Genomic DNA, 144,179 nt, shown 5'->3' with positions numbered 1-144,179 from the left:
GGGTACTATAGACAATGAAGCAATATCAGTATTAAACATATATGCACCAAGTGGTATAGTATCTAACTTCCTAAAGGAGAATTTAAGAAAGTTGCGAGAAGAAATTGACAGCAAAACTATAATAGTGGGAGATCACAATCTTGCACTCTCATTTAGATAAATCAAATCACAAAACAAATAAAAAAGAAATTAAAGAGGTAAACAGAATATTTGAAAAATTAGGTATGATAGATTTCTGGAGAAAACTGAATGGTGACAGAAAGGAGTATACTTTCTTCTCAGCAGTTCATGGAACCTACACAAAAATTGACCATATATTAGGACACAAAGACCTCAAAATTAAAAGCAGGAAGGAAGAAATAGTATATGCTTTCTTTTCAGATCACAATGCAATAAAAACTACATTCAACAAAAAGTTAGGTGTAAATAGACCAAAAAGTAATTGGAAACTAAATAATTTCATCTTAAAGAATGATTGGGTGAAATAGCAAATTATAGACACAATAATTTCACTCAAGATAATGACAATAGTGAGACATCATACCAAAATTTATGGGATGCAGCCAAAGCGATAATAAAGGGAAATTTTATATCCTTAAAGGCTTACTTGAATAAAATAGAGAAAGAGAAGATTGATGAATTGGGCCTGCAACTTAAAAAGGTAGAAAAAGACCAAATTAAAATCCCCCAATCAATTACTAAACTTGAAATTCTAAAATTAAAAGGAGAAATTAGTAATATAGAAAGTAAAAAATAAACTATTAAACTAATAAATAAAACTAAGAATTGGTTTTATGAAAAAAACAATAAAATTGATAAACCTTTGGTAAATCTGATTAGAAAAAGGAGAGAGGGAAATCAAATTAGTAAGTCTTAAAAATGAAAAGGGAGAACTTTCCACCAATGAAGAGGAAATTAAAGAAATAATAAAGGGTTATTTTGCCCAACTTTATGCCAATAAATTTGATAACCTAAGCGAAATGGATGACTACCTCCAAAAATATAGGCTTCCCAGATTATCAGAGGAGGAAGTAAATTGCTTAAATAGTCCCATTTCAGAAAAAGAAATAGAACAAGCTATTAATCAATTCCCTAAAAAAAAAATCCCCAGGACCAGATGGATTTACATGTGAATTCTACCAAACATTCAAAGAACAATATAGCCCCAATGCTTTATAAACTATTTGAAAAAATAGAGAATGAAGGAGTCCTACCAAATTCCTTTTGTGACACAGACATGGTACTGATACCTAAACCAGGTAGGTTGAAAACAGAGAAAGAAAATTATAGACCAATTTCCCTAATGAATATTGATGCTAAAATCTTAAATAAGATATTAGCAAAAAGACTACAGAAAATCATCCTCAGGATAATACACCATGATCAAGTAGAATTTATACTAGGAATGCAGGGCTGGTTCAATATTACGAAAACTATCAGTATAATTGGCCATATTAATAATCAAATTAACAAAAACCATATGATCATCTCAATAGATGCAGAAAAAGCATTTGATAAAATCCAACATCCATTCCTATTAAAAACTCTTGAGAGTATAGGAATAAATAAACTTTTCCTTAAAATAATCAGTAGTATCTATTTAAAACCAGCAGTAACCATCATATGTAATGGGGACAAACTGCAACCATTCCCAATAAGATCAGGAGTGAAACAAGGTTGCCCACTATCGCCATTACTATTTAATATTGCATTAGAAATGCTAGCTCTGGCAATAAGAGTTGAGAAAGAGATTAAAGGAATAAGAATAGGCAACCAGGAAACCAAATTATCATACTTTGCTGATGATATGATGGTATACTTAGAGAACCCCAGAGGCTCTACTAAAAAGTTATTAGAAACAATTCACACCTTTAGCAAAGTTGCAGGATACAAAATAAACCACATAAGTCAGCATTCTTATATATCATTAACAAAATCCCAATAGTTAGAGTTACAAAGAGAAATTCTATTTAATGTAACTACTGATTGTAGAAAATATTTAGGAATATATCTGCCAAGGGAAAATCAGAAACTTTATGAGCAAGACTACAAAACACTTTCCACACAAATTAAGTCTGATCTAACCAACTGGAAAAATATTAAATGCTCTTGGATTGGGCGAGCAAATATAATAAAGATGACAATACTACCTAAACTAATCTATTTATTTAGTGCTATACCAATCAGACTCCCAAAAAACTATTTTGATGACCTAGAAAAAATAACAACAAAGTTCATATGGAAAAACAAAAGGCCAAGAATTTCAAGGGAATTAATGAAAAAAAAAATCAATTGAAGGTGGCCTAGCTGTACCAGATCTAAAATTATATTATAAAACAGCAGTTACTAAAACCATCTGGTATTGGCTAAGAAATAGACTAGCTGATCAATGGAATAGGTTAGGTTCAAAGGACAAAACAGCCAATAACTTTAATAATTTAGTGTTTGACAAACCCAAAGACCCCAGTTTTGGGGATAAGAATGCATTATTTGACAAAAATTTCTGGGAAAATTGGAAATTAGTATGGCAGAAACAAGGCATTGACTCACACTTAACACCACACATAAGGTAAAACTGGGTTCATGACCTAGGCATAAAGAATGAGATTATAAAAAAATTGGAAGCGCATAGGATAGTTTACCTAGTTTACCTCTCAGACCTATGGAAGAGGAGGGAATTTATGACCAAAGAAGAACTAGAGATCACTATTGACCACAAAATAGAAAATTTTGGTTATATCAAATTGAAAAGTTTTTGTACAAACAAAAGAAATGCAGACAAGATTAGAAGGGAAACAATAAACTGGGAAAACATTTTTACAGTCAAAGGTTCTGATAAAGGCCTCATTTCCAAAATATATAGAGAATTGACTCTAATTTATAAGAAATCAAGCCATTCTCTAATTGATAAATGGTCAAAGGATATGAACAGACAATTCTCAGACAAAGAAATTAAAAATATTTATAGCCATAGGAAATATGCTCCAAATCATTATTAATCAGAGAAATGCAAATTAAGACAACTCTGGGATACCACTACACACCTATCAGATTAGCTAGAATGACAGGTAAAGATAATGCAGAATGTTGGAGGGGATGTGGGAAAACAGGGACACTGATACATTGTTAGTGGAATTGTGAACACATCCAGCCATTCTGGAGAGCAATTTGGAACTATGCTCAAAAAGTCATCAAAATGTGCATACCCTTTGATCCAGCAGTGTTTCTACTAGGCTTATACCCCAAAGAGATACTAAAGAAGGGAAAGGGACCTGTATGTGTCAAAATGTTTGTGGCAGCCCTGTTTGTAGTGGCTAGAAGGTGGAAAATGAATGGATGCCCATCAATTGGAGAATGGTTGAGTAAATTGTGGTATATGAACGTTATGGAATATTATTGTTCTGTAAGAAATGACCAGCAGGATGAATACAGAGAGGACTGGCAAGACTTACATGAACTGATGCTAAGTGAAATGAGTAGAACCAGGAGATCATTATATACCTCAACAATGATACTGTTTGAGGATGTATTCTGATGGAAGTGGATCTCTTCGATAAAGAGAGCTAATTCAATTTCAATTGATCAAGGATGGACAGAAGCAACTACACCCAAAGAAAGAACACTGGGAAATGAATATAAACTGCTTGAATTTTTGTTTTTCTTCCCGGGTTATTTATACCTTCTGAATCCAATTCTCCCTGTGCAACAAGAGAACTGTTCGGTTCTGCACACATATATTGTATCTAGAATATACTGTAACCTATTTAACATGTAAAAGACTGTTTGACATCTAAGGGAGGGGGTGGAGTGAGGGAGGGGAAAAATCGGAACAGAAGTGAGTGCAAGGGATAATGCTGTAAAAAATTACCCTGGCATGGGTTAAAAAATAAAAAATTGAAAACTTAAAAAATAAAGAAAGTCTGGGAAATCTGCAAGTTCGTTGAATATCCATTTCCCCCCATTCACTATTATAGATAATTTTGTGGCTATTTTATTCTTGGCCACAGACTTGGATCTTTTGATTGCCAGTGTATATAATCACAGAATCTGTTGGCTTTTATTGTAACTGCTAAGTCCTGCACAATTTTAATTGTAGTTCCAGCATTTTTGAATTTTTTTCTTGCAAAATTTTTTCTTTGATCTGGGTTTTTTGAAATTTGGCAATAATATCCCTATATGTCTAATCTACATAGACAAAAAGAAAGGATTTCTTTGAGATGGTGATTGGTGGATTTAAAAAAATGTACTTTTGCCTTAGGTTCATGAAAATTTTCTTGGATTATTTCTTGCATTATTGCATTAAGGATTTTTTTTTTTTTTTTTTTTTTTGGCCACAGCTTTCAGGTAGTCCAATTATTCTTATATTTTTTCTCTTCTTGATCTGTTCTCCAGATATATTGTTTTTCTTATATTTCACATTCTGTCCTATTTTTTTCATTCTTTATATTCTGTTTTGTTAATTCCTGATTTCTTATATTTTCATTAGCTTTTCTTTACCCAGGTCTAATTTTCAAAGAGTTATTTTCAACTTTAAGATTCTGTATCTCCTTTTCTAGTTGGATAACTTTTTTTTTCATAATCTTGTTTTTCTTGGATGGTTTTCATTTTTAATTTTTTTCCTCAGTGTCTTTCATTTGATTTCTAAATTTTTTAAGCTTTTCTACAAATTCTTTCTGGCCAGGGAACCATTTAACATCACTCTTTGGGGGTAGAAGAAGCTTTTTTCCCTTCACTGTTTTCCTTTGAAGAGGAACCTAGTTCTTTATTCTCAAAATAAGTTTCTATGGTTGGGTTCTTTGCTGGTTCATTTTTAAAATGAGAAGTATTAATGTAAAGCACCTCTAATTGTGTATGTGTATGTGTGTGTGTGTGTGTGTGTGTGTGTGTGTGTGTGTGTGTGTGGGAATGGTGTCTCTAGCTTCATTTCAACTCTCCCCTCTGATCTGGAATCCCAAACCAAAAACTACATCATCTTACATCCTGTCAGCAGCAGCATCCCTGACTCACTACATCTTCATTCACCTTGTACTGGTTCCTTTTTATCCATAGCAGAGACTTTGCAGCACAGCTGGGCCTAGCATTCCTGATCAGCCAAGGTTCATTTAGTTTTTCCAGACTCAGGCTTCCTACTCCACAGTACAGGAGGTGAAAATTTCTGTGATTCCTGCTAAGGCTCTAGCCCAATCCAGGTTGGTGTTTTCCATTTATTGAGATAATCATGTGTTTTTTATAATAAAAATTAATGTGATTAATAAGGTTGATTGTTTTAGTATTGCTGAACAATTCTTGCTTCCCTGTTGTACCTCCCACTTAGTCATAATGAATGATTTCTTGAATGAATCATCTCTTCTGTCCTTATTTTAGAGAAACTTGAATTTAAAATGTTTCCTCCATTTCCTGCTGTCCTAATTTTAGCTGCTTTACTTTGTTTATAGGAAATATTTTTATTTCACATAAATAAAATTATCCTTTTGACTCCTTTTAATTCTTTTTATCTCTTATTTGGTCATAATCTTTTCCACTATCCATAGATCTAATAGGCAATTACTTATAATTTTTTTGCTTTTATAAATTTTTATTATTCATATATTTTTATATTCACTTTTTATTGCTAGATCATATACCCATTTTGACCTTATCATGATAGATGGTGTGAGATGTTAGTCTAAATTTAGTTTCTATCAAATTGCTTTCCTGTTTTCCCAGCAATTTTTGTCAAATGGCACATTTTTTAACCAAAAGTTTGGATTCTTAAGTTTATCAAATTATGATTTTGGGGCAGTACTATATTATGTATGTAATACATTCCATTGTTCTACTATTTTATGTTGGAATCCTTACTAACTGCTAACTAATTAGAGTTGATCTAATCTTACAAGAAGATGTTTTGAGCAGAACCTGAAACAAGGTACTAAGCAGAACTAATTAATACAAGGCTTGTGTTCACACCTTTACTCATTGGAGTTCAATGAGTTCACACCTCCCTTGAAGCTCTTTGGGCCAGAGAGCACTAGCATAAATAGAGCTTCAATGGGCCAGTCAAAGAAGTTCTTCAGAGTGAAGAAGCTACAAGTCGAGATTTCACTGGAATGACATGAAGAGTGGTGCTGGCTCTGGAGGCTGAAGAAAGCAGAGGCAGAAGCAAAGGACAAAGCGGCAAGAGCTCTTGGAACCAAGCAGAGAGATAGGCCTCTAAGCTAACCGGGCTATATTGGAGATAATAAAAGATCTGAACTTTTATCACCTGGCGGTGTTTTGAGAAGAAGAAGCTGACCACATTTTTGAGCCCAACGTGGGGCAAACAGACCCCCTTCAGTGGATTTCAGTGGAAAAGCTCCGATCCTGATTCAAGTGGAAAAGCCTCTGATCCTGTTCCAGTGGAAAAGACTCTTCAACCCAGAAATTAGGGTGAGTGCAACAAAGAAATTTTGTTAGAAGAGTTAAAGTAGAATTTCAGCTAAGATGGGACAGATATTTAGAAAACAGCCTGTTTCTGGTCAAGGAAAATGTTTAGAGACCATTGTCAAAGTTATGGAAAGCCAAGGTTTAATTATAAGTTTACAGCAAATCACTGAACTTTTACAAACTGTAAAGGACATATGTCCTTGTTTCTCTCTTGATAAGGAATTAGATCTAAATGAATGGAAATTGGTTGGAGAGAATCTTTGTCAATTCTATGATAAAAATGGGCCTAACTCAATAATTAATACATATAATGTAATACAATTGGCTATAAGAAGTTATTTAAGTGATAGAATGATGAAAAGGAAAGTACAGGAGGAAGAAGTGCCAACTTTACTAGGTGAAAAGGAGGACGAATCAGATGAGAATGGAGTTAATTACAATTCTGAGTATGATACTTCACAGCAGGAGGAATTAGGTGATTCCACATCTCATGACCCTCCCCCGCAATTAACCCTTCATGGGTGGAACAAAGGGGAGGGAGAGAGACAGAAACACAGTCAGCTTCTCCTGTAAAGCAGAATTTGACAAGATTAGAAAAAGCATTAATTAAAGCAAAAAATGAAGGAGAAGATATATCTGATTTTATAAATACATATCCTGTGATTGAAGAGCTCAACTCCTCAGGTCAAAAAGAGAGAAAATACACTCCTTTTAATTTGGGAAAAATTAAAGATTTGAAAAAGAGTTGCACTCTTTATGGAGCTACATCATCTTATGTGAAGATGTTACTGGATAATTTGTCTTATGAAATCTTAACCCCGAATGACTGGAAATCCATCACTAAAACATGTCTTGAACCAGGACAAAATTTATTGTGGCTTTCGGAGTTTCATGAATTATGTAGGATTCAAGCCCAACGCAATAGGCAAACAGGAGCTGTTGTACAAATCACTTTTGACCAACTAGCTGGTGAAGGTCAGTATGCAGAGAGTTCAGAACAGATTTATTATCCCATAACAGTGTATGAGCAAATTTCTAAGGCTGCAATAAAAGCTTGGAATTCTCTCCCTGGACAGAAAGATGGAAATAATGCTTTCACAAAAATAGAGCAAGGTCCCAATGAACCTTTTGCAGATTTTGTGGGACGTTTACAAACAGCTGTAATAAGAACCATTGGAAATAATGCAGCAACAGAAATAATGACTAGACATTGGGCTAAGGAAAATGCCAATGAGGTTTGCAAAAGAATTATATGGGGGCTAAACAAAGATGCTCCTTTGGAGGAGATCATAAGACGCTGTGCCACAGTGGGCACAAATGCTTATTATGCCCAAACTATGATGAACATGGAAAGACAAGGTCCTTCTTGGCAAAGGAATTCTAGAGAAACCCGTCGATGTTTTCATTGTGGAAAAATTGGACATCTAAGAGCCCAATGTAGATACAGAGATACAATGAGAAGACAGGGTGAGAGAAAACCCAAAACCCCATGTCCAAAATGTAACCGAGGCTTTCACTGGGCCTCTAAATGTATATTGACCCAGAGGAATGAGAGGCAGAGCCCAGCTCCAAAGTATCAATCAAAGGACAGGTGGAGCATGATAGCAGCTGAGGTTACACCCAGAGAGACTTTAGAAATTCAGAACTCTGATGTCATCAACCAACAGAAAAGCAATCAGGATTACAGTTGGGAAGAATACAGGCCTTTTAAGACAACAAGGCAGTATCCAGTGCAAACAACTCCAATGTAATTACCAGATGATGAGGAGAAATGCCAAATTTGGTAAATAGAAGGGAATTAGGTTAACTGCTTGGGGAAGAGGATCTGCTTATATTTCCACAGATGAAGAAAGAATCAGATGGCTGACAATGAGACTGTCAAAAGGACTCTTAAAATCTTCAGAAATCATTGGATTTCCTAACACAAGATGAAACTATTTCAGTTCCTGAAAAAACAGCAAGAATCATTGGGTTCCTTGAGATGAAAAATTGTTGATGAGACTTTTTGCAGTACTTCAGAGCCTACAGGAATTATTAGATTCCTGGCACATGAACTAATGGACAATGGATTGCTTATGGACTATTTCTAGGACTTATGGACATGTGTAAATTTTCAGGTTGATTCATGTTGTTACATTACTACTAGCCTGTGTTATATTGCTATGTGCTTATGTAAATTATGTATAATGCCTCCCATATTGATGGATTTATGTATACCATGTATATCATATTGATGGATTTATGTGTACCCCTTCAGAAACCCACTAATCTGATTAGATTTCCTATTTCCTTTGATGTTTTCATCTAACAAAAGAAAGGGGGAGATGTTGGAATCCTTACTAACTGCTAACTAATTAGAGTTGATCTAATCGTACGAGAAGATGTTTTGGGCAGAACCTGAAACAAGGTACTAAGTAGAACTAATTAATACAAGGCTTGTGTTCACACCTTTACTCATTGGAGTTCAATGAGTTCACACCTCCCTTGAAGCTCTTTGGGCCAGAGAGCACTAGCATAAATAGAGCTTCAATGGGCCAGTCAAAGAAGTTCTTCAGAGTGAAGAAGCTACGAGTCGAGATTTCACTGGAATGACATGAAGAGTGGTGCTGGCTCTGGAGGCTGAAGAAAGCAGAGGCAGAAGCAAAGGACAAAGTGGCAAGAGCTCTTGGAACCAAGCAGAGAGATAGGCCTCTAAGCTAACCGGGCTATATTGGAGATAATAAAAGATCTGAACTTTTATCACCTGGCGGTGTTTTGAGAAGAAGAAGCTCACCACATTTTGGCGTCCGAACAGGGACCGATTCAGATCCATCTGAACTAGATCACAACAATTTTAATTCCTAGCCTGTACTGGATTATTATGAGATTGCCACTTTGTTACATGGTTTGAAATCTGGTATTGCTAAGTCACCTTTCTTCCATTTTTTTTATTGACTCTCTTGATATCCTGATAATTTGTTCTTCTATATGAATTCCTTTTTTTCCCAGCTCTATAAACAAATTCAGTGGTAATTTTATTTGTATGGCACTGAATAAATTCATTTTGGTGAAATTATTATTTTTGTTATATTTGCTTGGCCTATCCATGAGCAATTAATATTTCCCCAATTGTTTAGATCTTTCTTTATTCATGAAAAAAAAGGGTTTTGCCATTGTTTTCATATATTTCCTGGATTTTTCTTGGTGGATAGACTCTTAGTATTTCATATTTTCCTATTTTCTGCAGTTATTTTATATTAAATCTTTAGTGATGCACTCTTCATTTTTATTCTTCTTTCTTTTTTTAAATGAAATGAACAAATAGCTTATGTATATATTTTTTCATAATAACAGCTCCTAGTTTAATTTATGTGAATCAGCTAGGTGAAATAATGGATAGTGCTGGCCCTAGAATCACCTTCCTGAGTTCAAAATGGCCTCTGACACTTCTAACTATGTGACCCTCGGCATTTCACTTAAATCTGTTTGCCACAATTCCCTCAACTTTAAAATAAGTGGGGAGGAGAAAATGGCAAACCATTCCAGTATGTTCTCCAAAACAAACAAACAAACAAAAAAAAACAAATTGGATCACAAACAGTAGAACATGATTGAAATGAAGAGCGCAACAGTAAGAGTTTTATTTTCAATGAATTTTTTCAAATATAAAATTTTATTATCCTCTCCTTTGATTTTCAAAATTTCCATTTGGTGCTCCGTTGAGGATTTTAATTTTATTTGTTCTCTTTTTTTAAAGTTCCATATCCAATTCATTGATCTACTTTTTTTTTAATTGATGTACTCATTTACAGATATAAATTTTGTCCTAAATACTACATTGACTAGGACAAGTAGGTGGCAAAGTGGATAGAGTTTCATGAATGGGATTGGGAAGACTTATCTTCTTGAGTTCAAATCTGTATAAATCTGAGAGCATCTCACCCTGCTTGCCTCAGTTTCTTCATCAGTTTCAAATGAACCAGAGAAGGAAATGGCAAATCACCTCAGTATCTTTGACAGAAAAACCTCAAATACGGTCATAAAGATTGGACAAGACTGAACAATGAATGAACAAAGTGCCTTGGCAATAGCTCATAAATTTTGGCAAGTTATCTGTTGTCATTATCTTTAACGAAATTATTGTTTCAATGATTTTTTTCCTTTTATTTTTCCTTTTCCATTTTTTTTTTTGGGGATTAGATTATTTGATTTGCAAATAACTTTTAATCTATATATTCTTTATTGATCTTTATTGAATATTCCTTTTTATTTTATTATGGTATGAAAAGAGTACATTTAATTTTTCTGAATTTGTTTATATATTTATTTACCCCTAATATATAGTAAGTTTTTTTTTTGAGGGTGCCATGAATAGATAAGCAAAATATATATCCTTTTCCATTCCAATCCAATTTTTTTCCAGTGATATATTATACTTAACCTTTAAAAATTCTATCCATCTTAGTTTTTTTCTTACTTCTTTTATTGTTAGATTAATTTAATTAATTAATTTACAATGAGGATCCCTACTAGTATAGTCTATTTCCTCTTACAAGTTCTTGAAATTTTCATTTAAGATTGTAAATAGTGTGCCATTTGGTGCATATATATTTAGTATTGTTATTATTTCATTGTCTATATACTACCTTTTAGCAAGGTGTAATTGCCCTATGCATCTTTTTTAATTACCTCTATTTTTGCTTTTATATGTCTAAGATCACAATTGCTACCCCTACTTTTTTTTAAAAAAAGCAGAATTTGAAACATAATATAGCCTGCTTTAAGCCTTTATTTTAAACCTGTGCGTGTCTTTCTCTTTCAAGTATATTTCTTCTAAACATCTTATTTCTGGTATCTAGTTTTTAATCCATTCTAATATCTGTCTCCATTTACATTCACAGTTATGGTTGCTAACTGTGCATTTTTTTCTTTACTATTTATCTTTCTTCTCTTTCTTATTACTCTGTCTCTCCTCAAAATTCTGTTTTCCTTTGATCAATACCTTACTCAATCTGTCATTCCTTTTAACCTTCTTCTTTTCTCTTATCTCCTTCCCTTTCTCCTTTTCTTTTGTGTAAGAGACTCTGCACACTACTGAATTGTAATATATATATGTATATATATATATGTGTGTGTGTATGTATGTGTATATATATATATATAATTAGAATTTGGAACACAAAGGATTTTTTTGTAGTTTTAAATTTTTCTACCTATTTGGGTGTTTTTAAAAATTGTAATAAATTTATTTATTTTTTAATATATATTGCTTTATGAATCATGTTGAGAGAGAAAAATCCAAGCAAAAGGGAAAAACCATAGGAGAGGGGAAAAAAAGCAGAAAAAAGTAAACATAGCATGTGTTGATTTACATTCAGTGTCCTTAGTTCTTTTTCTGGATGCAGGTGGCATTTTCTGTTCAAAGACTATTGGGATTGTTTTGGATCACTGAACTACTGAGAAGAACTAAACCTTTTATATTTGATCATCACATATTCTTGCTGTTATTGTGTACAATGTATTCCTAGTTCTGCTTGTTTCTCTCAGCGTCAGTTCATGTAAATCTTTCCAGGCCTTTCTATAATCAACTTATTCATCATTTTTAAAGAACAATAATATTCAGTTACGTTCACATATCACAACTTGTCCTTCCTTTATGATTTCCTTGGATACAGAACCAATAGTGGCACTGCTGGATCAAAGCATATGTCCAGTTTTAAAGCCCTTTAAAGCCCGTCAAGCATAGTTCCAAATTGCTCTCCAGAATAGTTGGATCATTTCACAACTCTACAATGCATTAGTGTTTCAGTTTTCCTACATTTCCTCCAACACATTTATATTATCTTTTCCGATCATCTTAGCCAATCTGAGAGGCTTGAGGTGGTAATTCAGAGTTGTTTCAATTGGAACACAAAGTTTTACAATAATAAATGAATGTTGAAAATTATCTTTATATATTTGGAATTTATATTTATATTATTTATTTATTATTATATTTATACTATTTGGAAAAAAATAAGACCCTATTGAAAAACTAACGGCCAAAGTCTCCCATTGCATCTAGGGCCATCTCCAGTTGTCCTCATCTATATCGTACTACTGAACTCAAATGGCTTGGAAGGAGAAAGTGAAGCTGGTGATTTTGCACAATCCTTCCCCTTTTAAATTGAACTCACTTTCATCTTATGGCATCAACTACATGATGTCATAGTCCTCTTCAAGATTGAAGGACAAATAACATCATTATCAACAACTGCCCTAAGTGACTACTGTGGGTATATGTGAAAGAGAATGCTTCCCAGCTGAAATCTGAACTTGTTCTCCCATTCTTTCTCATTCATTCTTACACTGCCCTGCATAGTATCTCTTGCTTCTCCCTCTCTGATGATGTCTTAACTTGTTTCTTTTTGCTTAGTTCTCTGATTGGGTATTTCTGAACATTAGCAGCTGGGATTGAGTTCTGCCACATTCAGATCTGAAAATAAAACACACACACACACACACACGTATACACACACATCACACCCATATACATATATGCACACAAATATATGCCTATATAGGTATTTTTATCCTTATCTTCTTTTCCCCAGCACCTATCACAGAGTAAACACTTAATAAATACTCAATGAGTTGAATACAGAAGGGAAACCAAAGAAGAAAGGATGCCTCAAAGGCATGGTGGATAGACTTTAAAGACAAATTTCATTTGCATCCCAATTTCCTGTGGCTATAATATCATTTTAGGCAAGTGTCTACTGAGCAAGGCCTCAGTGCAATATCAATAGAAATTACATGAAGCAAGTCTAAACTATCAGGACCTTGGACAAGTACTTGTAGACTGGAATGAGAGTTTTATGTGTGTTTGTATTTTTAATCAGGGCCCAAGTTTTATTCTTCTTTGATGTCTACTATCTTGTGTTAGTAAGTGGGGTAACATAGGAAGACAGGAAGTAATCTTTTCAGTATGCTTGGCAATGGTAAAGTTTTTAATCAAACACTATGCTGATTTGAGAGAACTATATATTTAAAAGGATATATATATATATATTTAGTGTGGAAAAAGTACAAACCCAAAGATAATGTAATTTCAAGAATATCAATGGTTATTTTAAGCATGATATCCATCAACTGTTCTAACTGTTGTCTGAGAATAACAAAAAAAAAAAAAAAAAAAGCTCCAACAGCAGCACTAAGGATTTGAGTTAACTGTAAGAAAGGACTTCCAGGATCATAGATAATCCAACAGCAAGCTAAGTTACTAAAATATACCATAAGAATATCTTGTCTGAAGAGTTTTCAGAATCACATATCATGTGGCTTAATTTGAAACCTGTTTCTCCTCTAGGCAAAGGACAGATTCTAATATATAGAAGTTTCTTCCTCTTTATGATCCCATGAACTTTTTTTTTGATTCCCTTCTATTTAGTGATTTAATTTCTAATAATACCAGGAAGAAAATTTGGGCATAAATGAAGTCTAGAATATTCTACCTCAAATTCTATAAGCATTAAAGGTCCACTGGGTTCAAGGCATTATTATATGTGACAAGGACACAAGAACTAAAGCAAAATTCCCCTTACTTTCAGGGATCTTATATTCTGCTTGGGGAATTTGACATATACACAGATAACTAAATTTAATTCATATACAAATTAAACATTAATATAATGTAAATTCAGGGAGTATTAATATCCTGGGAAATCCTTGCCTAGGAGATTGTACTTTAAATGAACACTAAAGAGAGCTACAAATGTTTTTTTTTTAAATTTTTATTTAATAATTACTTTATATTGACAGAATCCATGCCAGGGTAATTTTTTTACAACATTATCCCTTGCACTCGTTTCTGTTCCGATTTTTTTCCCCTCCCTCCCTCCCTCCACCCCCTCCCCTAGATGGCAAACAGTCCTTTATATGTTGGATATGTTGCAGTATATCCTAGATACAATATATGTTTGCAGAACCGAACAGTTCTCTTGTTGCATAGGGAGAATTGGATTCAGAAGGTATAAATAACCCGGGAAGAAAAACAAAAATGCAGATAGTTCACATTCGTTTCCCAGTGTTCTTTCTTTGGGTGTAGCTGCTTTTGTCCGTCATTTATCAATTGAAACTCAGTTAGGTCTCTTTGTCAAAGAAATCCACTTCCATCAAAATATGTCCTCATACAATATCGTTGTCGAAGTGTATAATGATCTCCTGGTTCTGCTCATTTCACTTAGCATCAGTTCATGTAAGTCTCACCAGTCCTCTTTGTATTCATCCTGCTGGTCATTTCTTACAGAACAATAATATTCCATAACATTCATATACCACAATTTACCCAGCCATTCTCCAATTGATGGACATCCATTCATTTTCCAGTTTCTAGCCACTACAAATAGGGCTGCTACAAACATTTTGGCACATACAGGTCCCTTTCCCTTCTTTAGTATTTCTTTGGGATATAAGCCCAATAGAAACACTGCTGGATCAAAGAGTATGCACAATTTGATAATTTTGGGGGCATAATTCCAGATTGGAGAGCTACAAATGTTAAGAGACAGTTGAGTAGGGAGAATATTCCACATATGTAAGATAGGCTGTGAAAAGATACATAGATGGATGATATATTTTCATGTTTGGGGAACAAAAGTGGCCATTTTAGCTGGAACATAGAATGCATGATGAAATATAATAAGGAATAAATATGAAAAAGTAGTCTAGAGCTGATTCAAAGAGCTTTAAATGTCATATAAAAAGAATGCATTTTATCCTAGAGGCAATAGGGAGCCATTTGTTATCTTATGCACTTTAGCCTTTTTTTTTTTTTTTAAAGGGATCATTGAAATTAAACTTGCTGGAGACCTTTATATAAAAAAAGCAATTTGTTTGGGCTGTTGCAAAAATACTACTTTTTCTAGATGCTATGTATTATTGTGTTCTGATAAACTACAAGGAAATTGTCCCAAGTCTGTAATAAATGTTGCTTCAGAATTTGAAATTTTCTTCAGATATTTCTGCCCCTCCTTAGGATGAATAGAAAAAATAAAATATATAGTCGTGGATTAGAGGAGTTTATTCTCTCCTTCAACCAGTCTTGTTGATGTAATTCTAGAAATTAAGGGGTAGATAACAGAAGTAAAGATATTGATAGAAAAAAAAATTGAGATTTTATACTCCCTGAGGTGTAACTTTCCTTGACCATACATGCAGTCTACATGTGTGCCTAACTACCATTATATTCTGAGTTGTACCAACTCTCCCCTGCAGCACTCTATTGAATAATGTATTTTTTTTCCTATTTGGTTTTTATATTTCTTAAATCTTGTATTTGAAGATTGACTTTTTTTGTTCAGTTTTGGTCTTTTCATCAGGAAAGTTTGCAAGTACCCAAGTTCCTCTGAAAAAATTATGCTCAGTTTTCCTGGATAATTGATTCTTGGTTGTAATTCAAGCTCCTTTAACTTCTGGAATATTGTATTTCAAGCCTTCCAAATTTTTAATATAGTAGCTGCTAAATCCCGTGCAATCCTGACTGTGGCTCCTTGATATTTGATATTTGTTTCTTTTCTGGCTACTTGTAATATTTTCTCTTTGTCCTGATAATTTAGAAATTTAGCTATATTATTTCTTGGAGTTTTCAATTTAATATCTTTTTCAGGAGATGATCAGTGGATTCTTTCAGTGATTATTTTACTATCTGGTTATAGCATATGAGAATAGTTTTCCATGATAGTTTCTTGAAAGATGCTGTCCAGAGTCTTTTTTTTTAAATCATATTTTTCAGATATCTAATAATCTTTAAATTATCTCTCCTGGATCTATTTTCCATGTCAGTTGTTTTTTCCAATGAGGTATTTTATATTTTATTCTACTTTTGCATTCTTTTGATTTTGTTTAACTGATTCCTGTTGTATGATAGAATCAGTAGTTTCCATTTGCCCAATTCTAATTTTGAAGGAATTTCTTAAGTTAGCTTTTGCACCTCATTTTCTATTTGACCAATTATACTTTTAAAGAAATTGTTTTCTTGAGTGGAATTATCTCTCCTTCCTTGGCCTGTCTTCACCAATTCTATTTTTTAAGGAGTTGAGGTTTTTTTTCAGTGAATTTTTGTGCTTCATTTTCTAAGATGTTGACTCTTTTTCATATTTCTTCTGCATAATTCTCATTTGCCACCAATTTTTTCTTCAAAAGGTTCTGTGTAGAGTTATTAGGCTTCCGACCAATTCACATTCCCCTCTAAGGCTTCACATGGAGGCATTTTAATATTGTTATCCTGTTCTGAATTTGCATTTTGATCTTCCCCGTCACCATAGTATCTTTCTGTGGTTTTTGTCTTTTTTTTTTTTTTAAATTTTTTATTTAATAATTACATTATATTGACACTCATTTCTGTTCCGATTTTTTTTCCCCTCCCTCCCTCCACCCCCTCCCCTAGATGGCAAGCAGTCCTTTATATGTTGGATATGTTGCAGTATATCCTAGATACAATATATGTTTGCAGAACCGAACAGTTCTCTTGTTGCATAGGGAGAATTGGATTCAGAAGGTATAAATAATCCGGGAAGAAAAACAAAAATGCAGATAGTTCACATTCGTTTCCCAGTGTTCTTTCTTTGGGTGTAGCTGCTTTTGTCTGTCATTTATCAATTGAAACTCAGGTCTCTTTGTCAAAGAAATCCACTTCCATCAAAATATGTCCTCATACAATATCGTTGTCGAAGTGTATAATGATCTCCTGGTTCTGCTCATTTCACTTAGCATCAGTTCATGTAGGTCTCTCCAAGCCTCTCTGTATTCATCCTGCTGGTCATTTCTTACAGAACAATAATATTCCATAACATTCATATACCACAATTTACCCAGCCATTCTCCAATTGATGGGCATCCATTCATTTTCCAGTTTCTAGCCACTACAAACAGGGCTGCTACAAACATTTTGGCACATACAGGTCCCTTTCCCTTCTTTAGTATTTCTTTGGGATATAAGCCCAATAGAAACACTGCTGGATCAAAGGATATGCACATTTTGATAATTTTTTGGGCATAATTCCAGATTGCTCTCCAGAATGGTTGGATTCGTTCACAACTCCACCAACAATGCATTAGTGTCCCAGTTTTCCCGCATCCCCTCCAACATTCATCATTATTTTTTCCTGTCATCTTAGCCAATCTGACAGGTGTGTAGTGGTATCTCAGAGTTGTCTTAATTTGCATTTCTCTGATCAATAATGATTTGGAACACTCTTTCATATGAGTGGTAATAGTTTCAATCTCATCCTCTGAAAATTGTCTGTTCATATCCTTTGACCATTTATCAATTGGAGAATGGCTTGATTTCTTATAAATTTGAGTCAGTTCTCTATATATTTTGGAAATGAGGCCTTTATCAGAACCTTTAACTGTGAAAATGTTTTCCCAGTTTGTTGCTTCCCTTCTAATCTTGTTTGCATTAGTTTTATTTGTACAAAGGCTTTTTAATTTGATGTAATCGAAATTTTCTATTCTGTGATCAGTAATGGTCTCTAGTTCATCTTTGGTCACAAATTTCTTTCTCCTCCACAAGTCTGAGAGATAAACTATTCTATGTTCCTCTAATTTATTTATAATCTCGTTCTTTATGCCTAGGTCATAGACCCATTTTGATCTTATCTTGGTATATGGTGTTAAGTGTGGGTCCATGCCTAATTTCTGCCATACTAATTTCCAATTATCCCAGCAGTTTTTATCAAATAATGAATTCTTTTCCCAGAAGTTAGGGGCTTTGGGTTTGTCAAACACTAGATTGCTATAATTGACTATTCTGTCTTGTGAGCCTAGCCTTTTCCACTGATCCACTAATCTATTTCTTAGCCAATACCAAATGGTTTTGGTGACTGCTGCTTTATAATATAATTTTAGATCAGGTACAGCTAGGCCACCTTCATTTGATTTTTTTTTCATTAGTTCCCTTGAGATTCTCGACTTTTTATTGTTCCATATGAATTTTGTTGTTATTTTTTCTAGATCAATAAAATATTTTCTTGGAAGTCTGATTGGTATAGCACTAAATAAATAGATTAGTTTAGGGAGTATTGTCATCTTTATTATGTTCGCTCGGCCAATCCAAGAGCACTTAATATTTTTCCAATTATTTAAGTCTGACTTTATTTGTGTGGAGACTTTTTTATAATTTTGCTCATATAATTCCTGACTTTCCTTTGGTAGATAGATTCCCAAATATTTTATGGTATCAACAGTTATTCTGAATGGAATTTCTCTTTGTATCTCTTGCTGTTGGGTTTTGTTGGTGATGTATAAAAATGCTGAGGATTTATGGGGATTTATTTTGTAGCCAGCTACTTTGCTAAAATTATGAATTATTTCCAATAGCTTTTTGGTAGAATCTCTGGGGTTCTCTAGGTATACCATCATATCATCTGCAAAGAGTGATAGTTTGGTTTCCTCATTGCCTACTCTAATTCCTTTTATATCTTTCTCGACTCTTATTGCCGAGGCTAGTGTTTCTAATACGATATTAAATAATAATGGTGATAGTGGGCAACCTTGCTTCACTCCAGATCTTACTGGGAAAGGTTCCAGTTTTTCCCCATTGCATATGATGCTTACTGATGGTTTTAAATATATGCTCCTGACTATTTTAAGGAAAAGTCCATTTATTCCTATGCTCTCAAGTGTTTTTATTAGGAATGGATGTTGGATTTTATCAAATGCTTTTTCTGCATCTATTGAGATGATCATGTGGTTTTTGTTTGTTTGGTTATTGATATAGTCAATTATGCTAATAGTTTTCCTAATATTGAACCAGCCCTGCATTCCTGGTATAAATCCTACTTGGTCATAGTGTATTATCCTGGTGACAATTTTCTGTAATCTTTTTGCTAATATTTTATTTAAGATTTTAGCATCAATATTCATTAGGGAGATTGGTCTATAATTTTCTTTCTCTGTTTTCAGCCTACCTGGTTTAGGTATCAGTACCATATCTGTGTCATAAAAGGAGTTTGGTAGGACTCCTTCAATCCCTATTTTTTCAAATAGTTTATATAACATTGGAGTTAATTGTTCTTTAAATGTTTGGTAGAATTCACATGTAAATCCATCTGGTCCTGGGGATTTTTTCTTAGGGAGTTGATTGATAGTTTGTTCTATTTCTTTTTCTGAGATGGGACTGTTTAGGATATTTACTTCTTCCTCTGTTAGTTTGGGCAAGCTGTATTTTTGGAGGTATTTTTCTATTTCATTTAAGTTGTCGAATTTATTGGCATAAAGTTGGGCAAAGTAACTCCTAATTATTGCTCTAATTTCCTCTTCGTTAGTGGTGAGTTCTCCCTTTTCATTTTTAAGACTAACAATTTGATTTTCCTCTTTCCTTTTTTTAATCAGATTTACTAAGGGTTTGTCTATTTTGTTGGTTTTTTCATAGAACCAACTCTTAGTTTTATTAATCAATTCAATAGTTTTTTTACTTTCAATTTTATTGATCTCACCTTTTACTTTTAGAATTTCAAGTTTAGTGTTTGACTGGGGGTTTTTAATTTGTTCCTTTTCTAGCATTTTTAATTGCAAACCCAATTCATTGACCTTCTCTTTCTCTATTTTATACAAATAGGCCTCTAGAGATATGAAATTTCCCCTTATTACCGCTTTGGCTGCATCCCATACATTTTGGTATGATGTCTCATTATTATCGTTTTCTTGGGTGAAGTTATTAATTATGTCTATGATTTGCTGTTTTACCCAATCATTCTTTAGTATGAGATTATTTAGTTTCCAATTATTTTTTGGTCTACTTCCCCCTGCTTTTTTGTTGAATGTAATTTTCATTGCATCGTGGTCTGAAAAGGATGCATTTACTATTTCTGCCTTACTACATTTGAGTTTGAGGTTTTTATGTCCTAATATATGGTCAATTTTTGTATAGGTTCCATGAACTGCTGAAAAGAAAGTGTATTCCTTTCTGTCTCCATTACATTTTCTCCAGAGATCTATCATATCTAGCTTTTCTAGTATTCTGTTTACCTCTTTGACTTCTTTCTTATTTATTTTCTGGTTTGATTTATCTAATTCTGAGAGTGCAAGGTTAAGATCTCCCACTATTATAGTTTTACTGTCTATTTCTTCTTGCAGCTCTCTTAGTTTCTCTTTTAAGAATTTAGATGCTACCCCACTTGGTGCATATATGTTTAATATAGATAGTGCTTCATTATCCATGCTACCCTTTAGCAAGATATAGTGTCCTTCCTTATCTCTTTTAATTAGGTCAATTTTTGCTTTAGCTTGATCTGAGATCAGGATGGCTACCCCTGCTTTTTTGACTTCACCTGAAGCATAGTAGATTTTGCTCCAACCTTTTACCTTTAACCTGCATGTATCTCCCCGCTTCAGGTGTGTTTCCTGTAAACAACATATTGTAGGATTCTGGCTTTTAATCCATTCTGCTAACCGCTTCCTCTTTATGGGGGAGTTTACCCCGTTCACATTTATGGTTAGAATGACCAATTCTGTATTACTTGCCATCTTGTTAACCCCGGTTTATGCTTTCCTCCCTTCTTTCCCCTTTCCCCCCCTTCCAAGTATTAAGCTTGTGAGCACCCCTTGCTTCTCACAGCCCTCCCTTTTTAGTGTCCCTCCCCCCGCCTTAGAGTTCCTCCCCCTATCTTACCCCTTTCCCTCCCAGTTCCCGTATTCCCTTCCGCTTAGCTTATTCCTTCCCTTTCCACTTTTCCCTTCTCACTTTTCAATGAGATGGGAGAAGTTTCACCATAGATTGAATATGTCTTAAGATTTTTCACTTAAAGCCAATTCTGAAGGCAGTAAGATACCCACTATATTCATCCCCCTCCATTCTTTCTCTCAGATATAATAGGTTTCCTATGCCTCTTCATGAGATGTACTACCCCCACTTTACCCTTTTTCTGGTACAATGTCCTTTCCACATCAATTTCTAGAACAAGGTATACATGTATTCTTTATACATCTATATAGTCAAAATATAGTTCCCAAGATTAATCTTTACCTTTTTAGATTTCTCTTGAGTTCTATATTTGTAGATCAAACTTTTTGTTAAGTTCTGGTTTTTTCATCAGAAATAGATGAAATTCGCTTACTTCGTTGAATGTCCATCTTCTTCCCTGGAAAAAGATGCTCATTCTCGCTGGGTAAGTTATTTTTGGTTGCATACCAAGTTCCTTAGCCTTTCGGAATATCATATTCCAGGCCCTTCGATCTTTTAATGTGGATGCTGCCAGATCCTGGGTGATCCTTATTGTGGCTCCTTGATACTTGAATTGGGTTTTTCTAGCCGCTTGCAATATTTTTTCTTTCATCTGAGGGTTCTGGCATTTGGCCACTATATTCCTTGGTGTTTTGATTTTAGGATCCCTTTCAGTGGGTGATCGATGAATCCTTTCAATGTTTATTTTTTCCTCTGTTCCTATGACTTCTGGGCAGTTCTCTTTGATAATTTCCTGGAAGATAGTGTCCAGGCTCTTTTTTTCATCATGTTTTTCTGGGAGTCCAATGATTCTCAGATTGTCTCTCCTGGATCTGTTTTCCAGGTCTGTTGTCTTCCCCAGAAGGTATTTCACATTTTTCTCCATTGTTTGATTTTTTTGGATTTGCTTGACTGATTCTTCTTGTCTCCTCGAGTCATTCAATTCCACTTGTTCAATTCTGATTTTCAGTGAAGTATTCTCTTCACTCACTTTTTAAAATCTTTCTCTAATTGTCCAATTGAGTTCTTTTGTTCTGTGGAATTTTTTTCCATTTCGCCAATTTTGTTTTTTAGAGAGCTGTTTTCTGTTTCCAGTTCACTAATCCTATTTTTCAAGGATTTTACTTCTTTATCCACTCTCTCTTTAACTGACTTCTCCAGGCTCTTTTGCCAAGCCTCCCTCTCCTTTTCCCAAGCTTCCTTCTCCTTTTGCCAAGCCTCACTCTGCTTTCCCATTTTTCTTCTAGCTCCCTTGTGAGAGCCTTTTTAATCACTTCTATGAGGTTCATCTGTGCTGAGGAACAGACGATCTCCTCCTTTGGGGAATCACCTGGGGACTGCCTGTTTTTAGTCTCCTCAGGATTTAGAGTCTGCTCTCTATCTGTGTAGAAGCTGTCAAGGGTTAAAGTCCTCTTCAGCTTCTTGCTCATTCTGTGTATTAATCAGAGACAAACTACCAAAGAAAAACAGAAAAAACTGGAGTCTTTCTTTGGGGGGGGGCTGGGTGTGTTATCGAGCTTCCTCTACAGACTGCAGGGGGCAGCAGTGAGGCACTAGCAGGACTGTGCTGCGCCTGCGCTCTGAGATCCCAAAGCGTGCTGAGTCACTGAGGGGGGGGAAGGAAGGGGGCGGCCAGGTCCTGAGAGACTCCAGCTGTTTGCGGTTGTGTTCTTCAGCCCCGGTGTTTTTAGCTTCTCTGCTGGGCTGTTGACTTGCTGCAGGTTCCAAACCTGTAGCGAAGCTCTCCCCGCAGAGACGGCTACGATCACTCCCCACCCCCTCTCAGCTCTGCTCCCGTGCTCTCACTGCCGCTGCCCTCAGCCTGCGCCCGATCTAAAACCGCCCCAGCCCTCCAGTAAAGACAGACCTTTCTTGGCGGATCTCAAGGATGGCTTCTCTTGGTAACTATTTGTGGGTTTTTTTCAGTCAAGCATTGATTCAGAGGCTTGTAATGAAGTGGATAGTGAGAGAAAGCGCGGAGCTTATGCAACTGTGAGCCTCCTCTCCGCCATCTTAACCAGAAGTCCCTGTGGTTTTTGTCTTTTTGATTTTTTGCTCATTTTTAAAAGTTGAGCTCTATTCCTGGTGCACTACTCAGGCTTCTTATGTTGGAGCCAGGGGCCTGGTCTTTGGCTTTCTGCCCTAGGGTCTCAGGTGCTGATGGCTGTGATGACCTGACCTGGCTTGTACCTGTTGTGCTGCTGTTCTGGGGCAGCAATTTGCTGTCTATGCTGGGACTAAAGGCCTCATATCTGGCTTGCTGTGCCATTAGTCTGCTGATTTGTGACTAAGAGCCTCCCACTGCCTTGTTTGGATATCATCTTCCTTGAGCTGTACTCACCTTTTACTCAAGTGAAACAGATATTAAGTTACCTTAAGCTGGAAATTTATTTTATTCTAACTTTGTTTGTGCATTCTGTCAGTCCAGAATCCATTTAGAGTATTGGTTTAACATTGTTTCTGAAAAAAAAGACTAGGGAGAGGTCAGGGATCTTCCTGGCTTCTCTCTGCCCATCTTGGATTATTTTGTAGCACTTGACTTGTTTCAGAGTGTGTTCTAAATCTTTGAGGAAGGGATATTTTCTAGTTGCTATTCTAAGTATGCTAGGTTAGTAAATGCATTTGCCTTGAGATAATTCTGTTTACTGGCTGACTATTAAAATAGAATATACCAGTGGGGACTTGTGAACCTATTATACTTGTCATTCTGATTGACAGAATATCTTTTGAATCTCATGGTAGTCTCCCCTGGTGAATCAGACTTTTAAGTAAAAGTATAAGTTAAGGAGCCACAGCGCCAGAGAGAGTACTATATATAGATGTAGAATTAGAAGGTGATTTTGTCCAACTCTTTCACCTTATAAATGAGAAAAGTGAGATCTAAAGAAGTTGAGGGACTTGGCCAAGATTCTACAAGTAGTAAGTTTCCATTTCAGGTCTTCTGACTTCAGGCATAGAGTCAGAAGAGGAGGGATAAATTTATGTTAAAAGCCATAATGAGGATAGAGCCCTTTGGAGTAAGCAAATCCCACCCAACTTGTTACTGAGTTCTTTATCACTCCACAATGGTAGTAAATCTTGTGTCTATAACTTGGACTACCTCTTGACCACTGGAGGTTTGACTATAGGTAACATTCTGCCTTGATTTCTATGGATTTCTCCTATAGTATCTAGCACTGTGTTGACTCTACAGGGAAATATACTTTGAATATCTTCCACATCAGTCTCTGATTTTCTCTGATACCCTATTTTGATTGTTATAGGGTTTTATAAACTTTGTAACAAGCTGTAAAGAAAAAAAATAACCAAAATCTGTTTTAGGCTGAGAAATAAATCATGTATCTCTATTTCGTCATCTTCTCCCATTACGAAAACAATCAGCAACGGATTCTAACCTAGAAGTTTTTTTTTTTTTTAAAACAAGGTATGAGGTGATCCATTTAAAACTGGTTACATTTAATTTTGCCCAGATTTAAATTGTTGCCTTAAATTGTAATTTGAACTTCTTTTGTAATTAGGACAAAAAAAGAGTTGGAGTTAATATGGAGGTCCAGATGACTAAACTTGTCCTTTTCTATACACTAATTATTATATAGGTTCCAGAGATGTCTAAGCAAACCTTAATCCTCAAGCCTCAAAATATCTTTCTAAATAATTGAGAAACCTCTAACTATGATTCTTGCTTTTACCATGGCTTATTCATATCACCTAGGATAAGCTATTAAATCTCTCTGGGCCTCTGTTTCCTGATCTATTAAAAGAGTGGGTAGGACTAGATGTGCAGTAAATTGCTTTCTATTTCTAAATCTGTGATTTTATGCTTCCTGAATTACATATCTGCTGAAATATACCAAATGAGAATTCTGGAACTAGCCTTCTTTAGGAAAAAGACTTAGAAACCAACTATAGAAAGTGGTGATCCCCAGGTGCTTCCAAAGGTCTTTGGGAACTCTCAGTCTCCTTGGCTATAATATTCCTGGCAGTTTTCATTTTGGGATTTCTTTCAGGATCTCAGTCTCCTTGAGAGATGAATATGCTCACTGTTTTGCTCTCACACTCATGGGAAGTTTGTCAGGCAGAGCTCTGATACAGAACAAGGACTCAGTTATACTAAGGATGCCAGTATTATATCACAGGATTTCTGCCAGGTAATTAAGCTGGGGTCTTTATATAGTTTCCTGTCCCCAGATGGACTTTAGGAACAGGGGTCCCTGAAAGTTTGGGGTTGATTGGGGGTGGGGAGGTCTTAGTTATTTTTAGATAAATGAGATTATGTTATATTAATTAATTTGTTTAATTACTGTAGTATACCATAAGCTGTGTCTAGGAAAAAGCATCAAAGAGGGAATAGAGAAATTGCTGCTATGGAGAGCTTTGAATGACTCAACCACCCCCATCCCCCAACCCCTGCTTCAAAAAAAAAAAACCTGTCAGAATCAAAACATCAAATCTCTCTCCTCTCTCTTTCTCTCTTTCTCTCTCTCTCTCTCCTTTCTTCCCTTCCTCACTCTTTACTTCTCTTTCTCTTTCAACTCTCTCTCATGTCTCTCTCTTCCTCCCTCTTTTCCTCTCTCCTTCCCTCTCTATCAACTCTCTCTCCTTTCTCTGTCTTCCTCCCTCCTTCCTTTTCTCCTCCTCCCTCTTTCTCTCTTATTTATCTCTCTTTCATCTCTCTATCTCCTTAACTCTTCCATTTCTCTATCTCTTTTATATCTCTCTCATCTCTTTCTCTTTCTTTTATCTTTCTTTCTTTGTGTGTGTATGTATGTGTGTGTCTTTCTGTCATTTTTAAGTGACTTTCTATATTAATGTAAGCATTGTTCAGTGGAAAGTAGAATCACAGAACCCACTCTACCATTTACTACCTGTGATACTTTGGGTGCCATTTGAACTTCATTTGTGTTCATCTATAAAACAAGGCAGTTAATTTCTCCTTTCTCTAAAATCTATGATCTTATGGATTGACATGACAATCAAATAACTTTTAAATGCTAAAAGTTAGACATCAAATATGAAGTATTCCTCCACTAGATCTAGACATAGTTCCTTACCATTTCTTCACTAAAACCTCTATCTTTACTAGGTTAAACTTTTCAAAAAAAATGTACTTACCTTCTTTCAAATCTACAGCAAAAGTAATGATATGCAAAGCAGGAAGGTAAAAAATTCTTTTTAAAAACTGAAGTTGCTTGCATAGCCAGGAATTGAGATGTTTTCCTACAGAGCTAAGCAAGAGGCAAAAGGGCCATGTTAGTAAAGCATCAGTTAAAGTGACAGACTGTTGAGAATGGAAGATAAATCAATCAAAAGCATAGGAATCCATTTAGCAGACCTTTAAGAATAAGATGACAAGAATTGAGAAGCCATTATAAAGGGGCAAGTCATTTGAGAAAGAAAATAGTATTTCCACCAATATTTTAGCTTCATGTAGTAAAAATACCTTTATCTCTGTTGTTTTATTTCACTCATACAATAGCCCTGTCAGATAAATGAGAAATATTTTCATTTGTATTTTATAGATGAGGATACTTAGATATTTTGATGTAATAGACAGAGTAATAGACAAACCTATTAGTTGCACGCTTGCACGTGTGTTTGTGTGTGTGTGTGTGTGTGTAAAACATTGGATTTGGAGTCAGATGATCCAGGTTCAAATCCCACTTCTGCCATTTATAGCACTCATGTGACTTGAAGTAAATCATGAAATTTCCTTATAGGCTCTGGTTTTCCCATCTGTAAAATGAGGGTGTTGGAATTGATGGGACCACTAAAGTTTTTTTCTGCTCTGAATTTATATTCCTTCTGTATATCTTTCAAAGATCATCTAGTTTGACTACATAATTTTACAGATAAGAAATTAAATAATTTGTCCAAGCTGGAAGAGTAACTTAGTGGTAGGCCTGGTTTCTGAAGCTAAGTTTTGGACATCAGCTACAACTTTGGGTGAATTATTTATTGTTAAGGACCATTTCTGGGTGAAGAGGCAGGTCAATTCTCTGAGACCCTCTGCAGCTGTGGCTTGTGACACTTGAGGAAGTTGTGGGGAAGCGTTTACTGACACAGGTGTTGTTTGTAGACTGGTAATGAAATAAATTGGAGGCAGAGGGAAGAGGAGAGAGGTCAGACAACACAATTGCCTCTCACTCTCCTCATATCATCATCATCATCCTCTCATAGGAAGAGAGCCATTCCATAGGTCTGAGTTAGACCTCCAGCAGCCACTGGGAGGTGGCTTCCATAGCACAACAATTTATTTTTTCTGTGCTTCAGTTTCGAAAGTTGCAAAATGATGAGTATGAAACATAGGACAAGTAAGATCTATTCCAGATTTAGAATTCTCTTATTCTATTGGCTTAGAGAATCTAAAACAATGTCTTAAAGTCATGCAACTAGTGATAGGCTGAACTAAGACCAGAATTCAGATTAATCCTAATTCAGAGCTCTTCTCAATACCTGATAATATTGTTTGAATTTTCTAATTGTGTACAAATTCCAGGGCTATGACAAGGTCTAGGTCTGAGTCTTTGTAGGGATCTTTCTACTATTCTCCTTTTTTTTTTTTTAAGCTATCTACCTTTGATAACTAGGCTTTACTATCAGGAGAAAGTAGGAGAAAATGGACAATGTTTCTCTACTTTAAAGTCCCAATCACAAAATTGGTGCCATCCTTCATTTTGTTTATGATTTGTGACTAAATCACTTACTTGGTGCTACTTTGATGCATTCACAAATTATTAGTAATAACTTAACCAAATTCTATGCTGGTACCTTGTAGCATGATAATAACCCTCATGTTCTCAAAGGCTATGCTAGATTCTACCTGTTAGACAAGTTTTGAATAATAAACTAGTTATGAGCTCCATATCCATAGTCCAAAGAACAGGATGAGATTTGAAAGGTTTCTCACTAGCTTAGGAAAAAAATAGAGCCATTTTGTTCTCATGTCCTTCAAACTTTTTTTTCCCCCACTCACAGCTATCTTTTAAAAATATTTATTTTTTGACATCTATACAATCTTTAAGGTTTTTAAAAATTTTGAGTTCAACATTCTCTACTCCCACCAAGCAAGCAATTTGATAAGATTATGTATGTGTAGTTATATTTTCTTATTAGTCATATTGCCAAAAGAAAACAGCTTGCAAAAAGATTTTTTAAATGAGGTCATGAAAGATACTGAAACAACTTAAGGCTAAGTTTCTTACCCTTAAAATAGGAATAAAAGCAATAGCATCTGCCTCACAAGGTTTTTAATGGAAAAGCTTAATCTTAAAGGACAGTACAGATATCAGTCTATTATAAAATTAAAAGTAAGCAGATTCAAATCAATCTAAGAGAGAATATTCTATCTGTATTCAGACTGCAACTATTCTTTCTCTGGAGATGGATGGTATTTTTCATCATGAGTTCTTTGGGGTTGTCTTAGATCACTGTATTGCTGAGAATAGATAGCAAAATCATTCACAGTTGATTGTGACACATCATCTAAAAATCAGTTAATCTAAGTCTTTTAAAGTTTTTCTGAAACCATCCTGCTTATCTTTTCTTGTAACAAAATAGTATTTACTCCAAATTCTTGATCAGACATCATTTCAAATATGGGATTTGAAGCTAAATCTTCAAACTCCAAATCCAGTATTCTTTATTCTACCAGAGAGCTTCTTTCATCTAGTCTTCTGGAAAGTCATTTAACTCTTTGGTCCTCAGTTTTCTCCTGGGTAAAATGAAAGGGTTAGGACTATATGACCTCTAAGATCTCTTCCAGCTCTAAATATGTAAATCTATGACTGTGAAGTCTTCTAATGATGGAACTGAGGAGTTTTATTTTGGGGCAGTTCTAATTTTTAGATTATTCTCTTTTAGATTGATTTGAATTCTGACTTCCTTTAACTTTTATCAGGCTGAAATCTGTACAGTCCTTTGAGATTACTTAAACTCTTTCATTGAAAAACCTCATGAGGTAGATGTTATTGCTATTACTACTATTTTAAGGGTAAGGAACAAAGACTCAAGTTGTTTAAGTATATTTCATGGCCTCACTGCAGAATTTTTATCCAGTTCTTCCTGACTCTAAGATCAGTCCTCTATCTATTATGCTACATTGCCTTTTAACTTTAAATGAGATCTGTCGTCTCCATCCAAGTATATTAAGAGGAGTCCCAGGAACTTAGCAGTTCTATAATATGTTTTCATCTCTGCTTATCTGGCTTCTGAATAGACATTGTCTTAGCATTTGACATAAATTCTGAAATCTTCAGTATTCCTCTGTTTTCTATCACTTGCTGGTTAAGTTGTTGGTCAGTATCATGAATACTCACAGATGACACAACATTCACTTAACCATTTACAACTGTTTTACAAATGGTAAAACATTGTGGATGGACTTATACATTATTGTGCCCATCTTTTTATGATTCTAAACTATTTCTGGGTCCCCATTACTACAGAATTCTTGCATACAGCATTACTTTCAATTAAATTAGACATTTTCTTTTAATATATTCTATTTCACTTTTTGTTTTAAAGAAAAAAAGTGATAATAAAATAAAGGCCATTTTGGCAAAATAAAGAAATGGAAAAAATACCCTAGTAAGACAGAGAAAACTTTTATCGTATGTAATACTGAAGAGTTTTAGCCCTGGATGACATTTATCTTTACTTGTGAGAAGAGGTCTAATAATATAAATTATCAGGTCCCTTCTCACTCATGAAAAGAAATGTCATAAAAGACCTATGCCTTCATATATTCTTCTTGTATTGTGTATTAATCCTTATACTGTTAACTCAGTATGATAGGCTAAATTTGCAGTGTTCACATTTTAAAGCAAGTTAAATATGGATGCCACAAAAGAATTTCCTAAGTTTTTGAAGCTTGAGATTTGCAAGATTGGCTGATATGGTATTGCTCTTGATTATTAGCTCATATCTGCTAATATAAGCTGATAATCTGCAAAGCAGCATTATCAAAAGGGTCTATCTCAGCTGAATGTTCATATTGAATTCTATGAGAGCAACATTATATGATGGAAAGAGTACTAGTTAGGGAATCAGGAAATCTATGGTTCCAGAATGGGATCTTATATTTCAACTAGTTTCTTTGTCTACAATATAAAGAGGTCATACTAAACTAACAAACTAAAGAAGTTGCTTGTTGATTGAATAGTGAATAGAGTTCGGAAGTTTGTGTCAAGAACACCTGAGTTTGAATCCTTGCTCAGATATTTAACTGCATAACCCTGGAAAGTTACTCTTTGAGCCTCAGTTTACCCATATGTAAAATGATGAGGTTGGACCAAATGACCCCTTGGGTCCCTTTCAGCTTTATGATCCTATGTTCTATGATTGTGTAGAATAGTGAGATAATGACTTCATAGCATCATACATCTCCCACCTGGTTATTATCATGTCAGCCCAGAAATTAGTCTTATGAGTAGTAGAAGTCTTTTGAGATCATGTGCTAATCTTTACACTGTCCAGGATCTAATCTCTGAAGAGGACACAATACCACAAACATTTTTTTGTGGATATAGATGTTACCTTTTCTAAGAGGAATGAGAATTCAGGAATATGGATGACTTAGGGCAAGTTCATCACCACTTCTTGGAAATGACTCAGAGTTTATTGGCAAGGAAACAATGACCTATCATCATCTTTTTGCACAAGCACTACTCTCCTTATGAGGTAATTCCTGTCCCCTTCTGTGATTAGTGCTTTGCCTTGTCTTTCATTCTAAAACTACATTTCATTTATTGTTTTATGTACTGATTTAGGAATATATTCTGTTCCATGAGAATTAAAGCTTTTTGAGGACAGAGGCTGTTTTTATTTTAAATTCTTTGTGTTCAGCTTAGAATTTGGCATATAATAAGCAATTATATATATATATATATATGTATATATATATATATAAAACAAATGCTTGTTGATTGATAAGTTAATCTATGAGTGACAATATTTATTTAAAAACAAGATGGAATTGGATGACTTCCTTTAAAAAATCATGAAAATATGTGGGAGAACAGAAAACCATTTCAGAATTCAATTCAAACTATATTGATTATTTTTTAATGTCATTGGTGATGGTATTGATTTATTTCCTGTTTTGTGTTTTATTCTTGGAAATAACTTGTCCCAACTCCCAAGGTTCTAATGAAATATTTTGTCCCAAAGATGTTCAGCTTAGTTGAGCATCAGGATCACCTTTGCTTTTGGAGCATATTTCAGTGAGGGAATTTTTTACTTTACTCTCTCAACTCCAAAACAAAAACAAAAACGTACATTTTCAACTGTTTGTGGCATAAGTGAACCTATACAATGCAGAGAAGCCATGAAATGACTGCTAAAACTGACATAATTGATTAGTCTTATCAAAGGGAATCATGGTGATGTAGAGTTATCATTACTTCTTCATCCAAGTAGAAATTTGGCTACAGCAATGTTTCTCGGTGAGAGTGAACTTTAGAGGAAATGCTATCAGGACTAATAGACATGGTGCTACAGAATCAGAGACTATAACTGCTTTTCATTTTTGCCTTTGTCTTCCTAATTTATAGGACATTACTTTGCACATCATGATAGATAGGTTTTAAATGTTTCTTGAGTAAAATTCAATATGCATTTCTTTCCCAGTTTTAAAATAGCCTGCAAATTCCATTTGTGTCACATGTGCATAGACTTTGATTGCAATAATATCAGTCCCTTTCTTAATCAATTTTTTTTGTGTTTTAGCAGAAATTCTTGATGGGTCTAGAGATGACTCTAAATTCAAAGATGACTCTAAATGTTTTGTTGGCACTTTCTTATAGCCTTAATATACTCTGATAATTCCTCTGGCTCAAAGTTATATATTTAGCATATACAAATACACTTTCTATTCAATGATACAAACAGGATCATAGAAATAGAATGTTTGGCCTGGGTAAGACTTAAGAGATCATGTGGTCCTTTGTTTTTATAGAACAGGAAACAGATCAAGAGAAGTAAATGGACTTCTACATGACCACAAAGAATTAAGGCCTAACATTTAGGTCTTGACTTCAAATCCAGTTGGATCAGTATTGCTAAATAGAGTGGGTCTGTGATTCAATGAGCATAGTTAGATACCTGAATAATAAATGCATCTCCAAAAGTGGCCTCATATTAGGGAATGTTTAGTAAAAAAATAAACTCTTTGAGCACTTTTTTTGTATTTGTTTTCCTTCAACACTTAGCATAGTATTTCTACATTGTAGGTACCACATAAATGGATTGCTGATACACCAGCATAGAATTCTTGGTTTTGTCTATAAATCTAGGCCCCTAAGTCAGGATTTACATAGTCAGAGTTATAGTGTTTGGATTCTGGAATCAAGAAGTTCCCAGGTCAAATATGCCTCCTGACATTTACTTGCTGTGTGTCTCTGGGAGCATCATTTAATATGTTTGCTTCTATTTCCTCAAATATATATATAAAAAAAGATAATAGTAGCACCTACTTTGCAGGATTATTGAAACAATCAAATGAATTATTTGTAAAATACTTAGCATAGGGCCAGGCACATAGTATGTGTTTAATAAATGCTTATTTCCTTCCTTTTATTGTTATGACAAATGACAAAACTACTGGTTAAAAGAGCATCTGCTATGTGCAACAAAGTCACAATATGGTCACTCTGACCATAGCTGATATTTCTAAGGACTTATTTTCATCTAGCAGAAGTTGATATTGAGAAATTCTTCTAGAATAAATGTTTAGTGGTACCCACTCAATGAATCACAAGAGCATCAGCAAATTAATAAACATATATTTTATGCCTACTATGTTTCAGGCACTTTTTTAGGTCCTAAAGATACAAACAAAAAAATGAGGTAGACTCTGTTCTTAAAGAGCTTGTTCTCTATTGGGAAGACAAAAAAACATAGGAAAGTGGTGACATTAGGATAAAATTAATTCAAGGTGGTCACAGGGCTTGGAAGTGGAGCCAAATGATAATGTATTGCCATACCCTGTTGAATAATAATTTTTTTCAATAATAATGTTTTTGTTGAATTAACATGCAAGATATCATTTAGTCCTCATGATGGCACAATGAGTAACCAAATGAAATATATTCCTTCTCATTTTTGTTGAAGAAATAAAGAAGTATAAAATTACAAAATATTAATGCTGAGAGAACCTTAGAGATTATCTAGTCTGAGTGTTTAACAATTAACCTAAAAGTGTGTTACTCAGCTGTTTTATCTGCATTATTGACATTTTCTCCATTACTTTCTGAAGTCTCAATAATCAACCTGAGCACTGACTCCAGGTTGCCAAGATGTAAATCAATACATTGAAAATGTAATAATTGGGTTGCTGATTCAGTTAAAGCTAGCTCTAGCATGCCCCTGGCCTTATCCAATATCCTCACAATATAGATGAAGAAATTGAGATTCCCATGGATAAAGCGACTTGACTGATTCTAATTATAGAAAATCTGGGAACCAGATCCAGGTGTTAATTTCTGACTTCATATTTTTCTGCTATCTTTTTGTTGCCTTATCTTCTTGTGGTTGGTGGGTGAAACCATAGTAAGGATCTGGACAATGAGCATATTGGTGGAGCTCAAGATATTTTCCCTGGGTACACATTTCTGAACTATAATAAATGAGAATATATGACTCACACCAAAACCATTTGGTATTGGCTAAGAAATAGATTAGTGGATCAGTGGAAAAGGTTAGGTTCACAAGACAGAATAGTCAACTATAGCAATCTAGTGTTTGACAAACCCAAACCCCCTAACTCCTGGGAAAAGAATTCATTATTTGATAAAAACTGCTGGGATAATTGGAAATTAGTATGGCAGAAATTAGGCATGGACCCACACCTAACACCATATACCAAGATAAGATCAAAATGGGTCCATGACCTAGGCATAAAGAACGAGATTATAAATAAATTAGAGGAACATAGAATAGTTTATCTCTCAGACTTGTGGAGGAGAAAGAAATTTGTGACCAAAGATGAACTGATCACATTACTGTGATCACAAAATAGAAAATTTTGATTACATCAAATTAAAAAGCCTTTGTACAAACAAAACTAATGCAAACAAGATTAGAAGGGAAGCAACAAACTGGGAAAACATCTTCACAGTTAAAGGTTCTGATAAAGGCCTCATTTCTAAAATATATAGAGAACTGACTCAAATTTATAAGAAATCAAGCCATTCTCCAATTGATAAATGGTCAAAGGATATGAACAGACAATTTTCAGAGGATGAAATTGAAACTATTACCACTCATATGAAAGAGTGTTCCAAATCATTATTGATCAGAGAAATGCAAATTAAGACAACTCTGAGATACCACTACACACCTGTCAGATTGGCTACGATGACAGGAAAAAATAATGATGAACGTTGGAGGGGATGCGGGAAAACTGGGACACTAATGCATTGTTGGTGGAGTTGTGAACGAATCCAACCATTCTGGAGAGCAATCTGGAATTATGCCCAAAAAATTATCAAATTGTGCATACCCTTTGATCCAGCAGTGTTTCTATTGGGCTTATATCCCAAAGAAATACTAAAGAAGGGAAAGGGACCTGTATGTGCCAAAATGTTTGTGGCAGCCCTATTTGTAGTGGCTAGAAACTGGAAAATGAATGGATGCCCATCAATTGGAGAATGGCTGGGTAAATTGTGGTATATGAATGTTATGGAATATTATTGTTCTGTAAGAAATGACCAGCAGGATGAATACAGAGAGGACTGGTGAGACTTACATGAACTGATGCTAAGTGAAAAGAGCAGAACCAGGAGATCATTATACACTTCGACAACGATATTGTATGAGGACATATTTTGATGGAAGTGGATTTCTTTGACAAAGAGACCTAAGTTTCAATTGATAAATGACGGACATAAGCAGCTACACCCAAAGAATGAACACTGGGAAACAAATGTGAACTATCTGCATTTTAGTTTTTCTTCCCGGGTTATTTATACCTTCTGAATCCAATTCTCCCTATGCAACAAGAGAACTGTTCGATTCTGAAAACATATATTGTATCTAGGATATACTGCAACATATCCAACATATAAAGGACTGCTTGCCATCTAGGGGAGGGGGTGGAGGGAGGGAGGGGGAAAAAAATCGGAAAAGAAACGAGTGCAAGGAATAATGTTGTCATTATAAAGTAATCATTAAATAAAAAAAAGGAAAAAAAAAGAGAGAATATATGACTCATTTATAAATCTCTGTAATCTTCACAGTGAAAATGCTCAATAAGTGTTCATTGATTAAGTTGATTTTAAAATATATAGCAGAAGGAAAAAGTACAATCAACTCACTTTCATGCCTTTTGCCTATATAGAATCCTTCTAATTGCCCTAATATTGATATCATTCTTATGAATTATATGTATCATCTTCCCATTTAAGAATATAAACAGTTTAATCTTTTTTTGAATCTCCTATGATTTCTCTTTCACGTTTGCTTTTTTATGTATCTCTTCAGTCTTATATTTGTAAGCCAAATTTTCTATCCAGCCCTACTCTTTTTATCAAGAATGTTTGACATCCTTTTATTTCATTAAATACCCATTTTCTCCTGCAGGATTATGCTTAATTTTGCTGGGTATGTTATTTTTGGTTAATAATCCTAGATATTTTGCCATCTGGAATAAATTTTTTCTTTAACGTAGTAGATGTTAAATCTTGTGTAATCCTGACTGTGGTTCCAAAATATTTGAATGGTTTCTTTATGGTTAGTTCGAGTATTTCTCTTTGAGTTCAGAACACTGTAATTTGGCAAAAATATGGCTAGGAGACTTTATTTCAACAGGTAATTGATAGATTCTTTCAATTTCTATTTTACTTTCTGGTTTGGGATATTGGGATAGTTTTTATAAGTTCTTAAAATACGATGTCAAAACTTTCTTTGATTGTGGCTATCAAGTAATTTGATAATTCTTTTCTTTAACATTTATTTTTAACATTCATTTTAGAAAAAAATGTGAGTTCCAAATTTTCTTCCTTCCTCATCTTCCCCCAACCTATTGAGATGGCAATTTAATGCTAATTATACATGTGAAATCAGGAGAAATGTGTAAAATAAAAGCAAGAAAAAGAAAGAAAATGAAAAAAAATTATGTTTTACTCTGCACTCAGATCTCATTAGTTCTTTAGGGAAGTAGACAGCATTTTCATTATGGACTCTTTAGAATTGTCTTAAATTGGTTTTTATCAGAGTATGTAAATCTTTCATAGTTGATAATCATTACAATATTATTCTTACTATGTATGATGTCCTCCTGCTTCTGGTCATTTTGCTTTATACCAGTTCATGTAAGATTCTCCAGGTTTTCCTGAAAGCATCCTTTCTTATAGCACAATAGTACTCCATCACAATCATATACTACAACTTGTTCAGCCATTCCCCAAGTGATGGACATCTCTTTAATTTCTGATTTTTTGCCACCACAAAACATATTCATGCTAAAATATTTTTCTACATATAGGACCTTTTCCTTTTCCTTTGATCTCTTTGGGATATAGATCTAATATTAGAATGCTGGTTCAAAGGGTATACAAATTTTTGTAAGCCTTTGAACCTAATTTCAAATATTTTTAAAGAATGGATGGAGAACTTCACAACTTTACCAAGAGTATGTCAATGTCCCATTTTTCCATATCTCCACCAGTATTTGTCATTTTTTTTCTTTTCTATCATGTTAGGCATCCTCAGAGATGTGAGATTGTACCTCAGACTTTTAATTTGCATTTCTCTAATCAATAGTGATTTAGATCATTTTTTTCTAATAACTATAGGAAGCAGTGGTTTCTTTTTCTGAAAACTGCCTGCTCATATCCTTTGATTTACTCTAATACTTCTTAAATTATTCCTCCTTGAGTTATTTTTCTTTCTCAATTATTTTTTCTGATGAGATTTTTCATATTTTCATCTGTTTTCCATTCTTTTGATCTTGTTTTATTGTTTGTTCCATGAAGTTATTGGCTTCCACATCCCCAATTCTAATTTTTAAGGAATTATTTTCTTCAGTGAACTTTTATGCCTCTTTCCCCCAATGTGGCTAATTCTGTTTTTTAAGGAGTTCTTTTTTTCCCAATAATTTTTGTTACCTTTTTATTGAGCTTTTAATTTTCTTTTCATAATTTTTTTCTTAGCTTTCACTTTTTATTCAGTTTTTTCCCCTACCATTTTTCTTTGATTTTCAACATCATTTTTAGCTCTTCCAGGTAATTTTGTTGGATTTGTGTGTTGAATTAGCATTTTGTTTTTCCTTTGAGACTTTGCTTATAGTTGTCTTAACATTATTCTCTTTTGAGTCTATATCTTAATCTTCTTTGTCACCATAGTGGTTTGTGTGTGTGTGTGTGTGTGTGTGTGTGTGTGTGTGTGTGTTCAAAGTCTTTTTTTCTTTCTTTTTTCATTATTGTTGTTTGCTCATCTCCCTCCCCCCATTTCTTCATCTTAAGCTTTAGAATAAAGTTGAGCTTTGTTCACAGCGTGTGTGTGTGTGTGTGTGTGTGTGTGTGTGTGTGTGTGTGTGTTTGTTTAGGGATATTGATCCAAGCTTTCGGCTTTTTGCACTGTTATATTTAGAAGTGGTTCTGAGGACTTGAAAGTTTTTGGTGCTTTCAAGATGGTGTGATTTGGGGAGAGGCCCAGTCACTATTTTCCTGTCCTGTCCTCTGATCCTTATTCAGAAAATATTCCCAATCCTTTGGTATTACAATTAACACTGCCTCTCAAGGACCCTGCTCCCTTTAAGATAGTGAGTAATACTATTCCTCAAGTACTCTGCACCTATATAACCCAAAGAGCACCTCTCTACCCCAAAATTGTGACCTAGAAGTGGGTCTGAGCAATAGAGTCACCAGACAATATCCAGTCCTGCATCCAATGGCAATCCAGGTGGTTCCTGTAAACTCTTTCTGATGAGTTGTCTAATATCCTTATTGTCTCTAGCTTGAGAGCTCCTGAAGCTACTGCTGCTCCTGTCACCACTCTAGTACCATCACTAGTATTGCATCCATGTGAGCTCCAGCACAAGCCTCTACCCGAGTGTTACAGATCATTTCTTTGATCTCCTAAATTATTTTATGTTGGAAGAATGTTATTGGCTCTGCCATTCCAGAATTGTACTTGAAGCATTATTTTAAAGTTGTTTGGAGGACAATGTTGAGAGAGCTCACCTGTAGTTTTTCTTCTAGTCTGCCATCATGGCGCCTCACCCATAAATACTGAAAAGGCTTTGAAATGGAAAAGTAGGACCCAATCAAGAGACAAGAAATGTGTATCTGGACAGATATAATGAATTTAATTGAACTATATGGACTCTCTGTCTTCCTATCATGAACTTTCTGATCAATCACTAGGGTTTACAGACAACAGTCAGATTAGAATAGCAAGGTCATAGGTTTAGAATTAGATAGAACATTAGAAGCTATCTAGTATAATCCTTTTATTTTATAAATGAAGAAAATGAATCTCACAGAAATTGAGACTTATTCAATATCATAAAATTAGTAAGTGGCAGAAAAAAATTCAAAACCAGGTCCTCTAACTATAAATGTAGTTATAAATCTTTCAACTGAATTACTTTGCCTTTTCATACTTCTTCTATGGAGCTAAGCTTGGTCATTAAAATTTCTTAATACCTGGTTTTGATTGCTTTTTTATTCTTGACCTTTACTCTGCATTTGTTGTAATCATATTATGTATCTTTTTCCTGGTTTAGTTTACTTTCTGTTCTATCAAGTTTATATGTTTTTCCTTGTTCTTGTGTACTCATCTTTTTTTTCCCTTTTTCTTTTTAATATCACAATGATAGGTCATTGAATTCTTGTGCCATAACTTGTTAAGTCATTCCCCAACTGATGAATATCTACTTGGTTTCCAGTTTTTTTTCCAACAATAAAAAAGTGCTGATATAAATATTTTGTTCACTATAACGTCTTTCTTTTTGTCATTTGCCTCACTGGATTATGTGCCTAGTAATGGAAACATTAGGTCAAAGGGCATGTACTTTTAATTTACATCTGTGCATCATTCTAAGTTGTCTTCCAGAATGGTTGCACCGACTAAAAATAGTATATATTTCCATTTTTCACAATTTTTCCTACATTAATTTCCACTTTATCACCTCTTCAATTGCCAAGTGTGAAATGTAACTAAATTGTTTTGACTTACATTTCTCTTATCAGAAATTTGGAATATTCATGTGATTGTTAATATTATTGTATTTCTTTTGAAAATTCTTTGTTCATATTTTTAAATTACTTATCCACTGGTGAATCCCTTTGGTAATGAATGCAATCCTATTTCAAAGCCCATTGGTTTAAGATTTTTTTATTTATTGGAAATGAATGCCCTGTAGTGAGGAGTGAGACAAAGTTGGTGAGATCAAAAAGCTCCATGGAATAGGGATTACATGTATTTCTGTTAGTTGCCTATATATCTTAAAAAGCAGAATCTTATTACTGACATTTGGTTCCAATATTTTTCCTATGTAACTGTTTTCATTCTTATCCTAGTTGAATTAATTTTGTTTATGCAAAAGCATTCTAACTTCATGTAAGCAAAATCATCTTTTTATTTTTTTAATAAAATGACTCTATCCTGTATTAAGAACTTAAACTGTGGTTAGAGGCATGACAATACTTGATCTGATTCTTCTTAATTTAAAAAAATGTCAACTTCAAAATCTGAGCCAAGTATTGATTTTAATTTTACTGTGGCATATAGTATAATATGTTGCTTTCAATCAAATTTCTGCTGCTCATTTCCAATGTCTGAACATTTCTTTTCAAGTAGAGAATTCCTTCCTGGATAATTTATGTTTTGGACCTTTAAAACAGTTAGTCATTGAGTTCAATTATTTCTGATTTTCCTTTGTCTAATCTATTCCATTTCTCTATTTTTTGAACCAATATCAAAGAGTTATGATTACTATTATTTTATTTACAATGGAACTTGCGGTCTGGAAGTTTTATTCAGTAGTAATGTTTTCAGTCAATCAGTTAGTAAATAAATATTAAATGTCTAATATGGCCTAAGACAAGAAATTTATATCTTTAGAAATACAAAGAAAGACATAAAGAAATCAAATTTGTCAAGAATTATTTTCTATGGAACTAGAGATGATGTGAAAAGTTGTATTACAGGATGCAATGATTAAGATATTAGTAAAGTATATCTTAAGTAAAACTATGTATTGAATTGACATATGACATCCATGTGACCTTGGACAACGAACAACTACTCAGAGCCTTTTTTTTCCTTCTGTAAAAATGAAAGGGTTAGATCGGAAGATCCCTAAGGCCTGTTGAGCTCTAACATTCTATAATTGTATGATTTACTGTTAACTGTCAATTAGCTACGCCTGGCATGTTTGGGATTTAAAATTCTCTTTGAGGTAATGTATGTAAAGTACCATAAATGTAAGCTCTTATTATTATTTTAATTACACTTTCTAGTATTTCAGAGTCTGTGTTTATTTAAGCTGTGTTTCATCTAATTTGTATTTATCTATCTATGGTAAATGGAAAATATGGAACATTTGTCCCTTTGTGTTGCTCATTGAACTAGTAAATATGTATATAACAGAAAACCTATTTTTATGAAAATCTAAATTTATAAACTAAGCAAAGGGTAGAATGATCATTTATTTTACAATATAATTATTTACTTTATAAAATTATTCACTTCAGAAGTTTTTTGCATGTTTTCTCTGTATGTACTGTGTGTGTTCTGTGCATTTGAAATTAATTCTATTTTCAGTTTTCCAAAACAAATCAATTATGACAAAATATAGAGTGAAGAGATCTATTGCTGGCAGAGATTCAGAATATATAGTCCAACACATTTACTTTACAGATAAAGAAAATGAAATCAATAGATGGTGAAGTCACTTGAACCAAATCATACAAATAGACAGGATAGAGTATTTAAACCTAAGTCTGCAGATTCCCAATCTACTGCTTTTTCCTTCATTATAAATCCCTATCACATGAGTTAATGTAAAAGTATAATGTAAGCTCATCCTTATTTTCTATAATCTATGAGTTGTAACTTCATAAAATGTTTATTTAGTGTCTGTGAGATGCATGAGTTTTGATACAATGGAGATACAAAGAAGACTCTTATCTTTTTTCCCAGAGCTTTATAACTTAGGCCATGTCATATTTCAAATGAGTCCTTTTAATATAAACTATGTTGCAATAAATGGACTACTTGCTACTTCCTATATATGATATTCCATCCTCAATTTACATGACTTTCCTCAACCTGGTACCTATTTTTCTGATGCTTTGCATGCTCACCCCATTCCCTATGCCAACTACTTTCAAGGTTCAGTTCAGTTGCAACCTTCTACTTAAGATTTTGTCAATACCTCCAATTATTAATGGTCCCTTCTGACCCTGAAATTACTCTAAATTTATGTACAATAATATTTTGCATTTACTGACTTGTGAACATACTTTATTTATGTCCCTTTCTGGCTAGACTTTTTGTTTTTGATAGAATGACTAGAATATTGAAAGGACAGGGATAGTTTGCTAAGATTTTAGCAAAGTATTTGACAGTAGTAATCTATGAAAAAGATTCCTTCAAGAAGAGACAGTCTCTAGTGTGAAGTAGAATTTGACAGTAATAATCTATGAAAAAGATTCCTTCAAGGAGACATTGTCTTTAGTGTAAAGTCTTTCCTGATCTCCACAACTGTTAGCACTCTGTCCTCTTTGTAATGATCTTGTGTTGTACTCATCCATGTACATAAACACCTCCTCTAACAAAATATAATCTGCTACTTGACTGCAGAGACAGTTTTGACTATTTCATTTTGATCTTGAACCTAGAGCACCTAGTATAGTATCCATAGTGGTTACTTAATTTTTTTTTCAGTTTATTGAATTGAATTCACTATCCTCCCATTCTTACTTTTAAATGTCCTTCTCTGCCTAGTTGGTATCTTCTACATTTCCATACATTTCAAAACTTCATGCTTTCCAGAGTTCCTGACCATGATGTCCCATTCAGACACTCCTCAGAAACATAGCATAATAAGATGACTCCTCTATTTCTGTTATTTCTTATTTTTTGCTTTTCTAACAACTTGCTCCCTGATTTTTCATTTTTGTTTTCCTTCCTTTTCTTTTATCCCCTTATTTTTTTTCTTTCCTTAACTTTCTTCTCTCCTGGAGGTACCAGCTCCTCCTCTTCTTCTTTCTTCTTCTTCTTCCTTGCCTACGTGTTCCTCCAAGTCAACATGAATTGAGTATATTGAGTATCTATGCTATTTTTGCCCTCAGTAGACATTTAGAACTAAAAGGAATCTTAGATGATCTTGTTCAACCCTCTCCTTCTACAGATAAAGAAGCTGAGACTTAGAGTGAGTGGGATGATATTTGAACTCTTGGTCCAAATCTAGAACTCTTTCCACTATATTATATTTGAAGCCCCTTAATTTTTCTTATTTCTCTTCACCCCTCACCACCAAATACTATTGGTTAGATCACCGATAGAACAGAGATAAATATGTCATTAGTCCTTATTTTTGAGGAAGAAAAACAACCTCAATATTTTTTTTCTTTTAGAACATGAAGGATGACAACCAGTTTAATGGATATGAACATAATTGTCACATAATATGACGTATTCACAGCTGCATGAAACAGATTTAAAAGACTCCAGCATAAAACATATTGCCCAAATGGTGTAAAATTTTAAAGATGAACCAAAAGCATATGGCTCTATTCATGGGACATTGGGATATATCCAACCCAGAATGGCTTTCTGCAGATAGTATATTTCTATAGTCAGCACACAATTTCAGAACATAGACCAGGGCCAGTGGGATTACATACTTCAATGCAGCATCTTAGTCAAAAGGGACACCATTTAGCAGAGAAAATCTGAATCATTACAACGCAAACTTTTTCTAATATTGAGCCCTCCGCCCAGGCAGTTCCATAGCTTCAGAATACTGATATGATAGAAATCATATTATTATGGGAATTTAAGGAAAGGGCACTCTCCCTTGTCATTCATGTATCATAGATTTAGAGCTACAAATATCTTTAGAGAGTATCTAGGGCCATATTCTCCTCATTTTATAAGTAAGGAAACTGATGGCTAAAAAGTTAAAGTGGCTTGTCCAAAGTCCAAAGTGGGACATATGAACTTCTCCAGTCACCTACCAAATAACTGTTTTAAAAGGATAGTATATTCTTCTATACTTTATCCTTGAAATAAAGATATGAAACTCAATACCCCAAGTGAAATTTAGGTTTTTAAAAATAGTTTCAAGAACTTAAGTAAACTTATGTATGACCAATATATATGCATTTATTAAGGGAAAGTTCCCAAATCTTTATAAGTCTGTGCTACAAAGACCAACTATAGTTATCTTCCAAAAGATAAATGCCTTCTGTAATAATCTTAACTCAAATTTATATAGTGCTTATATTATTAATGGGAGTATAGAAATGAAGGTCAAAAAAGTCAATTTAGAGCTATACTGTGGAAGATCATGGGAGGTATACATTGAATAAATTCTGGAGATAAAATAAAAAAATTGCATTTCAGTAGTGGCTATATTACTATCTATGTGACTTTGAACAAGTCACAACTCTTCTGGTCCTCAGTTCCTCTTTTATAAAATAAAGATGTTGGATTAGATAGTTTCTGAGGTAACTTGACTCAAAAATCTATGATCCCACGATCCAGTGGTCCTATGATCTTAACTGAGTTAAATAAGTATGTTTGTTATGCTAGACTCAATATAGTGCAACAGAAAATTTTTGAGCAGAAGAATGAAATGATCAGATCTTAACCTGGGGGAGGGGGTTAGTTGTTTTTTTTTTTTTTTTTTTTGAATAATAGCTGTTTATTTTCAAAATACAAACAAAGATAGTTTTCAACATTCACCCTTATAAAACCTTGTTTCAAATGTTTCTTCTTTCCTTTCCCTACATCCTCCACTAGACAAGAAATAATCCAATATATGTTAAACATGTACAATTCTTCTATACATGTTTCCACATTTATCATGCTGCACAAGAAAAGTCAGATCAAAAAGCAAGCAAACAACAACAAAAAAGGTAAAAATACTATGTTGTGATCCACATTCAGTCCCCACAATCCTGTTTTTGGGTGCAGATGGCTCTCTCTATCACGCCTGTTGGAATTGGCCTGAATCACCTCCTTGTTAAAAAGAGTCAAGTCCATCACAGCTGATCATCACATAATCTTGTTGCCAATGTACAATGTTCTCTTGGTTCTACTCACTTCATTTAGGATCAGTTTATGTAAGTCTCTCTCGGCCTCTCTGAAGTATATCCTGCTGATCATTTCTTATAAAACAATAATATTCCATAATATTCATATAGCATAACTTATTTAGCCATTCCCTAACTGATGGGCATTTGCTCATTTTTCTATTACATGTCACTACAAACAGGGCTGCTACAAACATTTTTACACATGTGGGTCTTTTCCCTTTCTTATTATCTCTTTGGGGTACAGAAACAACAGACATTACTGGATCAAAGAGTATGCACAGTTTGATAGCCCTTTGATCATAGTTCCAAATTGCTCTCAAGAATGGTTGGATCAATTTACAATTCCAGCAGTAATATATTAATGGGGAAGATTATTTTGGCAACTTTATGCAGGGTGGCTTGGAGAGAAAGCTATTTGAAGCAGACAGACTAATCAAGAATCACTAAGTCCAGGCAAGAAGTGATAGGAACTTAAAGAAAAAAATATAACTATATATCTAGGAGGAAAGAAACATGTGAGTGATGCTATTCAGTAGAAATTGGTAAAAGTTGACAATTTGCTACATAAGGGAAACGGGAAATTAATATGTAAAGAAAGGATTCTTAATTTTTTCAAGAGATGAATTGATTTAATCCATGCTATTGTAGAACTTATATGATAAAGGAGCATTACATATATTCAAATAATTTTTTTCATTTCTATGTTGTTATTGTTATTTTTTACTGTACTTATATTTTCATTTCAGTAGGAAGCTTCTGGTGGGGAATTTCTTCTACTGGAGGTAACCATCTTTACCCTACCTATATTTTAGAGAGGTTCTTGAGTATTGAGAAATTAAATGATTTAAGGTCATAAAATATGAGTCAGACACAAGAGTTGGACCCAGGACAACTAGACTAATTTAGCAATTGACATAGTTATCCTTCCTCTACATAAATAAATGTGATATATATTAAAAAGATGCATGACAAGCATTTTCAAAGATACATGCTATCATTTAGTTGTAATCATTTTGTGACCCCCATGGACCACGTTGTCCATGGGGTTTTCTTTGCAAAGACACTTGAATGGTTGCTATTTATTTCTCTAAGGGATTGAGGTAAACAGGTAAAGTGACTTGCCCAGAGTCACACAGCTAATAAGTGTCTTGAGACTGAATTTGAATTCAGGTCTTCCCGACTCCAGCCAGCCCTATATCCACCAAGATACCTAATTGTTTTCATAAAATATGTACAACATGTTATTTGAGATACGAAAAGAGAGAGGTGATTTCTGAAAGCAGAAAAGGGAGAAGATTTTCTGCGTGGTTTTATCTGAGTTGTGCTTCAAAAAAGAGCAGAATGTAAAAAGATAACGGTTAAGGGGAAAAGTTATAAGGTATCTTATAATTATAGTGTGAGCAAAGGATTAGAGTTGGGAAAGTGTGATGTATGTAAAGGGAGTAATGAGTAGCATAATACCTAACTTTTTCCGCAGCTTGATTTCTAAGCCAATCAAATTCCAGCACAGTACTAAATAGAATAAAAAAAATATAAAATTCACACAAACAATTAAAAATTTGAGACTATGGAGGTGAAGAGGGGACTCCCAAATTCTAAAAATCCTTGAAAGAGAAAATCTCTAAGGGACAGACAGTTTCATCCTTATTATCTGGGTGGGGTTGCCTCAGTTCTGAAACTCATTGAATTCAATTCAAATTTTAGTTCAAGCTAAAACCCAGGAGGAGCCAATTTGAGACTCCACCCATGGGTCCCCTTCAGCTAAAGCTCTCATTATAAAAAGAGCCAAACTAAACCCCTCTCTTTGCAGAGGTTCCAAACATGCCAGCTCCATGCTTGGCATCCCAAGGAGCTTCTATTCACTGGAATACTTTTTCCAGTGCCATCCTCTCTCATCCTAACCTACTTCCTAAGCAGACTTTATGCCTCTCTGTCAGGATTTCTAATCTTACTTCCAATTCCCATAATAAACCCTTTTTATCAATCTAGGTTTTGGGGGCGGTAAATTCTTTTACAGAGAACCTCTGCGCCATCAGAAGGGAGTCCCCCAAACTCTCTATCCTTGTGCCGAATCCCGAGGGGTTGCAAGGGAGCCATTTGGTTCCCTGAACCCCAAACCTGCCACTAGATCTTATCATTTAACTCCCTGACCACCAGAAACACTAATTTCACTTTTGTTCCCTAAATATAAACCTCCTCATTTTGTTCCCTGATCAGGAACCCCCAAAACTAGACATCATTTGGCAACTGAACAGAACCTCAAAACTCTGGATACTCAGAACCAATTTGGGTTTTGAGCTGTTGGTGCAATAGTCTTCCAGGATGAATACCTGTGTTTTTTCTTTTGTTTCATCCTATCTCTAAAGGTAGTGGGCACCCAGACTGGGTCTGAGCTATGGGCAATATTCTCCCGGGGAAAGTATTGGCATTTTCTGTCAAAAAGGCATCTTTTTGTCACACTCTATTTTTAGAGATAGTTGGACCAGGAAATCCGGAATTCTAGACAAGGTAAAAAACCTTTTTTTTTTTTTTTTCTTTCCCTATTGTTTGGCGAATCTAGACAAAGATCCTGCAAGAATTTGGGAAAACTAAAAGCTTTTACCTTTCCACAATCCAGAAACACCTCTGCCTCTAAAAATCCTTCCTTGAATAGCGATACTTGGCTTGAGGAAACTCCCTCTGTCTAGCCCCTCCAGAGATAAAGGACGTTCCTTTGCATCTCAAGGCACTCCTAAACTCCTTTTTCTCTCACCAGAAATCCCTGAAATCTAATAGGTATCAAGGCCTCCTGTCTAGCCTGACTCTCTTGAGTCCACACCCTTAATCCCTGCCACCCTCACCCAACTCCAGGAGAAATTAGCTTTCCTGGACATTGGAGTGAAAGGGCTAAATTTTTGCTCCTAGCATTTTCTCTTATACTTTTCTTTGGCATTCAATATTATTAGATGGGCCATCAGCATTCTTCCAGGCAGCCCACAGAAGGAACCTGATGCATTTCCTGCTAAAGGCCCCATTCCCGAATGTTGCCATCTCAACCTTGGATGACACCCCACTTTTAATCTGCTCCTGAGATCTGTTTTCTCTAGGCTTCAAACTTTGGATTCTCAACTACCCTTCAGCTGAGAGAACATGGAATGACTAAATGGGGACAGCTGACTGGGACAAACACTCCTTAGATGCCCTGCTGCCATTACCAGACCCCACACCTCATGCCTCACCTCCTGGCATGAATCCCCCGAAATCTATACGACCCTTGCCAGCTTGAAGCAATTACATGAAGTTGAGATCTTCATCCTTTTTTCCTTAAATGAATTTAAGTTTTGACTGCTTGAGGGGGGAATGAAGAGAGGACCTCAAAACTCTGAAAATCCTTGAAAGAGAAAATCTCTTTCATCTCTGCCTCAATAAGGGACCCTGCCCCAAGAGACAAATGGTTTCACCCTTGTTATCTGGGTGGGATTGGCTCAGTCCTGAAACTCATTGAATTCAGTTCAAATTCTAGTTCAAGCTAAAACCCAAGAAGAGCCATCTTGAAATTCCCATGGGCCCCCTTCAGCTAAAGCTCTCATTATAAAAAGAGCCAAACTAAAACCCTCTTTTTGCAGAGGTTCCAACATGACAGCTCCATGCTTGGCATCCTAAGGAGCCTCTGTCCACTGGAATACTCTTTCCAGTGCCATCCTCTCTTTATCCTCACCTACTTCCTAACCAGATTTTATACCTCTCTGTCAGGATTTCTAACCTTACTTCCAATCCCCATAATAAACCCTTTTTATCAATCTAGGGTTTTGGGTCTGTAAATTCTTTTACAGAGAACTTCTATGCCACCAGAAGGGAATCCCCAAGATTCCCTATCCTTGTGCTGAATCCCAAGGGATTCCAGGGGAGCCAAACCTCTTCATTAGGTTCCCTGAACCCCAAACCTGACACTAGACCTTATCATTTAACTCCCTGACCACCAGAAATCCTAATTTCTTTTTGGTTCCTAAATCTAAACCTTATTAAAGGGAAATAATTAAGAGAAGTAGTAAGGAGGAGAGACAATACTGCTGAATCTAAAACTATATTACAAGTCAAGAATCATCAAAATCATGTGGTTTTGGTATTTTAAAAGAGTCTAAAAGAATGAAGAAAACATGCCATTTACCTTCCAGTAAAAACAAAATGAATTTAAAATGAAGAAAGAGACATACATTTTGGGGAATAGCTAATGTAGAAATTTGTTTTTTTGGAGTATGCAGATACATATTAAAGGATCAGTCTGTGTTTAAAAAAATTATCCAATTTATGGAGTGTCTATATGTGGGAAGGAAGTATTAAAAAGCAAACAAATCTGTTACTTGAAAAATAAAGATAAACTATTTAAAAATCAAAAAATATACAAAAGTGAATCTATAGAATAGATAAATAAAATAGGCAAAGATAGATTAGGCAAATTAGTTATTTAGTAATATATTTGATAAATTCTATATTACAAAAGACTGGGAAATGATGTCTTTAAGGGAAAAGAACTGATAATAAAACTGGTAAGCTTTTTGTTGGAAACACAAACCAGTGTTTTGGGCATTTTTGCACAATAAATTCAAAATATACTAACTTAATCCAAAAGTTATAGTAGAAAAATCAGAGAAGAATGAAAAATATTTGTATTGTTCATCTAGAAGAAGAATTCATTAATATTGCCAATAATATAAAATTTAAACGTTTTGACCTAAATAAAATCCAGGCAACTAGAATTAGAATAAAAAACATAGATTAAAAAATGTACATTATGAATCTCCAACAAATCTTGCATCCAAATCTAAAAGGAATTGACAAAAATCTGTAAAATTAACAAATGACCAATGTATATAATTTTCAAAACAAGAAAAGCAAACTATCAACAACCATCTAGAAAAATGTCCAAAATTAATAATAATCAAAAGACTTGAAGTAAAGAGTAATTCTCTAAGGTATCACAAAACATCCATCACATTTAAAAATAGCAAAAGATCAGAAAATTCAATTAAAGTTCCTTATAGAGAGGTTGTGAGAAAGCAGATGTGTTAATTTACGGCTGATAGAGTTATAAATTCATCTGACATTTCTGGTAAACAATTTGGAATTATATAAGTAAAGTCACTAATTTCTTTATACTCTCTGACCTAGAATTCCCCATCTTGCAATTATTTTTTCATATAAGTCAGTGACAGAAAGGAAGAAAAAACTTTATAAACTAAAAATATTCATATTAATCTTATTCGTGACAAGAAAGAACTAGAAATAAAACATGTTATCAGTGAACAAATTTTAGTTCATTAATATACTGGAATATTCAATGGCAAAGACTAGTAAAAGTAAAAAAATAAGAAGAAATATGGCAAGATGTGTAGATGTGTCTAAAAATATAGAAAATAGCACCAGAATAAGAACATAATCCAAGAGAACACAAATGTAGCAATCTTCCTTTCTGTTAAAATTTTGGAATTGACAAGAGTGAAAAGCAAAAAGTATAGTCCATTGCAATCTTGCTATTAGATCGTTTTGTTAAACTTTTTTTTTATTTTGCTTTCTCTCTCCTCTCTCTCTCTCTCTCTCTCTCTCTCTCTCTCTCTCTCCTCTCTCTCTCTCTCCCAATCCCTCCATTTCTCCTCCCCCATCAGTTTGCAAATTGGTTGAAAGTATCTGCTTTATTAAAACAAAATATGATAAAAAGATAAAAATAAACCCCCCAAGATTCAAGTTCATCACTTCCTGATGCCTGTATTCTTTCATAAATGTCCTCAAAATAATGAATTTTCATTGTAAAACTTTGCCCTACATCAGAGAAGTACAAAAGAAGATAAAACAATGTTCTAATAAAAGCAAATGATTGTGGAGTGAAAATCAAAATTGACTCAAAGGAGAATAAATATTGCTAAATTTTATTTAAATTCTACTCTAGTATGTGATGTTTCCATTTGAAAAAGTCTTAGTAAGAAGTTACTCGATCATCTTCATAGTACATTAAATACCTTATGATTATCAAAGTAGACTAGGAGTTGCAATAGAAAGGTTCTTGTATAACTGATAACCTGATCTGGCCATGCCCCCAAATTCAAGCAGGTATTGGCAGAAATACAAAAGAAAGGAAATAGTCTATTCTATTCTCTCTCTCCCTATCCCTTTTCCTTCCACTCCTTCCTTCTTTTTTGCTCTCCCTCCCTCTCCCTCCACCCCCCTCCTTTTCTTCACCCTCTTTCTCACTCCTTTCCCCCTTCTACAACCTTCTAACACACACCTACTATCTAATCTATTCTTACCCACACCTACAGCATAGCTGATTGTGGAGGAAAGATATAATTAAGACATGCTGCATGCCCTTGAGATTTCAATCCATTCTGGATAGATTTATTTATATTTTTTTTGGAAATTTATTCATGGTCCATCATTTGTTGATGCCATGATTAGGAAGTAACTTTGTAAAGTTTTTTTCAGTATGTTAGAACAGAGCTGTATCCTGACAAGCTAATTAATTACTTTTGTATTTTGGAATTACCTATTGTTTTATGAAAGTCCTTGTTGGGTTTGAGTGACATGGTTTTCTAAGTATTGTTTTTTAAGAGAGAACTACTGTACATTTTAGTGTAGAATAACCATGGCATACTGATGAGCTATTGTTCTTTAGTTGTACCCATTTGTCCAGGGAACATGAGGGAGAACCTTTCTTGTATATAGGCAGACAAGATGGAGAGAAGAATAACTCATCTCCAAATGTGACGCAAAATGGTTTTTTGCCCTTTTGTAATAATATGCATCAAATAATACTAAAAACCTCTTTCTATTTCTCTGTTTCTGTCTCTGTCTCTATGCATATACATATGCATGTATTTGTATTTGTATGTGTAATATTTAATTTAGCTTAAACTGCTGTAAGACTCTTGCACTACCCTGCAGAGATACACATGCATACATGCATGCATGCATGCATAAATACATACATACATACTGTTTTATAATTATATTTAAGTTACTGGTATCGGCAAACACTGGTAAAGCTGTGGGCAAAGCTGGGTTAAAATGCAATTCCAAGAACTGCATGACGTCTTCTTCCTTTGATGGCTTTATTGGATACTATAGAACTATGGATAAGTAACTTTAATTTATCTTAGTATGTTATTAGTCTTTATAGCTTTGTTTTAGTTATGAGGATCAAGTTTTTGAATATAAAACTTCATATTGATTAGAATATACTTTCTCTTCTATCTTCCTCATTCTCTTGCTGGTTCATTCCTCTCTTGCATTTTCCCCCAAAGAATAGTCTAGGATGTATTACCTCTGCAATTGCTTTATAATATCCTTGATATACATTGGTGTTGTGTGACTCAAAATGGTGAGGGGTCAACATTTAATAAAAAAAAGCTGGAGAGATCTCTAGGAGCAAAGCAAAAGTTTATTGTAGGTTATTGCAAGAATTGGGTGTCCCACCTGTCCACCAGGCAATTAAAGGGAGGGGGCGGATTCTGGGAGGTTTTACAGTTTAAATAGTGCATAATGCAAACACCTCTCCCACCACTGACCATCATCCTCATTGGCTGAGGGTCTTACATTCTAAAAGCAGGAACTACCCAAGAAATTGAACTTGGCCAATAAATACATAGTTGCCCATATTTGATTGAAGTAGGGAGAAAATGATGTTGTGGGAGGATAGCAGGAAGGGGATTTAGGTATTCCCTTGAGTCAATACTCAAGGACCTTCAGGCCTACTCCAACTCTGAAGTAGATGAAGCCTTACTCGATTTTTATACCTGTCCTGAGAGCTCTCATCTCATCTTGTTCAGTCTCCCTTCTTATTTATACACTGAGATCTCTTCAAATTTTTATAACATAATTTCACATTTCCCATCTAATTCCTCATCTCCTTCTGGCTCTTTTCGGTCTTCTTGGGGCACTGGCTCCCACCCTTTTAGCACCATCAATCTAACAAACCCTTCAGGTTTCCCTATCTAATCATTCTGGATAATGAGTTTTGGACTATTCTAGTTATCAATCAGATCTAGTGCCTTAGCTGTCTGATTGGTGATAATTTCTACAACTGCTTGAAGTATAATTATCCTATTCAATACATATATTGGGATTCTAGATTCTATATCCCCAACTTCCATCTTGAGCCCAGGTGGTTGGCCCATACTTTTTAAATATTTTTTCTGGGGGCCAGGTATCACCCCCATTTGCATCTCCAGTCTGGGTAATGGAGGTATCTAAACTCCATATTCCTCTTCCCAAATCATCATATAGCTGAATCCCTAAAGATTTGTTTGCCTGTTCAGGAAGAAAGAAAAAAAATTGGCCTTATTTTTCCAATATAACAGATTCCTGTCCAATTAAGAGTAGGTGAGTACACTGTTGAATCAAGGTGAAATTCCTAGGAGAAAATATATCAACTCCCAAACAGGGGAAGAGACCTAAGGTAATAAGAAGAATGATACATAGACAGTTACAATGCACTGGGTTTAGAGATTGTGTTCCTATTCAGTGGAGGCCCCCTCCTCAAATGTAATTTGAGGTCTCCCTATGTAATGAGCTGAGGCTTGAGTTGATGCACTGAGGTCCCAAGCATGTGAGGCTAAATAGTAATTGGACCATACTCTATTAATATATAAGCTTGGAGAAAGAATGACCCCCACCCACTCTTTGTGCAAGTCCTGATGTCTTGTGTAGGAAATGACGATTTTGGTGGGTGAGGGCAGGGGAGTGGAAAAGGAAGCAGAAAGAGAAACTGCTGGCTGGCGTCTTGACACAGCTGCTCACATTGCTATTGCAACCACCCTTCACCTCTGATCCCCTTTTCACCTGCAATTCCCTTTCTACCTGCAAACGCCCTTCACCTCTGCTGGCTGGCTTTCTGTCACAGAGGCCCATATTGCTATCACAATCCTTCTTCACCTCTACTGAGAATAAAGATTGAAGATTTTTCCCTTAACCTGAATTCCTGACTCTGGCTGATTTTAAATATGCGGTCATCACATCTCTATCTTCAACTATTCACTCTGACAAAGGTGGTGCCACAGGTCCTTTTTTTCTGGTATGGTGTGTCCAGCCTTGTTCCTGGTTCCAAATTGCAGTGTCTGAGGTCAGTATCACCTGGTAGGGTCCATCCCAGCATGGAGTCAACTTCTCATCCTCCAGGATCCAATCAAAACCCAATCTCCAACCTGAATTCTATGAACAGGGAAACCTAGAGGAGGAGTCTGGGCTATTAACCCTTTTGTTGCAGTTCTTGTAAATGTTGTGCCAATGATTTAACATATCTCTTAAGAAATGCATCCTTTGTCCCTAAAATAGGATCCCAGTTTCCCATATAAGTACAATAATTTACAAGGTGAAAGCCCAATACCTCTATGTGGCTTGGTTCTGATTCTTATCAGAGCTAGAGGTATTTAGTCCAAAGTAATCGGGTCTCTAAAGATAATTTAGTCAGTTGCTGTTTTATTTCTTGATTCATCCTTTCTGCTTTCCCAGAAGAGGGAGGATGCCAAGGGGTGTGAAGATTCCAAGTGATTTCTAAGGCCCTAATCAGATCTGCAATACTTGGGCTGAACAATGTGTTCCCTGATCTGAATCTATCCTCTCCACTATTCCATATCTAACAATAATCTGTTTAATAAGATCTTACTTACAATTGAGGCAGTTGCTCAGGCTGAGGAGAATGCCTCCACCCAGAAGGCCAGATGGTCCACTATGACCAGCAAGTATTTGAGGCGAGTACTGGTGGCACTGGTGGCAGCTCAGTGAAGTCCACCTGGATGCTTTGGAATGGTCTGATTCCCAGAGCTGGTCCCTTTTTCGGGACCTAGTGTTGAGCAGCCTTGCTAGTCCTTCGACAAATGAGGCAGCTATCCACCAGTTGTTGGGCCATAGTATATAGACTGGAGAAAATATACCTTGTCAGTAGGTAGTATCATATAAAACTTACTGGACATCAGCAGGAAAGGACGTCTAGTAAGTTTTATATGATAATTATATGATAATGTAATTTACAATTCCAAAAATGTGCTCCAAATATTCTTCTTGAATGCATCTGTATTTTTTGAAATAAAATTCCTACAACAAAATATAATTGATCCTAAAGGTAAGTTATAGCTCACAAGACTATTCTGTAATTAGAGGCCAATTCTTGAGGCAAAATTCTCTGCTTCCAAAGCCTCCTCTGCTCTGTTCTCCTCTTCCCCCTTGGTTATTCCTAGATTCTTACACTTCATGTGCTTTGACTATTACCAAGTAAATGTTTATATATAGGAGAACTGAGAGCTCTAGCAGTGGTCAATAAAAAAAGGATCACATGAGGAAAGTATGCTTAGGTTTTTTTTTCTCCTTTTAAAAAAAATCTTATTGCCCTCTGGTTGAAGTTCTTGACTCTTCTGTTTGTCATTCAAGGCTTACATTTGCACTTTTATTTTATAATTTTATATAACATTTTATTATATTAAATAAAATGTTTTATTTATTAAATAAAATATATTTTATATTCTTCTATATACTCCAAATTTATCTAAACGAGGTTACTCTGCTGAATATGCTTGGTGTAATTTCTACTTCAGGCAGTCAGCATATGCATTTAAGCATTTACTGTATGTCCAGTTCTTTATTAAGCACAGAGGATACAAAGAAACATAAAAAACAATCTCTGCAATGAGGGACCTTACATACTAATGTAAAATAGCATGCAAATAATTATTTACAAGTAAGATACAGGTCAACTGAAGAGAAATCTTAGAGGGAAGGCACTAATATTAAGGGGGGTTCAGAAAGACTTGTAGAAGGTGAGATTTTACCTGAGAACTGAAGAATTCCAAGAAAGATAGGAGGCAGAGAGGAGGAGAAATAGTATTCTAGCCATGGACACAGCCAAAGGAAATGTACGAAGTCACATCTCTGGCATACATTAGTTGTGTGACACTGGATAATTCATTTAACTCTTAGGCAAGTGTAGAGAAAGTAACAACTTGTGTCAATAGTTTTCTTACCTCTAAGATCCCTCTATCAATAAAAGCACAAGTCTAGTCCCTATCTTACACCCATTGATATTTTGTCTGGTACAAAATTTCCTTGAATGGATCCCAGGTTTAAAAAAAATGCTGTACATATTATAACTAATAAATTAGCAACTCTTGTTAAGTATCTACTGCATACTAGATATTGGAGCTACACAAACAAAAGCAAAAGTCCCTGTCTTCAAGTAGTTTACAATCTGGTCAGAGTAGACAAGTATAAGTATGGTACGTGCAAAATACACACCATATAGAAAAAAGTTGGTTTGGCAAGAAAATACTAGCAGTTGAAGCAATAATGAAATCCAACATGGCAGGCTAAGTAAAACACTGGACCTAAGTCAGAAAAATCTGAATTCAATCCTTCCCCAGACACTAGTTATGTGATCCTAAGCAAGTTACTTCTCAGTTCAAGAATTTTCTCATTTGTAAGAGATAAAGTCTCTTCTTATTCTAAATTTATGATCATATGAATGCAATATTTGTGTTGAATTTTGAAGGAATCTAAGGAGTCTAAGAGACAGAAGTGAGGAAGAAAGGGAGTCAGGGTGCAGTGGATAGTCATGATAAGGCCATAATGAAAGATGTAAAGTACTGTATATCAAAGATAGGGGAAAAGGCAACTTTGAATATTATCATTCACTAAGGGATCAAGATGTAATAATGTTGAAAAGATAGAATAGAGTCAGACTGTGAAGGTTTTTAAATGACAAAGTTTGTTCATATTGTGTTTATGTAAATACCAATTGCTCATAAAAAACTATTTGAACAGCTTTCATGAAATGCATATATTTATTGAAATATTGGAAATAATAATTATTTTATCATTAGATAAATTATCATTTAGATATTTTAAGCAATTATAATTTCTTATCAGTATCAAATTTTTAAAATTTTAAGATGACAGTTAAGTATTTGTAAAAATGAATAATCTAAAATAATTATTTTCATTGGGTTAAAAAATTTCTTTTCTCAAAGTATAATAATCAAATTTCTCCCCCTTCAATTTGTATATCTTTTTCATTTTTTGCAGGACTATAATTTTGTATTTGAGTGTTATCAGAGGCAGCTATAGTATTTTTGAAAAACAACAACATGTATTTGAAATATAAAGAGCTGTATTCACATTGTGTTTTTCAATTATTAGTTGTGTGATCTTGAAAAATTAGCACTTTTGAGTCTCTCTACATATATAATACACATGCAGTGTATATATACATACAATACACATGCCTACACATGCATTTGTATATGTGTGTATACATGTAACAAGGGACAATAATATTTGTAGTCCTAACCTCACAGGTTTGCTGTGAGAATCAAATGACTTTTGCAAATTGCAAAATACATCATATATGTTGGTTACTAAATGAGAACATGTTGTATTGGAGAGAGTGCTGGATTTGAAGCCAGAAAGACCCAGGCAATAACCCAATCAGTGACACTACTAGCTAGCGATCTGTGCTGCAGGCGTCTCACTAAGACTACAAGTTAAAACTTGACTGTGATCTGCTTTGGTGGAGACAAGTTACATATTCATGAAACCACGGGTCCTTGACATGTGTGTAAACTGTAAAGTGTTATATAAATGTCAGCTATTATCATTCATTGTACTTTTAAAATCTCATTTTAGAAAGAATCCTGGAGTGGGAGTCAGGGGACCAAGTTTTAATTCTGGCTCTGCTTCTAACTTACTGTTACCCTGAGGGCATCGCTTAAACCCTTTGGGCCTCAGTTTCTACATCTGTAAAATGAGATTGTTCAACTAGAATAAACTAAGGTTCCTTCTATCTCTTACATTAAAAGATTATAGAGGTAGAAAATTATAGGTGTGATGTTAATCCTGTGCTGTAAAACTCACATGTGGAATCATACTAAAGTTGCAATATCCTCATTCTCAATGCTTTTCTCTGGCATTTTGGACACTGAATATGAAATTACCAAATTACTTGGATATCTATTCTCCTTTTAATATATTATATTCAATTGCCTTAAAAAACATTATATGTGTTTTATCCCAGAAATATTATTGTCTTGATGAGTTAATTGTAATTATTTCATTCTGTTCTTCCCTTAAATCAATGATACAAGTTTCGTTTATAACAAGTACAATTTAAACTTTCCTTCAGACATTTTTAGGGGTGGAGTTCTATGTGTGTGCTTGCATGTGTATGTGTACTGCATGTTCTCACACATATAACATGTGTGTTTTAATGATAATCCCAATGAAATTGAAACAGATTTTCTTGGATGAAAAATATATGATAATGCCTGAGAAAATTACCAATCCAAGGTCATGCAAATACTCGGTCATAAAAGGGCACTTTGGTGGTTCCCTAGAGGGTGGGCTAATGTGCCTCTCTCCTCCTGATCCTGTCTTCTCCCCATCCCCAATCACACAGCACTTCCCCACCCTTGGGTTAAGTTATCAGCGATGGCTGTAAGACAGAGAATACTTCACCACAGGTGCTGATGTGAAACTGACAAGTAGTTTATAAACTAGCCCTACCCTATTGCTTGGAGAAGCTTTATAACTGATTGTTTTAATACCAAAGTGACACCAAAGGGGGTCAAGTAAATAAATATGCATGCCTCGCCAGTTCAAAATAATAAAATTCCAATGTGTGCAAGCCTGCTTGTTGAACATATGTTTGAGGCACGGCTAAGCCATCTGGCTCAATGTCAAGCATTTACACCAACTGCAGTCTTACAGTACCTGACAGCAGAAAAGCTTTATTCCCCTGGTGTTTGGGCACAAATGGAGAAATATTATTGAAATGATTATCTGCATCAAGACTCAGATTTGCTTTGACATTTAGCTGGCTCTGTTTAATCCAAAGGGTTGTCTGAATGAATAAAGAGGAGGGTTCCTCCAGAAGAGACTTCAAGCAGCCAGGAAAAGCCAAATGATTAATGAGACGGAAAGGCAGGGTGGACCCTGCCCACCTCCACCCAGACCTCCGTGCCAAGAACTGAATATGAAATTAGTCTAAAGCTTCCCATGGCTCGTCAAGAAGATTCTCCCCATCTCACAGGGGCTCTCATTTTGGACCTCTAAAAACAAAAGGAGCTGCTACTACCTGACCTAATATGGAAGAAAAGAGAAACTGAGACAAAGAGTTTCACTCTCTTATCAGAGAAATTTCTAATCCTAACTTCTTGAGACTTTAACAGCTCCACTAGAGACAGTTAGACTTTATATTTGGAAGATATGGGGTCCTTTTTAAAAAATGGAGCCCTACTCTGAAAGATGGCATCTGATGAGTGCCGTGAGGCAGCATAACCCTCACATCAAAGTAGTAACAATTACTGAAGAAGAACCCAGCTCTGCTGTGTTTATATGTTGTCACTCAATAACACTGAAAAATGAAGCCTTGAGCCGAGGTTATTGAAAAAAGAATTCACTGTTGTACTCATATTCACCTGCCTTGATAGAATGCTGAAGTTGATCAAAAGCAAGGACCTATATCATTAACAATATTCCAAAGCCAGCTTACTTGCTAATAATGTAAAACATCAGTGTGAAATAAGTGCCTTCCTCTGGAAACCGTTTTCATGAGGGCTATACAGACAGATTCACTTGATCTGATTACTCTACCTTTGGACTGTGAGGGAATGAGAGCTATGGATACTGATTGTTGATTTGGATTTGAAATTGGATTTGGTGATTTTGGTTGAATAAGAATGTTAGATATGATTTCCTCAACACTTTTACTTTTAATTAACTTTTTATGGAGATTTAAATGAATTCTAAATGAACACAATTAGCAGCCTAATTGATTTGTTTCAGCCCCATAGTGGATGATCAGTGTGCTGGCAGCATTGTGCTATACTATTCTAGGATGTCAAACAGTTTCTGGGTTTGTTTGTTTGTTTTGAGGTTAGTTGAGGGGAACTGTGTTAAATAGTTGGCTTAATTATTTTTCTTTTAAGTATCTATTTTTTTAACGATCCTCTCTTGCTTTGCATCTATATCATCCTTAAATGTCTCTGTTACCACCTTGAAATAGTATTGTTGTTTACTTTTGTATTAATAGACTGATATATATATATATATATATATATGTGTGTGTGTGTGTGTATGTGTGTGTGTGTAACCACATCTTTAATATATGTGGTTATATATTAGAAAGAAAAGAAAAAATGATTCATTATCAATAGAAATTAGAACAGTATAATTTTGTGGGAAAAGAATATATATGTATATACATATATATATATATGTATATATATATATTATATATGGAGTCAGAGGACTTCATTAATCCCTCTTCCAACAATTACTATTTGAATGACAAGTCATTTCTACCATTTGTATCTCAATTTCCTCACTGGAAAATAAAGAGGTTGAAGTAGATAGCTTCCCAGGCCCATTCTGTTTCTGTATGTGTTCCTAATTCACTTTTTTTTTTTTGGTATAAGAAAACAAACAGGAAAAAAGAATGTTCAAAATAAAACAAGTATAAAATACTCACAAAAAGCAAAAACAATAATAAAAAAGAAAACAATAATAACAACAGCAAAAGCATAACTTCAAGACAATTCTATTTTGTCAGGGATCTCCCTTAAAAGGTTTTGTTTAAATAAATCTCTGTAAAATGACATTCTTTTATAGTGTTAAGAACAATGAGCGGGTGAGAAAATATATTATGACATAGTTAAACACAGGGCTATAATTTCTAAACTGAATAAATTACATGTTTTCCCCTATTATGATACAGACAGCCAAACTGAACATTTTTTGAAAGAAAATGACCAACGCATGATTAATTGCAAGCTCACAGATTTTGCAGCTTCAAGAGTAAATCAACTGCTAAGAAGTGCTAACTTGCTAAAATATAAACTAATTTTAGTCTCCAGATATTAAAATATAATCCATCTTCTTCCTCCATTGGGAAAGCTAATTAGAAATTGTGACTGGCATAAGGAGGAGAACCCAGAGAACACTGAGATTAAGTTCACTTGCTTAAAACCTGAGCCCAGAAAATCTGTGGCTAGATTTTTTTTTTTTTTTTTTTGCATTTCACATGTTAGAGTGTCCTGAAACCAGCTTATGCTAATGACTGTTCCCAAAATATGTAAGTGACAGAAGAGTTTGTAATGAGAACAATCTGAGCTTGCAAAGAATGACTTAAATAGAACTCCATTTTCCCCCCTTCTGCCTAGACACAGAAGAATGGGCAAAGAGACTGTGGATGGCACCTAAACCTCTCTTCTTAAAAGAACTGAATTTTCTTATCGAATATGATATGCTTGAGCTTTAGAATGTCATTAGCAGGTAAGTGATAGTTGAATTATAAAACTGGGGCTTCAAGAAAGATGTTCAAAACTTTGATTTCAGATTTAGCTGTAAAGAGATGTTTCTAGCTCTGCTTCAGGAAACTACGGGAAAGAAGGATTCTAGAGAGCCAGTGTGAATAAAAGAGTAATGTAATAAATTGCAAAAAATTATAGAACTGATACTGATCATTTTATCTTTTTATATAGAAATCACACCCTTAAATCATCAGTTTTAAGACATTATTTTACTTTCATTTTTGACAAGCAAAATGGTACAAGGATAGAGCTAGCCTTAGGGTTGGGAACCTAGATTCTAGTTCTGCTTGCCTCTGATAACATACTACATGACCATGGAAAAGTCAGTTAATTTTTCTATATGCAATTCATGATTAGGTTGCGGAGAAAATACTGGCTACCATTGGTAGAGAAAAAAAAATTCCCTATGAGTTCTCAATGAAATCACGGGTCTCTATCTTTATTTTTCTTTCCAGAATAAATTAGCTATTAAAACATCTTCTCACAATACAGTCATAATGTTTTTACAGAAGAGGAAGAGAAGATAGAATTAGAAGTAATTTATCATGTGGATCGATGACCCACATGGGTACATTTATGATTGGCGGTGTGGCAGAGTGGATAGAAGAAAGGACTTGGCAATAGCTTGTCCCAGGTTTATATTCTGTCTGACACATATTAGCTTTGTGGCCATGGACAAGTTAATTCAGACTCTTTGTGTCCTAGGGCAAAGCATCTTAAACTGTGAGTTGTGATCTCATATGGTCATATAACTGAATGTGGGGGTCACAAGATTATGATTTATTATCAGCAAATGTTTAATTTCTATACCTATATTCCTGAAGTGGCATAAAACTTTCTCAGGCAAAAAGGGGTCATTAGTAAAAAAAAGTTTAAGAAATTCTGTCTTAGGGAACTTTCTAACTCTCTAAGAATTTAAGTTACAGAGAAGTTACAGTGTTTTAATGCAAGAAATTTCCATGCTGGGAATTCCCCACACTGATGAAATCACATCTAGATTGATCCCACCCCTTGCAAAAAGTTATGTGTGTGTGTGTGTGTGTGTGTGTGTGTGTGTGTGTGTGATATATGTACATTATATATATATATATTTTTACTTTAGAAATTTTTAGCTAGATACATAAAGATAGATATCAATGGACATAGATTATACTTATTTGCTATTTACATGGTATCTGCTCTTTTATAGTGCAGCACATTATATAATATATACAGTAGTATGTCTTGTATTTCAGTGTTTGAAAAGATCTATGATCTTACTGGTGTTCCACTAATGTCAATCATAAATAACCATTATATGCTTTAGCAAACAATCTTCATGAATTTCTGTGGCTGCAATAATTCCTCACTTGGAATCAGCTTCCTGGTGAAATTTGAAGTCCTTTTAACCTGATGGACTTTCCAAAGCTTGTGTCCTGTTTTCTTAGCCTTTATTTTTGATCCCTAGGATTAGTGCCTTTTGCACAGTAAGGATTTAGTGAATGTTTCTTGAATTAAATGGAGAACCTGGAGTTCCATCCATTTTATGAACAGAACTTTTGGTGAGTCCTGGAGACATACACATGAGCACATGTATACACATTTATTCTATGTACTACTGATGCACATGATACTATTCTACACATAATTACATATCTATTTTTAGATAAGTTAAGTACGTCATACATAACAATCATATATTTATATAGATAACATCTGTTATATACAAAAGAATTGACTCTATTAAATTTATGTCTATACACATAGACTTAGGAAGTACCCAAATCACTTCATCTACCATCAAAGAAATGACATCAAAGTGTAATATATTGTGATTAGAGTTGAAACATTCCCCAGTTGAAAAAACTATGTTTTGGTTACACTTATTATTATCAGATTCAAATTATTCAAATTTATTGAGAATGTTATAACTCTTTCTTGGCAAAATCACACTCTAAATTCATTATGCTTAATGAGATGTGAATTGTAAAGATTTGGTTAGATCTGTGCCTGATTCTCTTTCTTGTTCCAAATTCTTCAATGGTTTAACTGCACAACAATATGCTAAGTTATGTGAAGGATCTATAATTTCATCACTGTGGTAGTTCTTTCCACCAGTGCAGATCACAACCCATTTTTAATTTGGCAGGTATATGTATTCCAATAGAATGTAAACCCCTTGAGGGAAGGAAGCACTTTATTTTTTTGTCCTTGCATCTCTAGCACCAACCACGTTTAATAAATGGTTATTGATTGATTGATAGAGAGCTGACTAAAATTCAGAGATTAAATATTCCAACAAACTCATGAAGCTTGTCAGTATTCCACATGAGATTTATTCCTAAACTTTCTTGATTCCCTGGCTTTTTAAATCTTATATCATTACTTCGGACTTTAACTATATTTTGTTGTTCAGTTGTTTTTAGTCATGTCCAACTTTTTGTGACCCCATTTGAGATTTTCTTGGCAGAGATGCTAGAGTAGTTTGTCATTTCCTTCTTCAGCACATTTTACAGATGAGGAAATTGAGATAGACAGGATTAAGTGACTTGCCCAGATCACAAACATAGGAAGTGTTTGAGACCAAATTTGAACTCAGGCTTTCCTGATTCAGGCTTAACATTGTATCTATTGTGCCACCTAATTGCCGGCATTAGGTTTCTGAATAGTCAGTGTTTAAGTGGTAAATGTATAAGTCAGGAAATTTTAAAGCTTGAAAATAACCTTAATTCTTACCTACTATCAGCCTGATATTTTATAAATAATGAAACTAAGAAAGGAAGTGACTTGCCAAATGACACCAGTAATGAAGTCCTGAATTATTCATTTTCTGTAGTGTTTCGTTTCTAGGAATTGCTCATTTTATCAAATCATTCTATATTTTTCAAAAGTGCTCAAATACATTTCCTTTGAAAAGAAAGTTCTGCTGGTACAATTTTTCTTGTACAATAATAATCAGTATTAATAATTCATATTTATACTCTTTAGTTCACCAAACACTTTTCTTATGACAATCACGAGAGAGAATTCTAGAAGTGTTCTCATCCCCATTTTTTTTTTTTTTTTGCAAAAAAGAACTGAGTTCTTAGAGATTAAGTGCTCTGATCAAGATCATGAAACTTTGTAGGAGAACAAATATTAGACCCAGGTATTCTTAACTTGGAGCGAATGACATGTTCTTTCTTTTTTTTTTTTTTTCAACATGGAAAGACAGACTTGACATGATATCTGTCATCCTTGACCAACTAGAATAATGATCAAATCCAAGAAACTAAAGACAAGCTAAGGGCTTATAATAGATATAGAAGAGAAGAGAAGAAATGTAAACCAGGAATCAGAAAAGCTCAATTTCAGTCTCAGCACTGCTAGTGAAATTGAAGTTCAACAAAGTCTTCAGGCCATGGTTTTCACATGTATCAAACAAGAGTACACTTGGTTGCCAAGATTACCAATAACAATGTGTTATTTCCTTGACTTAATCAGAAAAAAGGCATAACTCCCTTACCTGGTAACATCTGCCAAAAACCCCAACTATATCAGGAAAATGAAAAAGTAAAGACAATAAAGGAAAAAAAAAGTATGAGATAACAGAGCAAGTGGCAGAAAGCAGAGAAAGAAGGTCAAAATGGCAACAGAAGTAATAAACAACAATGGTATGAAGTGGGAATGGAAAACAGTGACTACAGTGAGAGAAGGAAAAGATTTAGTTAGAGACCTTCAATATAGATTGCTTATTATCTGCTTCTTTTACGCCTTTGCATCCCCAGCAGTTAGCACAGTGCTGGAACATAGTAAGTAGCTTAATTAATGCCTGATGACTGATTGACAAGCAGAGCCTTATAGATCTAGATAGCCTCGAAGGATATCTCTGTTTTACAGCATAACACAATAATAGATATTCAGAATATTGCTGACCCTGGGTCATCAAGGAAAGGTCAAATTATGTTCAATGTCCTCTGTTTCCGAAGATGATCACAGAATCTAGGAATTAGAAGCAATGGTATGCTAAAGTTTCTGTGACTTGATAGAGTCAATTGCTAAATTTGCAGTGTGAGTATTAACACCTCAAGAAATTGGCAAATGAAAATGTTTGTGACAGCCCTGTTTGCAGTAGCTAGAAACTGGAAATTGAATGGATGCCCATCAATTGGAGAATGGCTGGGTAAATTGTGGTATATGAATGTTATAGAGTATTATTGTTCTGTAAGAAATGACCAGCAGGATGAATACAGAGAGGCTTGGCGAGACTTACATGAACTGATGCTAAGTGAAATGAGCAGAACCAGGAGATCATTATGCACTTCGACAATGATATTGTATGAGGATGTATTCTGATGGAAGTGGATTTCTTTGACAAAGACTCAGTTTCAATTGATAAATGATGGACAGAAGCAGCTACACCCAAAGAAAGAACACTGGGAAACGAATGTGAACTATTTGCATTTTTGTTGTTCTTTCCAAGTTGTTTTTACCTTCTGAATCCAATTCTCCCTGTGCAACAAGAGAACTGCTTGGTTCTGCAAACATATATTGTATCTAGGATATACTACAACATATCTAACATATATAGGACTGCTTGCCATCTAGGGGAGGGGGTGGAGGGAGGGAGGGGAAAAATCGGAACAGAAGCGAGTGCAAGGGATAATGTTGTAAAAAAAAAATTACCCTGGCATGGGTTCTGTCAATAAAAAGTTATTATAAAATAAAATAAAATATTAAAAAAAAGAAATTGGCAAATGCTGCAAATTAAGGATTGACCTATTGTTTTGTTGATCATATAGACTTTAAAAAGTGATATAAAATGTTAATAATGCATATTAGCTTTAGAAGTATGTTGTACATATAATTGTGATTATTTTGGGTTTCATTGTTATTTTTTAGAGATCTTGTTAAATTTTACCAGCACAACTCACATAGAAGCAACCTCAGAGGTTATCTTTTTTCAGTTTAACCAAGTATGTTTTGCAATTTGTTGATAGCAAGTGGTCATTCTTGAAGATCTCCATTAAGGGAGAACCCACTTATGGCTAAAACAATCCATTCCACTTTTGGATAGCACTATTAGTAAGTTTTCCTTCATGTGAAGTTTGAATCTCTCTTTTTGTGATTTCTACCTGTTTCTGGTTCTTCCCTCTGAAAACAAGAATAAGCAAGGTAAATTGTTCTTTCTTTCAAATACCTGGAGCAGTATTAATCATCCATTCCCTGTCTTTTCTTATCCAGGCTAAAACCCTTTCATTTCTTTAGTTGATTATTGTATGTGTCTCGTTCATTAGTTTCTCACCGTTCTGGTTACCCTCTTTCAGACATGAACCAGCTTATAAATATCTTTCCTAAGGATGGCACCACAACTATACATAGTATTTAGGATTTGGTCTTACTAGGACAGAAAACCAAGGGAACTATTTAAAATTTTAAATATCTGCCTCTCTTTATGTAATCTAAGATAATTCTAACTGTCTTGGCTACAATACTAAACTCAACTAGGTGTTAAGTTTATGTACACTAAAATCCCCATATCTTTTATGCAGTACTTGATAACAAGTTCCCCCTTCCTCACTTGTAAACTAAATTTTTTGAATCCATATTAGATTTTATGTTTACCCTATAAAATTTCAATTTATTCATTTGAGACTATTATCCTTGTTTGGTTCTTTTGTGGCCCTGAGTGTCCTTGAATGATTATTATACATTTGAGTAGAGTGTTAGATTTAGTTTTGATAAGCATACCTTCTTTGCTCTAATATTTTATTGACAAAAACATTAAACAGCCCAGAACTAAGGACAGATCCCTGGGGTACCCACTAGAAACCACCTTTCATATAACCATCTATTAATGACTACTTTGCTCTTAGTCCTTCAACCAATCTTATGGACACATAAATATATTATCATCTACCTTATACCTCTCTGTGTTATCCATAAGAAAAACAGGAGAGAAATTGCAAAATACTTTGTGAAATTTAGACATGCATCTAAAATCATCTCTTGATATATCCTTGATCTTTGAACAAAAACAACAACAAAGGAAATAGCGTTAGTCTAGCATGACCAACTTTCAATGAAGCCATGAATGCAAAAGCATCCTTTCTTAACATGTATCAAGTATTTTCTTAAGTAAAGTGTAATATCTCTATTTTTATCAGAAATCAAGTTCATTGTCAAGATTGCAACTCTGCCTTCTTCCATTTCTTTAAAAAAATTGATATCTAAAATCTGAGTGGGTTGATGAACTTCCTCTCCAGCCTCTTTGATTTCTTTAGATAGCTACTTTTTTTTCCTCCTCATAAAAATTATTTCTTCCCATGTCTTCAGAATTTTATTTTAAGGATATCCCCATCTATCTTGGGCAATGTCTAATATATTTACCCATTTAAGGAAAGTAATATATTTTCACATAGTAAAAAAATTGCAACATATATAGAAAAAAATTAGAAGTGATTAAAATTTAAAAGATTTGTTGTTATTGTTGTGGTTTTTTAGTGCTTAAAAGGGGAAATAGTCTATTATTTGGAAAATCTTTAGCACCGAATTCTACCACCATTCTGGTGATTGAAGCAAAATTAAATTTTCTATTTGTGTTTCTTTTTCACTGTATCTTATAACTTTTTACATCTTCTAATTTTCTTATTCTTTTCTGAAAATATTTTAGTAATTATTTTCTTTGCTTAATTCAGGGAAACTATATATAATATTCATACACTTTAGTTATACACACTGGTATAAATACATAAACAAATGCATATATTTAATGTATATAAGACATAGACTTATATGTACATATATATGTATGTATACTTATATGTACTTATATAGACTTATATAGGTCTTTTTCCAGGGTCCCAATCAGTGATTTCATTAAGAAAATCTACCAATGAGGATCGACAGCTTTTTAGTAACCTAGTCTTAGGGAAGTGCTCAAGGTTAAATAGCTAGTATAGGCAGGTTTGGGCTCAGGTCATGTTAACACCTAATCTCTGTCCATTAATCTCCACTTACACACATGCACATACAGGCAAATGCCTCTGACCCCAACTGGGCAAATCACATAGCCTCACAGTACCTCAGGCATTCTCTAAGACTAAGTTGCAGATTTTTTTGTCATTCTGCAATGGTGGAGCTAGTTTCTCTATTGGAACTTTCTTTATACTAAAATAGAGAAATCGATTGAGAAATAAATATAAATAGATAAATATATGCAATATTTATTTATAATATAATAATAATATATATAAATAATAAACAAAAGGAATTTTATTTAATAAATAATTAAAATTATTTATTGAAATAAATAATCTTTGAGTGATCAGTAGGCCTGATCTACTCAGTCCCCATCAAGGAAATGCAACATTAACAAAAGTCCTAAATCAGAAAAATTATAGATAAATTCTAAGCTTGACAGAATCTTTAAAAATATATTGCTCTAAATTTTTTTTATCTAATTCACTTCCTAAAGTTCTAGAGTTATTTACTATAATGTCAATTTCTATTTTGCCATATACACTTTTAAATACAGATACACAATGGATTTTATCATCAATTTGAATGACTCTACCTTCAAGATCTCTAGTTTTAAGCTATACCTTTGTGTATATATTTCCTTTTCTTTTCCTTCTTTCATTCTCTATCCTGCTTAACCTGTCTCCTTTGTGATATTCTGTTCCTTAACCCATTGTTTCATGAGGAAGAGGAATGAAGCAGTTCATGAAGCTCCAAGAGTCAAGGGAGTTTCAAAAAGGAAGGTTTCATTCTGTTTTACAGAAAGAACTTTCTCATGATTGGAGCTGTCCAGAAATGCCATGGGCTGCCTCATTCAGGAAACAATACACATGGGAGGTATCTAAGGAAATATAAGGCAACTTAGCTGATGTTCATAAGAACATATCAGTAACTACAAGTGATTGCAGAGGTCATTTAGTCCAGTCTCTTGATTTTAGAAATGCAGAAGCTGACATACACACAGAGGTCAATGATTTGTCTAAGTTCAAATAGGCAGTTAAGTGACAGAGCTGAGCATTAAATCCATTTCTTTTCCCTGGCATTAGGACATGGACAAGTGTCACACCAGTATAGATGAGGCTTAGTTGTAGAAGAAATTCATTCATCAAACAGGGTATTACTACACTAAATGATTTCTAAGGTCCTTTCCAATTAGGGATGATTACATTAGTTTATGTTTCATACATTAGTTTATGTATATCTATACATACACGCATACGCACACATAAACATACACACAAAGTACTTCTTAAATCTTGGTAAAATTTCAGTTGAAGGGTTCTTCCACTCATTAAATTTTATAGTTCTTCACTTCATTCTGAAAAAAAAGTTTTCTTATAAAAACATCTAGCTTGCTAGAATAATTTTTGTTAATTATTTTAAAAATATGTATGTGCATATATATGTATATATAGATATCTGTGTATATATTTTTTATCAAATTTCATATAAAATGATCATACCTTGGTCATATAAATCTGTCAATCAAAAAATCAGCAAATGAGAAATGCACTCAGTAAACATTTGGGAAAAACATTACAGTTTTCTCCTTTTATTAAATTTTGACTAAACAAATGGCAAGTGGCTTGCCTTCAGAAAAGCTGCAAAGATAGTGAAATTGGAGGAAATGTATTACAAAGATTAAGATAACCTGTTTGAATATCTTACATCAACTAAGTTTCCTTCATAAGTACATATTCTTCCACCTGTAAGACTTAGGACACCCTGGAAATTCTGTATCATAGGGAATTGCATCTGCTACCAAACTCTAAGCATGGGAGTTGGGTCTCAGTAAAACATGAACATGCTACTGCTAACAAAAGCCATGGGATGGTTTGTGGGAGAGAATGATTGAGCAGGCCATTTTACTGATTATCAGATTTACTCATAACAGCAAAGGTCAGAACATATAATATGATAAGGACAAGATCTGTGATTTCATTTATTCAGGGAACTCGTAGGTAAGGAAACTCCAACCTCTGCCAGTGCAGTTTGACACCCTCTTTGCAACTGAGATTTTCGGTACACAGTTTAGAGTATTAGGAGGTTAAGTGATTTTGGGTACTTTGTCTCAGTTTCCTCAACTGTAAAATTGAGATAATAATAGAACCTACCTTTCAGGGATGTTGTAAGCAACAAATGAAATAAGGCACTTAGAATAGTGTGTGATAGACACATATAGATACTATATACATGTTAGCTCTTGTTTTTCCCAGTTTCTGTGTCTCTGTCTATCTCTGTTTCTCTGTCTCTCTTTGTGTCTGTCTCTCTGTCCATTTGACTTTCTGTCTGTCTATCTCTTTTTCTTCAGCACTCCCTAAGATCTGAGCTACCTGGTCAAAGAGCTAGTCTCTGTCTAAATATCAACATGTCTAATATATGGTCTTGCTGATGAGACAGCTTATAGCTAAAAAAGTAAGTAATATGTTGAATCTTAAGACAGATGCTCTATCAATAGCAAAGTCAAATAGTCCCATGACCTGCAATATCAATCTTGATATGATTTTTTTTAAACAGCTGTTACAATTTACATCCCATATACATAAAGGCTAATGTACATAAATTTCACTGTTAATATAAATTTCCTCTTTTTCCTCAGGATTTCAATTCAAGGCTTAAAGCACATGCCATGACTTCATTCTGTCTACGCCTTATGGCAGAGTGAAGTTTTAAATGTTTAAAGGGTGAGAGAACAGCTTTTCTGACCCAGGAAAATCACTCAGATAGGACATTCTTTGGATATGATGCAATCAGCTATCTATACCAACTGGGGAATTACTTTCACATATGTAGTTACCACTTTGCTTGCCTCGACTTAAAATATCAGAACCTGTCATCCAATATTTCTTAAATTTGATTTGGCTCATTCTTTGCAAGAAGGGAATGCTATTTCTAAGAAGTATGGAAACCCAAGAAAGATAATATGGAAGCAGACATATGACCACATAATAAAAATTTTCTTATAAATACTTATGTCTGTCTTGTCCATTTATTTGAAGCTTCAAAGGGATAATCCCTGCATAAAGGGTGCAATCATTTTAAATAACATGAAAATTGGATAAGAAAAAGCATAATGTTTCCAGGGATTTATTTTCCATCAAAATCAATTAAATAGGAATAGATAAAATGACTATCATATCAAAATAATAATAGATTTTGGAATAATTAAATATCATAGTCCTATTTTAAAAACTTAAAAAATCACATTGATTTTTTCTACATATTATTGTATAGTCAAGATTCCAATGATTTGTAATTTTATTGGTATGGGAAGTCTCTTTGCTTCTGTGATTTTGTCTAAGTAGAAGCTTCATCCCACAAAGTAGATCATAAATTGGCTGAAACTGATAGTCTTGCAGACTTGCCTGAACCTCAGAGAGGTTGAACCCTGCCCATATCTAAAATATCCAAAAATTTCCAAAGTACAAAAATATAACAAAACAGACCTGTCCGTGTTTGCACACCAACTAAATGTTAAATGCAGGGTTTTAAGCCATGTTTTCATGAATCCCAGTTTAAAACTATTTATTACTCCATATATTGTCTAGTTCATTTACTTTCAAAAAATAATGTGGTTTTTTTTTTAGCATATTTTATATTATAAATTATACTTTCCTCTGAATTAATGGAGCAGTTAGGTGATAGAGTGCTGGATCTGGAGCAAAGAAGTTTCATATTCCTGAGTTCGAATTTGGTCTCAGACACTAAATATGTGAGTCATTTTACCCTGTTTGCCTCAGTTTCCTCATTTGTAAGATGGAATGGAAAAGGAAATGACCAAACAGTCCAGTATTTCTTCCATGAAAACTCCAAATTGAGTCACAAAAGTGGCTCACAACTCAAAAACGACTGAACAATAACAAATGTGACAATTGGTTCTTTCTCTGAAAATCCAGTAGACACAGGTTGAAATATGCTTAAAGAGTTTGAACAACATATCCTCCTAATTAATGATTTATAATAGAAAATGGTATCAAAAATTACTTAGAATTATAGCTATATTGGAGTTCAAAACAGCTGTATTTTTAGTTTTCAGACTGACTATATCACAAGCCTCAATTTCCTGATATGTTTCATTCAATTAATTTCATTTCAGTAAACATTTATTGAGAGTCTTCTATGTCCAAAACATTGTGCTAGCTGATTCATAGTAACCTATGTAACTTACTCTGGAAATATAAATAACCAGCCAAAGGAGGAAATATTCTTTGTAAAAAGGAAGCAGAAATGGAAGATGATGAAGGAAAGAATGGAATGTCATTTTAAAAATGATTTTATTCGAAGTAAATATTTTGATGTATTATAGATAAATGAGCATTATAATATGGGATTGTTTAATATGTTAAGACAGCATACAAGCCTCAAAATCTAGGATCAAATCTTGTCTCATAGTGATTGCCTGAAATTTGAATACTTGGCTAACTCTCTTTTAGGCTTTCACTTACAGAGAAAGTATCAATCTACATTAACTTAGAGAGTTTCCTCCTCAAAAGGACATCAGTTTCTCTTTCCCCCCACAAACAAAAGCTACCCTACAGGTTACAATAGCTTTATGAGCTATAAAATGAGCCATAAGTCAGGGTGTAGAAGAGACTAGATTATATGCTTATAATGTATTTACTAACTCGTTTCTCAATTGTGTCATTGTGTTACCAATTGTATTTTTTTCAATGAGGCCAATGATACAATGACTGTATCCCCTATTCCCCCAGTCCCCATCATATTCCTTGCCACTGTGCCTTAAAGAACACTGACCTTTACATCTGAACTCCCCTACATGAATTGTATTGTTCAACTGATAATAAAAATGACAATAAAATAAAAACAAGCATTTACATAACTCTTTTAGGCTTGCAAAGTACTTTATAAATACTATTTCATCCTCAGAACAATGCTGAGAGATAAGTGTTATTAATATTCCCTTTTCCAAGTGAGGAAAATGGGCCAGAAGGAATTAAATGATTTAGGCAATCATAGAGGGGACAAATGTTTGAGGCTGGATTTGAACTCAGTTCTTCCTGCTTCAAATTTAGTACTCCATCTACTGCGCCACTTTGGTGCCTAAAATATGTACTCAATCACAGGGACAGCCCAGCTGTTCAATTTTTATTTCTGGCACAGTTCTGAGTTCCTAGTAAGCTCTTATTAAGTACTTTTCCTTACAATTGTTTCTATTCAATTCACTTAATATCAGAGCAGGAAGAAACCTTATGATCCAACTCTCAGTCCTGGAAATTTCATTAATTTGTTATATGCCCATTGGTAATGCATTTGTTGTCTCTAGACCTATTTCATCATCTGCAAACTGGAGGTGAATTAACTAATCCTAAAATTCTTTCCAGATCCAACAATCTAAGTTTCTGTGGTTTTCTTTTCTTTATAGGAAGTTTTGAAGAGAAAAAGGAGAAATGGGGCATGAAACAAAAGTGATAAGAAAAAAAAGAAAGGAAAATGATTCAGGCTTTTTTTTTAAATTTTAAATTACCTCCAATAACCTTGATTCTAAAGCACACTGTAGTAACTGGTGTGGACTCAGCCAGGTAAACAGGTTTTCCCCAAACTACTCCTTGGCCACTTTAAAAAACTATGGTGAAGATGATTCAACTTCAGTATTTTATTCTGTGGGCTAATGTGTCAGAAAATTACAGTTGTAGTAGAAAGGTTTACATTGAACTTCAGGGGCTCCCAGCCAGCTATGATGGAACACCATGGAGCACTTCCAAGTGCATATTTTTCTCCATGGAAATGGGGGGATGGAAAATAGAACAGGACTACTTAAGTTTATCATTGGAGCATGTATTGATGAGAGTATTGGTAGAGAGGCAACATAGGTTCTTGGAATGAGCAAACTTCCCAGCTTTGTCACTATACTTTTAATTGTGTGGAGCTTTAAGCAATCATTTCACAATAGTGTCAAATGAAGGTGCTGGATGGAAGAATCTCTGACTTTCCTTCCAATCCTCTGTGATGCTAGATGAATACATAGGTTATTATATACTCTATCTTGCATGTTTGTTTGATTTTTAAAAACAATTGGTAGTAGTGTTTTGATAAATGGAGCGATACCCAATGATATCTGCACTTTTATTTTAGGGATCTGATGGTGTTTTATAAAGATACCTTAAGGTTAGCTAAGAGTCCTCTGACTTTAAATGCCAATGCATTTCTCCATTGCCTTTTGGATAACTGAAAAAATATTTTTATTTCTATTTTTTAAAAATTAAGTTAGAAGCAATTTTATTTAAATTAGTGTAAGTCCCTTTTTGGAAACAGGTGAACACTGAAATTATTTGTAAGGGATACTTTATAGTTCTTTGAGTTAGGAAGATTGTGTTTGGGCATTCAAAGATAGCACTGTCTTTCTACAAATTGGCAGACTTAGACTTAAGCCTTCTTTATGTCAATATGTCAAGGGTTGAGATTTCATTGATTTAGAGACTCCCAGTGTGGGAGCTCCCTCCATTGAGAAAGATTACAACCAAGCTATAATTTATAGTCTTAGAGCTTTCACTTCTCCCAAATCCTGCCTCTATTTTTAAATTATCTATTTCTTTTGATTGTACCACCTCCCTCCCAGTCATTCAGGCTTATAGCCTGGGTCATTTTTGATCCTCCTCTGTCCCTATCTACTCATATCTGATCAGTTGCCAAATCCTGTCAGCAAGATCTTTCATCTATCCTTTCCTTTCACTGGCAGGCCCAGAGAGGTTAAATGCCTAATTCTTGGTCACATAGTCAGTCTCAGAAGTGATATTTGAGCTCAGGGCTTTGTGGCTGAAACTACAATACTCTACTACTCCATAATGCCTCTCTAGCCATCTTTATATTTTTTGTAAACAGATATCCTGCTTTCTTAAGGTACATATTTGTACCAAAATTACAGATTCTCTTGTTGCCTTTCAATAATTTCAGAAGATAGCCTTTTGCTTCTAAGGAACTATGAAAAAGGAATAGCACTATTCTTAGAGCTAACATAAGTGAAGAAATGTGAATCTTCATAGGGACTCTTCACCTGGACTGTGTTAAAAAAAAAAGTTTTTTTAGTTAACTGTATTTCAACATAATTGGTTTCTTTGTATAGTTTTGTGTTTTATAATATGCATTAAAAACATTATTCTGAGAAGGAATTCATAGATTTATTAGGTTTAGGACTCCAGCTTTAGGAAAATGGCCCTTGTTTCTGCTGTGTCTCTAATGTAATCAGGATAGGGCCATTACCCATGATGTGAGTGTCCTGGGCAGAAGGGAATTTTACTACCCATCCACTCCATATTGTTTATGCCTGACCACAAAGACTAAGAGTCAGAGCTGGGAGCAATCTATGTCCTGATTTATTACCTGCCTGGGTATATCTTTTGGGGAGTTTGTATGATGGGAACCTAACATATTCCTGTACATTCTACAGATCTGCTCTGTTTGTAGTCACTATTCCCATCATGCTGACAAGTAAGTATACTGAATTCTAAACTCATAAAATCAATATGGTGATCTCATCAACCTGGAAATTGACAGTTTCCACTCAAGTACATCTCAAAACCATTTCAGCAAAGTTCTAGCTGTAGGCACATCTCACATAGGACCTTCTAAAAGGTTTGTGGTTATATATACATATATAAACTTAAGTCAGAAGAACTTCATTTAAATTATCATGTCCCCTTTTGAAAACAGGTAGATGCTAAAATTATTTTTAAGTAGTACTCTATAAATCTCTGAAGTTAGGAAGATTCCATTTGGCCATTCAAGATAGCACTGTCTATCTGCAAATTGGCAGATTTCTATACACAAGCCCTTACATTTCCCTTTTCCATTTACTGATGTGTCAAATTGGATCAGTAAAAAAGCCAGATAAGATTTTTTTTCAAGCTGCCAACATAAAGCAGACTCAAAACTGACATCTCAAACCTGAAGCTATATTCTTTCCATTTAATCTTCACATTGCATCAATAATCATCCTCTGCAATGCTGATTCAAGAATCAAAATTTAGTCGGAAGTTTTATAGATGATGCATGCAGCAAAGTAGAAGGTAACTTGTTTCCCATTTGTTCTACAATTATGACAGTAGTAAAAAATAGATTTTGGTCTGCACATGAATGAAGAGAGAAGAAAAGAACAACCAAAAATAGGTTTTTAAAGAGAAAGCAAAAAAATCCTTCTAAGCACAATTTAATATTTCACATGTTCTCTTCTGAAGTTCAGAATTGGCTGTAACTATTCTTTCTCCTCTGGGATTATTGTCTGCTTTATATCCTTTGCCATCCTATACATTTTTCTCTCTAGACAATCTCATCTACTTCCATGGTTTTAAGTATCACCTCTGAGCTATTGACTCCTAAGTCTATATCTGTACTCTTAATCTCTCCCCAGAATTCTGGTCCTATATCTCCAATTTCCTGCTGAAAATTTTCATCTGGATGTTCCACTGGAATTTCAAACTCAATATGTCCAAAAATTCAACTCATTATCTATCTGCCCTAATTTTTCCATTTCTTGTGATGGAGCTCTTCTAAATCATCCCTGAGTCTTCCTTTTCCTTAAGACCCAATATTTGATCATTTGTCAAATTCTGTCAGCAGTCTCTTTCACTTTTCCTCTTTTTTGTTTCATTCCAACTATATAACCACTACTTTCTATGTCCTCATTATTTCTGTATGAGAAGACAACAATAGACAACTATAATAACTTCCTTTTTAAAAAATTTTTATTTAATAATTACTTTATATTGACAGAATCCATGCCAGGGTAATTTTTTTTACAACATTATCCCTTGCACTCGTTTCTGTTCCGATTTTTTTCCCCTCCTCCCTCCACCCCCTCCCCTAGATGGCAAGCAGTCCTTTATATGTTGGATATGTTGCAGTATATCCTAGATACAATATATGTTTGCAGAACCGAACAGTTCTCTTGTTGCATAGGGAGAATTGGATTCAGAAGGTATAAATAACCCGGGAAGAAAAACAAAAATGCAGATAGTTCACATATGTATAATAACTTCCTGATTGATCATCAATGTTCTAGTCTATATTACTTTCTATATCATTGATTCTACCCCAATAAATTTCTTAAATTGTTATTTGTGATAATCATCAAAAATGATCATTCCATTTTCCTCCCAAATAAAAATATGAACTCTTGATTCTTCCATTCAAACCCCTCCAAAATATGACTTCAAGATATTTAATTAGTGTAAGAGATGTGTAGTAGGGAGCTTACATAACACATCTTCATTTTTGACACATCCTTCTCCCAAAATCTTGATCTATTTCTATGGGGTGGTTGTGGCTGCTTCTACTTCCATTTTTTCAAATCTCTCTGGTTTATTACAGTTGACTTTTGTCCAGGTCCAAGTGGCTTCATAACCTTCCCTTTCTCTAGCTCCATTCTTCTTTTCTACTTGTAACATAAAGAATTGACTTAAAGGTCACTCACTCTAAGGTATGGTCTATCATTCTTCATCCTATCAGTTATTTCCTTTCTGATTCCTTCAAAGGACTAATTTGCACCTCATAAAGAATTCACTTGTCATGGTCACACCTTTCATTGTTCCCTTTTCTGTTATAAGTTATAATTATAACTAAAGTTATAGTTTCAAGGAACATTCACATTAATTTAAACTCTTGCTATTCTTTGCATATCCTGTTGCAGGCTGCCATTTTCTATTGTTCCTCAGTATTTTCTTGTAACCTTGCCTTTATGTTGATTACACCTGTGATGGTTTTATTTCTGTTGACTACACCTGTAAATGGCGAGAGAAATGGCAAATTGCTTCAGTATCTTTGCTAACCAAACCCTATGAACAATACTGACATGATATGGTCCATGAGGTCATGAAGAGTTGGACATGACTGAACAACTGAACACACCTGTAATAAGCTTCACCTTTTTATTATTTCTTGAAGTGCTTCTCTCCTATCCACTCAAATGCTACTTGTTCCACAGTCTTCCTAAAACACTACCACAAAAGAGAGTGACTTTCTCCTCAAATGTCTGAAATCAATTTGCCTAGATCTCTCCTTTGTTCATCTTTTTCCAGCCTTTCCCCCCTTTCTGTCTGTTCCACCCACGATTGGAAGACCTTTGAGATCATCAAGTATATACCATTTAGCTTTGTATCTCTTAGCACCAGGACCAATGTCTTACACACAAAGGGTAAATTAAAAATCTTTGTTGAAGTTGTTGAAAAAAAATTCATCATCTGAAATTAGCCATAATGTATAGCCATACAAAAATATGTAATCAAGACAGTTAACTCCATTTTAAAAAGGTATCAATCTTCCCCCCTCTGACTACACATTTACAATATAAATTTTGAGTCTAAAGAGTCTTTCTCTCTCTTCTCTTATTGTTATTATTATTGAACTCCTCTCTTGAGGTGCCTCCTTCTCTATCAAACTTTCCCTAATAGTACAAGCAGATGTGATCTCTACCTGCTTAAGTATATTAAAGCATGTAATCTTGCTCACTGGCCTTTTTCATTTTCTACTATGTCTTGCATGCACGTGTGTGTGTGAGAATGTGTGTGTGTGTGTGTGTGTGTGTGTGTGTGTGTGTGTGTGTGTCTGGTCAGTTCAAATATTTTATTGTAAGCTCTTTGAAGGTTCAAACTGAATTGTTTCATGCTCTTTTATGATTTCAGAAGGATATGATGGACTAATGTTGCTTGGAAGGGCACTTTAGATTTGTGAACCTTGGAAAGTATAGAGAAGCACACCAACTTAGCAACTCCTTACCAACTCCTCCCCCATCCAAGAATGTTTCCTTCTCAGGATCTTGGCTCTAATTTTCAAATGGGAATCCTCTAAACCAAAGTTATTCCACCAAAAGAGTGTTTGACCACTTGACTGTTATTTTTATATTTAGATTTGGAAGTATGTCTAATTCTTTCAGCCAATCTTTTAATGTTTTCTATGTGACATCACTTTCCTTCATTCAATGGTCAAAGCCTTATTATCCCCTCAAATTGATTAAGGACTTATTCATATCTAGTTTACAGTTTTGATTGATTGGCTCAATCAAGGTGCCTAGTCCTTCTGTGATTACATTAATAGGACTGGGGATAGAGCCCCACCTTTTACTTGTAATTTATTTCCATAGGAAAGCCTTTAGATCTGTAATGGTGTATAGCTTTACAATGAGCACAATCCCCAGGTATTTAGAGGAAGGGATCTAATTAATTGTGTTTTTGGAAATAATTTATATGCAAGGGGCCGGTTAATCAAATGTTTCCTTTTGTAAAGATTTTCCTGTTTTGTAGTTACAACTGTCTCTTTCTTTTGTGAAGAAGTCTATGGGTCCCCTCTAGTCCCTTTTCAAAGCTGCTTTCTTTAATTTGAACCCTTTCACAGTCATGTCCATTTTGATAGATCCTGATGTATGTGAAATCTTTGATGAAATTTGGAGTACAAATACAGTTATATAAAAAATCAGCTCTTAAGGGCTTTTTTATTTCTTTGTGAATGTGTACCTGTATACATAGAGTAAGGAAAAAAACAGAAGTAGAGAAGAAGAGGGATGAAGTTTGGACATGTAGAAAGATGGTGGCAGGACTGGGGAGAAGGGGGAGGCAGTAAGAGGGAAGGAGAAAAGAGAAGAAAGTAAAAACCAGTAATCAAATTTATGTTTCTTGTTCCTTTTTTTCCCTTTAGCATTAGAGAATCACAAAGATGTCACTGACTAATTCAGTTCTCCTTAGGATTGTGATCTTACTTACCGGAGGGTTTTCCCATGCTTTCACAACATATACACTTGAACACACACACGCACACACAAAATAGATGCTCAGTTACTATTTATATGATATCATCTGCTAGGGTCTTTGAAATTTCTGCTTTGCATTAAAGACAAAGAATTCTTCTCAGTGAATATGCTTTGAGGGTTTCCTGCCACAGGAACATAATTAACTCTTTACTGGCCTAACTAATTTCTGCATTTTAAAAAGTAGTCTGATAATGACAAAAGTGGAGCACTCAATCCACAGGGTAGCCATTAACTGCACTCAGTTATTGTACATTCTCAATTCAGACCACAATTACTGTCAGAGAATTGCACTGGAAGCTACTTCTTGTACGCAAACAGGAATACTATTCATTAAAGAGCACTTTCAATAAAATACAATCTCTATTTTTTAATGAATATTTGAGAAAGAAAATACAATCTTGGGTTCAGAAACCTGCAATATGGTTATTATTCTTTTAATAACATAGCCTTCCTCATGTACATATACTGACAGATGTAGGAGAAGGAAGCAGAAATGAGATGGCTGGTGCAAGAGCTTTAACTCGGAGAAATGAAAAAGCAGAGCTCACAGTAAACTAAGTCAATGTTAAATAAGGATTTCTTAGAACCACCTAGAGCCAGGCATAGCTTTTCTATGGGTTTTATTGAGGTCCCTGTGATAGTAGACTCTGCTTAAACCTTTCATGCCCAGTTAAATATGAGAACATGGGGAATTTCTGAGACTGAAAATAACCAAGGTACTCATTTTAAATGTATTCCCTTCCCCTGGTTAGGTCCCAACTTTTTTCCTTCCAAAAGCACCTTTTTTTTTTTTAAGTAATATTGCAATTGTGATTCATTTTTGAAATGTTGTTTTAAATAAAGAATTAGTTGCAATTTTCTGGAAATTACAAGTATAGTTATATTTGATTCTTAAGGTTTTTTGTTTTTGTTAAAATAAGGAAATCTATAATGATTTCCTCCACTGAACTTCAAATTTATCCCCAGGGCTAAAAGTCAACAATAAAAAACAATCCAACTCATAATCTTTTTAGTAGAAAAATTGTGGCTAGTAGGTTTATTCAATAAAACATGGATTTTGTATATGGCCGGGCTCAAGACATTGGGATGTTCAGACTGGGCAACTGTAAATAGCTCTGGCTGAGCATTCTCATTTGAACCATATAGTGAAAGTAAAACTAAAAACCCAGCAAACAATTCATCTAGCTTCTTTTTGAATACCAGGAAATCCTAGGAAGTCTGGTGTTTTCTGAAATTGCTAAAGGATGCTTCCTTGATTCAATGTTTCAGAAATGAAAGAATGACAAGCTGATAGAGTTAAGTTATCAAAGTTTAAGATACCTCAGGAAAGCTATAAATCTTATTTGTGGAAGAAGTGCCTGATGATTAAGCTTCAATTAAAGAAACAAAGGTATTATAGAATTGCCTAAAAGACAAAGTAGGCACAATAATCTGGAACATTCAAATATGTAAAATCAACATATACTGAATGACAATGACTTTTAGATATTGTAGATGTCCCTGTTATTAAATGAGACATGTTTCAACTAAAAAAAAAAAAAAAGCTCTTAGTAATTTTCCTCTTCTCTCCAACAGTCATTTCTGCTACCTCAGATTTCAGTTCAGACCCTGAATGGGTTTCTAAGGCTAGGGCTCAGTTGAAGATCATAGGGCTATATAGCTCATGGATAAAATATTTGTGAATAGGGAGATTTTAAAAAAATTCCTCTTTTCACATTTTCCAAATGTAGTTTGTTTCTAGCTTTGCTCATTATTGGCAGAAAGAAAATGTTCAAATGGAAGACATGGCACCTTCTTGAGTTGTGTGATGCTGGTCATGCATGGAGTGAAATGTGTTAACCTTTAAACAATTTAGAAGTTGGTGCAGTTAATAGGTAGGACAGATAGTTACAAAGTCCTGATTAACTACAGAGTGGCTAGACATGTGAAAACTTGTATACAGCCAAGGAAAGAGACAGCAGCTATTATTTACCATAGTAGACCGAAAGACCAGGTATCCAGCTTCCTGATGTTAGGATTTTGAATTGCAACATTGCCCTCTTTTGGCAAAACAGTATACGAGATGTTGACTTCGCTCTAGCAGGTGAAAGAGGTTTTCTGCAGGACACAGAAATTGTTCTCTACCAAGAGCAAAAGCATAAAACAGAAAAGGGAGTGAAGGGATTTATCCTATATGCCACAAAGGTAGACACAATTAGTACAGAGTGGTTAGTGCTCCTACTTGGGAAGATAGAAAAGATTAAAAGCTGTGCTAATGAAAAAACTCTAAATCCAAATCAGCCATTGCTGTCCAGGGACAGTATTTAAGTTGCTTCTTTAACCCCTTTCCTTCCTCCTTAACAGGTTTGTGGAGAATGTATTTAATGGACACTTTAGAGAACTTGAAGTGTGAATTTAAAACAAGACCCAGCTTCACTTCCAAAAGCAAAACAAAATGAAACAAAAAGCCTAACGTCTTACAAATAAACAGGGGAAAGCTGTCTTAGAGTCCTGTGCTCTGATTACATCCTGGCCCTTGATAACTAGTTTAAAAATTGGATTAATCAGGACCACCACCCCAACTTGACTCTGCTAAAACTGGTTTCAGAGGGTGGGAGAAAACCTAAAAAGTAAAAACTAAAGGAAAAGAAAGATTAAACTAAAATGAATATACAAGCTGTGGAAAGTCACTAGATATTACTGTAATGGTTCTTGTTTATGATACTGGTATCATAGGTGTACCTATGAAGATATACACTTTTCCTTTTAAGATGCATTCACTAGCTCCTATTCCTTCTTTTCGTAGAAAAGTTTTAATGACACTCAGGTTATATCATAGTATGTGTTTAAAGCAGAAGACTGCAATTTAATAAAGCAGGTTTTGAACATTGTGAATGATTGTCTTTATTGTTATTATTGTTATCAGATATTTTTTTCGCCACATCAGCTCAAATTCTCATCACCTCTCATCTGGACAGTTGCAACAAATGCCAGGCTTCTGGACTCTCTCCTTCCCAAAATATCCATTACATAGAAGAACATTATTTTTATGTTCTTTTTTTCTGGAGTTAATATTATTTTTCCTATTACATTTAATGATAGTTTCCAACATTCATCCTTGTAAGATTTTAAATTCCAAATTTTTCTATCTCTTTTCCTTCCCTCCCCACCCAAGATAGCAAACAATATGATGCAGGTTATATGTGTGCAGTTATGTTAACCGTATTTCCACATTAGTCATACTGTGGAAGCAGAATCAGAACAGAAGGGAAAGTCATGAGAAAAAACAACAACAACAAAATTACAAAAAAAAAAGTGAAAACAGTGCACTTCAAACTGCACTCAGACTTGATAGTTCTTTCTCTGGATGTGGATAGCATTTTCTTTCATGAGTCTTGAAATTTTCTTGGACCATTTATTGCTGAGAAGGGTTAAGTCTATCATATTTGATCATTGCTCAATGTTGCTGTTATCGTGTACCATGTTCTTCTGGTTCTGCTCACTTCATTCAGGATCAGTACATATAAGTTTCTCCAGGTTTTTCTGAAATCTGTTGCTCATCATTTCTTATAAAACAATAGTATTTCATTACATTCAAATACCACAACTTGTTCTGTCATTACCCAATTAATGGGCATTACCTCGATTTATAATTCATTGCTACTACAAAAAGAATTGATATAAATATTTTTGTACATCTAAGTTCTTTCCCCCTTTTTATGATCTCTTTGGGATACAGACCTAGTAATGATATTATTGAATCAAAGGATATGTACAGTTTTATAGCCCTTTGGGAATAGTTCCAAATTGTTGGATCAGTTCACAACTCCACCTACAATATTTTGGTGTTCCAACAAAATAATATTCTTAAGCCACAGATTCAAATATGTCATTCCCTCTCAAAAACCTACAGCAGTTCATTCACTCTTGTCTCTGTGATAAAATACAAACTCCTTAGGTTAGCTTGTAAAGCCCTCTACAATCTCTATCCAACATTTTCAATCTTATTAAACGTTACTCCCCTTTATGTTGCAGCCAAAATACTTCCCAAAATGCAACACTTCAACTCCTGGCTTTATGCCTAGAATGTATTCACTTCTCTCGCTTCCTCAAAATTCCAATCTTCCTTCAAGGCAATGCTTATGTTATCTACAGGAAGCTTTTCTTTGTTATTAGTGCCTTCCCTGATCTTCCAGTTATCAAGGATGTTCTTATCTGTTTATGGATTATATTTACCATGCTACCCTCAGTAGAATGTAAACTATTTCAAGAAACAGATTGTTTTTCACTCTAGTCCTTATATCCTTAACTATTATTATAGCATCTTACACTCATGGGAGGTGCTTAATAAATGCTCCTTGGGTTGGATAAGATTATATATGTATATTTGTTTCCATCGACTGGATATTAAGTAAACTTAACTCCTCAACAGAAAACAAAATCTTTCTTCCTTTCTTTTTCTTTTTCTCTTCTTCCTTCTTTTCTTCTCTCTTTTCTCTCTCCTTCCTTCCTTCCTTCCTTCCTTCCTTCCTTCCTTCCTTCCTTCCTTCCTTCCTTCCTTCCTTCCTTCCTTCCTTCCTTCCTTCCTTCCTTCCTTCCTTATCTCACATAGCCAATAAAGATTTATTAAGTGCTTACTATGTACTAGTCACAATGCTAAGCACCAGCAAGCATAACTATTGTTGGGGGATAGAAGGTTGATCAACATTAATAGAAGGAACATTTGTTCAATGACTAATGCAATACCTGACATATAATAGGTCCTCAGTAAATGAATATTGATTGATTGATAAATTATAATACAGATTCATTGAATTATCATCTATGCTGGGCAAATATTTTTGAAGCAAATTTCCTTTACAACAAAGTTCTCTCCCTTCTTCCCTCCCTCCCTTCTTTATTCTCCCTCCTTCATAAAAGGAGTTTTACTCATTTTTATAACCACATTCTGGTAAATGGTAACTTTTTTTTTTTTTTTTTTGGTGAAAATCTCAATGTCAGTGCATGGTTTCAGCAATCCACATAGTTCCCATACACCGATATGGTATTGTGGGTTGAATTCTGGACTCCAAGTTAGGAAGACCTAGATTTAAATTCTACCTTAGATGTATAATGGCTGTGTGATTCTGGATGAGTCATTCACTTCTTTGAGTCTGTTTGCTCATATGTAATGTGGGAGAATGGATTCAAGAATTTTGAATATTTCTTTCAGATGTAATTCAAAGATCTAGTGACCTAGGCTATGACATTAGTTATTAATGTTTCATTTTAGCAAAGGCATTAATAAATTGGATAGTGTCTTCAAGAGTGCAGTTGGGATAATAAAGGTCCTCAAAATCATTCCATATAAAGATATGTCCAATGAATTGAGGATATTCAACTTGGAGAAGAGAGTTGGTAGGATGGGATGGAAGGGACATGATAGTATTCTATAAATATTTCAAAGTCTCTCCTGATAAAAAAAAAATTCAATTTTCTTTGCTTTTCCCTTAAAGACACAAGTAGGGGTGGTGACTAAATTGCCAAGAGACAAATTTCGGCTTGGGCAGCTGGGAAGCTCAGTGGATTGAACACTGATTCTGAAGGTAGAATATCTGGATTCAAATCTGGCCCTACTAGCTGTGTGATTCTGAGCAAGTTACTTAACTTCTGTTGCCTTAATTCATAGGGCAAGGAAATGGCAAACCACTCCAGTATCTTTGCCAAGAAAATCTACTGCAAGGTAATAAAATCAGATATGACAGAACAGCAAATAGAAACATAAACAAACAATAAAAACCTTCCTTAGTGGTAAGTTGTACAGGTTCTCTGGGAAAGATAGTGAGTTCACCTGTATACTAAAAGTTTTCTGGTATATTATAGAGGGAATCTTGGTTCAGCTATGGTTTGGCGTTTATGGCCACAGATTTTCCTTCCAATACTGATAGTTTGTGATTTATTTATCAGACAGTCATGGATCACAAAGAATTGTATTAAGAACTACTGGGGAGAGAAAGAATAATAATTAAATTTAATAAGCATTAATTATCTTCCCTGGAGTAGGAGGTATGATGCAAAGACATAAATGGAAATAGATTCTGACCTCAAGGAGTTTACATTTTAAAAAATAATAGTTTATATTTGTATTTTTAAAAAAAATTTCCTCATAGCAGTCTTGTAAAGGAAAATATTTGGATGTAGTTTCATAGTTGATAATTGCCAGAGCTAAATTTGAATAAAGATCTTTTGGCTCCAAGTCTATTTTTAAAAAAATGAGTCAAGGCTGACTTCCTTTGCTTAATGGAACTTGGAAAAAAATTTTTAAAGGATTGTTTACTTTGATATAATGGGTTGCTCATTAAAAATTAAATGTATCCTATTTATTTCTGTTTTTATAGTTTTAAAGTAAGAATATTACCATCCCTGGACAATGTTTGAACCTGGCCTTCTTGCCTTCTAGAATCATCTTAACTACTGTTAAATTTTAATGTGACAAATCAAGTTTTTTATTGATTCAATTTATTTGGCAATACTAGAAATTGCTAATTCATCTTTCCCTCATTTATCTGCCCTCATACCAGAGATACACATAAGCCCATCTTACCCTTAAGAAAATTATTGCCAAAAACAAAGCAAAATAATCTTCCAAGGGCAGCATTTCTGGAGTGCATGTGAGCTCTACAGACAATTGCACCGACTTGTCACTGAACACAAACATCTCTCCTAGGTAGGGCTTTGTGGCCAATGTTATTCCCTTAAACACTATTTTCATTGGATTCCCCTTTGAACCTAAGGAATTTGCTTACTATTACCTGTCGAAGCATATGTCCTTGTACAAATTTCTCCTGACCAAAATATGCAAACCCTTATTATGTTAAAGAAGAGGTAGCTCCCTGTAGTCATATCTACCTTTCTGCATGAATGTATTTATTGACCTTTGGGGCCAGCAAGAGAATCATAAGAGTCACAGGGAGGGAGGATGTCTTTTCCTTCAGGATAAAACAAGGAACAATCTAAATTTGCTGCTTCTTGGGGTGGGGTAGAGTGGAGATGGGGAGATCACCTTTTCTTCCTCACTGAGGGAGGGAATTTACAGAGACCATAATCCTAACATAACTAGCATGACAGGCATTCTCACATAGGAATGATAATTCAGGCAAAATGCATGTGACATTTTCCAGCATGATGCTCAAGTTATAAATAATAATGGTTCCTAGCATATATTTTTTTCCTGGAGATATTTATTTTTAAACCAAAATGTTTCAAAAGGGTATTGTCATCATCACTTAATCAGACGGCCAACCTGAAATGCCTGAACTAATAGCAATTCTGAAGAGAATTTTTAGCTTTTTAAAGTCTTAATGTGATTAGGTTTCAGGCTAGGGCAACATGAAAAACCAGGATCCCATGAGAAACTGCTTTTCTTGGTTTCTTTCAGAAACCTAAAAAGTCAAAAAGTGAGATTTTATTTATTAAGACGCATTTTCCTTAGCTGTTACTAAATTCAGTTCACTCTAATACAACAAATAATTCTCAAGTACCTGCTATATACAAGGCACTGAGTTAGGTTGGGGATCCAAATGCAAAGCAAAAATAATTTCTAACCATGAAAAGCTTAGACATAAGCACTAGACAAGAAGGCACTATTATATATAATATACCATTTCAGACTATACCTTGGGAATTAGATCTTATTGGTTTTTATGATTATTCCCATTATACAGAGATAAAAATTGTGGCTCAGAGAGGATAAATAATTTTGGTGGGAAAATGGTACACAGCTATAATCAGAGGAAGAATGTGAACCTTGGTCTGCTTTTTAATCAAGCTTCAGACGCTGTTGACTCTATCTCATTGTTTTCTGTGTTCTTAAACTTTTCTGTTTCCAGTTCTTCCCAAGAATACCTTCTACTGGCTTTTAACAAATGGCCATTGTTCAACTTTTTCTCTTATTGAATAACAAGTTATAATGAGTGATAGAACAGATAGGATAGCAGAGAGAATATACATCAGGCTTAGAAGTTGAAGAGCCCTGGGATTGAATCTTACTTCTGTTACTATTAGTGTGACCATAGACAAGCTGTTTATTCTCAATGAGCCTCAGTTTTCTCAGTGATATTTTAAGCTCCTCTATAAGAGCACAAGTTCTTTGAGGGCAAAAACTCCTCTTTTGACTTATTTTGTATCCCCAGTGTTGAACACGGTTCCTGGCACATAGTAGGCATTTAATAAATGTTTTTGAATTGACTGATTTATAGGACCCACCTTATGACAACCCACAATTTAGCCTTACTATACTGCTGCTATCCAGGTTTTGTTCCAGACTCCTCTATTCCTCTCACTTCCTCATTCACCACTAGCTAGGGAAACAAAAATCAAACTGACCCTATCATTCCCAGAGAAGACATGTCAATCTACAGTGACATCCCTTCATTCACCATTTTTGTGATTTTCCCAGTCAATAATACTTCTTTATACTTGTTAGTCCCTTGCTATATAAGTTCCTTAAAGGCAAAGACTTTTCTCTGTATATCCCCGGTGCTTGACAATCCCTGGTGTAATTATTATAAAGAGGAAAGGAATGAGCATATATGTTAAATGTTTACTATATGCTAAGCACTAAACTAAGCATTTTACAATCATCTCATTTGATCTTCACAACAACTCTGTATGGTAGGTGCTATGATTTTCCCTGTTTTACAGTTGAAGAAACTGAGGTAGAGAAGTACTAAATAAATGTTTTTTTTTTTTAATTCAGCCATTCAGTGTTGCATTTCATTCATTCTTTAGGGTGGGCTAGCAATAAAACTATATAAGGCAACAAATGGCTTGTATGTATTTCCATGGCTGGGTCATGGACTTTTGGGTGCTTAATTGAATCAAATCCCCAATAATTTCCATACTCAGAATACAGGCAATTCTTAACTTATAAATGAGTTGTGTTTCAAATGTTTGTCTGCAAGGGAGTTTGTAACTCAGAATACATTTCTCTAGGGTCACAATATTATAAATAGTTATTAGATTCCCAGGCTATTAAAAAAAGCCTTTTTTGTCATGATTTGCTGAATTGCTGTACATTTATAATGAAAGAATAATAGAAAACAAGCGTGTTTTAATACTAGTAATTACATGAAACAGAAAACAATAAAATTGAATAAGAAATCATTTTTCATTTCTCTTGAATGTTGGTGCTTGAAGAAAAACAGGTTCAATTAGAAGAGGAAGAGGGTGTAGATGGAGATTTTTGCAGAGATTCTGAAGGGCACTTCTGGGGGCTTTCAAGGGCTTTAGAGGTTGATGGTACTGGTCCTTGATTATGTCTAATTTCACTTCCAAAGTTATGAATTTCCTTTCCTTTAATGCAGGTGAAACACCAGAAATACTTTTTTGGTTTCTGTAATTTGAGGAGTACTTGTATTTCTATAATTGGGAAAACAGAGAAAATGGTGAACATGATGACCTCCCACATAAGATTGCTTGGACTGGTCTTTTGAGAGCTATTTTGACTTTCCTACAAATTTATGAACCCATATTAACCTGGATCTCCAAAAGGAATATTTTTTAATATGTAGGAAAGCTGTGGAAGTTAAAGACATTAGACTACTGGGTTTCAAAATCTGGGAAGCGTTCTCTAGTAGAAATTATTCTGTAAAACTTTTTGTAGAAATGCTTTTACTTTAGCTATACTTTAGCAGGAGACTTTGCTAATGTTTGGGACACAAAATGGATACTTAGTCAATTTTACAAAATAATTTGCCTTATCTGGCTCATTCTCCCCACCCAGTTTGAACATTGGAATTTCTAAAATAATTTAAATTTATATATGCAGTTACCTATCTTACTAATTGATTGTTGTCCTTCATCCTTGAAGAGGAACAAAATGACATCACTATATTAGAGTTTCAGTTACAAAATGTCCAAAGGTGGCTGATCAGATCAACACAAGCTCAGAGTGCTCAGCCATGGGCTGGACACAAATAGTTCATATGAATATTTTCCTCTAAGTTTGTGCTTCTTGCATTTCTTTTGGACTAACCCAAAACTGCTTTGTTCATAAAGCACATCTTCTCTGATGAGGTCACGCCTTTCTGAGCACTGCTATGCCAGTGTCTCCCATGTCATACAATTGATTCTAAAATTCTTAAGAGATACCTTGAGAGTGTCCTTGCATTGCTTTTTCTGACCAACTTGGGAGCACTTGCCCTGTGTGAATTCTCCATAAAATATATATTTATATTTTTTTTGGCAAACATACATTTGGCATTAAAACAATGTGGCTAGCCCAATGGGGTTGTACTCTCTGCCGCAGAGTTGGAGAGTTTGGCAGTTGAGTTTGAGAAGAGACCTCAGCGTCTGGTACCTTATCCTGCCAGGTGATCTTCAGATTCTTCCTAAGACGATTCACATGGAAGTGATTTAGTTTCCTGGCATGGCACTGGTTTTACAGGCATAAAACAATGAAGTAGGACATAGATAAAAGAAATTTGAAATAGGAAAACATTTAATTTGGACAGAAAGACATAGCAAAATAATGGGGAAATAGCATAATATACATTTCTGACTGAATATACTCTTCTTTTTATCTTCCCAGAGTATTTCGGAAAAAATTTCATTTGAGATTTATGCTTTCATGTAGGGAGAAGTTCAGGTCATAAGTATTGACATGCTTATTGTAACTTGGAAGCTGTTCTCACAAGTCTCTGCTATTCATTTTCCTATTCAATGTCTCCATGTACTTCTTGGTTTGCCTAATCTTAATACTATTTGTGCATTTTAATTAGTACTTGTCATTCAATGCTGTTCTAGTCTATATCCTTGTCTTTAAGATCACAAGCTGAATTGTGGTTGTTTTCTTCTTCTTTATATGTGATCCTCATAATCCAATTTTCCTGTGCCCATTTTTCAGGAAACAGAAGCCTTGGCACCTTCTCCAAAGATAGGTTATATTCAAGGCCTAGGCAAACTTGGAAATATAGTCCTTCTAATCAAATATACCTCTAACATCTTACACCTCTTTATCTTTGGACAAATAACTTCCTAAGCCTCAATTTTAACAACTCTAAAAAAGAAGGAATTAGATTACATCTATCTAAGGCCCCTTATAACTCTAAAAATTCTATCATCCTATGAACTGTGATATAATGGACAAGTATTTGATTATTTTTTCTATTTATCTCAACCATATTTGAATAAGAAGATATGAGTAGAAGTAGAGTAGAATGCTTGAAAGGGCAAGACTGTAGTGCTGGCTCTGATTGTGATCTTGGTCAAGATTCCTCATCTCTGAGTCTCAGTTTTCCCATCTATAAAATGGAGATGATAATACTATCAGCCCCACTGAGTTGATGTGAGAAAAAGACTTGTTATACTGTACTTTATAAAAGTGAGTGGTAACCAATCACCATTATGAGAGAAAAAATCCTCAAAACCTTCTTTATGCAAGATGAGCAACATCTTTTCATATTACTCAAGAGCATAATTGTTTGATGCATCGGTATGCATTACTAAAACATTTTTGTATGGTTGGAATGATGCATGACTAAGATTTTTCTGTTTTTTTCTGATGAATTTAATATATTTATAAAACATTTATATATAACAATCTAATGTAAAAATACAATTATAAAAATATAATTATGTAATATAATTTAAACATACAATTTAAATTTAATTTAAATGTGTAATATTTAAATTTAAATTTACACATATAATTTAAATATAAAATATATTATACATCATTTATACATTACATATATAAATATAAGCATCTATTATAATCAATTAAAAAAACCCAAATATTCTTAAGGAGCAAATGATCATTAGATTGTAAGCTTCTTGAGGGTAAGAATCATTTTTACCTTTCTTGGAATTCCTCTGTGCACAATGCATGGCACATAGTAACCAATTTGTAAATGCTTATTAATAGAACTTTTATTGTACTTTTTAATAGCTTATCTATGGAAATAGAACCATCCTTATTCTTGATGGCTTATTTTACACTAATGTTAATTAATGTAGCTATTAAAAAATTTTTGATTAGACAAGTTTCTTTTATAGATTATACTTTTATTTCAGATCTCATAAAAGTATCATAGAAATAACTGTACATTCTAAAATGTTATGAAAACTAAATCTGCATGTAAATAAAACACATTTAATGTAGGCTTAATTCTCTGACCCCAAAATATTTCATTATACTAATCAGCAAAAGAAATAGGAGAAAATAATAAATAGACTGAGGACAAAATGATAAGAAAGGAAGAATTTTGGGAGAGCTCAAAGAAAACAGATCTTTTCAAATGGGAAGGGAATTTAATTCTCTTCTCCAGAAATGAAATATCTGCTTAATTTTGGCTTCTTTAAGCCCCCTCTTGCAGGAAGGGTTAGAATCCACTTAGTATTTTTGTAATTCATATTATCATTTTCAAACAAATTAATATTTATTCCTAGGCATAATTTTGGTTTTTTTAAACTAATATTTTTAAGAAAAGGATTCCAAAAACATTCAGTAAAATGTTTGAGTGCCTGTTATCTTTTACTATTCAATAAATTTTTTTATTCTAATCTTTTAAAAAAATTTCTGAAGTAATTTTAATTCATTCCTTTCTTCTGTGATCTCCAGGAAAAAGGAGAATGGTCAATACTTTATTTTAGATAATATACTAGCATTTCTTTGTAGATAGTTATTCTGCTAACCCTTAATTCACCCTTGTCCTTTCCAGGACAGATTAATCTATAATTTTTAAATCTCTCATTATTAATGAAATTATTAATAATTCACATTTATTTAATAGTTTAAAATTTACAAAGATGGTACAAGTGATTGGAATCCTGGGCCTTTATAGGAAAACCTGAGTTTAAATTTGACTCCAGAAAAATTTATCAATTAAATGGTTTGGGGGGTGAGACACTTTACTTTTCTTTACGTCAGTTTCTTTAAGTATAAAACAGGGATAATGATAGTACCTACCATATAGGATTATTGTGAGGATCAAATGAAATGTTTGTATAACTCTTAGTTCAGTGCCTGGCATATAGTAAACATTTAATATATGCTTGTTCCCTTCCCCCTTATAATAATCCTATGAGGTAATAGATTATTATTCCATTTTACAGATGATGAAGCTGAAGTTCAAAATGATAATATGACATCTCTTGTTATACAGCTAATATGTATTACAGCTAGAATTTAAACTATATGCAATATAGATTCAAATTATATACTCTGCATTCAATTATGTATACTCCATTGGACATATTTTCTAGTCATGTTGGCTGCTGTGCTTAAAAATTTCATCTTTTTTTTTTCTTCACAAAATGTGGAGATACAAACTAGATATAGCATTTCACCTAGCATATGGAAAATTAATTTACATGTCAGGATTAACCTTCACCTCCTTCCCACAACCATTTTACTCATGCTACTTTCTAAAGGATCAGGTACAGTGAAACTTGAATTTTATTTCAAGGCTTCTTCATTAGAATTGGTTTATTACCAAGTTATGCCTCAATTCAAGACTAGAGTTCAAAATATCCATATCAGCATTGTCTTAGAGGCAACAATTAACTTCCTCACACTAGGAATATTACCTTGCTGGTCCCTTCTTCTTCTTTCCTATCCTTAGCCCCAGTCAGTGAGGAACGGTTTTGAAATTTGCTTCCACTGGCCTTGATGGAAGCCTAATATCCCTAAGAATGTCTATTTAGGATCTTATAATCATTCTAAAAAACTATTTTCTTTCATTCTTTCAGTAAGAAGCTATTATCACTGAAATTAGTTTTGGTGAACATTTGAATAGTAAATTTAATTTGAAAAACAAGCATAAAGAAAACATTTGAAGGTGTATTATAAGAATTTTTCCAGGTCATTTCAGAAAAGGGTCAAATGACCTGTTAAGTACTCCCAAACTATGATGGACAATTATATTCTGTATAGTAACATTGCCTTAAAAAATGCTTTTTGAATAAAAATGCAATATGGTTTGTTGTATACTGAGATATGACTCAGCAAGAAATTTAATCTGCCCTTGATCTAATCTTTAGCCATTTGGTGCTAGGGCATCCTGACTATGCTCTCTGCCTGTGGAATTCTCTACTAAACTGCTTATGTAATATCAAACTTGTCTCTTTACTTACAAATAAATTGAATTTTTGTTTTTGTTTTGTATTTGTTTCCTGTGGCATTTAACTAATTGTAAAATGAAAAAGTATCTGTGTTGAATAGCCTCTAGAGTGACCCTAAGGTATCCTGTAAAAGTACTACAGAAACACCTGTAGAAACCTGAGCAAATCATGTAAATCAAGTTTGAGCGACAGTACAACTAATAGAATCATTTTGCATTTGCAACCATGGCTTTTTATGGCATAAGTGAAGATATGTAGCTTAATATTTCATAAGAATATCTAAAAGGACAGAATTTAGGATTGCTCATTCTGTTTTATATTAAAGTTATTTGTGTGCTTGTCATCCCTCCTATTAGAATATAAACTCTTTAAAGACAGGGATAGTGTCTTATTTATCATTGTATAAACTATCATAGCAAAAACAAGACCTTCACATAGAAGATGCTCAGCAGATGTTTGTTGAATGAATGAATATTGAATGAGTAGATTTGTATGATAGGACTACAAATCATCTTTGGTATTGCAAGAGAATATGAAACATTTATTTTGCAAACAGGTGTTGTTCCTAGTTCTGTGGATGAGAAATTTTATATAATTTATTTGATAGATTTCTTGTATGGAATATTATGTTTAGATAAAAAAGAATCTCAGGATAAAATAGAATATGCTTATAAAATAATTTCATGTAAATTCTAGCTATATCTCAATCTGGTTAAAAACTCATTGAGTTTAAGAAACTTTGAGAAAGTTATTTCTTCGAATAAAATGTGGAATGTATATGCTCACATATGATAAAATGTAATTGTTTTCTGATAATTCAAAGAATCATTGTTATTCCTGATATTATATTATATTTCTTAGATGTACATCTTTTGGAAGAAGCAATATTACTGAGCCTTCATATGTACTGAAGTCCCATAGTAAGTCAACTTCAACTTCTTGTTTGTCTTTGACATTAAGATTATTTTAACATTTTTTCATGTAACTTGCATTCCAGTATTACCATATTAGTTTTTATACTGAATATTTTCTAAGCCAATAGTTTACAACACAACAGAGTAAACAATAACAATGTCAATATTTATATCTGTTTTTTTTTCCCATCAGTCTTAATGATAGTGAGGTTATTTCAGTTATGCTTCATTTTATATTTTTTTGTGATCTATTAAGTATCAGTGGCGAAGTACTAATAAATTCCTAGACATGGACAAAAAGATAGAGGTCTCTGTTTCACAATTCTGTGTCCTCAGAGATGCTCTCAGGGCAAGAAGCAGCTTATCCTTAATCAGGAAAAAGTGAATTAAAAAGTATAGGAGATTTTTCAGTGCTTTTAATGAACCCAAACTTGTCCATGAAATAGTTATCATTTTCAAAAAACTATTTGAATTCTTATGGTAATATTATATGCCTACAAGTCATAGAATACCATACATAGCATGTAAAAAGCTAAAATCATGAATAATCTAAAAGATAAGGCATGTGTGTAGTATGACTAAAATATAATTATAACTAGGAGAGATAATATAATAGTTAGAAGAATAAATAGAAAATGAGGCAGGAAAGTCACATAGGGAGGAAAAAAATATAATTGATGTCCATATAATAACAAGGGATCTTTGGTTTTCATCTCCAAAGTGACCTGGAATTATCAAATGGTTCAATAGTGGAAATACAGCATTTTGTTAAAGGAAATGATACTTAAAAAAATACATTACCATATGCTCTGTTGCTGCCTCCTAAACACCATGGGGCCTTTCCATTTGACATATAGCTCAAATATCATGTATGCATTATCTCTACCATTTAAAGTGTGAACTTCTTGAGAGAAGGGGACTGTTATGTTTATAAGTATTTATTAAGCAAATACTATATGCTAGTAACTATCCTAAGCATTGAGAATAACAAAAACAAACAAACAAACAAAAAAGCTAAAATGATGGATCACTGTCCTCAAGGAATTCATAGGGGAGATAATATGCAAACAACTATTTACAAACAAGATATGTATTATAAATTGGAGATAATTTCAGGGGAAAGTACTAAGTTTGAAAGGACTTCTTGCTAAATGTGGGATTTTATTTAAGAAGTGAAGAAAGCCAAAAGAGCCAGGACTTGAGGAAAGAGAATTCCAATTATGACAATGAAAATATCTGGACTCAGAAGATGGATTGCTTTTATGATGAACAGCATAGAAACTATTGCCACTAGATTGTAGAATATATGGATAGAAGTAAAGTGAAAGACTGAAAAAAAATAGGAGGAGCCAGATTTTGAAGGGTTTTAAAATTCAAACAGGATTTTCTGTTTGATTCTTGAGATGACAGGTAATTAGAATTTATTGACTAAACAGAGGTGTGGCCAATCATGCTTCTAGGTCAATTTGACTTATATTTTTTCTTACATTATACCCCTTAGAACAGTGTTCAACTTACATATTAAGTGCTTCTTCCCTTACTTATTTTTCCCTATCTCTATTTAACTCTTTAATACTCTTTCTCTGTTTCTGTCTCTCTGAAGATCTGCAGGTGTTAGATATATTGGCTGGTACCCATGAAGAGGATTTATAGGCTATAGATAAGATTGTAGAAGTGACAAGGATCAATGTGATTAGTTTTGGTGTCTTGTCTTGAAGGGAATTCCGTAGGTAATGAGATAAAAGATATTTTGAGAAGTAAGTGTAAGATAAATGTTCAAATAATGAACTGTTTCTATGATTTGAATGAATTAGAAATTTCCTATGGTGATGTGAATTAAATTCCATTGTCTGTGACATGCCCACGATCCTGTTTAAATTCACTATACAGGATCTACTCAAATTTTTGGAGTCCATGTTCACTTTCTCCTAACATCCCATGGAATGCTGCCATCTGAGAAATTTGATATAGATATTTATCTTATTTAAATATCAAGAATATCTGTTTTATCTTTTCCAATTGCCTCTATTTGATTAAGATTGTATCTCCAACTCACATTTGTGAAATGTATATGAGTTGCTTTTCTTCTAATTGTTTTTACTGTATGAATTTTATTATTGTTATACATCCCTATTGAATTTATTATAGAATATGTTATAAGATATTTGAGTAAATCTAACTTCTGTCAGACTGGTTTCCATTTTCTCCCGCAGTTTTCATCAAATAGGGATTTCTTTTCTAAGTAATTTCAATGACTTCTGGTTTATTGAACATTGAATTGATTTCTTTTGTTTTTGATTTTCCCTTCTCCCCTTGCTAGATATTTCTTAAAATATATAATATTTTATTTTCTCTAAATATTAAAACAATTTTAAAAGTTTTTTTTAAAAGTTTTGATTTCTAAATTGATTCTCCTTTTTTTTAAAAAAAAAATCTAAGATCAGATGGTTTTGTTGACTTTTGCTTTGTAACATTACTAAAATTATGGAACTACTATTCATCCTTAATTCCTACCTTTTTACATTGCTTCCTTTGATTCTAGATAGTTTTGTTTCCCCAAATAAATTTTATTACCTTATAAATTTCTGTAAAGTATCTATTTTGTTGTTTTATATGGTATAGCAATAAGACTGCAAATAAACTTTGATAATATTGTCATTTTTATCATATTGGCAAAATCCAGATATGAACACTAAATATTCCTCTAGCTATTTAAGTTATTTCATTAAATTGCATTTTGTAATTGAATATACACAAGAATTTTATATGCTTTGGAAAATTGATCTCCAGGAATTTAACATATTTTTTTCATTCTTTTAAGTGATATTTCCTTTTATATTATGCTTCAATTGCTTAAGAATAGATTAAAATAGAAGTTCTATTGATTTTTGTTTATTTTGTAACCTGCAAATTTGATGAAATTACAAATTATCTTAATTCATATTTTTACTGATTCCCTAGAGTTTTATTAAGAAAACTATTGTCTTCAGTAAATGAGGATAGTTTTTATTTTAATTTCCTCTTTGCCTATATCTATTCTTTAACTAATTTCTCTTGTCTTTGCTATTGCTAACATTTCTAGAACTAGATCAAATAGTAACAGGAAGAGTGTATTTCATTATTTTGGTTCTGTATATTGTTTATAATGCTTAATTTTAGGTTTAGAAAAATACTACATAAGGTTTTAAGCATAAACAAACATTTGACTTTGTCAGATGCTTTTTCTGCATCCACTAAGATATGGTTTAAATGTTTATTTTAAAGGTAAATAATTATATTAATTATTTTCATAGTTTGAACCATTCTTGCTTCCTTGTTATATATGTAACTTGGTGATATCTTTTGATGAAATCTTTTAATGGTCCCTCTGTTATTACTTTATTTATTTAAATATTCTTAGGAATCAGTAATTGTCAAGCTAGGTAAAAAAACAGAGGTGAAGGTTTTGGTACTCTGTTTAGTTTCAACTGTAGAGTTAAGGCAGAACAACTTTTAAAGTTTTTAGAATCAAAAAAAATGAGTGGACATGGATGGTTGTGATCAGTCTTATTGGAGAAACTCTCTGATGGAATCTCAAGCATTATGCTTCTGAAAAAAATGAAACACAATACAACTATTAATTATCTCTAATTCATCCTATATCTATTTTATTTGTATGTAGTTTTTTTGCATGTCATTGTCTACATAATACTGTGAGATGCTTGAGGCCATGAGGCATCTTTTACCTTTGGATAACAAAAATTTAGCAACATTGTCTTATACATAGTAGACATTTAAGAAATGTTTGTTGACTGATTGACATATAAAATACACCCAATATCTTACTGTGTAGATATCTTAATATGCCAAATATGTTATAAATTAACTAAATGTATACACACTTTGAGTTTTGCATTTTTCATTTTGTTTCATTTTCTTCACTGAAAATGTTACATTAAACCACAATTTTGATAACTGAAAATTGTTAATTGTTTTGCAGTGATTTATTATATTGTGAGTGTTGTCTTTCTTGGGCTTTTAGTTAGCTACTGAATGAATACCTTAGACACATTTGTGTTTTAGTTGGACGTTTACTTACCTTGCATTTTAATTCTTTGGTTCTTTGCTATTTCTTTTTACTCATAGCATTATTTTAATAAATGTTATGAAACCCCCTCCCAAAAAAAAAGAATGAAAGAAAGAGTTGTAATGAGAGATGTTGAAAAACATGTAGTTTAATGAAAGTGATAATTTTATTTTAAAAATATGAAAACCATGGTTGTTGATCACTTGATGTAATAGGAATGAAAGGGTAATAAGTGTATCTGAATTTGCACCAAGAGATAGAATGAAAGAGTAGAGTAAAGTGGATTAGGCAAAGCAGCAGCACTTTATTAATTTGAAAAGCCTCCCAACATTATTCTGTTCTTCAAATTTCAGGAATTGAGATCTTTTTTCTACCTGTGATTTGCTTGTATGAATTAAAGCCACTTTTATTTCCCTGTTCTGTGTAAGTGTCTTCCTTCATAAAGCATGCTTTTGAAGATGTCCTATTGTCAGGTCTCATTTGCCCTGGTTGCCTGCCTTTTCCTATTACGTCAATCCATCAACCAGTCAAATAATCAGTACTTAGTAAGAACTTTTGGGCACTGTTTAAGGTACTCAGGATAAAGCAAAAGTGATTCAATCTCTTCTCTCATTTACATTCCATTCAGAGAGACAATTTGGACATATGAGAGTTTAAAAAAATAGATTCAAGATAATTTTTTTTGGATGGAGGATAGGGAGAAATGGTTGGGAATAGCAATTAAAGAAAATAAGAAAAGCTTTGATTAGACCTCCAGGAGGAAGTTACAATCTCAGATCAGCTAACAATTGAGGAATAAGGGTTTCAGGAGAAGAAGGGGTATATATATATATAGAGAGAGAGAGAGAGAGAGAGAGAGAGAGAGAGAGAGAGAGAGAGAGAGAGAGAGAGAGAGAGAGAGAGAGAGAGAGAGTCAACTATATACCAAGCTGTGCCAAGCACTTGATTCAAATTGATCTGAGAGGCAGGAACTATTATTAACCTCATTTTATAGTTGAGGCTTGGGCATAATGAGGCATATTTTATTTTATCTTATTTTATTTTTAAAGCTTTTTATTTTCAAATTATATGTATAGATAGTTTTCAACATTTGCCTTTGTAAAACCTTGTGTTCCAATTTTTTTCTCCTTTCTTTTTCCCTACTCTTTCTCCTAGATGGTAAGTAATACAATATTTGTTAAACATGTGCAATTCTATACATATTTTCATAATTATCATGCTACACAAGTAAAAGCAGATCAAAAAGGGAAAAAAATGGAAAAAAATGTTGTTTTTACAATAAAAAAGTAAAAATACTATACTGTATCCATATTCAGTCTCTACTCTTAGTCCCTCTCTTAGTGCAGAAGGTTCTCTCCATCACAAATCCATTGCAATGGGCCTGCATCCTCTCTCTATGGAAAAGAGATTGGGGTCTATTTTAAACAGATTTGTTTTAAAGTTACTTTGTTTTTAAAGAATTTATTAATTGCTAATTATTTTTAGATTGTGTGTCACATTTTTTTCCTTCTCTTACTCCTCTCTCCCATCCATTGAGAAGGAAAGCATTATGATACTCCTTATATAGGTAAAGTCCTACAAAACTCATTTCCATATTTAACAATATCACACAAAAAGCAAAAAAATTAAAGAAAGCAATAAAATTATACTTCAATTTGTATTCAGAGTTCATCAGTTTTTTTTTTTTTTTCCTGGAGGTGGATAGCATTTTTCATCATGAATCCTTAGGAATTTTCTTGAATCATTGTACTGATCAAAGTAACTAAATCTTTCACAGTTCATCATCATAATATTGCTTTTACTATATACTATGATTTGATTCTGCTCACTTCACTCTGTATCATAGGTTTTCCTTATGTTTTAATGAAACATTGTAATGTTCTGGTTAGCTTTCTGGAGGTTTTAGGACCAGCCTTTGTTTCAGCAGTGTAATCACCACCAAAATAGCCAGAGATAAAGTCCAAATTCTTTATTATCTCCTTCACAGTCTATCTCCTTCACCTGGGAGTGGCTAGTTTTCTGGAGGGCCTTCAAACGGAACATGGTCTCAGTGGAGAAATGAAGGAGGACAGGCCAGCCACCATGATGGTGGGAGATGGAATATCTCTCTCCCCCTCTTTGTTGACTTTTATCTACTCTATTATAAGTACATCATCATAGGTGTCAACCTTGTAGAACTATATTGAGTACTAAGTACATGTATTAAACTAGAGAACTATTAGTCACCATGCCAAGCTAGATAGCCATTGTCTTATTAATTCCTCTGAGTTAACACCTTGTTTCAAGTATGCTTCTCCAGAGTTCTCCCTTTACAAAACATCTTCCCCATCTTTTCTTATAGCACAATAGTGTTGTTGTTTAGTTGTTCTAGTCACGTCTAACTTTTTGTGACCCTGTTTTTGGCAAAGAGACTAGAGTGATTTACCATTTCCTTCTCCAGCTCATTTTATAGACAAGGAAATGGAGACAAAAAGGACTTAGTGACTTGCTCATTATCACACAACCAATAAATGTTTGATTTATGGGAAGATTAATCTTCCTGACTCCACACCCACCACCTTTATCTACTGTGCTTCATAGCTTTCCAGCATAACACTACTCCATCATAATCATACGTCACAACTTGTTCATCCATTCTCCAACTGAAAGGCCTCCCATTAATTTTCAATTTTTTTGCCATCAAAAAAAATTGCTATAAGTATTTAAGCACATGCAAGTTCTTTTCCTCATTTTTTTTGAACTCTTTGGTGTATAGAGCTAATATAGTGGTTTTACTGTATCAAAAGGTATGCAGTTTTATAGTCCTTTAGATATAATTCCAAATTGTTTTCTAGAATGGTTGGACCAGTTCATAAGTTTACTAACAGTTCATTAAAGTACCTATTTCACCTCATTTCTTCTGGCATTTGTCATTTCTGATAATGATACCTCAGAGTTTTTAAATTTGCATTTCTCTGGTCAATAATGATTTAGAACACTTTTTAAAAAAAATATGACTAGTTATCTTTGATATTTTCCACTTAAAATTGCCTGTTTATATCCCTTGACAGTTTCTCAATTGGGGAATAGCTCTTATTTTTTATACATTTTAATTAGTTCCCTATGTGTTTGAGAAAAGAGGCTTTCCTCTGAGAAACTTGCTATAAATTTTTTTGATATTATTTCATTGTCTGTGATATATATATATATATGTTTAGCAAAATGTATTTCCTTGATTATCTCTTTTAATTAGGTCCAATTTTGCTTTTGCTTTGTCTGAGATCATGATTGCTACTCCTGCCTTTTTTTTTAACTTCAACTAAAGTATAATAGATTTTACTCTATCTCCTTATTTAATTTTATGCATGTGTCTTTCTGTTTCAAGTGTATCTTTTGTTAAAAAAAAAAAAAGATAAAACATATTGTTAGATTCTGGTTTCTAATCCATTCTGCTATTTGCTTCAATTTTGTGTAGTTCAGCTAATTAAATTCACAGTTATGATTGATAACTGTGTATTTCCTTCCAATCTTTTTTTCTCATTTATCTTCCATCACTTTTTATCCCACCCTTCTTAAAAGTCTGTTTTGCTTCTGACCATCCTCTCTCTTAAACTGCCTTTCCTTTTATCAGCCCTCTTTTCTTTTCTTTTTCTCTTCCCCTACTATTGCCTTCTTGGGTAAGATAAATTTCTATATCTAACTGAGTGTGTGTGTGTGTGTGTGTGTGTGTGTGTTTGTGTGTTTGTGTGTATTCCTTTTGAACTAAACTGTTGCTTTTGTATTTGTATTTGTTTTTACCAACAGAGAATAAACAAAAAATAAACACATCTGAAAGAGATATATCACTTTAGTCAAGTAACTGAAAACCTGATTCTGGAAGACCTAACTTAGGAGACAGAATTAGGAGCTTCTGAAGTGCTGAAAGAATATGTGAGAAAATTTTTAGAGTTAGAAGGAACCTCATTTTTAGAGAGGTCCATTGTTTTTGGCTAACTCATAAGAAGACTCGTGGTGATGTTTCCAACTCCCATGGCTATTTCCTTGTTTCTTTCAGTCACTTCAGGAGTTAAATCAATTTCTTTTACTTTTCTAATGACTCTGACCACACACATCCTGGTGATGACTCTTTTTTTCTGATTACCCAGATTCTTCCCCATTTTCCTTCTAATTAGGTTCGCTTTCAAACTCTTTCCCAGATCCCCCCAAAAATCCTATTCTTCATGGAGAATAACTTTTTCCTCAGTCTTTTCAAAGAGGAGACTCCTTGTCTTCTGCTGAAGCCTCTTCACCATGGTAAAATCAATTTTTGCTATCCTTCAACAATATAATCTTGTCTATATACTTATCATTTTTATATAAAAATTAATGAGCTTCCCTGAGTTATGATGTAAAAGACCCCTGCTTGGAGTATCATGCCCCAGTTGAGCCAAGAGCCAGCTTGGGTAAAAGTATACTGACCTTTTACACTATAATCAGCCCACCTACACCATATATGAATCAAGAGAAGGATAAATAACTGTGAATCTTGTAAGTTGAAGTATCAGACCATATTAGGCAGATTGTAGACTTCAGCTTTGTTTCTCTTAATAAAGGTTGTTTTTTTTAATAATATATTTTTATTCTCAAAATATATACAAAGGTAGTTTTCAACATTCACCCTTGCAAAATCTTATGTTCTAAAATTTTCTCCCTCCCTTAGCCAGCAAGTAATCCAATATATGTTAAATATGTACAATTCTTCTAAACATACTTCCACATTTATCATGCTGCACAAAAAAATCAGATCAGAAAAGGGAAAAACATGAGAAAGAAAACAAAAAGCAAGTAAACAATAACAAAGAAGTGAAAACACTATATTGTGATCCACAATCAATCCCAACAGTCCTCTTTGCGGATGCAGATGGCTCTCTTCATCACAAGTCTATTGGAATTGGCCTAAATCACCTCATTGATGAAAAGATCCACTTCCATCACAGTTGATCATTGCATAATCTTTCTGTTGCTCTGTAAAATGTTCTCTTGGTTTTATTCATTTCGTTTAATATCAGTTCATGTAAGTATCTCCAGGCCTTTCTGAAATCATCCTGCTGATCATTCCTTAAAGGAACAATAATATTCCATAATATTCATATATTGTAGCTTATTTAGCCCATTCCCCAACTTATGGGCATCCACTCAGTTTCTAGTTTCTTGCCACTACAAAAAGGGCTGCTGCAAACATTTTTGCACATGTGGATCCTTTTCCCTTTTTTATGATCCCTTTGGGATACAAGCCCAGTAGAGACACTGAAGGATCAAAGGGCATGCACAATTTGACAGTCTTTTGGACACAGTTCCAAATTGCTCTCTAGAATAGTTGGATCAGTTCACAACTCCACCAACAATGTATTAGTGTCCCAGTTTTCCCACAACCCCTCCAACATTTATCATTATCTTTTCCTGTCATTTTAGCCAATCTGAGAGGTGTGTTGTGCTACCTCAGAATTGTCTTAATTTGCATTACAGCATTTTTTCATATGATTAGAAATTGTTTTTAATTTATTTAATTTCTCCTAAAAAAAAAAAAAAAAACCTCTGTTCATAGCCTTTCACCACTTATCAATTGGAGAATGGCTTGCATTCTTATAAATTTGAGTCATTTCTTTATATATTTTAGAAAGGAGGTCTTTATCAGAACTCTTGGATGTAAAATTTTCCCCAGTTTTCTGCTTCACTTCTAATCTTGTCTGCATTGGCTTTGTTTGTACAAAACCTTTTTAATTTAATATAATCAAAATAAACGATTTTGTAGTTCACATTGTACTCTAATTCGTCTTTGGCCATAAATTCCTTCCTTCTCCATAGAACTGAGAGGTAGACTATCTTTTGTTCTTTTTTTTCTTGCTTATAGTACTACCCTTTATGTCTAAATCATAAATCTATTTCTACTTTATCATGGTATAGGGTGGTATAGGGTGTTAAAGGTCATGTTGCAGAACTCAGTGAGTTGAAATCCTATTTATCTTTCAAGGCCCAGATCAATCAAATTTAACAGAAATTAATCATGTATAATGAATTATAATTGATAATAGGATGAGATAAAAAGCAATTCCTCCCTCACAAAGTTTGAAGTATATGCAAAACCACAATAATTTAAAATACTATAATAAAAATACAACTTTTACCTCATGATTTACATTGAGGGGGAACAAATGAGGTTATTAATTCTAATTTTGGATAGCTCTAATTATTAGGAAGATTTTCCTTACTCTAATTCTTGCAAAGAATCTGTGAGCTCAACTGTGTAGCTTTAACTTTCAGGGATACAGATCCCAATTCATCATTCATGTCAAACTATTGGGATCTTTGCCCATATCTTCCCATCAATCCTCTACAAGAAATGCACACTTTATACTCAGGGCATTCCTTTCATTCATATAATAGGGATACAAGTGGAGAATATGAGTGGTCAACTTCTTATCCCTCATTCCAGCTTTGTGACTGACATCAAGTATTCTAATATTACTCTAATACTATTATAACACTTTATTACAATAATTAGTTCACTGTAAGCAGTGAGGGATGGAGGATAAAATGGCCCCCAACATTCATTTGGTACTTTCCACTTTGGCTATAGGTAGTTAATTTTAGGTAAAAAGTTCAGACACAACATCTCTAAGACTCAAGTTGGATTCTAATTTTTAAAACCTAGGCAGAGAAAATTCTCTTTACATTTTTATCTATCTCTAGCTTATCTCTGGACTTTTTGTGTTGAGAAAAAATTCAGTTACCAGAAACATTTGGGTAATAAAACAGCAGATAATATAATAGTGTCAATTGATAGATAGGCATCAGGAAAAGAAAGTGGGGAAAGAGTTGACCTTTTCTTGAGACTTTTTTCTTTCTCAGTCCTCTATGTATATAAAGCCATTTGCTGGTCCTCTATATATTCAATTTGTTCTATATATTCAATGTCTGAAAATCAGATTCTTAGAATTTTCCCCAAAATTTTAAAATAGCTTTCTACATTTTATATAAATTGTTTGGGTTTGTGGGAAAATGGCAGTTTGCTAGAAAGCAGATAATTCTACATCCTCTACATCAAAGCTTAGAAATATAGTAATCTGGTAAAAATAAATAAAAGTAATTATATATAAACTTCTCCACCAATGCCAGATTTGATAGAAGGATCCCTAAGTCCTATGATGCTGAAATAAACAAGATAGATCAAGGGCAGAGTACAGAGGACCCCTGAAGACTCTGAAGTATCTAGCCTTCCATGGATCAGTCTTTCAAGCCTAGCATAAGTCTTTTATATAGCCAGTAGATACAGGAGCCATGCTAAGGAAAACAACATCATAGTTTTGGAGGTGGGTGCAGAAAAATACTAATGACCCAAGTTTAGGTACAAGAGAAATGTTAGGCAAAATCCAACATGAACTATCCCTGAAACCATGGTGGGAACTCAACATGGAATAAACTCTGAGCTTGGCAGCAGGGAACAAAGATAAAGTGTAAAGCAGGGGAAGGTTGGAAGCAGAATCCTATGAAAAGAGGGAGGCCCCAGGCAGATCTAGTACAGAAACAGTTCTGGAGTCTCTTGAAAGATTAGTCTGATCCATTCTACTCAGGACCAAGGAAGCTCACATTTAGGGTTAGGATTAGGTTTAGGGTTAGGGTTGGAAGAGATGAACAAATTGAGGAAAACTCTGAAACTACCCAACACAAATGCATATATGACCACACCATTCCTTCACTCAATAAACTCTAATAGGACAAATTATAAATGTTTCTGTTTAACGTTTAAATCTTTTCATACTCTGGTCCCTATTCCTTTCTAGCTTTATTATTATGCATTGTCCCCTTCCTGCACTCAATGATCTGATCAAACTGCCTTGTTACTATTTTCACCCAAAGGATAACATCTTCCCTCTTTCCACTGGCTAACCCCCATACCTATAATTCATTTTTTTTCATATCCAACTAATAGAATCTCACATTTCCTTTAAAAATACCTCAAATGTTATCTTTGACATATGTCTTTCCCAAATATCCTACTAGTGATTTCTCTGTCTTATATTCATTTGTGTATCAGAGAAGGGATTACTTTATTATATTATAAATCAATTATTAAATTAGAATTAAGGGTTTTTTTTTTCCTTTTTATTTCCTCATTCAGGGACCAGCCCCTGTAGGCCAGTCAGTCAGTTTCTCTGGACATTGTTGATAAATAGGATTGCTCAAATCCTCTGGGAATATGCTTTTCAGTCTTGAGCAGGACCCTACCCAAACAAGAGAACTTACTTCTGATCTAATCAAAGTGAATTCTTGCCTTTAGAAAATAAGCCCAGGTCATTTCCCTCCTCTGCTAGAGTTGAGATTACTCACCTTATGAAGGAGAAAACCAATTAGAGTGATGTGGATGAAGATGGATTCCCCTGACCAAATTGCTGCAGGTAGCTGAGTCTCATGATCAAGCCACATCTTAGCAAGAGGAGCTGAAGATTCTTAGTCTACCTTCTCATTACTATGTTCATTCCCTCATTAATTGTTCACCAATCAAGGTTAATTTTCACCTGTCAGAGGAACTTCTTTTTCCAAAGATATTAAGCATTCAGTGGTCTCTATGGTTTTGTTTTTGGTTACTGAGACCACTGATGATCAATTTATTATCAACTAGCCTAATCAATAAACTAATCATTAATTTCCCAGAAACTCTGTCTCTTATCTTACTATGTGTATGTAGATATATACCTAAAGCATCTCAGCAGAAGGGCTAAATCAGGTCAAGGCTAACCAGCAGAATTCACACTCATTGATGATTTAAAGGGTATTTATCCAAGCATGTAAAGATTTCTGCCTATGAAATGAGTGGATGAGAACTATTTGTTCCCATAACCATGAAAGTGACTGATGCAGGTGCTATGGAGTACTTAAAGCTTGGTCAAACATCAAAGAAACTAAGGTCATCCACTGCTTCCTGGGCCATCAAAAATTATTCTGATTTTTGTTGTGCCACTGAATTTCAATTCATTTTGGAACAGATAGTGAGGCTGACAACTTTGTACAACTCTGCCTCACTTAAATCCAATTCACCCATGAGTCAAGATATCACCCCATGATATAATTGGTCTTCTTTGAAAATAAAAAACAATAATTAAGATGTATATATACACATATCCTTATTTGTGAATGTGCAGTCTCCCAGATAATTTTCTCAAGTAGGGAGTCTTATTTTATTTGAATCAGCTACTCATAGCACAATGCCTGGCATATGCTAAGTGCTTAATACATTCTTAATGATTAAATAATTTATTTGGAGCTTATCATAGAATTCCTTTACCTGGTCATGCTTTCCAACATATATTTTTATATAAATTGAAATTATTTTTTATGGTAGTCTCTTTTCAAACACTTGCAAAATACTATTATAAGCACTGCAATACATGTTTACCAGCCATCTAGTAAAATGAGTTTCTTGTTGCCCTTGAATGAATAATTATATTAATTCTGTCAAATTTTATATTTGCCTCTTCAGGGAGAAGAGAACAACAGCAACAGCAACAGCAACAGCAGCAACAACAAGAAGAAGCAATATTTTTCTATATGTTCCCTAAGATTTTTAAATCATTTGATATATGTATATATAAAATATAAAGTCAGTATAGTATATATATCCATATATAGATATATATACATATAGTGCCTCATTAAGTTCTCACATAAAATCTGAAAGGTGGGTTCTAATATCATCCCTATCTTAATAAGATGAAACAACTAAAACTAGGAGAAGTTGAGTCATTTGCCCAAAGTCACAACTTTTCCTGAGTCTAACTACAACTCTATCCAAAATGTCATTGAGAGCCAACTTTTTGTTCAGTTAAAAGTTCATTTTGGTTTTTGGTTTTATATATAGTGAGAAGGCCAAGTTTGATAAGATTCAATGCATCTGAGACCATGCTTACTTGTTAGTCATTGGGCAAATATCTCACATTTAGAGTATCAATAGTTAAACTAATATTTCTAGATGATCTAAAACTTTGTATGATTCTTAGTATTTTCTGTCACTATTACTTAGAAGCTGGAGATCACAAATTTTTGCATATTTTACATTTTACATTTTACATAATTTATTTCATGGATTGTTGAGGTCAGCCTATTGGTAAGGAGTTTCTCTGTACTTAGCTAGGGATGTTGTTCAGGTATGAGACATGGCCTATATTTCAGAATTAGAAGATTAGAATTTGCTTGCGTTTCCTTGGCATAGACTTTGAGAACCCATTCATCATAAAGAAATAATCAGAGTAGAACTTGGCAGTAGACTCTTTTCCTTAGAGCAAACCTAAATTGTACTACTGTTAGCAGTTCAGTCTGCCAGAGTCAAAAAAGAAAGTCTAATCCCTTTTGTTATATGACAACTCTTCAAACATTTGCAAGCAGTTATTTCATTTTCCCTTTAGCTAAAACATCTCAAGTTGGGGGCACAGTGGATAAAGCACTGATCTTAGAGTCAGAATGACCTGAATTCACCTTTGACCTCAGATACTTCTTAGCAGTATGACCACAGGCAAATCACTTTTACAATTTCCTGAACTATAAAATGGAGAATATAATAATATCTACCACAATGAGTGGTGGGGATGATCAAATATAGTAATATTTATGAGTAGTATGCTTAGTCCAATGCTTGCACATTGTAGACACCATACAATTGTCATTCTCTTCCTTTCCTCTCAGTTCTTCAACAAATCTATATATGGCAGGTAAGGTACCCAGTGAGTGGCAGAACTGGCACTCATGCCCTGAATCCTGCTCCTCAGTGATTGAGATATAATTAGGCTGAATGCTCTATGGTGGCTATTTTTATTTCCTTTCTTATTATCAAATATGTTTTGTATTTGATATATTATATATCAAGTATATTTTTAAAATATCCCTTTTATTTATTTTTACCATTCACTATTTTCTATGTGCAGAACATTTTGGTAGGCATTGAGGAAGATAACAAAGTTTAGAGAAAATGTAGTCCCTTGCAGCAGGAAATTTACAAAATATCGAGGTATGACTGAGATATAATTAGACTGAATGCTCTATGGTAGTTGCTTTTCCTTCCTTTCTTCTCATTATCAAATATAAGTATATTCTTTTCAAATATTCTTCTCATCATTGAGTTTTATAAGCACAGCCATCTCCTTTGTTCAGGACCTCTATTTTTCTGGTGATAATGTATAACATGACAAAGAATAGAGAGCATGGTACTCCATTTATTTAACAGCTATTTATTATTTTCTATATGCAGAACATTTTGAGAAAGATAACAAAGTTTAGAGAAGATGTAGCCCCTTTCAGCAGGAAGTTTACAGAATGTCCAAGTATATAGATCATGAACACACATGAGATATGATATATATATTATATATATATATACACACACACGTATATACAGGCAAACACATGAATACAGACACACAATGCACATTATATAAAAATGTGTATGTGTATATTCATGTATGCATTGTGCTCAATATTACATAATATCTGTATGATGATATAAGAATATTTGTAAAGTACTTAACATACTATTTGGCTAAATATAGTACATATTTACTATGTAAATGCTTATTCTTTCCCCTTCCAATCTCTACTACAAGTATAACAGATTAGAATATAATAATATTAGATGGAGTAAAGTTTTATGTGAAGTTTTTGTAAGAAAAGAAGCTTTTCAACTTGGAGAAGATAGGAATTTTAAAAAGTTCCATAAAGCAGTAATTTGTAAGTTTAGCCTTGAATGATCAAATTTCAAAAGATATATGAGAAGCTATGACTGGCATAAAGAATAATCACATGGAATTGGGAAAGTATTTATTGTACAAGAATTGATGAGTAATTCAGTTTGGCTGGAGAATATTTGCCTGGAGAATGAGTCCATTATTGAAGGCTAGTTAATTTGGCTCCTTTTTCTGGGCATAAGATTTAACCTTGAACTTGGGCAAGAACAAAGATGTTAAACACAAAGAAGATGAAAGGAAAGTATATATGTATCGGCCCCAATCCATTTCATCATCACAAACACAAATTATAGTAGCATCATTGTTTATGCATATGAACGAAAAATAAACCAAGAAGACAGTTCTTTGATGTTCAGCTTTTGTTTTCCCATACTGGAATTAGTACTCATATTAAGAAAGCCAACCTCATTTCTACATAAGTCAGGAGGAAAATTATTAGTTTCACATAGCAGTAACACAGAACAGGAAGACCACAATTCTAGTTATACTTCAGTCATTGGGTAGTTGTATGATCTTAAGAAAAGCTCTGAGCTTTTCTAAATCTCCATTTTTTTTCACTTATAGATTTCAATGGGTTAGATCCTCTTTAAGTTTCCATGTAGTTCTGTCATTCTATGGCCATAGTATTTGGCTCTCCTACCTTTACATAAAGATTTAGATCTGTTAGAAATGTTTCCACCAAAAGCTGGTCATTGCAGCTGTTTTCCTATCCTATACCCTTACCCTGACAAAGTACAGAAGGATCTAGTAAAGATGTCTGTGGTGAAAACACAATAAAAATCTAGAATTAGAACAGTAACAAGGGAAGTATAATTCTTGATAGACACAAAAGCCTTGACTATTTCCATAAATAACTTATTTCTCAATGTCAATACTGCATTTGGGTAAGATTTTACATATGAAAATCTTAATTCTTGAAAAGTGAAGTAAAATATGTCAATGTCAGGGCTGAATAATAAAATGGCTATTTAACAGCACCACACATGCCAATAAATCATAGGGAATCTCTCTCTCCCTCCCTTTCTCTCCCCAGTGGGATAAACATGGTTTGTCACATTCAGAGAATATTGTATACCATAGGAATAATCAGAACATATTGTTAGCTCCAATTTTCCATCATTTATTTTTCAGGGCCAAACAAAAGTGAACCTCACTACACAGTTTAGTCATGGGTAGAAAGAGAATTAGCTATTTAATGTGAACTGCTCTTTGAGGGGGGAAAAGTGCCTTTCAGAGGTAGAAGAAGGAAGGAAATGCTGCTTATATTAATGGACAATTGTTCATTGTGCTTACTAGTGTTACAGAAAAACCTCCTTTTTATTTTTATTACACCATACGTTGCATACTGCTGGTATTAAAAATCAGTGTCCCATTAGCCTCCTTGTTTCCCTTGCAGCTGATCCAAGAGGAGGATTGAAAGAAAACAGAGCTCCCATAGACAAAGACTGATTCTTCATCTATCTGACATGTCATGCCAACAAATGGTTTTGTGTGCACTCTGTCAGTGTCTTAATCATTGTCACTCCAACCCCCTCCCCCAACACCTTCACAGCTAAGAAAGCTCTTCCAGTACTTAATCCTTCAACTTGTCTATGTTGTAAAGACATTCAGATGAGACATGATAATATACATGATTTACATGTTTCTGTCATTGGCCAGATTTGTCACACATCAAAATCACATAAGAAGAATTTCCCTTTGGAAATATGTGATGTTCTTGATTAGATCTAAAAAATAAGTCTGCCTTTAGTAATCTAAATTTTTGGTTTTGTGGATTTCTTTTAATAATTTTACAAATAGTTTCACAAAATAAATACTTTTTTTACAGTTATTAGTATTAAAAGTATGCATGACAGCCTAAAAAGGTTTCTTTCTCTATATCATCTGTGATTGCTAGAAGCATGTAAGTGATTTAATCGTCACCCTATAGGGTCATCAAGAGGTAGATCTTGAATAGAATTAAAAGTCTATGCAATTATTGGGAGGAATCTTAGTTTGTAATTTCTCTGCTGATAGTGTTTTCTACAGGATTCTACTAATAGACTGATTATTTTGTAATGAAACATCCTACTATATGGTACTACTGTCATGAATACTCTGTGAACACTCAGGGAAAAAAAAAGTTGAATTGTGTCAGTCTCATTTTATTCATCTGTGATTCGTAAGACAAAATTGATTTCACTTCCTTCAATGAAAACAGAGTAACCTGAAAGACATGTGTAGTTAACTCAATAAAAAGACCCAATCTATGAAATTCTCATGTGTGAATAAGAAAATAGGAGGAATGTTAGGAAAATCCAAGCTTCATGAAGGCAAAGGTTGTGACTGAATATATACAGTAGAATCACACATAAGCCTATAATCTCTGAATTCAAAGTAACCTTAATAATCACATAGTATTTGATGGGAATTTTCTCTACACAAAGTGAGCATCCATTTGTTGTTTAAGATCTTCCAGGAGAGTCTACTCCCTGGTGAAGCAGCCCATTCATGGTAGGGAACCTTTAATAGATAGGAATAGTCTCCTTAAAAAAGCCTAAAATTATCTTTTTTGCAACTTCCAACTAAATATACTCTCTGGGGCCAAACAGAACAAGTCATCTCTTTCTTTTTCCAAATATATCTTCTCTTCTTCAAGCTAATTATCCTCATTTCCCCTTTTATTCTCCATCTCTATTAAAAAAAAAGTTTTACTGTTTTTGTTTTCACATTAGAAACACGTATAGACTATCTATACTCCATGAGAGATCTTTTGTAACAAAGCAAAACAATTAAGTAAAACTTAAGAATTAGTGACTGCCTCTAAAAATGTATAAAACATTCTACATCTTTTGCACTCCTTTGCTTCTCTATTTTCAAAAACATATTTTTACATTAATAGAAATCTATTATTTTCAACCAATCATTCATAAAGCAAAAAGGCCTCTAACAACATGGTTGCCTTCTTCTGGAAGTCTTTCAGAGTTTACTAGGGTCCTTTCTAATATATTCAAAACTGAAAACAATATCACACATGTGATCTGACCCCACTATGAACAGTGGACCATCAACTTCTTCAGCAATGAATACTAGGCCTCTCCCACTGCAGAATCAGAAATCATTATCTTTCTTAGTTGTTATATTACCTTATTGACTTATTTTTAGCTTTAACTCTTTTAATATCACTACATCTTTTTTTTTCCTATCAAATTGCTTTCTCACCACATCTTTTTTCTACTCTGTAGAGTTGATATGCTCAAGTGTTTGACTTTCCATTTATTCCTAATGTATCCAGCTCTATTAGGTACGGCCCAGTGTTCTACCCTATCATGATCTTTTTGGATTCTGTCTTTTCCTTCAACATGTTAGTCCTCCCTCATCTTTGTGTCACCTGCAAAATTGTTAAGCATGTCCTTATCCACATGATTGATAAAAAATATTAAGTGGGATAGGGCCAAGCATAGTCCCTGGGGAATTCTAACAGTGACTTCTTTCTAATTTAATATTGAATCATTAGGGCAACTCTTTTTAAAGCTAGGTTTCACCTAATCGAGCTATTTAATTTATTTTAAAGATGAGGAAATTGACAACCAGAGAGGGTAATTTTGCCCAAGCAGCAGAGCCAGGATTCACAGTTAGATTGTCTAATTCCAAATTAAGTGATCTCTTTTATTCTATCAGATATCCAGGCTTGAAGTATTGTTTAATAACAAAAGCATTTGTAAGTCAAAGACTTACTGGACTGACAAAAGAAAAGGCTATCTTTATTTGAAAGACTCATTTTCCCCCAGAACTTAATTGTAATGGGTTGAGGCTTGAACTGATGCACTGAGGTCCCAAGCACATGAGGCTAAATAGTAATTGGACCATATTCTATTAATATATATGCTTGGAGAAAGAATGGCCCCGCCTACTCTTTGTGCAAATCCTGATGTGTTGTATAGGAAATGATGATTTTGGTGGGTGGAGGCAGGGTAATGAAAAGGGAAGCAGGAGAGACTGCTGGCTAGTTCCCGTCACAGCTGCTCACATTGCTATCGCCACCCCCCCTTCACGTCCAATCCCTCTTTCACCTGCAATCCCCCTTCACCTCTGCTGGCTGGCTTCCTGTCACAACTGCCCATATTGTTATCACAATCCCCCTTCACCTCTACTGAGAATAAAGATTGAAGATTTTTCCCTTAACCTGAATTCCTGACTCGGGCTGATTTTAAATATGGTGTCATCACACTTAATTTGAGGAGAACTTTGCCATGTGCTTCTAGTCATGCCTAAAGTCAAGAAGATCTAGTTAAAATCTGACCTCACACATTTACTACTAGCTATATGATCTTGGAGAAACTATTTAATCCTCTTTGCATCAGTTCCCTCATCTATAATATAACTTGAAGAAGAAATGGCAAACAACAACTCTATGTTTTTGCTAAGAAATCCCAAATAGGTCACAAAGATTGCATCATGACTTAAAACAACTGAACAATAACAACAACAACAAGAAAAAAATGTTAATAGTATAACATTAATCCTTAATTTGTAGGGGTATTTTTTCAGGGCCCAAAGTAACATGATCAGGTATGTTGCTTAATAAAGGAATAGTAGTGCAGTAGAAAGAATTAGCTTTGGAGTTCACCATATAATACTTCCTTCACTTTTAATCTGAGTGATTTGGGGCAAATTGCTTTTTTGTACCTCAGTTTCCATTCCCATAAGCTGAGAGTGTTGTCTCAGATGGCCTTAAATAGTTTCTTCTGGCTCTAAATCTATAATTCATGATCGCCATCTCTGAAGTACTTGAAATACTGATATCCTGTTTTATAGATTAAGGAGGAATCTTCATGTTTTGGATGCTAGATATGGGAAAAGCCTATCTAACATTCTCTTGTTAAAGCTTACTTTTATATATAAGCCATACTAGTATTATAGCCAAGATCCAATACTTCAAGAAAAGTAATAACAATAATAGTTAATCCTTATATAGTACTTTAAAATTTGTATTGTAAACTAATCAACTCTCTGTGAGTTAGTTACATTTAAAAACTGCAAGATTAGGCCACTTTTTATAGAAAGGTGGGCCCCAGATGTGTTTGAAAAAGAAGCAGTGTAACTTGGTAGAATTGTAGAAGTGAGATGAAACTAGAGACATGGCCATTTGTGCTGGGAAAGTGTCCTGCCATTTCCACAGATGCTGGGTCTGTGTCAGTGGAGACTCTAGAGTTCTGCACCACATAGCATGAAAGAGAGGATTTCAAATTAAAAAATTTTAAGGGTAGGTTGACAGTCTGAACCATAAATTAACCTTAGTGTGATACTTATAAAATGTCTGATTTTTGAGTAGAATTAATGGCAGGTATATTCAGCAAGATAAATTAGTTACACAATATATCCCTAAGTAGATGAATGAATTGACACCAGATGGGGTCATTTAAAACTGTTCACTTAAATGCTAGGGAATTTCTACCAACTGCAAAGAATTTAGCATAATATGCTATTGGTGAACTGTTCTTTTTGCAAAATGGTTTTTCAGGAGGCTTGACTGCTTCTTAAATCCACTCTATTGAAGTCCTACTTTGATGACTCACTGTGGAATGGGGGTGATTATGGATTCTTGAAGATTATATGAGTTGAATGCAAACTTCAGCAGGTCCTACCAATCTGGAAATGCTTTGAGGGCAGACCTTCAATAAAATATCTCTCTGATGTCCAAGGGCCACCTTCATAAAATTCAGAAAAGCTCATCTTATGAAACCAAGTATAAAATTGCTACTTCTATTTTAACAGGCAAATAATCAGGTTGGCCATCACATACCGATTTTTTTTTTTAATCCTTAGCAACTCAAAGAAGTTTCATGGAAGAATTGGCCTCCATTAATACTCAAACTCACACTAATGAAATTCCAGTGGACAGAGAACCAACTTTGGGGCCACCAGTCAAATTCTGTCTCTGTCACTTCCTATATTTACAACATTGGAAAAATCACTATACTACTTGGGAACTTAGTTTCCTTTTCTGTAAAATGATGGGGTTGAAGTAGATTAGATGATCCCTAAAGTCCTTCTAACTTGAACTTTATGATCCTATTATCCTAAAAACATTAGAGTTATCATTAACATTTTGAGGACTAGATTTCTATTCTATTATAGCTAAAGAATATGCATTTATTTTGTTTAAAAGTATAGCAAATTATATTTTAGGATATTTAGAATTGAAAGTATTTTGTTATAGGATTTAGTTATTACGAAAAACTGGACCATCAAAATGAAGATGAAAAATTATGCACATATTGTTATTAGGTTTTTAGCCTACTTGGATATGTGAAAGTATGATTATCAGTGGCAATATTTTAGGCTTGGAGTCTCATTTAATAACAAAAGCAGCTGCAAGTCAAAGAACTTGCCAGTTTGCAGAAGTAAAGACCTTAGTTCTTATAGAGAACTCTGCTGTTCTCTGTGGCTGATAGCTTGCTACTTTAAAATTTTATCTATGTCAAGCAAATCTTTGAATTATTAATCTGGCAATCTCATTTAGATTGAGTGCTTGTATTTTGAAGAAGCTTAGTAAAAATGAGAAGGATTGGTTTGCATGGAAGATCACTTAAAAAACAACATGTGTTATTTTCCTATAATAATGGCCTTCAAGAAAGTTACCCCCTTTTATGATAGCACATATCATCTCTTTGCTAATGACCAAAGACATAACACATCTAAACATGAGAGAGGCACCTTAGAAGTCATTTAGTCTAACTAATTATTTTACAGATGAGGAAACTGAGGCACAAAGAGTGATTTACCTGGGGTCACATAGGTATTAACTGTGAAGAGCAGTATTTGAACCTAGCGCCTTTGAGCATGACTCAAGAGTTTTTTCTACTGTCCCATTTTTATGGACTTAGTCTAAACCCTCTCCAATTTTACATTTCTAGAGACCTACTAGACATTTAACTGTACTTTTCCTTGTTACTTTATATTCAGTATATCTAGAGTGAAGTGATCATCTTTCGCCCCATCTTCTATTTTTTATGACTCCCTTCTGTTAGTGGTGCTGCCATACCAAATGACTCAGAAGCAAGATAATTCTTAATTCTTATTCTAATGCAAAAGAAAGTTTGTGATCCATAAAAGAAGAAAGTCTCAGAGAAGGTTTGGCAGCCCTTCTCTACCACCTTCTCTCCAGTGGCAGCACTCTCTGTATGCAGGAAAGCCCTGTCCAACAAATGATTCACTTTCCCTAGAACCAGGGAGTTGTGTATGTAGTCGTGTGTGTGTGTGTGTGTGTGTGCTATCACTATTGTGTATCCATGTGCATGGGAATCAGGGTATATCCCAATGATGTCAGTTATACAGTGGAAAAGGCCTTCCTTGGGAAAAGGAATTATAATAGCTTTTATGGGGGTTTAAGGAAGTGACAGGTGCAGTTAGGTAGTACAGTCAGTAAAGTACTAGACCTGGAGTCAAAAATACTCATTTTCCTGAATTAAAATCTGGCCTCAGGCACTTAGTAACTCTGTGATTCTGGGCAAGTCACTTCATCTTGTTTGCCTTAATTTGCTTACCTGTGATGAGCTAGAGAAGGAAATAGTAAATCCCTACCGTATCTTTGCCAAGAAAAATCCCAACAGGATCACAAAGAGTAGAACATGACTGGAACAACTCAACAACAAGAAGAAATAATAAAGATGGAGAAATATTAGTGATGGCTTCCTAGTATGGCTCTTCTTTTTAATTCATTTAATAAGAGGCAAGGAGTAATGTGAAATAGCATTGGATTTGATCAGAGATCTTCTGTTTGACTTTCAACTTCACCACAATGAGCCTCAATTTCCCATTTGCAAAAACAAAGCAAAAGAACAACAAACTATCATGTTGCACTAGATAATTTCTAATTGATTTTCAGTTCCACAACCTGTAAAATAACAAATCATTCCCCAGTCTCAATTCTTTCAAAACATTTTCTAGATTTGTCTCATGTAGATCATTCCTGCTGTCACCATCCCTACACATTTGAATGTTGGTCTTCTTACTTCCAGTTTCTTTCCATGTCAAACTATTCTGTATACTACTCCCAAAATAATATTACTAGAACTTAATTTTCATCATATTATTCACTCAATATATAAAAATAGATAGTAAGACCTTTGAGAATGTGGAACACTATCTTCTCCCTGAACTGAGTTCTTGTACTGACAAAAATTCACTGTAAAAAAATAACTGTTCTCAATAACTCATTGCCATGGGTGTTAGAGGGTGGGGGAGGAGGCAAGGGTGAACCTGGATTCCAGAAGCCTTTGCCAGTAGAACAAAATTTTTCTGGCTCCAGCCTATATGTCCAAGGTTATTTCACAATTCCCCTTCATCTATTTTAGGTTTAAGCCAAATTGACCTAGTGCCATTCTTTAAATCCAGCACTATATTTCCTGTTTCTATCCTCCATGCTTGGAATATTTCCTCTTTACCTCCATTTTTTAGATTTTCAACCAAAAATTGGGAGATAAGAATTAATGGAGGGGAAAGGGTTCTAAGAACTCGAGAGGAGAAGGGAATGCATTTTGGATATGGGAGTCAGAGTGGGAAATGAAAGATTTACTTTAGGGAATATAAGTAGAAGACTTTGTCTGGAATATAGAATGTATGGAATATCTGGAAAAAGCCAGCTAGAATCAGATTATAAAGAACTTTATATGCCAAATTAAGGAGTTTGTATTTCCTTGTAGATATAAAAGGAGATCTCTGAAGATTCATGAGCAAGAAAGATTATTTTATATTAATTTTTTAAATTTAGATTATTTTTTGTTATTTTAGAACTGTGTTTATTATTTTAGAGACTTTTGAAAGCATGGCAAAGTAGAAAGAATGCTGAATCTGAATACAAATTCCTGGAGTCAGATTCCAACACTGAAACTTACTATGGGTACATGACCTTGGGAAAAAAAAAATCACTTAACTGGGGTAGTTATATGGCTCAGTGGATAGAGTACTGGACCTAAGTTCAAATGTGATTTCAAACACTTAAACTTACTAGCTGTGTAACTGATCAAGACACTTAACCCCAATTGCCTCTCAAAACAAACAAGAAACCAAAATATCTTAACTAAAGATCACTTACCCTCTCTGGGTTTCAATTTACTTATTATTACTGGAGTTAGAGAAATATCCATGATTCCCTCCAGCTCTAAATCTCTGATCCCAGGAGGATAAGCAAAAAGGAAAGAGTCTAGGAGAAGAATTCAAAGTAGCACTTCAAGAGTCTAGAGAATAACAATAATAACTAACAATTAATATTTATATAGGTATCTCTTAAAAACTTTAGAATCAATTGTGTGACATAAGAGACACTGGCATAGGACCTCCCTGCATAGTATGCCCTCATTAAAGAAGATGACGAGTTCTATGAGCAAAGAAGAATTTAATTAGATCAAAGGAAACCCAAAATGCACAAAATTAGAGATGTTATCCCAAACATTTGTGTGAATTATTTGTGTCCAATCTGTGGTGGAGCATTCTGGGCTAGTATTGCTCTAATCAGCTACAGTTGGACATACTTTAACTCGATTCTAATTTAGTAATGTCATTTTGGTCCTCTTTAAGAACGAAGGACAATAACCAATTATATACCAAGCTTTCCACAATCATATATCACTTAATCCTCACTACAATTCCAGGAAATAGGTGCTATTATTATTCCCATTTTTTTAATAGATGAGAAAACTGAGGCAAAAAGAGAGCAAGTGACAGCTAGTAAGAGTCTGAGGCTGCATTTGAAGTTAGGTCTTCCTGACTCCAGGACCAACACTCTATCCACCATGCTACCTAGCTGATAAGTAAAAAGCTGGTGAAAGACCTATGTAACTAAGATATATATAATCATGCCTTTTCATGCATGCCTACATATCACATTAGAAGACAGAGCATTTTGTTTGTGCTTCTCTTAAAAGTAAAAAGCTCAGGAAGTGTAAATTGATCATGAGACTTCTGGGAAAGAAAACTTTCATAGTCTGTCCTCTCCAATGGGACAATGTAAATATTTTATAGGATTTATGGGTGTATAGGATCTCAGAAATCAAGTCCAATTTTCTCACTGTCCAGGTGAAGCAACTGAGTGATTCTCAGGGACTGAAATGATTGCCTAAAGTCATACAGATAGATTCAAAGACAAAACCATAGCTCTTTCACTGCACTAAAGTTCAATCTTAAAATCAAGGTTTGAAAGATACTTGTGAAAATTACAGAAATCAAGGGGTTTTTATCTTACTATAAATTTTGAAGTACTAGGCATAAAAAGGCAATCTGAAGGTAGTTTTGCTGACTTGGTTTTCATCACTGTCAGTACCTTATGTCTAATAGAGAAAAACTTTCCTTGAAAAGCAAAATAAAACTTCTTATGTCTTGGGATAAATTATCTCAGTAGCTCATCACTACATTTAGACAGGTTTTGTGGGAATATTAAATAGACTTCAGAAGACATTACATTTATTTTTTCTATTTTTTTCTTCAGAAGAATTTTCACCTTTTTGATAACTGTAACAGAGTGAAACTGCCACATTTTATTTTCCCTGTATTATAATTAGTCCATGAAATAAAGAGAATTAAGTGTGAAGTTTATTTTTTATTGTAAGATTTTTTTCCTACTCTTCATGCAAAGTACCACTTCTTCTTTGTCTCTTTCTTTGATTCGCTCCTTACCCCCAGAGATTGGAAGTCTAGTTTAATGGGAAGAGTCATGACCTGGAAGCCACACACATAGTTGTTGGAAACTTTTGTAACTTTTGAACAAATTTTCTGACAAAACAGTCTAATTCAAAACCCTTACCCCATGTGAAAGCTTTTCATATACTTGAAGACAATTATCATTCCCAATCCAACAAACATTTACTGATCGCCTACTACATATAAGAGACTTCACAGGCATTGAGGATACAGAGATAAAAATGAAATAATTCCTATCCTTAGGTTGCTGACATTATATTGGGGAGAATATAACAGGAAAACAAGTAAACTCTGCATAATACTTTAGAAGGAGAGAAAAATTAATTACAATAAGGGAGATGAAGAAAGGCTTCCTATAGGAAGCAACACAAGAGCTAAACCTCAAAGGAAGCTAAGGAATACAAGAGGGAGGGAAGGATATATTCGAGATACGGGGAATAGCCTGAGTCTGAGAATAAGATTTGAGGAGTGATATGTTCAAGAAAGAATAAGTAGTCCATTTTGTCTGTAACATCGGTATGTGAAAGGAAACAATATACAATAAGCTTAGAAAGTGGTATGAAACCATATTCTGAAGAACATAAAATACCAAGGAGAAGAGCTTGTATTTTATCCTAGAGGGAATAGGGGAACACTAAAGTTTTTGAGCAAAAGAATGACATGGTACAAACTTGTACTTTAGGAAAATTATTTGGTAGCTTTGTGGAGGGTGGATTACAGAAGTCAGAAATAAGTGGGAGATAGAAGTCCAACTAAGAAGTGATTAGGGTTTGAAATGGGATAATATTTTAGTCAGAAGGGGTTAGGTATGAGATGTGTTGTAGAATTAGAATAAAGAATAGAATCGAGCATTTGATTGGACATGGTAGATGAAGGGGAGGGAAAGTCAATGATGACTAAAGTTTTGACCCTGATGGACTGCCAAGATGGCAATACCATTAATATAAATAGCTAAGATGGAAGGAGGAAAGAGTTGAGTGGGAAAGATGCCAAGTTCATTTTGCAGTTAAGATTGATGAGTCAGAGTGACACAAAGATGAATCTCTACAGTCCCTAATGATCATTCTGTTGATCACAATTCTTTTGGTACTAAAAATGAAATAAGGAAGCCATGGAAATATTATTTACCTATAAAGATGTTTTCAAAAGATCATAGGTCTGCAAAAGTTCTTGTCATCTAGTTAACTTTGCTGGCTCTATATGGAATCACATAAATTAGCCTAAAGACTTAGCTGCTTACCCATCACTAGGAAATAAGATATTTGAAATCAGAAAGTGACTACATAATGACCTCAAAATTTACATATAAAATTTTTTAAGGGACATTCAACATTTTTTGCACAAATTGAGTTTTAGAAACAAGTAGAATTCCAAATGGCAATACGCTTTCTGTTTTAGGATTTCAATTTGAAGGCATATTTAAACTACATAAGTAAAGAAAAATGTGCAGACAAAAAATATGAATTCATCTCTTTGGATTCTTATTTTGAAAGAGTGAAACAGACCTTCTTTTCTGTGACCACACTTGTCTTCTTGGTCCAAGCTATGACTATCCCACATGTGGTTTACTGAAACCAGCTTCACACAAGGCTTCTTTGCCTTCCAGTGTCATCCATTAAATTGGTCCAATATGTTGCTATAAAAATAATCTCTGTGTTTCTCTTTTCCTTATTCTGACTCATAAATGACCAAATTACAATTCTTGAGACACCTGTCATATCTAAAAACTTATCAAAGAATCTCAATTCTATGTGCATGAGAGAAAATTTTTCCTTACTAAATCCTTGATAAATCTTAATCTTAGTATTAGAAAAGGAAAAAAATGAGTAGTGATATAATTCATTGATAAGAACCACATTGGAGTCTAGGAAAATACATATAGGTTCAAAAGGTTCCCTGTAAATGTCCTTAGTTTATTCCATATCAAATTGCCAGTGTCTCTCTTGTCTTTTCTCATTCTTCAGGATTCTTCTTTTCTTTTGGAAATGAAGTTAAGGAAAGGGAGAAGCTAAGAATGATTAAAAGTTGTAAACTTGAATTATTAGAAGGATGGCAATATTTTCAATGTAAAGAGAGCTTTATAAGAGAGGGGTTGTGTTCAAAGATAGGATGGGAAGGATCATGAATTCCATTTTATGGAATTTGAGACACTACAGTCTGGAGATACTCATAGTTATTTATCTGATGACGTGGTACTCAAGTTCAGGAGTGATATTAGAACTGTATAGATGGATCTGGGATTCATGTGCTTGTTGTTGTTCAGTCTTTTTTCAGTCATGTCTGATTTTTTTGTGACCCCCACATAAAGTTTTCTTGGCAAAGATACTGGAATGGTTTGCCATTTCCTTCTCCAGTTCATTTTACAGATAAGGAAACTGAATCAAACAGGGCTAAGGTATTTGCTCAGAGTCATACAGCTAGCTAGTGTCTGAGGCTAGATTTGAACTCAAGAAGGTAAGTCCTCCTGACTCCAGGTGTGGTACTCTAGCCCATATGCCCTGGTCATTTAATCTATGATAGCTGATGATGCCATCAAAAAAGAAAAAAAGAAAAAGAAGAGGGCCCAGGATAGAATCTTAAAGTTAGAACCCTCAAAGATGAGTTATGTACAACAAGAGAGAGTTGAAATATTTTCAAAAGATTAAATGTCCAACACTCCAATCTTACAAATGATGAAGTTGAGGTTCAAATAACTTATTTAAGGTTACAAAGGCACTAAGTATAGAACCTTTCTAGTGTATCATGCTATATCAGGCAGAATAAGAACCAGGAAGAAATAGCATTATACATACCCAGAGAGAAGAAAATATCTAGAAGAAAATATCTAAAATCTAGGGATTGATTAAGAATATCAATATAGTATGGAGGTCTAGAAGGATAAGGATTGACAATATACCATTAGTTATAGGAAATAAGGTGTCATTGATAATTTTGTAGTAAATTTCAGTTCAAATTTCCATAGGAAATTGGGGTGGTAAATGGGGCCACAAGGAAAGAAAATGTTAATATTACCCATGGACTAAAAGAATTGCTGATCTAGTTGAGATTATATAATAAAAACAAATCATGGATTCTATTAATAAGGTTGTTGAACTTTTATTCATCTGTTTTCAGTAGCATATGAGACAGAAAAGAGAAGATAGGTTTTTTTTTGTTTGTTTTCAATTTTTGAGGTAGTAAGATATAAATAATGATAGGTCAAGTGGACAATACTAGGAAAAGAAAAAAGTTAGTATAGAGCAAAGTGTCTTAAACTATGGGTTGTGATCTGATATTGGGTCTTCTAACTGAATGTAGGGGTTATGAAATTATGATATACTTATATACCAGTGATCACATGAAACATTTCTCAGGTAAGTGGAAAAAGTTTAAGAAACCTGATCTAGAGCACAGATGATGGCCTGGAAGAACAGAAAGAGATGAAATGACTTTGGGTCGTGATGAAGAGAGAGAAGAGCTGCAATAAGGAAAAGATACAAGGAGAGACAGAAGGATTCAGAGGAATGTCAGAATTCTGGATCTTGGAGGAGTAGTACTTGTGGGTGATGAGACCAATCATCTCAAAGTTTGGCTGAGATGGATTGAAGGCTCATGTAATATGCATTGAAGAGGCTGATGAAATGGAAGTGAGGATGTATAAGGAGAAATCAACAAATATATTGAAGTCCTTGACTATCAGGGTAGATGTTGAGCTAAATACTACATGAGAAAGCAAGGAAAATGACCTTGAGGATAGTAGATAATTGACACCAAAATTCAGATAGTGTTATATGTCTATCTTACATAAATCTCAAAGAAGAGAATTTGCTGAGGAATTGTGGCAGAAGATAGAAGTGGTAGGGATAAAGGTCACCTCATTCTGGACCAATATGTTAAGATGCATGAAGAAAAGATATATCCAATGTTGGAGAGAGATAGTCAGGGATACAGTATAATTAGTGTCTTCTGGGAGAGATATAGGTTTTTCATAACTGAGAAAGATGAGAGGGGAGTGAAAAGAAAAGGTTTAAGAATAAGGGAAACTTGTTAACAGAACAGGATTCCTGAGAACACAATGGAATGAGAGAGCAGAATGAAATAAGGACTTGCAAGAGAAACATGGCTTGGATGTATGAGAATGAAAGAGCAGAGTATGATAGTATAGGAAAGGGGTTTTCACCTAGACATCCCATATCCATGGATTATAGGGATTAAAAGATGAAGAATTTGTTAACCATAGGAAAAAATATAATATCATTTGAAAGATTCCACCTTCAGGGGTTTTATGATTCATGGGAAAAAAAATCAGTGAATTCGTTCCCTAATATTTTAGAAGTATCAGAGCCTTTATCATAGATATGGTCCTAGTGGGAAAAGGTCTACTGTTTAAGACTCTGGTCTTGGGCAAGATCCTAAAGGTAAATACTTGGCATTTAAAATTCTGATTATGATGGAAAGAGGCCTGGAATCCAAAGAACCTGAACTTGTCCAGCAATGACAGTTTTGGAAGTAATGGAGAGCTATAGCATTATTGTAGTGAGAGAAGGTGGAGTAAATATAGAACTGTGTTATATTCACTTTTAAGGATGATTAATGGTATCACAGGGCCACATCTTAACTTGTGCATAAATTAGGCTTAAAAGAGGTAGAGTTATACTGGTGTTGGCCAAAGATATATATGGAAAGGAAAAAGATGAAACTTCCAAAGAGCAAGAGGAAGCTAGGAAGCTTCTTTGACTTATAGTCAACAAAGACACTGCTTTAAGGTACCTTGCTGATGTGAAAATCACTTAACCTCTTGGTGTCTACTACTGCTACAAATATTTGGGGTATTTGTACCAGATAATAAATATTTAAAATGTATTACTTGGTATCTTCTATTTTTCAGGTCAATCAATTCCCAGTCTCTTCAACTGATCCTTATATGACATTATCCCTCAGCATTCTGATTGCTTTCTTGTATATTTTTTCTTGCTAGTGACTCTTCAAAAGTATGGTATAAAGAATCACACACAACATTCTAGATAGAATCTGATCAAGATAGAGTATAGAAAAATCCTTAACAACCTTGTCCTGGACACTGTACCTCTTGAAATACAGCCTACAGTTATATATCAGTTTTTATGGCTTCCATGTCATGCCTGTTAGCACATTTTGAATTTCCACTTTGCTAAAACTTTTAAGTATTTTCTATCCATGCCCATCCTGTCTTGTTCTTAAGAAGCTGATTCTTTGAATCCCTGTATGGTACTTTACATTTATGTCTATTAAATTTCATCTTAAAATTGAATTTTCAGCCCAATGTCCTAACTGTCAAGATTATTTTGAATGCTGATTCTTGCACAAAATACACTATTACTCCCAGTTTTCTGAAATCTGCAAATCTGATTGAGAGAATAAAGTCTAGAAGATATCATTAGGGAATGCCACCAGAGCCCACCATCCAAGTTGACTTTTATTATTATTATTAACTGACCTTTCAACCAGTTCTAAGTTATATTAAGGCTAATATCTGCCAGGATTTTTTCCTCCAGCCCATAATGTGACAAGCTAGTTTTTCCCTAAAAGATGACAAAGCTAGGCTTTGTTAACCTGGAGTCCAAGCAAGGATCAAGTTATGTCTACTTTAAACAACTTCCTGGTAAACTCTAACTTTGTTAATATAGTTTTCTGATTATCCACCTAAAAGCAAAAACAGGGTCCCATCCACAGGGAATTAGTGTCTTCTAGGAGAGATATAGCTTTTTCATAACTAAGAAAATGCCCTTTGAACTTGGTGGATGTCTGAAAACCATGTGAGTTATTATCCCTCCCTTGATGATAAGACTCATTTCCCTGTGGAGTTGAAGGGAGCCACAAATACTCACCCTAGCTGCTACTATATATCCTTTCTAACTTAGGGCTTGGTAAACCATACTTGTAAACTGTTTAATGATATATGAGTGCTTCATTTCCTTTTAACATGGACCTGGACCTAACAAATAGGCTAATAGTGCCAGGGTCCTAACAAAAACCCACCTTTTCCCCTCACAGTAGCATTAAATTCTTTTCCCAATCCTGCTCTTGTTAATACAGATTTGGCATATTTCTAGTAATCCTCTGATCTACTAATCTAGGAAATCTATCAAAAAATGTAATGAAGTTAGTTTATTATGATGTTATGGCTCAGTGAACATCCCTTTTGTCATATGTTTTAGAATTTTGTCAGGAATTGAAGTCAAGTTCACCGGCCAATATTCTCAGATGCAATCTCTCTTTTGAAAATTGACAATATCTACCTGTTTATAGTTCCATAATTACTTCTACACTATTTTCGCAACATCAATGACTCAAAAGTTTAAGTAATGTTTCCTTGCTATTTCAGTACCTTGGATGTTATTAAACTCCATCTGGTGATGGATGGGGGATCTTGTTGGGGATAGACAATTCTTCTCCTATATATAGTTCCTTAATTACTTTGTTTCAATTGCATGTTAAACCATTTTAGTCTATTGTTCTCAATCTAAATATCTTTTTTCTTCAACAGAGGAAACATCTCTGTTGTCCATTATCATTGTTCCATCACAGTGATCAGATCCATTCTTTCATTCTCATTTTGGTGCTCAGAAACTCTTTTGTTTTCCTTAGCATATTAAACTGCCTTATCTCATTCTGAACTCCAGTGCTCTCCAATCCTATTTTATAGAACTGTGCCAGATTTTTCTATTCGTGTTCCATTAGTTGGGTCTTTCTTCCATCTCCTCTACAAGTATTTTTTAAACTAAGTTATTTGGTGAGCTCAAGCATCTATATCAGTCTGTGTAGACAATGCCTTTTCATTATCAAAAAATATATCTTATTTTCTGTCTTCAGAATTTAATTCTTGAGCGCCATTCCGTAGCTTATGCCTGACTTTACTTAATAGCATTTGAGATCTTGAGATCCTACTTTTTTTCTCTGAATCTCTTTTTTGAAATCTACTTTTCCCAAATGTAGGATATATGTCCAATTTGGCCAGTTTCCCTATCTTCCATATGAGATTCTTAGATAAATTGATCATTTCTCCCAAGGTTCTTATCATTTTTACTTCAATACTCAGTTTACAATTGTTTGTTAAACTTGGGTCCAGAGCACCTGTTTTCTCTTTGAGGAAAAAAAAATGTTATGAAAGAAATCCAAAAATTTATAAGATGCTCTGTTTTTGGCTAATTGAAGCTCTCTTTATCATTATATCATATACGTGAGATAGGCTTGACATTTTTTTTAATTCATGTATTTCCTCTTTTGGTCTAGGTAGTTTGTGGTACATTTTGTTTATAAAAACACCTCTATTTCATCTCTTTCTGCTCTTCATTGAAAATGTTTTTCTTCATGTTCCCCCATACATTAATCATCAGAAGCAGAGAGCAGTCACCAGATTTGACAAGTTTCAGGAGACCTGTTGTCACATCCCAAATCTGCACGGGAACAATATACTTCTCTTTTGTTAATATCATTCTGACAAATAGCTGCTTCAGGAGCTTTCATGAAGAAGCCACCAACCACACTACTCATCCCATTTTCTACCACATAATAGGCATTTAATAAGTGATTATTGACTTGATTTGATCCTTACTGGAGGACTTCTTTCCTGATAGTTCATGTGTTTCATATTAGTCCTTGCAGGGCAAAGCATAGTTTCTCCCTAGGAATTTCTAGTTTTAACCTTTTTGAGATTTATCCCTTTAAGGGTGCACTGGCCATTTTTCTTCTCTTACTCCCTTTTTATTAAATAATCCCACCTTCTATCTTCCAGGAATAGGACAGGATTAGTATTTATCTTTTCAGGTTCTTTTTCTTTTTATTCTTAAGTGTATCTCCTCTTCTTTCAAAGAATGCTTTAATCTGCGATTTGTGATTACATGTCAATTGGTTGGCACCAGCAGGAAAACAAGTATGGTACACTTCATAATGGCCCATGCCCTCTAAACTTGCTGGAAGTAAGATCCTCTGTGTTGTGTCATTCATGTTAATAGCTCTCAAGAACTAGTCATGGTTTCCTCCCATATAGCAATTATTCAGTACAAATATCTTGTCTCGTTAGGGATCCTTTCTCAGTTTTCAGGGACCTGGTTATTTTGTTTTTTTCAAACTAAAAGCTTAGAAAACCTAATAGGTAAAAATCTGTTTTCAAATAATAACAGATTTCAAAACCACACCTAAAAATGCAACTAACAAAAGATCAATTTGTTAGCAAGATAGCTAGTTGTAATAATGTCACATTCAAGCAGCTTCACTCTTTTTTTTCCTGAATTCATATTCATTTCTTCTCATTTAAAGCTTAAAACAAACATCAAACATCCAAGTTGCATTAGGACAAATGGCAAAAGCCAGGCCATTTCATTGACCATGACTGTGTTCAGTTCTTTTCCTTGCCCCCTGAGGCTTGCCTACCTCTAGATGATGAACTGCTAAATGCTGTGTTCACAAATGGCCACTAAATGGATGAAAAAGCAAAGAAATTTAATGAACAGAGGCTTCACCTTCACTGTTAGCTTTTTAAATATACATTTAAACACATTTCAATAAGAAATAATATGCAAAATCTGAGAGGGAAAAATGAACTTTGTGAGGTTTTTTGTGTTCTCAGTTGTTTAACCCTTTCTTCAAGCTATGCACTTGAATTCTAGGTTTTAATAGGCTGAAAGTAGCCTGAGCATCCACTTCCCTTTTATCTTCTGAAATGTAAAAATACAGCCAGCTCTATGTGGCACGCACAATTTTGAAGCTGGTCTTTGTTTGACATCCAGTTTGTCTGGCATCTGACATTAGCATTGCTAAGTACCTAATTGCTAAGTGCCTACCAATCCACATATTGTGCCACCACATCATTCATATAGTTCAGCAGCCAATTTTTTTCTTCCTTTTTTTTTTTTTTGCTTTGTAAAGGATGAAGGTAAGACTTACTCTTTTTAGGACTGTAGGATAAATCATATCAATGTTTGTATAAATTTATATAAATACTAATTTTATACATTTTAAAGTAGAAATTATTGCATTCAAAAAGTGATGTATATTTCCAATTATATACATATATATATGCATATATGCATTTCAATTGCTAAGAAAGGCTTGTTAAATACTATCAAAATTTATTATGTAGGCAGTGTGTTTAGTGGATAGCATACTGGATTTGGACAGGAGAGACAAATATTTTACTATTTATGTGATATGAGAATGTGCCTTAATCTTTCTGAGCCTTATTTCCCTCATCTGTTGAACTGGTATAAAGAAGAGATACAATACTTACCTCAAAGGCTATTTTGAGGTTCCACTGAGATAATGCTTTAAAGCTTTATCTTTCTACCATTCTTTAAGTATTGGGGAAAAAATTCAGCTACTGTTAATTAAGGTTATAGAATACTTGTTTGATGTTTTTAAACCATATTCTTTAGATTTTTGAAGTGCTTTAAGTAGATCATTTCATGAATGGAGGGATTTGGATTAGAATATATTTATAAATCAGTTAATCAACAACATAGCATTTAGTTAAAAGAACAGGTGTGTGGAAAGGGACACTCTCTAAGAACTTATAAGCTAACCCACAGAATCAAATATATATTCTAAAACTCTCATGATTTGCCCAGTTTTTATTTTCTGTATTACTAGAAAATAATTGTATATTTCCTATGTATATTTCCTATGTTTATTTAAATGTGAATATGTTGTATCTCCCACAAAGTTAGTAAGCTTCTTGAGGATAAGAACTGTCTCACATTTTGTTTATGTGTTCCCATCCCTTAACATAGTACTTGATATGTGAAAGGAATTCTATAAATACTTGTTAAATGATTGAAATATAGTCTAATATTTTCTAGACAGTTCACAGATACACATTTCCTTTCCCTCTCACAATAAATTGGATTTATATGGTACTTAATAGTGAAAAGTGTTTCCAAATACATTTTAATTTAATCCTCAAAAATGATTCTAAGCCTTAAGAAAGGATCGTTGGGTTTTTTTTCCTCCATTTGACAAATGAACCTAGGGGACTTCCGGCCAAGATGGCGGAGAGGAAATACACTTCTGTGTAATCTCCGTGTTTTTCTCTCACTATTCATTTCATTTCATGCCTCTGAATTAATGCTCGACTGAAAAAAAACCATACAATTACTTACCAAGAGAAACCATCCTTGAGACTCGTCAAGAAAGGTCTGTTTTTGCGCGAGGGCGGGGACGGTATTTGGAAGCAGTCTGCGGGCAGCAGCTGCAACCAGAGCACAGATAGCAGCTCAGAACCGGGTAGAGTGGAGAGGGGGTAGGACGCGATCGCAGCCGTCTCTGCGGTGAGAGCTTTGCTATAGGAGCAAGTCAGCAGCCCAGCAGAGAAGCTAAAAACACCGGGGGTGAAGAATACAATCCCAAACAGCTGGAGTCTCTCAGGACCTGGCCACCCCTCCCCCACAGTGTCTTAGCCCGCTCGGATCTCAGAGCGCTCGGATCTCAGCGCGCAGGCGCCATAGCACAGTAGGATCCGTGCCTCACGAATACCCTGCCCCTCCCCCAAAGAAAGCAGCCTCCATTCAAGGGGTTTTTTTCCTTCTGTTTCTTTGATAGTTTGTCTTTGATAAATAGACAGAATGAGCAAGAAACTGAAAAAGAATTTAACCCTGGACAGCTTTTATACAGATAAAGAGCAGACTCCAAACCCTGAGGAGACTAAAAACAAACAGTCCCCAGGTGAATCCCCGAAGGAGGAGACCTTATGTCCCTCAGCACAGATGAATCTCATGGAGGAAATTAAAAAGGCTCTCACAAGGGAGCTAGAAGAAAAATGGGAAAAGGAGAGGGAGGCTCTGCAAAAGGAGAGGGAGGCTTGGCAAAAGAGCCTGGAGAAGTCAGTTAAAGAGAGAGTGGATAAAGAAACCAAATCCTTGAAAAATAGGATTAGTGAACTGGAAACAGAAAACAGCTCTCTAAAAAACAAAATTGGCGAAATGGAAAAAAATTCCACAGAACAAAAGAACTCAATTGGACAATTAGAAAAAGATCTTAAAAAAGTGAGTGAAGAAAATACCTCACTGAAAATCAGGGTCGAACAATTGGAATTGAATGACTCGAGGAGACAAGAAGAATCAGTCAAGCAAATCCAAAAAAATCAAACAATGGAAAAGGATGTGAAATACCTTCTGGGGAAGACAACAGACCTGGAAAACAGATCCAGGAGAGACAACCTGAGAATCATCGGACTTCCAGAAAAGTATGATGAAAAAAAAAGCCTGGACACTATCTTCCAGGAAATTATCAAAGAGAACTGCCCAGAAGTCATAGAAACAGAAGGTAAAATAGACATTGAAAGAATTCATCGATCCCCTACTGAAAGGGATCCTAAAATCAAAACACCAAGGAATATAGTGGCCAAATGCCAGAACCCTCAGGCAAAGGAAAAAATACTGCAAGCGGCTAGAAAAACCCAATTCAAGTATCAAGGAGCCACAATAAGGATCACCCAGGATCTGGCAGCATCCACATTAAAGGATCGAAGGGCCTGGAATATGATATTCCGAAAGGCTAAGGAACTTGGTATGCAACCAAAAATAACTTACCCAGCGAGATTGAGCATCTTTTTCCAGGGAAGAAGATGGACATTCAACGAAATAAGCGAATTTCATCTATTTCTGATGAAAAAGCCAGAACTTAACAAAAAATTTGATCTACAAGCACAGAACTCAAGAGAAATCTAAAAAGGTAAAGATTAATCTTGGGAACTATATTTCGGCTGTAAAGATGTATAAAGAATACATGTATACCTTGTTCTAGAAACTAGTTGTGGAAAGGACATTGTACTAGAAAAAAGGGAAAGTGGGGGTACTACATTTCATGAAGAGGCAAAGAAAACCTAGTATATCTGAGAGAAAGAATGGAGAGGAATGAAAATAGTGAGTATTTTACTGCTTTCAGAATTGGCATTAAGAGAAGAATTTTAGACATATTCAATCTATGGTGAAACTTCTCCCACCTCATTGAAAAGTGAGAAGGGAAAAGTGAAAAAGGAAGGAATAAGCTAAGTGGAAGGGAATACGGTAACTGGGAGGGAAAGGGGCAAGTTGGGGGGGGGAACTCTAAGGGGAGGGAGGGATACTGAAAAAGGGAGGGCTGTGAGAAGCAAGGGGAGCTCACAAGCTTAATACTGGGAAGTGGGGTAAGGGAGGGGGTAAGGGAGTAAGAAGGGAGAAAAGCATAAACCGGGGTTAACAAGATGGCAAGTAATACAGAATTGGTCATTTTAACCATAAATGTGAACGGGGTAAACTCCTCTATAAAGAGGAAGCGGTTAGCAGAATGGATTAAAAGCCAGAATCCTACAATATGTTGTATACAGGAAACACACCTGAAGCGGGGTGATACATGCAGGTTAAAGGTAAAAGGTTGGAGCAAAATCTACTATGCTTCAGGTGAAGCCAAAAAAGCAGGGGTAGCCATCCTGATCTCAGATCAAGCTAAAGCAAAAATTGATCTAATCAAAAGAGATAAGGAAGGGCACTATATCTTGCTAAAGGGTAGAATGAATAATGAAGAAGTATCTATATTAAATATATATGCACCAAGTAGTGTAGCATCTAAATTCCTAAAAGAGAAATTAAGAGAGCTGCAAGAAGAAATAGACAGTAAAACTATAATAGTGGGAGATCTCAACCTTGCACTCTCAGAATTAGATAAATCAAACCACAAAATAAATAAGAAAGAAGTCAAAGAGATAAATAGAATACTAGAAAAATTAGATATGATAGATCTCTGGAGAAAATGTAATGGGGACAGAAAGGAGTACACCTTCTTTTCAGCAGTTCATGGAACTTATACAAAAATTGATCATATATTAGGACATAAAAACCTCAAACTCAAATGCAGTAAGGCAGAAATAGTGAATGCATCCTTTTCAGACCATGATGCATTGAAAATTACATTCAATAAAAAGCCACAGGAAAGTAGACCAAAAAATAATTGGAAACTAAATAATCTCATACTAAAGAATGATTGGGTGAAACAGCAAATTATAGACATAATTAATAACTTCATCCAAGAAAATGATAATAATGAGACATCATACCAAAATGTATGGGATGCAGCCAAAGCGGTAATAAGGGGAAATCTCATATCCCTAGAGGCCTATTTGTATAAAATAGAGAAAGAGAAGGTCAATGAATTGGGCTTGCAACTAAAAATGCTAGAAAAGGAACAAATTAAAAACCCCCAATCAAACACTAAACTTGAAATTCAAAAAATAAAAGGAGAGATCAATAAAATTGAAAGTAAAAAAACTATTGAATTGATTAATAAAACTAAGAGTTGGTTCTATGAAAAAACCAACAAAATAGACAAACCCTTAGTAAATCTGATTAAAAAAAGGAAAGAGGAAAATCAAATTGTTAGTCTTAAAAATGAAAAGGGAGAACTCACCACTAACGAAGAGGAAATTAGAGCAATGATTAGGAGTTACTTTGCCCAACTTTACGCCAATAAATTCGACAACTTAAATGAAATAGAAGAATACCTCCAAAAATATAGCTTACCTAAACTAACAGAGGAAGAAGTAAATATCCTAAACACTCCTATCTCAGAAAAAGAAATAGAACAAACTATCAATCAACTCCCTAAGAAAAAAACCCCAGGACCAGATGGATTTACATCTGAATTCTATCAAACATTTAAAGATCAATTAACTCCAATGCTAAATAAACTATTTGAAGAAGTAGGGATTGAAGGAGTCCTACCAAACTCCTTTTATGACACAGATATGGTACTGATACCTAAACCAGGTAGGCTGAAAACAGAGAAAGAAAATTATAGACCAATCTCCCTAATGAATATTGATGCTAAAATCTTAAATAAAATATTAGCAAAAAGATTACAGAAAATCATCCCCAGGATAATACACTATGACCAAGTAGGATTTATACCAGGAATGCAGGGCTGGTTCAATATTAGGAAAACTATTAACATAATTGACTATATCAACAACCAACCAAACAAAAACCATATGATCATTTCAATAGATGCAGAAAAAGCATTTGATAAAATCCAACAGCCATTCCTAATAAAAACACTTGAGAGCATAGGAATAAAAGGACTTTTCCTTAAAATAGTTAGGAGCATATATTTTAAACCTTCAGTAAGCATCATATGCAATGGGGAAAAACTGGAACCTTTCCCGTAAGATCTGGAGTGAAGCAAGGTTGCCCACTATCACCATTATTATTCAATATTGTATTAGAAACACTGGCCTCTGCAATAAGAGTCAAGAAAGAGATTAAAGGAATTAGAGTAGGCAATGAGGAAACCAAACTATCACTCTTTGCAGATGATATGATGGTATACCTAGAAAACCCCAGAGATTCTACTAAAAAGCTATTAGAAATAATTCATAATTTTAGCAAAGTAGCAGGATACAAAATAAATCCCCATAAATCCTCAGCATTCTTATACACCACCAACAAAATCCAAGAGCAAGAGATACAAAGAGAAATTCCATTCAAAATAACTGTTGATAGCATAAAATATTTGGGAATCTACCTACCAAAGGAAAGTCAGGAATTATATGAGCAAAATTACAAAAAAGTTTTCACACAAATAAAGTCAGACTTAAATAATTGGAAAAATATTAAGTGCTCTTGGATAGGCCGAGCAAATATAATAAAGATGACAATACTCCCTAAACTAATCTATTTATTTAGTGCTATACCAATCAGACTTCCAAGAAAATATTTTAATGATTTAGAAAAAATAACAACAAAATTCATATGGAACAATAAAAAGTCGAGAATCTCAAGGGAATTAATGAAAAAAAAATCAAATGAAGGTGGTCTAGCTGTACCTGATCTAAAATTATATTATAAAGCAGCAGTCACCAAAACCATCTGGTATTGGCTTAGAAATAGATTAGTTGATCAGTGGAAAAGGTTAGGTTCACAAGACAGAATAGTCAACTATAGCAATCTAGTGTTTGACAAACCCAAAGATTCTAAATTTTGGGATAAGATTTCATTATTTGATAAAAACTGCTGGGATAACTGGAAATTAGTATGGCAGAAATTAGGCAAGGACCCACACTTAACACCACATACCAAGATAAGATCAAAATGGGTCCATGACCTAGGCATAAAGAACGAGATTATAAATAAATTAGAGAAACATAGGATAGTTTATCTCTCAGACTTGTGGAGGAGAAAGAAATTTGTGACCAAAGATGAACTAGAGACCATTACCAATCACAAAATAGAAAATTTTGATTATATCAAATTAAAAAGCCTTTGTACAAACAGAACGAATGCAAACAAGATTAGTAGGGAAGTAACAAACTGGGAAAACATCTTTACAATTAAAGGTTCTGATAAAGGCCTCATTTCCAAAATATATAGAGAACTGACTCAAATTTATAAAAAATCAAGCCATTCTCCAATTGATAAATGGTCAAAGGATATGAACAGACAATTTTCAGATGAAGAAATTGAAACTATTACCACTCACATGAAAGAGTGTTCCAAATCACTATTGATCAGAGAAATGCAAATTAAGACAACTCTGAGATATCACTACACTCCTGTCAGATTGGCTAAGATGACAGGAAAAAACAATGATGAATGTTGGAGGGGATGCGGGAAAACGGGGACATTGATGCATTGTTGGTGGAGTTGTGAACGAATCCAGCCATTCTGGAGAGCGATCTGGAATTATGCCCAAAAAGTTATCAAACTGTGCATACCCTTTGATCCAGCAGTGTTTCTATTGGGCTTATACCCCAAAGAGATACTAAAAAAGGGAAGGGGACCTCTATGTGCCAAAATGTTTGTAGCAGCCCTGTTTGTAGTGGCTAGAAACTGGAAAATGAATGGATGCCCATCAATTGGAGAATGGCTGGGTAAATTGTGGTATATGAATGTTATGGAATATTATTGCTCTGTAAGGAATGACCAGCAGGATGAATACAGAGAGGCTTGGAGAGACCTACATGGACTGATGCTAAGTGAGATGAGCAGAACCAGGAGATCATTATACACTTCGACAACGATATTGTATGAGGATATATTCTGATGGAAGTGGATTTCTCTGACAAAGAGACTTAACTGAGTTTCATTGGAGAAATGATGGACAGAAACAGCTACACCCAAAGAAGGAATACTGGGAAATGAATGTGAACTATTTGCATTTTTGATTTTCTTCCCGAGTTATTTTTACCTTCTGAATCCAATTCTCCCTGTGCAACAAGAGAACTGTTTGGTTCTGCAAATATGTATTGTATCTAGGATATACTGCAACATGTTTAGCATATATAGGACTGCTTGCCATCCTGGGGGGGGGGGAGGAGGGAGGGAGGGGAAAAAAACAAAACATAAGTGATTGCAAGGGATAATGTCGTGTAGAAATTATCCTGGCATGGATTCTGTCAATGCGAAGTTATTATTAAATAAAATAAAATTTATTATAAAATAAATAAATAAATAAATAAATAAATCAATCAATCATTCTGAACCATGCTAAAAAAAAAAACAAAAAAAACAAAAAAAACAAATGAACCTAATTAATTTGTTCATAGCCTTATAGTTCTGAGTTGGAAGCTGGATCTGAAATTCAGATCTTTTGGAGTCTCTCTCTCTCTCTCCTTCTCTCTATCCCCCCTCTCTCCCTCTCTTCCTACCCTTCTATCTTTCTCCCTTTCTCTTTTTCCCTCCTCACTCTCTCCTCTCCCTCTCTTTTTGTTTCTCTCTTTCCCTCTGTCTCCCTCTTCCTCCCCTTCTCCCTCCCTTCCCTCTTCCTCTTTCCCTCTTCTTCTCCCGGCCCCTTCCTTCTCTCTCTTCCTCTCCCCCTCTTTCTGTCTCTCTCTCTTCTTCTCTTTCATCTTTGTTCCTTCAGTCTTTTGTTCCTTCATGTCCTCCTTTCTTTCCTTATTTCTTTCTTTCTTTTTCTTTTTTCCTTCATGTCTTCCTTTCCTCTTTTTCTTTTTCTTTCTTTCCTTCCTTCCTTCCTTCATTTCTTTCTCCAAAGACACACACATATGCACATACATATAAATATGTATCCATGCAAATAAATATGTATCCTAAATAATTAAGGAAATTGCAAGTTTTTAAGGTTTGAGAATTAAGAATTAAGATTCATCTGAGTTAGTCCAACAAGAGTCCTTAGAGATGAATCAAGCAGAATTTTCAAGATGTGAAATAGGGTTATAATAGATGTATTTTGGTTTAAAAAGGAATCCAAAGTAATGGTCATCTAACTTTTTAATCACACCCCATTATTCATAAAAAATAAAAGAACTTTGGTTATATTTACATGTATAGTTATGTTTAAATTATATATAAATATAAATTATATATGTGTATATATATATATATATATATAGACAGAGACAGAGAGAGAGAGAGAGAGAGAGAGAGAGAAAGAGAAAGAGGACAACTAAGTTGCACAGTGGATAGAATTCCAGAACTGGAATAAAAAAGACTCATCTTCCTCAGTTCAAACATGGCCTCAGACATTTCAATAGCTCTGTGACCCATGGTAATTTTGCCTTGGTTTCTTTATCTGTAAAATGAAGGAAATAGCAAACCACTTGAGTATCTTTATCAAAAATTCCCCAAACTGGATCATAAAGAATCAAACCCTACTGAACAACAACAGATAATACAGATTTATCTATTTATAAATTATGTACATGTACATAATCCTAAATTCAGTTTTATTTGATATTGGTTTTAATGTCAGTCATAGCTGATAATACAAAGATGTGTAGGTCTAAATGGTATATTGTTTATTATTCTTACCAAATCATAATAGTGACTCTTGAATCCATTTGCCAGATACAAAAAGTCATTTTAAATTGGCCAGTAAGTTTCCTCCTTCCATGTTATCAATCAGCTATTCATCTAAGCCTGTCTGAATGTATTATGCTAATATATTTTAACAAACTGGATAAAAAAATCTGTTGAAACTCTTATTTGGAAGATGTTAGACAATTTTGTTTCTAAGTTTAAGTCTTCAGATGTGAAAGTTTATATAGGTGACAGATATTTTTGGTAACAAAATCACATGATGATGAAAACATTTCCAAATGTCAGTTTTCTAAATGTCTCCTTCACAGTATGAATTTTTTTTTAAAAAAAGTTTTCATCAATTGTCAAAATGTCACCTTTTCTTGATATTCAAGATATATAAGATACCAATACAAATATGCAACACCAATCATCCAACAAGGGATAATTAGTTCAAAAGATATGAACAAATAGTCCTAAGAAGAATTACAAACTACTTGAAATAAGAACAAATTTCCCTACTTACTTAAAATAATAAAAATTAAAATCAAAATTAACTCTGAAGTTTCCCTCATGTCCAGAAAATTTGTAGATGACAAAAGATGCACATCATTGAATTTGGAAGAGGTATGGAGAAACAAGCACACTAATATACTGTTGATGGAGATATATATTGGTTTATATATTTTTTTCAAACAGTGTCTTATTTTTTTCTGTGATTTTGTTCATAAATTTTAAGGGTTCAAATAAATTTTTAAAAGTTGAAACCAAGCAGGAGAAGAAAGTATCAAATACTCAAATGAATTTAATATACTTGAAGTTCTCTCCAGAAATCAATCAAAAAACATGTATTAAGCACTTGATTTATTCCTGACATTAATTCTAAGTTTCAGAGATAAAAAGATAAAAAAAATTATCCCTTGTCTTCAAGGAGTTTACATTTTGCTGAGGGAAACAAAATATATGTTTATAAAATAAATACAGGTAATTTTATAAGGAAACAAACTAGAATTTGGGGAGATCACAAAAAGCTTGATGTAGAAAGGATTTCAAAAAGCAAAAGTAAGGAGGGAGTGAATTCCAGTTATTGAGTACAGCCAATACAATACCATGGAGACTGGAGAAGGAATAATTGTGTTAAGAATAGCAAGAAGTCCAGTTTGGCTGTCCTTGTGGAATGTAAGAAGAGGAATAATGTATTATAAGAATAAAAAGTACTTTGGGAATAGAATGAAAAAGGCTGTAAATGTTTAACAGTGTTCTGTCTGCCCCTAAAGGTCTTAGGGAGTCAATCGAGTTTTTCAAATAGTAGAAAGACATGGTTAAATTTACATTTTAGAAAAATCATTTGTGTAGAAAAGTTGTAAAAAAGAGAGACTTGAGGCAAGAAGAACAGTTAGGAGGTTATTGGATATGGAAGAATGGGGGAAAAGTGAGTGAAGACAGGAAAATGATACTGAGTTTCTGAACCTAAGTAACTAGAAGGATTATGGTAAATGTGTGTGATAGTAAATGATAAACAACTCTTGGGAAATAATGTACATATGACATACTTTTGAGTTTAATTTGCATCATTAACACTTTGTCCATCATTTTCATAAATGTAGGCAATCAACAAAATCAACAAATATATCTCAAGCTCTGATTTGTAGCATTTGCTGATTTCTGAGTTGTTCACACAGGCTCTTGAGAGCCTGTTCAAACCAGTTCCAGCACACCACTAGATAGTGAGACTGAAAAAAGGAAATTTTTGAACAAAGGTGGGTTTGGAGGAAAATAAAGAGATCTGTAATGTAGATCATTCTTCATTCCTATTCTGAATGAAAAAGAAAAAAATAGAAGGTGGGGCTCTTATTGGCCCTTGTCTCAGAGTCTAGAGCCAGTTAAGGGGTGCCACAGCTGTAAGATGATGGGGGAGGATAGGGCGTATTATGCTAGGGGAAGGAGAGGATTTTCTCAACAGCATTTTATAGCAGCTATAGAACCTGGATCACAATTGTAAGAATCTGTTTGCCTATCATGCAAGGGGTAAGGATGGAAATTTGTATAGCAGTAAATAGATGGGCTAAAGTGGGGAAGTGTTAGCTGATACAATATGAAGTAGGGAATGTAGACTCAATATTGTCTATTTCAGGAAGGTGAGAGGTAACCTAATTTCCACACTCAAATTGCTCACACATCCACTAGGATCAATGAAAAGTTCCAAGAGTATATTTAAGTTGTTTATAGGAGTAGAATTATGTCTAGGCAAGGCCAGTGGTATTTTATTTTTCCACAGAGAGTAATTTTCTGAAAGTGGGATCCATACTCCTAGTCAAGGTTGTTATCATTAGGCTTTTTTGTTATGGTTCCCTTATCTTGGGGTCCTCCTTCTAGATAGCTGGGTACAGTCAATTGTGCCATAGTAACATCAGTCAAGCTCTGTGAAGATAGGATTGTTACCTTTCTCAGCATCCAAGTAAAGCACACAAGGTAGTCATAGACCTCTAACTCCTCTCCCAGTGATACTGCACTCAGGTTGGTCAATCTTTAGCTTTATTTCTTCCCCAACAGAATTTACCATCAGTGCAAAATTTCCTACTTAAGGTTTTGTAAAGAAGTACCTGAAAAATCATAAAAGCTATTCAAGGAAAGCATAATGGTCAGAAAAAAAGTTATAGTAAATAATTTATGAACATATTCTCTCTTGTTCAATGGAATCTATTGCAATGAAAATGTTGCTATTGCTGTTGAAGTTGTTTTTTTTAACCAAATGATAGAGAGGTGCAGAAGAGTGTACCATCATGGTAAATAAAGAAATTGCATGGTCTGGGCACCCTCTTTATGTGGAGGAGATAATATTTTGTTAAAGGGGGTGGTATGACAAATATATAAATATACAAATCTGGATTAATTTTCTTGAGAATAGGAATTGTTTTACTCTTTGTATTTATATCCCCAGTGTCTAGCATGGAAACTGGCACTTGGTTGTACTTAATGATTATCAATTGAGTGGGGCAGATATTTTGCTGCTCTATTTATAATTTTTTCAAAATTCTTTGATATTGAATTAGTCCTATTAAATTCAAAGTTTCATCTGACTTGAGAGAAAGGACTGATTGTTTAAGGATTTTCTAATTCTTCAACTATATCTCTATATCTAAAAAATAATAACATTCCAAACAAACAAAAACCTAGTCTATATCATGCATGACCAGAATCCCAGGCCTCTCTGTAGCTCAGTTACATTTGGAAACCTTCAGGATAACTTCTGGTGATTCAATCACAGTCAATATGGTGGCTTGCTCCATGCAGGGGTCCTCAAACTTTTTAAATAGGAGGCCAGTTCACTGTCCCTCAGACTACTGGAGGGCCCGACTATAGTAAAAACAAAAACTTTGTTTTATAGGCCTTTAAATAAAGAAACTTCATAGCCCTGGGTGAGGGGGATAATCATCCTCAGCTGCTGCATCTGGCTTGTGGGCCGTAGTTTGAGGCTCACATTTTGAGGCCCTCGCCATTTTTCAGTTGTGTCTTCACGACTACATTTGTAGTTATACTTCATGGAATATGTACAAATCAATTGTAAAGAGGAAAATAGTTTGCTTTTGGCAATTAGAGCTTCTTGTATTCAGTAGCATTTGGTGGGGGAAAGGCAAATCTCATTACCAGAATGTCTCCAATCAAAGTATGCATTGCTTAGAAACGCTGCTATTGAAGAGACATGGAAGTAGATTGTTAAGAAAAGTTTGGAGCATCCAAGTCTGAGGAAGCATTATTTTATTTCAACATGTATAAAATATGACTGTCAGATGTTGCTTGATGCGTGAATTTAATTACAAAAACAAGCTTACTCTTTTCTTCTAACACCTTTTTCCCCCTAAGGCAAAGATAAGAAGAGTGATGAGAGGAAAAGATAAAATGTACCTATTATGGCACAATGAAGTATTTGACAAACAGAAGCTGAGAAGCTTTTTTTCTTTCTTTCTTTCTTTCTTTCTTTCTTTCTTTCTTTCTTTCTTTCTTTCTTTCTTTCTCTCTCTCTCTCTCTCTTTCTTTCTCTCTCTCTCTCTCTCTCTTCTCTCTCTCTCTCTCTCTCTCTCTCTCTCTCTCTCTTGTTTTTTTTTTTTTTTCTTTTTTTTTTGGTTCACTTTGCCTGGTATTATATATAGGATATGAGATATGGAATGACCAGAATCAAAAAAAAGTTTTGAATTTGTCTCTAAAATTTGTGATTTGGCCATGAGCAAGTCACTTTTTCCAAGCTTCAGAGTCCACTCCGAGGGCAATAGTTAAAAGCAGGGCTGTCAATTTTGAGTCAAAGAGAATGACTTTGGCTTGAACTAAGAATTCACATAGCAAGTAATGGTGAATAGGAGAGAACTTAGAATGGTGATTTCACTGGCATAGGAAACTTCCAGATGGGGAAATTCCTTCAACGATTCAGGTTGGAATCTGTTGCCCAACCCACAGTCTTAGAGACTTGCCTAGAGTTTATTGTTGATAATTTCTTTAGTCATGTCTGATTCTCATCCTGAGACTGCTTGAAGTTTTCTTAGCAAAGATATTGGAATGGTATGTCATTTCTTTCCCCAACTCATTTGGCAATGGGATTAAATGACTTGCCCAGGATTGCATTTTTGGTACGTGTCTGAGGACAGATTTGAACTTAGGAAGATAAGTCTTCTTGACTCAAAGCCTGGTGCTTTATTCACTGTACCACCTAGCCATCTGTGTTGCCTAAAATACTGAAAGACCAATAACTTGCCCAATCACTATATGTGACTTGAGTCAGATCTTCCTGACTCCTAAACTAGCCTTCCATGCACTAATCCCTTTTCTCAAGGCACTACTTCAGATAGAGTGTGCAGGAAGAAAACATCAGAGGTTCAAGGACAAAACTAGTTTCATAATATTATAAGTAAGAGGGTCATTCGCTAACTCCCTTCTTTTGTTAGAATTGAAACAACTTTAAAGCTGTTCCTTAGATTGGTTATTTAAAAATGAGAGAATCTACTAAACAGTGATTAGTAATTTGACTCAAGGAGGAAAAAAAATGGCCTTCACAGCTATGACTGGATTTAGGCAGAGAGGTTGCAGAATTAATTTAGTCTTATCTTACCTTTGCTCTGAAATGCCAGAGTTTCAGGAATATCGATTTTATACTGTATACTATAAAAAAGGGATAACTCATGCTAGAATAAAGAGCAACATCTATTCTGTTGAAATCTAATGCTTACATATAATCACTTCAACACATATTTTAAAGTACATTATGCAATACATTAAAAATAATGATTTTGAGACAAATTAAGCCATAACAGCCTCAAATCAGTTTGCCTACACAGTTAATATGTTGATTAATGTCCTGTTAGGGCTGAGACACTCATTTTTATCTCATTATTCAACTCAGTGTTTTCCCACAGCTATTGAATAAAAATGTAATTATTGCTCTAAATTATGTTATTATTAACTTTCACATGGTGTTTCTTGATAAACAGTGGCACAAATAAAGAACTTCTATCAGAGAAAAAACAGAATAAAATTCATA

General features: G+C 34.2%; 1 long non-coding RNA gene across 1 annotated transcript; it reads left to right on the top strand.

Annotated features, from left to right (window-relative positions):
* The first annotated feature begins 60,543 nt into the window (after positions 1-60,543).
* On the top strand, positions 60,544-112,463 carry LOC127554643 (uncharacterized). Its single transcript, XR_007952023.1, has 4 exons — positions 60,544-60,645; positions 94,360-94,418; positions 107,975-108,172; positions 111,625-112,463. It is a non-coding gene; the product is annotated as an uncharacterized LOC127554643 (long non-coding RNA).
* Positions 112,464-144,179: the final 31,716 nt, after the last annotated feature.

This window comes from Antechinus flavipes, chromosome 3 (assembly GCF_016432865.1).
Source record: "Antechinus flavipes isolate AdamAnt ecotype Samford, QLD, Australia chromosome 3, AdamAnt_v2, whole genome shotgun sequence".
Lineage (NCBI taxonomy): Eukaryota > Metazoa > Chordata > Mammalia > Dasyuromorphia > Dasyuridae > Antechinus > Antechinus flavipes.
This window is presented reverse-complemented; position numbering and strand designations above follow the sequence as displayed.